General features: G+C 36.9%; 1 protein-coding gene across 6 annotated transcripts; it reads left to right on the top strand.

Annotated features, from left to right (window-relative positions):
* Positions 1–78,603: 78,603 nt before the first annotated feature.
* On the top strand, positions 78,604–137,181 carry ephb3b (eph receptor B3b). 6 transcript variants are annotated; one of them, XM_028444253.1, is made up of 16 exons: positions 78,604–79,317; positions 110,276–110,340; positions 113,914–114,586; positions 117,952–118,107; positions 119,271–119,606; positions 121,474–121,598; positions 121,963–122,125; positions 122,440–122,548; positions 123,839–123,891; positions 124,116–124,250; positions 126,236–126,483; positions 126,828–127,043; positions 128,082–128,231; positions 128,475–128,674; positions 131,466–131,621; positions 134,598–137,181. In XM_028444253.1, the coding sequence occupies exons 1-16, from the start codon at positions 79,254–79,256 to the stop codon at positions 134,704–134,706; spliced, it is 2,958 nt and encodes a 985-aa protein (XP_028300054.1). In that variant the 5' UTR covers positions 78,604–79,253; the 3' UTR covers positions 134,707–137,181. The 6 variants fall into 6 exon arrangements, with proteins under 6 accessions (XP_028300054.1, XP_028300053.1, XP_028300052.1 ...); XM_028444252.1 differs by having other exon boundaries at positions 128,046–128,231; XM_028444251.1 differs by having other exon boundaries at positions 124,116–124,334.
* The last annotated feature ends 6,998 nt before the right edge of the window (positions 137,182–144,179 follow it).

The following is a 144,179-nucleotide window of genomic DNA, read 5'->3' as shown; positions in this document are numbered from 1 at the left end:
ACCTCATCTGGACCTTGATATGACGTTCAACGTTTGAAGCAATTTCACCTGTATACAATTTAAACAGCCTTGCAATTCCACACTCAGTCACAGACACGTGTGGGTGCATGTGTATGTGCTTCTAAAAATCATCAACATTTATTATGCTCTGCTATCTTTTTAGGAAATGATTAATGTCAAGCTCCCACTGAGCAAGTCAACGTTGAAACAAAACGAGAAGAGAAGACGTCTTTTTCGGACGTCGTCGGGTCAGGTTAATTTAACGAACGCACACAAAGCAAGAACGTCAAAATTGCATATAAACATTACAATACCCGCAAAATTAATGGTATTGAATGCTCTTACAGTGCAACAGAGTTATTAAAATGTATTTTAATGCAGTATTTTGTCAAAGTGTTTCAGACAATTCATTTGGTAAACGTTTCAAATAACTGATAATGTACCTTTTTAAAATGATGTGGATAGAGAAGCATAAGATCTAAGGATCAAACCCACCATGGACCACCTTTCTTATTCCATCTATTTGGGATGTCGAGAATAAGTCGTTTTTGGACATCCAGACGACGTCCAAAAAAGACGTTGTAAAAACTTTCATTCTGCACCCGCCAGAGACGTCTTCTCAACTTCAGGCCAACACGTCATTTCAACGTTGTTTCAACATCGGCCTGCTCAGTGGGATCATGACGATATTTTTCCAATGTGCTGAACACATATTGCGGGCATTGGTGTTCCTCTGGGGTGAATTTGATCCCATGCTATTTTAGCTGTGTAAAACTAGTCAGTGTTTGGCGGGTGAAATTAGTGTTTACAGTGGTCACTGAGGGTATGCTAATGTATTAATGCTTTTGCATCATTTAATTAGGATGTGGAACTGAGACTAATTAGGCAGGTGATAGGATAGGTAGCTGGTCTGCCAGTCTCTCCTCTAAGCTTGTCTCCATCTATCCTGCCCTGTTTTCATAAGGTGGGTGAAATGCAGGTTGGTGTTACATTTAATGCAGGTCGATATCAACCAATGTTTTGTGTGACACTAACTAATCGGAGAAGAGTGCGTGGTCGTAAAATCTGAGCTTTGAATTTAATTGGCCCGTGCAAAATCCTCGCTGACTCCGTTTTGCGGGTGTCCGCCCAAGTATGTTTGAGCCGTAACTCCGCCGTAACGTAAGTTTGACCTGATGGTGGCGCTGCAGGAAAGATCAAATTATCACCACAACCAATAAGGTTCATATTCTTGTGGTCGTTAATGTTTTCAGTAAATTTTAGAAGACTTGGATGAAAGTTATTCAAGATGAATTCATTCTTATTGAAAAGTTTGGCCTGTTGGTAAAGCTAGAGCAGGGTTTCTCAAATGGGGGTATGTGTACCACTTTGGTTATGTGACGGCACTACAGGGGGTACTTGAAAGCACTAGAAAATATGGGGTTTTCAAGTGTTTATTTTTAGTTAAAAATGATAATCATACTAAATATTATCAACAAAACGACAACAAAAACGCACAAAATAAGAGAAAAACATACAATGAATAATAAAAAAGAACAGGCAAACAACAACAAAATACACAAAAATAACAGAGAAACATACAAAACAACATAAGAAAGAACCAAACAACAACAACAAAAACACACCCACACACTGACAGAGAATAATTTAATTATTACCAACAACTCACAAAATTACACCCAAAAACACAAAATGATTTTGATTAGAACATGAACTGAAAATACAAGGGTCAGTCTTGGTCCCACTCAAAGCGGGAGTGACAGGAAATGATAAAAACTACAGACAAATATAATCAGCAGACACTAAATACAGTTTGATTCCACTTATTTACAAAATTAGATTATTTGAAATACAGTATGTGTTATCACTCATTCATTCCACCATTATGCTCTATAGTTGTTTTTTTTTCACAGAACTCTAAGTAAAATGTTGTAGTTGGACAAATGAGGTACTTGGATTCAGAAATAAGAGAAAGGGGGTACTTGAGCCAAAAAACTTTGAGAACCACTGCACTATAGAACTGGTCATGGTTTCATTATCAAGTTATGTATTCAACAAATAAACAAAGTGCCTGATACAAAAACTTGGTCAACTATTTTCAGAAAATCATTTTCTGGAAGCAAAAATCGGGTCAAATTGACCCCGAGGGAAAAATGTGTTAGTGATATTTGAGGATAATAGGAAGGTTAAAAATGCTGTTTTCTGTCTGTGCTCATTTGTGTCACTCTGCACTTTTGGCTGATGTGATTGCATCATGAACAGAGCAGTGTATTTAACTTGGAAGGTTCGGCTGCCATGAGACCTGAAAAATACATATTTCACCTCACTTAGCCTATAATACATTCACACCCTCTTCTTTCTGTCACACGCTGCAAAGCCTTATCCATTTTTCACATTTCAGTGAGATTTTAGTATATGGGCTGTTCATCAATTGGAGAGTTGTGTGAATATGAAGTCAAAGTGCAGTGTAACAACTCTGGGACTAAAGGACGACCATGGACGATGCCTATACTACTACTCTTAGTTTCTTTACATAACAGTCATAAGAGAATAAACAAACCGCTGATTTTGAAATAGACACGTTTTTTTTGGTTTTCCTTTTCTTTTCAGACCGAGGCCACGGTAAAACCTGAGTTGCCATTCAACCTTCAGAACTCTACATTTCAAGCATTTTAACCAAATGACTGGAGGTATGTTGAACAAACATCACACCTCATGAAAAACCTTGAAATCTCCTCCTGTTTTAACACACTTAGGACAACCTGGATGACTCTTGAAAAAAAGGCACTTGTTTTAAATCAAAGGACAATGAAATGAGACAAGCAAAGGTCAGGAGCCTTTTTCACTCACCTTTGCTTCTTGAGACAAAGCACAATCAAGCTGTAATAAACTTGTGAATAGGAATTTTTGATAACTTTCTAGGATGAAAGGAAGTTTAAAACTCTAAAACAGGGGTGAACAGGTTTCTGAAACCACAAGCTACGCCCAAGGTGCTGAATAAGCTGAAGGGCCACCAGTTTAATACACACTGAAATACTAAAATGTCATGGTTTCACTTTAATTAAAGGGAATGATACTGAAGGATGACTAGCATTAACTAAAAAAAAGGTAGGAAATACTTAAGTTTCAACACTTAATTTATGCAATTGTTTCATTTTCAAACAACCACTTCTAAAAAACACAAAAACGATATAAAGTGCAGCAGTATTTAACTGAATCTGAATTTATCTTTGAGAGTTTGAATCCTGGCAAGTAAATCAGATTTTAGACAGAGCTCATTTGTGCCCTTGTTAGAACAGACCTGAGGGCCCCTCAAGTTTTCCATACGGGCTGTTAGGTGCCCGCGGGCACCGTGTTGGTGACCTCTGCTCTGAAAACAAATAAAGACGACGGGTTATCGTAGCAAGGAGAATTTTTAACCTCACCCTCCATTTTGCTGATTGACCAGCATTGACCTCCATATCTTGCTATGAAAGATTAGAGTGATGATAAAGGAAAGGAATGAATAAGGAAACAATGACAAATCAAAATAAAAGTACATTAAACAGTCAATATGACATCATACAAAGTGAAGGACGGAAACACAATCTTTTAAAGTGCCTCACAGATTTACTGGGTGGTTTCATTGTTGCTTTTCAACATTGGGAAAACACATGATATTTGAGGCTGTTTGGCATTCTATGTTTGTACTTACAGCCTCAAATCTGCCTCTGGTGGACGGGCAGTAACAGTTAAGTCGTACTGATCATCAATTGTGACCAGAAAGAGTTTAGTTTTACATTAAATTGTTACATTAGCAATTTAAGAATGTATTTTAGATTATCCTAAAATCATAAAGTAATCAATTAGCAGCCTCTGCTTGTTCTAGAATCAGGGCAACAATAGTGAATAACAGTTGACAAATGTTGACAATAAGCTGTTAATAAAGTAAAAATAAAAATCCTCACAAGTCACTTGGTTGTAAAGTAAATATATGCTTATTAGGGTTTATCAACTATTGTATTTATGTGCAAAACGGACTTTTATTTTACTTAGATTATATATACGTAAAAGAAAGATCTGTATTGCACATAAATACAATAGTTGATAATTAGCATATTTCAATAGCTTGTCTGCGTAGAGTAGGTCAGAGGTGGGCAACTGTTATGACAGTGAGGGCCAAAAAAATGTGATTTTCTGATCTGTTTTATTTTTGGTGTTTTTTGTGTTATTGTTGTCATTTTGTGTAATTTTCTGTCACTTTGTGTATTTTTGTTGTCTAGTGTAATTCTATGATGTATTCTCTGTTTTGGGGGCATTTTGTGTATATAAGCTGAAATTTTGGAGTCATTTGTTATAATTTTTTTGTCACTTTTCTGTACATCTGCCATAATTTTCGTATTTTGCTGTCACATTTGTCATAGTTTTGTGTGTTTTTGAAGTAATTTTTTGGATTATTGTTGTCTCGTGTGTTTTTTTTTCTCTAATTTTAGATGTTTTTTTAAGTCACTTTGTACACTTACTTTGGTGGACCCCGGGCTGCCAGTTGCCGTTGTTTGAGGTACGCTAACTGGTCTGGTTATTAATTTAAAAAAAATTACATTTCGCATTCACTAGAAGAAGATAACAACATTTGAAAAGTGTCTAGTGTTGTTTAAAAAGGAAACCGCATTGCGGAGAGTACATTTACACACTGTGTTGTCTTAGATCTGAGCGTTAGTGCATGGGCAGGCTCAGAGAGAGCCATGCACAATCAACCACAAAAATGTCAATAAAAACAAACTAGAAAAACTAGGAGGCAGGATTACAGGACACAGCTCGCTCCTAACTTTACCTTCCTTTGATTAACCAGAGACTGTGAGACACAACAACAGATACACATACACACTGTAAGTCCCAATACACTCTCATTTCATGTGGTCACTGTGTAACACACCTCAAACGTTTGCAATAGCTGGCCTGTAAACCAATGTTTTTGCTGTGAAACATTGGGGAAAAAAAACACAGTCAAACATTTTAGTCTTTTAACTGCTGTGTTCACTTTTTGATTTTTCTTGTGTTTCCACCGCAGTAGAGAACAATTCAAAATCTGCCCTGCACCGTCTTGGAGCTTTTCTCTTTTAAGCTGAGCATTGATGTAAATTATAGGCTTGCACAGACTGACTGTGGATAATCAAATCAAGAAACCTTTCACTCACTTGTCACTCTTTTTTTTTTGGACCGGCTTTGAGTGAGATAATGGATTCTGCTGTGAAAAGCATGGGATCAATATGTTTTTATTGCTTGTTGAGGTTTTCTAATCGCATTAAAGAGACCCTGTGGTGTTGCAACTAAACCTTCTCAGAGGTATGACGCGATTGGATTCCGCCATTGATGCAATAAACAAGCTTATATAGTGATCATGTGTTCATCTGCCTCCCCAATCACGTTTTGATTAAACTAGTTGTTTGACACTATAATAGATTGAAATCATTCATTGACTATTTCTCATTTAAAGGTAATAAAACATAGAAATCACAATCAAAAGTGATTATAGCTCATTTTTTTTCCACCACACACACATCCATGTCTTTTCAATCTACACCAAGTATAGAAAAATGCTCAGACTGTGAGAGAGTGCAAAGTTGCACTGAGATGAAGTCAAGTGTAGTGTAGGGTTTTTTTTTTTTTTTTTAAACTTTCTTGCCATGCCACTTTAGTTCTTTCCAGCCTGGCCAGTCCTGTTGTGGCCCGTGATGTGGAGTCCCCAGGGCCTGGCGGTGAAATAGTAATATGGCCCATCTGACACCTGTCAAAACAGCCCGGTTAGTTAAGCGTCAAGCCCTGTCAGCTTGCAGAGGAAAGTGCTACGCAGCCTCTCAATTTTCCCCTTTGCCTCTCTCCCCTTTCCTCTCGCTCTTATTTTTTGAATCACCCTCATTTTTGCATCTCCCCCACTTTCCCTCTTGAGTATTCCCACAACATCCGCTCTCCTTCCCATCTCCTCATGTTTTTCCTCATGTCTTTTCCAACTTTGACTCTGCAATCATCCAGAATATCTCTGCTTTTTCTCTTTTATGTTTGTCTGATGTTGTAGCATTGCAGCATTTTCATCTGATACTATGAAGTGAACTTTAAACAAATGCTGATAATTGTTAAGAATGAAAATGAAACGAAAGGAATCATATTTGTTACTATGGTTACATAACTTTCAGGCATATCTAACATCATTGTTTTCAAGCCTTATATATATATATATATATATATATATGTGTGTATAATCTTAGTCCTATGGGGGAAACCACGATGTGAATGTCTCTAGAGAATGATGCATTATTTGCATGTCATGACGGGGAAATTCAGATTTGATACGAGCGCCATGTGTGAAATACGATTTACTCAAACATCTAAGGCTCACCCGCTAACAGGGAAGTGACATGAGTAAGGGGAGAATTTGAGGTGAACTATGTTATGAATGTGCGTTGAACCTCAAACACCCACCTCTTCTCCTTCCATCCTAATCCTTCCATTTGTCTCAGAACAACAGTCCCCGACTGTGCCGATCCTAGTCCTCCCTTCACCTCACATCACTTCGACTTTGCTCCTTTGTTGCCGTCTCCTGATGGAGGAACAGATCCAGAGAAGAAGCAGGAAGCAGAAGGAGAGGTAGCATTACAACTGGGAAATCCTTTGGCATGGTCTGTTTCACGTCATAAAAGAAATTGCTATCAGTGCTTCCTGGTTACACTGAATTACCTTTAAAAAAAAAAAAAAAAACAGTCAGTTTTTTGTTTGTTTGTTTTAACCTCTGAGAAGGTTTTTAACATCTTATCCATTTATAAGTCCTACATCTAATAAATTATTTCCCTCTCACTTTACTCTATGCCACCATGTTTACAATCCACATGTAATATGTATGTTTGTGTTTGCATGTGTATATGGGTGTATGTATATGTATATATGTTTTAAGTTTCTTTTTTGAATTTCAATTAATATTTTGTTAAATTTTTTCATTTGTCTTTTGATATTGATTTTTTTTTGTACTTTATTTATAAACAACTTTTCCTCATAGATTAAAGTTTAATTGTGCATTTTGTTTCATGAAGTGTGTGTTTTTTTTTTTTTTTTTTAGCCCTTATTCTAAATTGTTTGTGATTATTGAAAGGGGTGGAGCTCTTATACAAGCCCTTTGGGCTTCATTCCCTCCTTGCACCTTAAATGTTGTCTTTTCTTTAAAAAAAAAAGAAGAAAAAAAAGAAAAATGAGAAGAAATGTGTCAGCACTTGGATATTTCTACCGATAAAAAGAGGATTTTCGAAGCACAAACATTGTTTTTCAAAACTTTGCAAATTTAAGGCTTTATTTGGTTTGATGAAGTAGTCCTGCAGACATTTTTGATGTGTTAAGGAAAATAATCACTTTCTGCTGTTTTAAAACGTATTATGAGAAGTAATAAAAGTGTTTTTGAGAAGAAAAAAAACAAACACTCACGAGCAAAATTATATAACTCAATGAACTCAGAGATTCTTCCCCTTTTTCCATTGTGTTATTAAAAACATCCCTCCTTCTAATCTCTCATATCCGACCTTTTCAATAACTGAGCTTCTCCTGCCGCCACCTGAGAAGCCAGGGCAGTTGTTTCCAATGCAGAGTCATTACAAGCTGTAATAAATCTCAGGAAACCTCCTTTCCTTTAAGTCAACCCTTAATGGTGAACAGAGAACACATAAAAAAAACACTATAGCAGAACTTCATTGAGTCTCTGTGGCATCGGTTGTGACTCATGAGACAAACCATGATGGTGTTCCTTCTAATTTAAAGCTGCTGGACATCTCCTGCAATCTTTAACATCCAAAAACATGTCAAAGGTTTTCTGATCGTGGCTCAGTGGTAGAGTGGGCTGTCCAAAAACCAAAGGGTTGGGAATTCGAATCCCTTGAAGCTATATAAATCCAAGCCATTATTATTATTATTATTATTATTATTATTATTATTATTATTATTATTATTATTATTATTATTATTATTATTATTTCTATTATTGTAAACTCTCCATTTTATTTATTGACATTTCATGTAAAAATGTCATGCATTCATAGACGTGTTTCTTCTTTTCTATGCCTTTATCCAATAAAGTTTTTGTCTCCAGCAGCTTTAAGCTCTACTTTTAACACCTGCTGCTGACCTGTGTAGTCATTCCTTACCTTTTCTTTTCAGTACTCACTGCACGCAAAGCTATCATAAGATTATGACAGTACTTGCTGTCATTGAAATGCTCTAATTTCCTTGCCTTTCTATTTTAATACTCGTCGTAAGCATCATCCGAGGCTTGCGGTGAAAAGAGGTTTCGTGGATCTGCTGTTGAATCACATCTAACGGCACTAAGGAAAAGAGGTCACTTCACATGTAAAGTAGCTATCTTGGTTTGATACAAGTGAACAACACTACAGGATTTAATTAAGGGCCTCGCCAAAGACATGCATGAGGAGCGTCTAATCTCGTAGACTGGTCGATGTCGGGGCTCAGATGATAATTCTCGGCAATAGAACGTGTCTCAAATCATATTATATTGTCCCCTGCATAGAGAATAATGAGCATTGCTTGATTTAAAGTTAATTATGTTTTATTAAATGACATTTACTGAGTGAGAAAGAAAAAACAGCTGTGATCTCTTGCATCCAGTTGAGTGGTAAATAAAATCACTGGTTGATGGAATTTGTAGAATGTATGAGAATAATGGTAATGGTAGGTTAAATTTGAAATTAAAAAATTTGCTGATAGCAATAAATAATTCATAATGGGAAATTGACATTGTTTGATACTGGTAATGTGTGTGTATTAAGGCTGCAGGTAAGGCAGGTAAGGCATTGTTGAAAACAATGTAGCAGTCATTTAAGGTATGTTTGAACCAATATTCCACTGATAATTAAAAATAATACCCAACTCTAGCAATAAAATGTTCAGTTCTCACATGTGTGTGCTTCAATGTGAGAGCTACAAAAGCCACACACTTTTTAATGCAAAGTCAAATAAGTCATTTTTTATTTATTTATTTATTTATTTATTTATTTATTTATTTATTAGCACCAGAGAAAATTGACTTCAAATCAGTTAAATCTTCTCTCAGATCTTCTATAGTTGCCAATCAATAAAATTCCCTTCAATTTGTCAATTTTTAACAATTCTCTTCATCGTTGTACAAAGTGTGAAATGTTGCGCACACACAACACAAACTTTGCATTGGAGCTTTTATAAGCTTGTACTAAACCTACACTTCCTTTCATATGTAGCCTATTCAATTAAAAATGAGCCTACTAAACAAGGATGTTAGCATGTTAGCATAGTGGTTAGCCATTTTGCCTTAACAAAGGCCTTTGGTTTGATTCAAAGGGTTAAAAAAAATGAGACGATATACTTTCTCCTTATAAGAGACTAAATTACTTCTTACATAACATATTTTTAAACCATATGAGAAAACTAAAGCACAGAAATGAACCCCCATGACTTTGAGAGTGAACATCAGTTCTCTCACTGAGCCGTAGCACTCGATCATCCTTTATCAGTCAAATTCTAAAGAAACCACTAAACATGTTTCGGACACAAGTTTTTTAACAGGATACGCCGTTAACGTCTATGGCTTGATTTTCTGTTATTATTCCATTGTGGTATATTGAAGGTGAAAATGTAATTACCTTCACTGATATTGTGATGAAAAATTAGTAAAGTGCAGTGATGTGCAGTCAGGGTAGGAAAGGTAGGCAGTGCCTACCCAAGGGTGAATTGATATTTTGATTATTTGTTTTAATTATAATATAATTATAAATTATTTATTTTTCAATTTTCGATAGCATAAAGTACCTATGAATTTGAAAGTGTTAACATTTTGTGCATTTCATAGACCAAATGACTAAACAGCTCTATTTCCTGGTACGGCTGCACGGTCTCACTGCGCTGTAAGGCAAGAGGAGGCCACACCCTCTTCCAAAAGCACATTGCTGATCTGCCTCTGTTCCCATAGCATGTTTTTATGTGTTTGCGCATATGCAGTCAATTCCCCAAGATGACAACCATTTACATAAAAAGGCAGCTCTCTACGCTGCCTTTGGACGTAATCGTGCTATGCTAAATGCTATACATAAGTTCACGGTGCATTAGTGCATTGATCCAGAGTAGCTACAGCTGCTAAGTTCTCTAGCTAGTGGGCAGGGTAACACTACAGGCAGGATGACAGCGCTAGAGACGATAGAGAAACTTTCTTTTGAGGAAAAACAACATCTTTTAAAAGATGGGAGATGGAGGCTACAGTGAGTAATTGATTTTGTTTGATTAACACTTGCCAGCAGAAACATATGAAATTGTCATTGATGGTCTCGATTTGCAACGTGCCTACCCAACATTAGTGGTCACGGCACGTCACTGGTAAAGATAGAATTCAAAACATGTTTTGATATATTTTCAGAAGAATGGACCAAAGAGTGATTGTTTGCAACCACATTCCCTCAATGTCTAATACCTGGAATGGTTTTAAAGCTTTAATTTTCTTCATTTTGCACATATTTCTTTCAAGAACTGAACCTTTTGATTTTTGCATTCACACCTGGCCCGGAACACGCAAGATGAGTCCTCGAGCCATATTGGCCCACATGTTATAAAATAAACAGATGGTGGTAAATATTTTCTCAGTGGTGGGGCTGTGACTTGGCATGTGCAGAGGTAAGTGGTATATTTATTGAGATAACTCAGCAGCTCATAAACAGTCATCAGTAAGGGATTTTATTCAGCTCAAATTTGTTCCCGAACTTTGGACAAACTGATGATATGGTAGGAAGACGGCTTTCCAGATGACATCATTACAAGGCACTTTTTGATGGCTTGTCCTGCAGAATGGTGAGAATTAACATGATCAGAAGTATCATGGCTTACCCACATTTCTTTTTCAAATGTCTCGTCGTTACGTAACTGATCGCCAAGAATCTGTGGTGAAGACTTAACAAAGGTGGCCACATTATGCCCACGACATGCTCCACAAAGCTATTTAACAATGTCATGTTTGCACTTCAAATGTGTTGCGTATCGTATGTTTTTCTCAACATTTATACTTTGAAGTGTTGGAAAACTAGTGAGAACCATGCAATTTTTCTGTTTTCTGTTTTCTGTTGTTTTCTGACAGCATTTAGAATAATTTCCAGTGCCTTTGGACTTCTTCCCCCAACCTTCCATTAGTTGTTTTTCTGGACAAGGACATGTAGCCTTTTTCCACAGTAATCTCTACACTGTAAGCAGCCAGCAGTATGTATTTTATTTATACTGTTATGCTCTTGCCTTAGTGGACAGTGAAGTAACAAGCCCCCTTGAGAAGATCTTATCAAAATAAGAAAATAATTTACAGCTGTATTTCTACAAAACTCGGGTGGAGAAGAACATTGTTTTTGTTCCTCAGCTTCGTGTTTCGATTCTCCGTGTTCTTCACAACAATCAAAAATTAAAATCTGTTTTTTTTTTTTTTCTTTTCTTCTTGTGGCTAATAGCAAAATTGTGTTTGATTTGACTTTCACGAATCTTACAAAGGTTAGACAAAATTACAAACCGTCAAGACATCAAAAGTTTAAAAATATTTATTTTACATGCGTTATTTGACCTAATAATGGAATAGCAAGTTTGTTTGGTTAGTATATTTTCCAATATTGATAGTTACAGTTAACTCTGGATATCTGGGGTCAAGTCTGGACCTGAAGTTGTACAAAAAAAGAAATCTGAAGAATCTTAAACGGAGGATCAAGGTTGTGAGTGGGAGCAATTTCACTTGTTCTTATTTTTATTATTTCCAGTGAGATAAAAAACCTTTGAACATAAAACACAGTTTATAATTTTTCATCAAAAAAGGTAAGTACAAATATACACAGTTTCAAGTAAGTACATTTGATAAAAGTATATTTTAAACTTGTTTTTACTAAATCAATGCAGGTAAGTAATATGTAAAATGAAGCTTTAACCAAGCAGAAACTATGTCTACTTTTAGAACATGAAACCATTTTCCTTATGTTATATATCAGTTATGGATATTACAATTTCAATTTTAATTTAACAATTTCTCAACGAAAATTTGCTATATTTTAAATACAAACTTATTTTAACCCTTAAAGCAAATTTTAAACTATTTTCCTCTTCTCATAACTAACAACTTAGTTAACTCAGCAAATTAATTATACAATGATGAGATCACATTTTAACAGTCCAGTCCTTATGAGCTCACCGGTAGCCATTTTGGTTTCAGCACTTTTCCCATGCGTATTGTGCAGTGCATGCTTCTGGTGTTCTCAGCTCCGTTGCGCACAGCCAAAGGCCGTTTATAGGATAACTTTCTCATCTCTGCGATTATGCTCACCTGTTGAGGTGCGCTGCGGAGAATCATGCACACACACAGAGCAGTATGAGCGCGCACCGGCATGTGCTTGGAGCGGCACATGCACCCAGCATTATGCGCTCGGAGCACTCAGGCAGGTCAACAGTATGGTTGTCAAAAAATCCCACGGCACACCTGGACTTGCCCCACGGCACACCATTTGGGAACCACTGATGTACTCCATATAACTATTATAGCACCCACATCCACCCAGTCTGAGTCACCTTGATTATGCACACATATTGTCAAATTGGGAAATGTAAATCAATGCACAGCTGTTTTATATAAGTACATCTCTGATGTGCAGCGGTTTTCTATTGACAAGACTGGAACTGAAAAATTTGCCCCATTTTATGGGTAGTTTATTTTTGATACAGCTCCATTCAAGGTTTGGAAACAGATGGGTGCTGGTTAGTTGCAGATCGTCTGATGCAAAGTATGCAGATGTATTGATTTAGGAAGGCATTAGCTCCCTGCAGTACGCCAGCACCACACATTGCTGGTATCAATAGCTCATTGTAGGATGTGCATTTCAATGGTGTGCACATGTTTTTAGTGAAAGCCAGGGCTTTGTGATAGTCAAATTAAGTTTGTTTTGCCTTCCTGACTCCAGAAAGAAACTTCATTCATTATGGGGCACTCCATGCAGAACACGCCAGAGGGAGAGGATTTCTGCTTTCCAGATCTGCTCCAACTTTCAGTTGCCCAGCCAATATTTCTAATTAGGTGCCAGAAACCTTTTGGTTCGATGCGACTGATCCTCCATTCTTCCACTGAGCCTTAAAGCTGTGCAGGCAACAGGGGGCCACTGAAGATCTGTGGGGGCCATTGGAGCATACTGGCACTGTCATATAGGTCCCTGTTTTTGCCTGTCTGAGTTTTGTTTCTTTATTGCACCCAAACGTCAGGGTCTGTTGGTCACAAAAATTTAAGGGCAATTAAAGCAGTGAATCAGAAATGAGATCAAAGTAGGGAACCAGGGAAAAGCAGCTATAGGAAACAAATAAATGACAAATATAATATATTGTTATAAAGGTTATGGAAGAAGAGCGTTTCAAAGCAGGGAATACTGCAATGTTTGAAGTAATTAAGGATAATAAATCTTAAGTAGAAGATACAGAGAAAAATGTTGGATTAAATAAAGTCTGGGCACAATTTAACTGAGCAGAATCATGTGGATTTCTTTACCTCTGATGGTTTCCATCAGCATGACAAATAAGGGGGGAAAAGGCAAAACCAACAACAGCCTTCATCTCTCTTTTGTTTCTATGCTGTGTGCATGGTAGTTACTTGTGCCAGTATGATACCAGTTAAAAACTAAAATGGACTTAATGGGTTAAAATGTTTTTTTGTTACAGTTAATGAAAATGTGTTCAGTCTGAACAAAGGAGAGCTTATTGAGTTGGGGTTTAGGGGTGGAAGCTGGTTTGAAATAATGACATCCAACAGGTCCTTTGTTGTAAGGATGTCTGATGTTGGCAGATGGGCTCTCTTCTATGTCGGAGCAATGTGATAATTACATTCTGATTCACATGTAAAAGTATCTTGATGAGTGCATGTAACCTCTTTTCCAAAGTGTTATGATACTTTGTCATGTATTTTGCCTCAGGTGGGTTTATGTGTTTGATTACACATATTTTTACACATTTATTGCCTCTCCAATTTCAAACCTGAAACCTACGTGTTACATCTCCATCTGTTATTATTATTATTATTATTATTATTATTATTATTATTATTATTATTATTATTTATTAATAATAATAATAATAATAATAATAATAATAATAATAATAATAATAATAATATACAAACTGAAGAAGCTGACGATAGGAAATAGTAAACAACCATACTCTTGCACCTTGTTTAATCTGAAGATGTCATCCATCTTCACACCAACTCCAACAAAAAAGGTAATAAAAGTCTTGCCAATCAATGTTTGAAGATTATTTTGTAAATTAAACCATGAATAGTTTGTTTAAGATTCAGCTGGGGTAAATGGTGAAAAGTTCAAGGCCAGTGCATAACCCTCCCAACCACCTATGGAATCAGATATTGATTCCTGAACCGCATCGATTCTCAACCTTCATGGTAAAATGTTATTGATTAAAAATTGAGCCTGTGCTTTGAACATAAACTACCCCTCGTTGACATGCATGCTCAGTCCTTCACGAGAAAGGAGTGGATGCATTGACAAATCACAGCCACCTTGAGATTACTGCTGTCAGATAGTTTAGTAATGAATAATAACGACAGAGGGATGAGAGGTCTTAAAGCCTAGTTTTATACTGTTGTGTATTTGATGAGGATTTCAAAGTTGTGCTGAAAATTGTTTGTCCTCACTCCAACTTGGTGGTTGTTGATCTCACAGTGAGAGAAGTTTACAGATGTTTGTTTGACAGTTTTACAACCAAACAACTATTTATTTTCAGGACGACGCGTTTGTGACAATCAAAGCACCATGGATACAACACCTCGACCTGGATCAACCAGAGCAGATGTGTGTTATGTAGACTTATAGAAACTGAAACAGTTTTGACCATCTTGCTTTACAAGATACAACGGGTTTTTAGCAAGTACTAACACCACGAGGACCACAAAGTGTGGTAGTAAAGTTCAATACTGATCCTGCTGTCATTGTAAAGTTAACATTCCAAGTTGGCTTCTTTACTCGTACCAAGACCACATCCATGTTATCCATAAGCAGAGGTGAAAGTATAATGGATTACAAGTCCTTACGTTACTGTAACTGAGTTGCATTTACACATTTACTTGTACTTTTTTGAGAATATCTCTAAATCAGTAATTTTACTTGTACTTAAGTACTTTTAAAAAAAAGTAATTTGTTACTATACCCAACGTTTACTGAGTAAAACATCATTTTATTGTTTTAAAATGAACAACGGACATTTTGAAACTCCAAAAAAATTAAATGACTAGAAAATCAAATGCATCACATCATAGCCGACCAACCAGATTAAACATAAATCTGATAAATTTTTGATTTTGAATTGAAGTCACTGGTGTTATTTTATTTTTAAAAAAAATGTACATTTTGACAAAAAAAAACAAAACACTATTAAATTGAGCTTCTTTTTACTTGTACTTGAGTATTTTATGTATGACTTACTTGTACTTGAGTACAATTTCAATCATCAAGTAACAGTATTTCTATTTGAGTAGGATTTATCAGTACTCTTTACACCTCTGTCTTTAAGTGTACAAATACACGGATATTCCATGTATGGCTTCCATATGGCTAGCGCTGAAAAAAAAAAAGCCACTTCTCATCGTGTTTTTTCCCCAGCACATCAGAAAGATGGACCTAATAACTTTAATTGTTCCATATAATGATGTAGGCTATGTCCAAGAGAAGACAATGAGAACGCAAAGTTGGATCCTCTTAAATTTTAGGTCACAACGGCACCTGTCAGGCGGTGTAATAACTAACAGTTCTACGATTTTGCAAAAATCCAAAGCTTAAGAAAGCTTCAAGTGTTATTGCATGATTTAAATTCTAAAGTTGTTGTTTAATTAGCTAAAGGCGAAACCCAAAAATGACAGTTTAACAGTTCACTATAACACTGTTTAATGTTATATGGGGAAAACCAATTTTAAGTAACAGACATTTTATCATCCGATCATAGAACTTTCTAATTTACAATCAACATTTTGAATGTAGAAAGTTTTCCATTGGGAATATAACTTGTGGAAAGATCCGAACAACATTTGCAATGACTGCACCTTGAGTCCATGAATTACCGGTGTTCAGAGAGCCATGGTAAGAGATTGCTAAGAAAAAGATAGTTAGCGTTCCCAACAGATACGACTGACACATGACTTTGCAAGCAACCAAAAGACTGCTTGTAACAGGAAAGTAGGGACATCACTGCACACAAATGGATACACTCTAACATTACATCGGCATCACAAGTCCATCCATCTCACTGACAGGTTGGTGGCGTCGAGTGCCACGGGGTGTGACATTGCTGACACAGGAGTGTGTCTTACATGCACACACTCTCTCTCTCCCTCTCTCTCTATTCCTCTTCCTCTTGATACTGAAGCCTCAAGATACCAACGTCTCACATCTGGAAGGGGGGCAACCTGATATGTGTTCCACAATTTCGGGGGTTATAGCAGGAAGGACGAGCAGGGGCCCTTTCACTTAAACTGATCTCTTATATGCAACCCTGTGACACTTACATATGAGGTCAAGATCGTAAAACCTCAGAATGTACAGTTGCTGGGGTTGCAGGGGATTCAAGGGGCCCCTGATTGCATGAGTGGGGGTCTAAGGCAAAGTCTATTTGTATCTATTAGTGTGTTCACATGTTTGGGACCTTGAGTGAATGCTTTCATTGTATCTATCGAAGGCAGTAAAAGAAAAGAAAAGGCTGGGTGAGGGGGGGAGATGTCCCAGGCTTTCTCTGATGCAAAAGTAATAACCTATGCATGCCTCATGCAATTTGTGTAAATATTTGTGTGCGTGGGTGGCGGTTGAGACTGGAGGCCTTGGGACAGCTGAGACTTTGCCCAGCCTCAGCTGACCATGTCGCCACTATCCATCTCTGCCATATGCATGTCATTACATGCATTTGTGTGTTTGACTTTCCACTGCAATGAAAATTCCACATGTGGTCCATCGGACGTGCTTAACGCAAGCTGTCCTCACTGCTCATCCTAGTAATTCTGACAGAATACTCACAAATACTCATGTACTGAGACGTTTTTTTTTTTTTTCTGGCTGTGTTGGGTTAAATGTTTTCAACTCAGGGTTTGCTACCTGAAAGTGGGTCAGGAACTAGTTTGTCACATAATCTCAGGCAACCACACATTAACCCAATGTTAGATGTATGACTCAACATTTATGTTTTTTGACAGTAAGAAGAAACAGGAGAACTCGTGAAGTGAGGTGAAGATTAATGCGTGATTTTCATGCCAAATCAGATTTTTATGCTTTCCACATCCGAGAGACAAACTTGTTCTCCAGAACACGACCTTATACTGTACAACACTTTGTAAAACAATAGGTACTAAAGTAATGTAACAAAATAATAATACTCAGAGGTAATTTAAAGACAACAGGAGCACAAACCTTTACCAAGATATTTGCAGTTATCTAGATCAGGCTTAGTGTCCATATGGCACCATTCTATTGAAAAATGTGCAAATTAGGTTCAATCTCGACAAAACTGTGGGGTAACTGAGGAAATAACCTGGATGATCGAGTCAAATTTCATAAAGATCGTTCAATTGCAAACCAAGATTTGAATTTTTGAAATTTCACCAATTGAGATTTTCATTTTTGAAAATGATCCAGAAAAAGTATGTTGATCTGGATCCCCTCCAAAATTTGGTCAATTTTTGGTTAAAATGTTATTCTAACAGACAAACAGACTAATAAATAAAGAAATGAATACTTGATTAATACTTTTATTTATGTTCCTTTCCATTTTAATGTGTTCCTACACCTTGTTTCTACCACTGTGTCGGTCAAAGAACGGCCATGACGTGCAGGAAAACTAATCAATCTTAAAAAATCAAGCAGAGGTCCTACCCACTGGTTTTGATTGACAGACCAAGTCAATCTGCTGAAAAACGACATTATGAAATAAAAAGGCCATTGTAAAAAAGGACATTATTAAATAAGAAATAATTTTGTAAAAACGTTTTTTTTTTTTTTTATTAAATCTTAGAAAATAAATTAAAAGTAAAACAAAAAAGTATAACATTGTGAAAACAATCATTTTGAAATATTGTTTTAATAAAAAGTAATAATTAGACAGAATAATAAAACATATTTCATAATAATATTACATATTTGTCTGTTATTTATCAAAACAATATTTTTTTCAAAATGCTGTTTTTATTTATTTAATTATTAATCTTTTGGGCTTCCATACTCTTTAAAAGCAAACAACTAAAAAGTAGCTGTTAAAAAAATCTGTAAAGCAAGAGAATGGCTGAGTGTTTTGTTTTTTGCATTGCAATGCGCTCCTCCCCCTTTCCTTATCTGTTTGTATTTTGTTTTCCGAGGCATGTGAAGATTGGATGAGTTGGATCTGTAATAGATTTGTCCCAAGCAGCACAATGGGAGGAAGAATCGTTGTTAACATTATAACATATTGATTGTTTCGACTCCATTTCCCGAGGCCCTGTCACAGAGGACCCATGACTCACAGCAATCAACCACACGACTCATCTACCCATATCCCTCCCCACCAACCAGACGCTGCTTGTCCATACTGTTTAATTATGTTAACGTTTTGCCAGCTCTTTAAACACTCATATCTTACTCCTCCTTGATGGTTCTCTTCCTTTCCCTACAACTTACTAATCAAACAGGAGGAGCCCTGCATGAATAGACATATTAAACACATAAAATTTCTTACTGGTCCTATTGTCCATGCTGGGAGTGAATATATGGTAAAAACTGATAATATATCAAATAATTACCGGTAATAGCCTCATATTGGTTTACTGTGGTTGCAATGTCAGTAATTTTGATATTTGTTAAGAGGGATTTGGATGTAGATCTTGATCTTATGCAAAAAATTAACTTAACAAGATGTTACGACCCCCTCTAGGATGTTATTCAAGGCTTGAGGGGCCGCAACATAAACAAGACACCACACAGAAAACAACGATTATCAAAAGTATTTATTAACAAAACTATAAAAGTACCAACAGAACAAACTAAAAGGGACTGGAGACCCTGGCCAAACTGAACAAAAGGAGGGAGGACACTGGGCCTATACAGGGCCGTCGTCCCAGCGTCCACCCTCTAAACTACAAAAAACTAAACTACAGGAACAGGAAAACAGGACTACCAGAAATGTCTAGTCCAAACTAAAATAACTTAACTTACAAACATCTTCAGTGAGGAGCAGCAGAACCCTCCCCACGTCTGCTGCTGGTCAGTTGTTGTGCCTCCCGCTTTCTGGTCCTCTCAGCCCTTTATACAGCTCCTCCTCCCTCTCCTACCTGATTACTGATGTGAGCCAGGTGTCTTAGGAGAGAAGAGGAAGGGCAGGCTGAGAGGCCAGGAGGCACCAGCCGTAACACAAGAGCACAAACAGGTTTTCGATTTCAATGTCTTTCGATTTTTCTCATTTTTCATGTGTGCACATCATATTTGCACTAGTTTTTAGGGTCTTATGCCTTATCTAAAAAAAAAATTCTGAACTTTTTCAATTTTTATGCCTTTCTATAGCCTTACATTTTGGGTGTTTGTCACTTTTTTTTCATTTTTCATCTTCCACTTTTTTCTCATTTTTCATGCCTTACTGCATTTTCACCGCAGTTTAAGTTTGCACATCAAATTTGCACTAGTTTTAGGGTCCTATGATATCCTTATCTAAGAAAACAAATAGCCTTATCTCAGGAAAAAAAAAAAAAAAAAACTAGTTTTTGGGATCTTGTGATAGCCTTGTCTTAGAAAAAAAATTCAGAAGTTTTTTTTTTTTTACTTTTTATGCCTCTGATTTTGGGTGTTTGTCAACTTCTTCGGTCTTCAGGTCAGGGTCTCCTAAAGACCCCAAAAACTAAATTTAAAACCAGAGGAGACCTGGCGTTCCAGGCTTTAACTCCCAGACTCTGGAATAACCTGCACCAGTCTCTCAGGGAGCTCAACTGTGTGGACACTTTTACAAACCTGCTGAAGACTACACTTTACAGTAAAGCTTTTAGTTATCTGGATTTTAATTTTTATTCGTCCTTTAATGTTGCTGTTCATATGATATTTATGCACTCTTGTTTTATTATTCTATTGTGTTGCACTTGTACTCTTACCACAACTCTGTACAGCACTTTGTGATTTTATCTGCCAAAAGCGCTTTATAAATAAACTACTTACTTATTCTCATTTTACATTTTCTACTTTTTTTTCTAATTTTTCATGCCTTACCACATTTTCACCCAGTTCAGGTGTGCACATCATTTTTGAACTAATTTTTAGGGTCATGTCTCAAAAAAAAATTCCAAAGTTTTGCAATTTCAATGTCCTACTATAGCCTTACCTCATGTTTTTTTTTTTTCAAATTTTTCAATTTCCACTTTTTCTCATTTTTCATGCATTACTGCATTTTCAATTTTTATGCCATATAGTCATACCTCCGATTTTGGGTGTTTGTAAATGTTTTCTCAATTTTAATTTTCTACTTTAATCATGACTTAAAAAATGCATGAAAAGTAGTTGTTAAAACATATGTACACTGATGTGCACACTTCAACCCAGGTCAAGTGTGCACATCATATTTGCAGTATTTTTTAGGGCATTTTTATCAGAAAAAAAAGTTTTTCCATTTATATGCCATATAGTCTGAACTCGGATTTTGGGTGGCTTTTTTTCTCATTTTTTATTTTCCGCTTTTTTCAAGCCTTACTGCATTTTCTCTTCAGTTCAAGTGGGCTCATCATAATTGCAAAAGTCTTTAGGATCTGGTGATGGCCTTATCTTAAAAAAAAAAATCGGATTTTTAATTTTTTTAATTTTATTTTTTATGCCTTACTATAGCCTTAACTCCGCTTTTGGGTGTTTGTAACTTTCTTCTCATTTTTCACGCCTTACAGAATTTTTAGGTGTGCATATCATGTTTTCACTAGTTTTTAAGGTCTTGTGATAACCTTATCTCAGAAAAAAAAGAATTAATTTTTTTTTCAATTTTGATGCCATACCTCCGCTTTTGGGTGTTTTTAGCAATTTTCTCAAATTTTATGCCCTACTGAATTTTTAGCCCAGTTTAATTGTGCTCATCATATTTTTACTAGTTTTTAGGGTCTTGTGATAGCCTTATCTCTGAAAAAAAAATTCCAAAATTTTTCAATTTTGATGCCATACTATAGCCTTACCTCCGCTTTTGGGTGTTTTTAGCGTTTTTCTCAATTTTTATGACTTACTGAATTTTTAGCCCAGTTTAAATGTGCTCATCATTATTTTGCTAGTTTTTAGGGTCATGTGATAGCCTTCTCTCAGAAAAAAAAATTCCAAAATTTTTCAATTTTGATGCCATACAATAGCCTAACCTCCGCTTTTGGGTTTTTTTTAACTTTTTTCTCATTTTTCACGCCTTACTGAATTTTTACTCCAGTTTAAGTATGCATATCATGTTTTCACTAGTTTTTAGGGTCTTGTGATAACCTTATCACAGGAAATAAAATTCCAAAATTTTTCAATTTTGATGCCATACTATAGCCTTACCTCCGATTTTGGGTGTTTGTAACTTTTTTCTCATTTTTCATGCTTTACTGAATTTTCACCCCAGGTTAAGTGTGCACATCATATTTTCACTAGTTTTTAAGGGTCTTGTGATAGCCTTATCTCAGAAAAAAAAATTCCCAAATTTTTCAATTTTGATGCCATACTTTAGCCTTTACTTTATCACAGAAAAAAAAAAAAAAAATGTGAAATTTTATACTGTTTTTTTTATCTAAGTTCTATAAGTGTGTGTCCTCCCTTCTTCATATATAAAGTCATTATATGTTTGGCATTTAGGGGACTTGAACCCCCACTCCCCTGTGGACAGTGACCTTCAGCAACATGTTTACAAAGACTTAACCACTACACCATTTGTACTGGAGTTATAGCTGTAAGTGCTTGTGGCGTATTTACCTCGTACTTTTTTGATATTTGAGGTAAAAGAAATTAAAAATATGATTCATTTACAAGAGTTTAATCTTTGTTCTGCTGTGCCAAGGGCACATTAAGGCTCCTTATACTGTTAAAATTTTTCGAAGCATATTTGACTTTCAATTTCAAGCATAAAACTTGAAAACTTTGTCTAAAGTCATCAGGGAATGAACCCCTGTGCTTTCTGATGAATGAATGATTATTGCAGATACAGCTTATCCTCCACACGATGTGTTCAGACAGTTCAGCTTGGCTCATGGTGGTATTTGACTTTAACATTTGTGGATATTGAAAAAAAATTCTGGTTTTTGAGAGCAAAATGTGAGCCCATGCATTGTTTGTCAGAGAGACAGTTCTCACAGGGTGAGCTAAAATCTGGACTCTGAGATAATCAAATTATAAGCCTTACTATAGCCTTACCATTGATTTTGGGTGTTTGTCAATTTTTTCTAGTTTTTAATTTTCCACTTTTTTCATTTTTCATGCTTTACTGAATTTTTACTCCAGTTTAAATTTGCACATCATATTTTTTACTAGTTGTAAGGGTCCTATGATATCCTAATTTCTGAAAAATAAATTCCAAATTTTTTTTAATTTTATGCCATACCTCCGGAGCCTTACCTCCGCTTTTGGGTTTTTTTTAACTTTTTTCTCATTTTTCACGCCTTACTGAATTTTTACTCCAGTTTAAGTGTGCATATCATGTTTTCACTAGTTTTTAGGGTCTTGTGATAGCCTTATCTCAGAAAAAAAAAATCCTAATTTTTTTCAATTTTATGCCATACTATAGCCTTTCCTCCGCTTTTGGGTGTTTGTAACTTTTTTATCATTTTTCATGCCTTACTGAATTTTCACCCCAGTTTAAGTGTGCACATCATATTTTCACTAGTTTTTAGGGTCTTGTGATGAACTTATCTCAGAAAACAAAATTCCAAAATTTTTCAATTTTGATGCCATACTATAGCCTTACCTCTGATTTTGGGTGTTTGTAACTTTTTTCTCATTTTTCATGCTTTACTGAATTTTCACCCCAGTTTAAGTGTGCACATCATATTTTCACTAGTTATAGGGTCTTGTGATAACCTTACCTCAGAAAAAAAAAATTCCAAATTTTTTCAATTTTATGCCATACTATAGCCTTACCTCCGCTTTTGGGTGTTTTTAGCGTTTTTCTCAATTTTTATGCCTTACTGAATTTTCAGCCCAGTTTAAATGTGCTCCTCATTATTTTACTAGATTTTAGGGTCTTGTGATAGCCTTATCTCGGAAAAAAAAATTCAAAATTTTTTCAATTTTGATGCCATACCTCCGATTTTGGGTGTTTGCAACTTTTTTCTCATTTTTCATGCCTTACTGATTTTTCACCCCAGTTTAAGTGTGCACATCATATTTTGACTTGTTTTTAGGGTCTTGTGATAACTTTATCTTAGAAAAAAAAAATCAATTTTTTTTCAAATTTATGCCATACTTCAGCCTTACCTCCGCTTTTGGGTGTTTTTAACGTTTTTCTCAATTTTTATACCTTACTGAATTTTTAGCCCAGTTTAAATGTGCTCATCATTATTTTACTAGTTTTTAGGGTCATGTGATAGCCTTCTCTCAGAAAAAAAAATTCCAAAATTTTTCAATTTTGATGCCATACTATAGCCTTACCTCCGCTTTTGGGTTTTTTTTTAACTTTTTTCTCATTTTTCACGCCTTACTGAATTTTTACTCCAGTTTAAGTATGCATATCATGTTTTCACTAGTTTATAGGGTCTTGTGATAACCTTATCACAGAAAAAAAAAATTCAAAAATTTTTCAATTTAAGGCATCAAAATTTTTCAATTTTGATGCCTTACCTCCGATTTTGGGTGTTTGTAACTTTTTTCTCATTTTTCATGCCTTACTGAATTTTCACCCCTGTGTAAGTGTGCACATCATGTTTTCACTAGTTTTTAGGGTCTGTTGATAACCTTATCTCAGAAAAAAAAAATCCTAATTTTTTTCAATTTAATGCCATACTATAGCCCTACCTCCACTTTTGGGTGTTTTTTAGCGTTTTTCTCAATTTTTATGCCCTACTGAATTTTTAGCACAGTTTAAATGTGCTCATCATATTTTTACTAGTTTTTAGGGTCTTGTGATAGCCTTATTTCTGAAAAAAAAATTCCAATTTTTTTCAATTTTGATCCCATACTATAGCCTTTACTTTATCTTAGAAAAAAATAAATAAAAAATGTGAAATTTTATACAGTTTTTTTTTTTTTAATCTAAGTTCATTAAGTGTGTGTCCTCCCGTCTTCATATGTTTGGCATTTAGGGGACTTGAACCCCCACTCACCTGTGGACAGTGACCCTCTGCAACATGTTTACACAGACTTAACCACTACACCATTTGTACTGGAGTTAAAGCAGTAAATGTTTGTGATGTATTTACCTTGTACTTTTTTGATATTTGAGGTAAAAGAAAATAAAAATAGGATTCATTTACAAGAGTTTAATCTTTGTTCTGCTGTGCCAAGGGCACATTAAGGCTCCTTATACTGTTAAAATTTTTCGAAGCATATTTGACTTTCAATTTCAAGCATAAAACTTGAAAACTTTGTCTAAAGTCATCAGGGAATGAACCCCTGTGCTTTCTGATGAATGAATGATTATTGCAGATACAGCTTATCCTCCACACGATGTGTTCAGACAGTTCAGCTTGGCTCATGGTGGTATTTGACTTTAACATTTGTGGATATTGGAAAAAAATTCTGGTTTTAGAGAGCAAAATGTGAGCCCATGCATTGTTTGTCAGAGAGACAGTTCTCACAGGGTGAGCTAAACTCTGGACTCTAAGATAATCAAATTATAAGCCTTACTATAGCCTTACCATTGATTTTGGGTGTTTGTCAATTTTTTCTAGTTTTTAATTTTCCACTTTTTTCTCATTTTTCACGCCTTACTGAATTTTCACCCCTGTGTAAGTGTGCACATCATGTTTTCACTAGTTTTTAGGGTCTTGTGATAGCCTTATTTCTGAAAAAAAAAAAATCCGATTTTTTTCAATTTTGATCCCGTACTTTAGCCTTTACTTTATCTCAGAAAAAAATAAATATAAAATGTGAAATTTTATACAGTTTTTTTTTTTAATCTAAGTTCATTAAAGCCTTTTTAGCCCAGTTTAAGTATGTGCATTATATTTGCAGTAGTTTTTAGGGTCTAATGATGGTCCAAACTCAATTTTTATTTTTGGAATTTTTTTGAAAAAAATGCCTTGCTATAGCCTTACTTTTTATTTTGGGTGATTTTTGTTTTTTGTCATTTTTTGTGCCTTGTAGCCTTTTTAGCCCAGTTTAAGTTTGCGCATTATATTTGCAGTAGATTTTAGGGTCTAATGATGGTCCTAACTCAATTTTTTTTTTTTTTAATGGAATTTTTTTGAAAAAAATGCCTTGCTATAGCCCTACTTTTTTTTTGGGTGATTTTTGTTTTTTGTCATTTTTTGTGCCTTATAGCCTTTTTTGCCCAGTTTAAGTATGTGCAATATATTTGCAGTAGTTTTTAGGGTCTAATGATGGTCCTGACTCAATTTTTTTTTTATGGAATTTTTTTGAAAAAATGCCTTGCTATAGCCTTGCTTTTTATTTTGGGTGATTTTTGTTTTTTGTCATTTTTTGTGCCTTATAGCCTTTTTAGCCCAGTTTAAGTATGTGCATTATATTTGCAGTAGTTTTTAGGGTCTAATGATGGTCCTAACTCAATTTTTTTTTGTGGAATTTTTTTGAAAAAAATGCCTTGCTATAGCCTTACTTTTTATTTTGGGTGATTTTTGTTTTTTGTCATTTTTTGTGCCTTATAGCCTTTTTAGCCCAGTTTAAGTATGTGCATTATTTTTGCAGTAGTTTTTAGGGTCTAATGATGGTCCTAACTCAATTTTTTTTAATGGAATTTTTTTGAAAAAAATGCCTTGCTATTGCCTTACTTTTTATTTTGGGTGATTTTTGTTTTTTGTCATTTTTTGTACCTTATAGCCTTTTTAGCCCAGTTTAAGTATGTGCATTATATTTGCAGTAGTTTTTAGGGTCTAATGATGGTCCTAACTCAATTTTTTTTTGTGGAATTTTTTTGAAAAAAATGCCTTGCTATAGCCTTACTTTTTTTTTGGGTGATTTTTGTTTTTTGTCATTTTTTGTGCCTTATAGCCTTTTTAGCCCAGTTTAAGTATGTGCATTATATTTGCAGTAGTTTTTAGAGTCTAATGATGGTCCCAACTCAATTTTTTTTTGTGGAATTTTTTTGAAAAAAATGCCTTGCTATAGCCTTACTTTTTAATTTGGTTGATTTTTGTTTTTGTCATTTTTTGTGCCTTATAGCCTTTTTAGCTTAGTTTAAGTATGTGCATTATATTTGCAGTAGTTTTTAGGGTCTAATGATGGTCCCAACTCAATTTTTTTTTTTGGAATTTTTTTGAAAAAAAATGCCTTGCTATAGCCTTACTTTTTATTTTGGGTGATTTTTGTTTTTTGTCATTTTTTGTACCTTATAGCCTTTTTAGCTTAGTTTAAGTATGTGCATTATATTTGCAGTAGTTTTTAGGGTCTAATGATGGTCCTAACTCAATTTTTTTTTTTGGAATTTTTTTGAAAAAAATGCCTTGCTATAGCCTTACTTTTATTTTGGGTGATGTTTGTTTTTTGTCATTTTTTGTGCCTTATAGTCTTTTTAGCCCAGTTTAAGTATGTGCATTATATTTGCAGTAGTTTTTAGGGTCTAATGATGGTCCTAAATCAATTTTTTTTAATGGAATTTTTTTGAAAAAAATGCCTTGCTATAGCCTTACTTTTTATTTTGGGTGATTTTTGTTTTTTGTCATTTTTTGTGCCTTATAGCCTTTTTAGCCCAGTTTAAGTATGTGCATTATTTTTGCAGTAGTTTTTAGGGTCTAATGATGGTCCTAACTCAATTTTTTTTTTGGAATTTTTTTGAAAAAAATGCCTTGCTTTTTATTTTGGGTGATTTTTGTTTTTTGTCATTTTTTGTACCTTATAGCCTTTTTAGCCCAGTTTAAGTATGTGCATTATATTTGCAGTAGTTTTTAGGGTCTAATGATGGTCCTAACTCAATTTTTTTTTGTGGAATTTTTTTGAAAAAAATGCCTTGCTATAGCCTTACTTTTTTTTTTGGTGATTTTTGTTTTTTGTCATTTTTTGTGCCTTATAGCCTTTTTAGCCCAGTTTAAGTATGTGCATTATATTTGCAGTAGTTTTTAGAGTCTAATGATGGTCCCAACTCAATTTTTTTTTGTGGAATTTTTTTGAAAAAAATGCCTTGCTATAGCCTTACTTTTTAATTTGGTTGATTTTTGTTTTTGTCATTTTTTGTGCCTTATAGCCTTTTTAGCTTAGTTTAAGTGTGTGCATTATATTTGCAGTAGTTTTTAGGGTCTAATGATGGTCCCAACTCAATTTTTTTTTTTGGAATTTTTTTGAAAAAAATGCCTTGCTATAGCCTTACTTTTTATTTTGGGTGATTTTTGTTTTTTGTCATTTTTTGTGCCTTATAGCCTTTTTAGCCCAGTTTAAGTATGTGCATTATATTTGCAGTAGTTTTTAGGGTCTAATGATGGTCCTAACTCAATTTTTTTTTGTGGAATTTTTTTGAAAAAAATGCCTTGCTATAGCCTTACTTTTTATTTTGGGTGATTTTTGTTTTTTGTCATTTTTTGTGCCTTATAGCCTTTTTAGCCCAGTTTAAGTATGTGCATTATTTTTGCAGTAGTTTTTAGGGTCTAATGATGGTCCTAACTCAATTTTTTTTAATGGAATTTTTTTGAAAAAAATGCCTTGCTATTGCCTTACTTTTTATTTTGGGTGATTTTTGTTTTTTGTCATTTTTTGTACCTTATAGCCTTTTTAGCCCAGTTTAAGTATGTGCATTATATTTGCAGTAGTTTTTAGGGTCTAATGATGGTCCTAACTCAATTTTTTTTTGTGGAATTTTTTTGAAAAAAATGCCTTGCTATAGCCTTACTTTTTTTTTGGGTGATTTTTGTTTTTTGTCATTTTTTGTGCCTTATAGCCTTTTTAGCCCAGTTTAAGTATGTGCATTATATTTGCAGTAGTTTTGAGGGTCTAATGATGGTCCCAACTCAATTTTTTTTTGTGGAATTTTTTTGAAAAAAATGCCTTGCTATAGCCTTACTTTTTAATTTGGTTGATTTTTGTTTTTGTCATTTTTTGTGCCTTATAGCCTTTTTAGCTTAGTTTAAGTACGTGCATTATATTTGCAGTAGTTTTTAGGGTCTAATGATGGTCCCAACTCAATTTTTTTTTTTGGAATTTTTTTGAAAAAAAATGCCTTGCTATAGCCTTACTTTTTATTTTGGGTGATTTTTGTTTATTGTCATTTTTTGTGCCTTATAGCCTTTTTAGCTTAGTTTAAGTATGTGCATTATATTTGCAGTAGTTTTTAGGGTTTAATGATGGTCCTAACTCAATTTTTTTTTTTGGAATTTTTTTGAAAAAAATGCCTTGCTATAGCCTTACTTTTTATTTTGGGTGATGTTTGTTTTTTGTCATTTTTTGTGCCTTATAGTCTTTTTAGCCCAGTTTAAGTATGTGCATTATATTTGCAGTAGTTTTTACGGTCTAATGATGGTCCTAACTCAATTTTTTTTTTGGAATTTTTTTGAAAAAAATGCCTTGCTATAGCCTTACTTTTTATTTTGGGTGATTTTTGTTTTTTGGCATTTTTTTGTGCCTTATAGCCTTTTTAGCCCAGTTTAAGTATGTGCATTATATTTGCAGTAGTTTTTAGGGTCTAATGATGGTCCTAACTCAATTTTTTTTTTGTGGAATTTTTTTGAAAAAAATGCCTTGCTATAGCCTTACTTTTTATTTTGGGTGATTTTTGTTTTCTGTCATTTTTTGTGCCTTATAGCCTTTTTAGCCCAGTTTAAGTATGTGCATTATATTTGCAGTAGTTTTTAGGGTCTAATGATGGTCCTAACTCAATTTTTTTTTGTGGAATTTTTTTGAAAAAAATGCCTTGCTATAGCCTTACTTTTTTTTGGGTGATTTTTGTTTTTTGTCATTTTTTGTGCCTTATAGCCTTTTTAGCCCAGTTTAAGTATGTGCATTATATTTGCAGTAGTTTTTAGAGTCTAATGATGGTCCCAACTCAATTTTTTTTTGTGGAATTTTTTTGAAAAAAATGCCTTGCTATAGCCTTACTTTTTATTTGGTTGATTTTTGTTTTTGTCATTTTTTGTGCCTTATAGCCTTTTTAGCTTAGTTTAAGTATGTGCATTATATTTGCAGTAGTTTTTAGGGTCTAATGATGCTCCTAACTCAATTTTTTTTTTGGGAATTTTTTTGAAAAAAATGCCTTGCTATAGCCTTACTTTTTATTTTGGGTGATTTTTGTTTATTGTCATTTTTTGTGCCTTATAGCCTTTTTAGCTTAGTTTAAGTATGTGCATTATATTTGCAGTAGTTTTTAGGGTCTAATGATGGTCCTAACTCAATTTTTTTTTTGAAATTTTTTTGAAAAAAATGCCTTGCTATAGCCTTACTTTTTATTTTGGGTGATGTTTGTTTTTTGTCATTTTTTGTGCCTTATAGCCTTTTTAGCTTAGTTTAAGTATGTGCATTATATTTGCAGTAGTTTTTAGGGTCTAATGATGGTCCTAACTCAATTTTTTTTTTTTCGAATTTTTTTGAAAAAAATGCCTTGCTATAGCCTTACTTTTTATTTTGGGTGATGTTTGTTTTTTGTCATTTTTTGTGCCTTATAGTCTTTTTAGCCCAGTTTAAGTATGTGCATTATATTTGCAGTAGTTTTTAGGGTCTAATGATGGTCCTAACTCAATTTTTTTTTTTGGAATTTTTTTGAAAAAAATGCCTTGCTATAGCCTTACTTTTTATTTTGGGTGATTTTTGTTTTTTGTCATTTTTTGTGCCTTATAGCCTTTTTAGCCCAGTTTAAGTATGTGCATTATATTTGCAGTAGTTTTTAGGGTCTAATGATGGTCCTAACTCAATTTTTTTTTTGTGGAATTTTTTTGAAAAAAATGCCTTGCTATAGCCTTACTTTTTATTTTGGGTGATTTTTGTTTTCTGTCATTTTTTGTGCCTTATAGCCTTTTTAGCCCAGTTTAAGTTTGCGCATTATATTTGCAGTAGATTTTAGGGTCTAATGATGGTCCTAACTCAATTTTTTTTTTTTTTTATGGAATTTTTTTGAAAAAAATGCCTTGCTATAGCCCTACTTTTTTTTGGGTGATTTTTGTTTTTTGTCATTTTTTGTGCCTTATAGCCTTTTTTGCCCAGTTTAAGTATGTGCATTATATTTGCAGTAGTTTTTAGGGTCTAATGATGGTCCTAACTCAATTTTTTTTAATGGAATTTTTTTGAAAAAAATGCCTTGCTATTGCCTTACTTTTTATTTTGGGTGATTTTTGTTTTTTGTCATTTTTTGTGCCTTATAGCCTTTTTAGCCCAGTTTAAGTATGTGCATTATATTTGCAGTAGTTTTTAGAGTCTAATGATGGTCCTAACTCAATTTTTTTTTTGTGGAATTTTTTTGAAAAAAATGCCTTGCTATAGCCTTAATTTTTATTTTGGGTGATGTTTGTTTTTTGTCATTTTTTGTGCCTTATAGTCTTTTTAGCCCAGTTTAAGTATGTGCATTATATTTGCAGTAGTTTTAGGGTCTAATGATGGTCCTAACTCAATTTTTTTTTATGGAATTTTTTTGAAAAAAATGCCTTGCTATAGCCTTACTTTTTAATTTGGTTGATTTTTGTTTTTGTCATTTTTTGTGCCTTATAGCCTTTTTAGCTTAGTTTAAGTATGTGCATTATATTTGCAGTAGTTTTTAGGGTCTAATGATGGTCCTAACTCAATTTTTTTTAATGGAATTTTTTTGAAAAAAATGCCTTGCTATAGCCTTACTTTTTATTTTGGGTGATTTTTGTTTTTTGTCATTTTTTGTGCCTTATAGCATTTTGAGCTTAGTTTAAGTATGTGCATTATATTTGCAGTAGTTTTTAGGGTCTAATGATGGTCCTAACTCAATTTTTTTTTTTGGAATTTTTTTGAAAAAAATGCCTTGCTATAGCCTTACTTTTTATTTTGGGTGATTTTTGTTTTCTGTCATTTTTTGTGCCTTATAGCCTTTTTAGCCCAGTTTAAGTATGTGCATTATATTTGCAGTAGTTTTTAGGGTCTAATGATGGTTCTAACTCAATTTTTTTTTTTGGAATTTTTTTGAAAAAAATGCCTTGCTATAGCCTTACTTTTTATTTTGGGTGATTTTTGTTTTTTGTCATTTTTTGTGCCTTATAGCCTTTTTAGCCCAGTTTAAGTATGTGCATTATATTTGCAGTAGTTTTTAGGGTCTAATGATGGTTCTAACTCAATTTTTTTTTTTGGAATTTTTTTGAAAAAAATGCCTTGCTATAGCCTTACTTTTTATTTTGGGTGATTTTTGTTTTTTGTCATTTTTTGTGCCTTATAGCCTTTTTAGCCCAGTTTAAGTATGTGCATTATATTTGCAGTAGTTTTTAGGGTCTAATGATGGTCCTAACTCAATTTTTTTTTAATGGAATTTTCTTGAAAAAAAATGCCTTGCTATAGCCTTACTTTTTATTTTGGGTGATTTTTGTTTTTTGTCATTTTTGTGCCTTATAGCCTTTTTAGCCCAGTTTATGTATGTGCGTTATATTTGCAGTAGTTCTTAGGGTCTAATGATGGTCCTAACTCAATTTTTTTTTTGGAATTTTTTTGAAAAAAATGCCTTGCTATAGCCTTACTTTTTATTTTGGGTGATTTTTGTTTTTTGTCATTTTTTGTGCCTTATAGCCTTTTTAGCCCAGTTTAAGTATGTGCATTATATTTGCAGTAGTTTTTAGGGTCTAATGATGGTCCTAACTCAATTTTTTTTTTATGGAATTTTTTTGAAAAAAATGCCTTGCTATAGCCTTACTTTTTATTTTGGGTGATTTTTGTTTTTTGTCATTTTTTGTGCCTTATAGCCTTTTTAGCCCAGTTTAAGTATGTGCATTATATTTGCAGTAGTTTTTAGAGTCTAATGATGGTCCTAACTCACTTTTTTTTTTATGGAATTTTTTTGAAAAAAATGCCTTGCTATAGCCTTACTTTTTATTTTGGGTGATTTTTGTTTTTTGTCATTTTTTGTGCCTTATAGCCTTTTTAGCCCAGTTTAAGTATGTGCATTAAATTTGCAGTAGTTTTTAGAGTCTAATGATGGTCCTAACTCACTTTTTTTTTTATGGAATTTTTTTGAAAAAAATGCCTTGCTATAGCCTTACTTTAATTTGGGTGATTTTTGTTTTTTGTCATTTTTTGTGCCTTATAGCTTTTTTAGCTTAGTTTAAGTATGTGCATTATATTTGCAGTAGTTTTTAGGGTCTAATGATGGTCCTTACTCAATTTTTTTTTGGGGAATTTTTTTGAAAAAAAATGCCTTGCTATAGCCTTACTTTTTATTTTGGGTGATTTTTGTTTTTTGTCATTTTTTGTGCCTTATAGCCTTTTTAGCCCAGTTTAAGTATGTGCATTATATTTGCAGTAGTTTTTAGGGTCTAATGATGGTCCTAACTCAATTTTTTTTTAATTTTTTTGAAAAAAATGCCTTGCTATAGCCTTACTTTTTTTTTTGGGTGATTTTTGTTTTTTGTTATTTTTTTGTGCCTTATAGCCTTTTTAGCCCAGTTTAAGTATGTGCATTATATTTGCAGTAGTTTTTAGGGTCTAATGATGGTCCTAACTCAATTTTTTTTTTTTGGAATTTTTTTGAAAAAAATGCCTTGCTATAGCCTTACTTTTTATTTTGGGTGATTTTTGTTTTTTGTAATTTTTTGTGCCTTATAGCCTTTTTAGCTTAGTTTAAGTATGTGCATTATATTTGCAGTAGTTTTTAGGGTCTAATGATGGTCCTAACTCAATTTTTTTTTGTGGAATTTTTTTGAAAAAAATGCCTTGCTATAGCCTTACTTTTTATTTTGGGTGATTTTTGTTTTTTGTCATTTTTTGTGCCTTATAGCCTTTTTAGCTTGGTTTAAGTATGTGCATTATATTTGCAGTAGTTTTTAGGGTCTAATGATGGTCCTAACTCAATTTTTTTTCGTGGAATTTTTTTGAAAAAAATGCCTTGCTTATAGCCTTACTTTTAATTTTGGGTGATTTTTGTTTTTTGTTATTTTTTTGTGCCTTATAGCTTTTTTAGCCCAGTTTAAGTATGTGCATTATATTTGCAGTAGTTTTTAGGGTCTAATGATGGTCCTAACTCAATTTTTTTTCGTGGAATTTTTTTGAAAAAAATGCCTTGCTATATAGCCTTACTTTTAATTTTGGTTGATTTTTGTTTTTTGTTATTTTTTTGTGCCTTATAGCCTTTTTAGCCCAGTTTAAGTATGTGCATTATATTTGCAGTAGTTTTTAGGGTCTAATGATGGTCCTAACTCAATTTTTTTTTATGGAATTTTTTTGAAAAAAATGCCTTGCTATAGCCTTACTTTTTATTTTGGGTGATTTTTGGTTTTTGTCATTTTTTGTGCCTTATAGCCTTTTTAGCCCAGTTTAAGTATGTGCATTATATTTGCAGTAGTTTTTAGGGTCTAATGATGGTCCTAACTCAATTTTTTTTTGTGGAATTTTTTTGAAAAAAATGCCTTGCTATAGCCTTACTTTTTATTTTGGGTGATTTTTGTTTTTTGTCATTTTTTGTGCTTTATAGCCTTTTTAGCTTGGTTTAAGTATGTGCATTATATTTGCAGTAGTTTTTAGGGTCTAATGATGGTCCTAACTCAATTTTTTTTCGTGGAATTTTTTTGAAAAAAATGCCTTGCTTATAGCCTTACTTTTAATTTTGGGTGATTTTTGTTTTTTGTTATTTTTTTGTGCCTTATAGCTTTTTTAGCCCAGTTTAAGTATGTGCATTATATTTGCAGTAGTTTTTAGGGTCTAATGATGGTCCTAACTCAATTTTTTTTCGTGGAATTTTTTTGAAAAAAATGCCTTGCTATATAGCCTTACTTTTAATTTTGGTTGATTTTTGTTTTTTGTTATTTTTTTGTGCCTTATAGCCTTTTTAGCCCAGTTTAAGTATGTGCATTATATTTGCAGTAGTTTTTAGGGTCTAATGATGGTCCTAACTCAATTTTTTTTTTATGGAATTTTTTTGAAAAAAATGCCTTGCTATAGCCTTACTTTTTATTTTGGGTGATTTTTGGTTTTTGTCATTTTTTGTGCCTTATAGCCTTTTTAGCCCAGTTTAAGTATGTGCATTATATTTGCAGTAGTTTTTAGGGTCTAATGATGGTCCTAACTCAATTTTTTTTTATGGAATTTTTTTGAAAAAAATGCCTTGCTATAGCCTTACTTTTTATTTTGGGTGATTTTTGTTTTTTGTCATTTTTTGTGCCTTATAGCCTTTTTAGCCCAGTTTAAGTATGTGCATTATATTTGCAGTAGTTTTTAGGGTCTAATGATGGTCCTAACTCAATTTTTTTTTTGTGGAATTTTTTTGAAAAAAATGCCTTGCTATAGCCTTACTTTTTATTTTGGGTGATTTTTGTTTTTTGTAATTTTTTGTGCCTTATAGCCTTTTTAGCTTGGTTTAAGTATGTGCATTATATTTGCAGTAGTTTTTAGGGTCTAATGATGGTCCTAACTCAATTTTTTTTCGTGGAATTTTTTTGAAAAAAATGCCTTGCTTATAGCCTTACTTTTAATTTTGGGTGATTTTTGTTTTTTGTTATTTTTTTGTGCCTTATAGCCTTTTTAGCCCAGTTTAAGTATGTGCATTATATTTGCAGTAGTTTTTAGGGTCTAATGATGGTCCTAACTCAATTTTTTTTCGTGGAATTTTTTTGAAAAAAATGCCTTGCTATAGCCTTACTTTTAATTTTGGGTGATTTTTGTTTTTTGTTATTTTTTTGTGCCTTATAGCCTTTTTAGCCCAGTTTAAGTATGTGCATTATATTATATATACTTTTTATTTTGTGTGATTTTTGTTTTTTGTGCCTTAAGTGTGTGTCCTCCCATCTTCATATATTGAGTCATTATATGTTTGGCATTTAGGGGACTTGAACCCCCACTCACCTGTGGACAGTGATCCTCTGCAACATGTTTACACAGACTTAACCACTACACCATTTGTACTGGAGTTAAAGCAGGAAATGCTTGTGGCGTATTTACCATGTACTTTTTTGATATTTGAGGTAAAAGAAATTAAAAATATGATTCATTTACAAGAGTTTAATCTTTGTTCTGCTGTGCCAAGGGCACATTAAGGCTCCTTATACTGTTAAAATTTTTCGAAGCATATTTGACTTTCAATTTCAAGCATAAAACTTGAAAACTTTGTCTAAAGTCATCAGGGAATGAACCCCTGTGCTTTATGATAAATGAATGATTATTGCAGATACAGCTTATCCTCCACACGATGTGTTCAGACAGTTCAGCTTGGCTCATGGTGGTATTTGACTTTAACATTTGTGGATATTGGAAAAAAATTCTGGTTTTTGAGAGCAAAATGTGAGCCCATGCATTGTTTGTCAGAGAGACAGTTCTCACAGGGTGAGCTAAACTCTGGACTCTGAGATAATCAAATTATAAGCCTTACTATAGCCTTACCATTGATTTTGGGTGTTTGTCAATTTTTTCTAGTTTTTAATTTTCCACTTTTTTTTCATTTTTCATGCCTTACTGAATTTTTACCCCCGTTTAAATTTGCACATCATATTTTTTACTAGTTGTAAGGGTCCTATGATATCCTAATTTCTGAAAAATAAATTCCAAATTTTTTCAAATTTATGCCATACTATAGCCTTACCTCCGCTTTTGGGTTTTTTAAACTTTTTTCTCATTTTTCACGCCTTACTGAATTTTTAGCCCAGTTTAAATGTGCTCATCATATTTTTACTAGTTTTTAGGGTCTTGTGATAACCTTATCTCATAAAAAAAAATTCTAGTTTTTTCAATTTTATGCCATACTATAGCCTTACCTCCGCTTTTGGGTGTTTTTAGCATTTTTCTCAATTTTTATGCCCTACTGAATTTTTAGCCCAGCTTAATTGTGCTCATCATAATTGTACTAGTTTTTAGAGTCTTGTGATAGCCTTATCTCTGAAAAAAAATTCCAAAACTTTTTCAATTTTATGCCATACTATAGCCTTACCTCCGATTTTGGGTGTTTGTAACTTTTTTCTCATTTTTCATGCATTACTGAATTTTTAGTCCAGTTTAAATGTGCACATCATATTTTACTAGTTTTTAGGGTCTTGTGATAACCTTATCTAAGGAAATAAAATTCCAAATTTTTTCAGTTTTATGCCATACTATAGCCTTACCTCCGATTTTTGGTGTTTGTAAATTTTTTCTCATTTTTCACGCCTTACTAAGTTTTTACTCAAGTTTAAGTGTGCATGTCATATTTTCACTAGTTTTTAGTTTCCTTGTGATAACCTTATCTCAGAAAAAAAAAATCCAAATTTTTTCAATTTTGATGCCATACTTTAGCCTTACCTCCGCTTTTGGGTGTATTGTAACTTTTTTTCTCGTTTTTCACGCCTTACTGAATTTTTATTCCAGTTTAAGTGTGCATATCATGTTTTCACTAGTTTTTAGGGTATTGTGATAACCTTATCTCAAAAAAAAAAAATCTAATTTTTTTCTATTTCATGCCATACGATTTCCTTACATCCACTTTTGGGTGTTTTTAGCGTTTTTCTCAATTTTTATGCCTTACTGTGTTTTTAGCCCAGTGTGCTCATCATATTTTTACTAGTTTTTAGGGTCTTGTGATAGCTTTATCTCAGAAAAAAAAATTTAGAAGTTTTTTTTTTAATTTTTTAGTTTTTCTATAACTTTTTTCTGATTTTCCTTTTTTTTCTCATGTTTTTAATGACCTACTGCATTTTCACATCAGTTTAAGCATCCACATCATATTTCCAGTAGTTTTTTAGGGTCTTATGTTAGCCTTATTTTAGATTAAAAAAATTCTGAATTTTTTTTGTTGTTGTTTTTATGCCTTACAATAGCCATATTTCTGATTTTGAGGTTTTTCTTTTTTTCACTCTAATCTCATTTTTCCACTTTTTTCATGGCTTACTGCATTTTTACCCCAGTTTAAGTGGGCACTTCACTCTTACACTAATTTTTAGAGTCTTGTGATAGCCTTATCTCAAAAAAAAAATCAAAAGTTTTTTAATTTTTATGCCCTTACCTTGAATTTTGGGTGTTTGTCATTTTTTTCTAATTTTTCTTTTTTTACTCATTTGTTATGCCTTACTGCATTTTTACCCCAGTTTTAAGTGTGCACATTATATTTACACTAGTTTTTAGAGTCTTAATATAGCCTTATCTCAGAAAAAGAAATTCTGAAATCTGAATTTTTTTTGCCTTATCACTGACTTTGGGGGTTGATTCTTTTTTCTAATTTTTCATACCTTGCTGCATTTTCACCCCAGTTTAAGTGTGGACGTCATATTTGCACTAGTTTTTAGGGTCTTATGATAGCCATATCTCAGCAAAAAAATTCCAAAACATTTTTCAGGCCTTGGTGCTGGCAGTTTTTTGATCATTTTTTTTTTTTTGACAATTACAAAGTCAATTATCTGAACTCAATCATGATTACAATAGCAACATGTTTGTTTTTTTTCCCAACACATTTACAATTACATCTTAATTGTATATTTATTACACCCAACCCTGCATGCCATAGTTATTAAAAAAAAAAAAGTTGTCTTCTGGGGCTCCAGACGTCTTCAAGCTCTCCAAGCTGGATGGCATGAAACTGACAGGCTTGAAACATCCACCGACAGCAAGCGTCACAGCGACTGTCCAAGCCAATATCTCCAGCAATGGATCTCCCTGGATGTAACCGTGTTGCACACAGTTTGTCTGCAACAGTTCTGACCTTGTTTAAAGGACGGAGTTTTTTCAGTGTGGAGGTGATTGATTCATTGTATGATTTTCGCTTTTCAATTTGAAAATTATCTAAATAATCATTTCGTTTGAGTAGTTTTTTTTCCCTTTTGAAAAAAAAAAAGCCCTTCAGCCTTTGATTCATCTTGTTTGGTGAATCAAATTGTCTTGGCTCTGTCTGTCGTTACACATTTGATGACGTGCTGAAGATTGATGAACGAAGCCAACCAGGGTCAGGGAAGATGTCGTCTACCCCTCTACCATGGCAATGTATATGTGACTTTGCTTTCCATATGGAAATCTGTTCTGTCTTGTAACCTCTAGATTATTGCTTTTGAGTGAAGTTAAGGGAAATAGATAGTGAACAATGAGATTTCAACATTATTTTGCTGGATCGTCATGCATTACCGATATGTGATCCGCTTCAAGTCATATTTCTCTGCTGTTCGATGAACTCCTGAATTAAAAACAGCTGCAATTTTTAAGATTAGTTTGATACAATAGGCAAACAAAACTCAGTTTTCACAGTGAATAAAGTATTAATGTTGTTATTATGTCACAGGTTTGTAAGGTATGGGAGGAAGGAAGACACTATCAATGACGACAACCATTCTGTGTCCAAGCACCGGCAGCACACCTGAGTGCTGAGACTGGGCATGAAGACACAAGCAGGAATACCTGAACGCACAAAACAGTTAATAAAGATCAAAACATGAACAACAGAAATATAAATAAACAGGGACTGACTAAAAGTGGACCCACACAGGGCAGAAAACATACAATTACTGTTTACTTATGTAGCCAATAAAAGCCGATTATAGTAATAATTTCGACGACCACATTGAAATTTAACAAGGCTTTTAATATTCATCTATTTTTTTAGTTTCAAATAGTTGCAGATTCAGTTATTCTAACAGCATGCTTTGTTAACTTTCCTGCAGACAGCGACCATGACAAATGATCACGCAGTGAGAAAATGAAGAAAGTCTTTGCATTCACAGGTTAAGTCTTGCCTTCTGTATCCCACTTAGACCCTCTGATAGAAAATCTTACCTCTGCACCTTTATTAAGGCTTTTCAGTTTCTATATATGTATATATATATATATATATATATATATATATATATATATATATATATATATATATATCTTGTTCATATATATATCTTTTTGTTGTATTTATATCTAGTGTTTATTTTAATTGTCTACATTGCACTATGTGTCAGACTACATTCGATTGATTCTTTTACATTTGCTACCCTTTGTCTTCAAAAGAAGGCAGTTCTGTCCTTGAATTCGACAGGGTCAAGAAACTAATTTGTTGTTTGATTTAAAAGCTAGCCAACCCAGTCAGCAGCCTCGACCTTATTCAAGGTGCAATGCATTTTAATCACAGCTGAAGCTGGGGCTGCATGGATACATGTGCCAGGGTTGTCCGAACCCGAAGGACAGTTTATGACAATCCCCAAAGCAGGGCTTCCAGTCATTGACTAAGCTGTAAGAAATGCATTGTGCATTTATGTCTGTGACAGCAACGAGCTGGAATTAAACATATTTCAGAGATGAGGCAAAGGTACACATTACAAAAAACTGGCACGTACAATAATTCATTTAGAATGATCTGTAGCGTTCCCTGACTAAAAAGAAGGGATTGACAAATGTTAACACTGTTGGCTGAGGTGTTGCTTAGGTTTAGGATCAAAATTGAGTAAATATCACTGAGTAGTTCTCAGCTCATCAGTATACAAGGGAACATCCCTAACAAGTGTATAACAAAATTAACACGTTATGCAACTATTAATAAAAATAGGCACTTAGTTTTACAAAGGATGAGGAAAGTAAAATGTGAATGTACGACAGAATAAACTCTAAGGGGCCGATTCACTAAGATCTCAAATAAAGGATGGTAAACCAGGGGCGTCCCTAAATCCTTTGGTGGTGTTGTTTCCTCATTTGCTGGGGGGAATTCACTAACATTGCAGCACTTATAGGTGCGTGGATAGATGTGGTTGAGACGGCCCTATTTAAATGAACATTTTGGTCGTTCAACATGGAGAGGTGAGTGCACAGAAACACAAAATGACATTTGAAGAAGTTCAATTGGAGGCAGATGTACTTCTCTGTTTGCTGCAAAAACATTTAATAACATTGAAAACAAAATAAACAAATCACTTTAAAAAAAAAAAAAAAAAAAAAAACAATAACTTAATGACAACTAGTTAATGCAGCAACAGAGTCTGTCAATCAGTCGATCAGCACCATTTGAAGATGATCTACTGAACATCATCCAGCAGGTCTGACCTCCCGAGCAGCGTTGAACTGATTTTGGCCTGACGCTCCTGACATCAATGCAAAACGAGCGTTTCACAAGCAAATCATGAAGATAATATATTGGTACATTTTGTATTATTTTTGTAACTACCTGTATCATATTATTATTATTATTATTATTATTATTATTATTATTATTTGTTTTTTACTACTGTGATGTGTGTGTATCTGATCCTTATTTTTAACACTCTTTTACTTAATTATGCACTTATTTAATGTTTATTCTGTCTTCCGTTTTATTCTTTTATTTGTGATTTTCTTCTTAAGTGGCTGTAACAAAAGCAATTTCCCCCATGGATTAATAAAGGAATTCTGATTCTGATGAAGACACAGGAGCTCATTGCAGCGGTGCGTCTGGAAGCGACATCCATGGATCTCTCGGCGCACAGCGACTCTGCACCGCATCCACACCAGACTCCACAAGCGCCTCCTCGGGTGTCCAACTTTTTCTCTCTCTCACACACACTTGTCTTTACTCTGCATTTTCTTTTTCAGTGGCTGTTAATATTGACTATTGTTTTGATTAAATTTTTTCCATCCTTCTTTTTTTCCATCTCCGCTGTGTTTTGTGTCAACATTTAACGCAGCTGATCTCTGCATATGTGTTTGCACCTGCTTGTCAGTCGTACTATTTTCCAGTGTTAAAACAATCAACACAAACAGTTCCAGGTTTGATGAATTGCATTGCGCCCAATGCATTAATTTATTTGTATTTCCTCCTCCCATTTTTTGAGCCAAAAACTGTATTAGGTTACTGGTAACATTATTTTAACACTCTATATTTAAAACCACACTTCATAATGTCTTCCTTTTAAGTTACTTTCCATACTTTATTTTTCCCTTGCTTGATAAATTTCAACTGATCCACAGTAAGATCCCTCTCATGCTCCCACAAACCTTTCCACCCTTTCTTTCTTTCTCTGCTTCTATCTAGTTGGCGTTCCCTCCTTCTGACAAACACCCAGTGTTGGGATCGGGCTTGAGTGAAGCACTATAATAGCTCAAGGAAATGGCCCTTCTTGAGAAACTTTCAGGGAGCTGTCAAAGGAGAAGATTAATGCCTGACCAGGCTCTCCGGGGGACAAGGACAACCCCCACTACACAGACCTTTTCTCTCTGCCTTACCCGTTTCTCACCCTTTTTCTTTCTACACTCATCATCCCCACTTAGTTAACAACTTTTGTGCAAACAAAGACTTTAGAAAGAGAATCAGTCAAACATGTTCTCTTACCTCCTTCTCTGATATACTGTTATTATTCTACTGTTTCCTCGACACAGCAAAGTGCTTAAAGGACGATGCAGTATTGATGTGTTTCGCTTGCTAGATGAATTTATATTCCTCAGGATGACATGCTAAAGAACATTAACATTTGCGTGGCTGTGTTGTTCAAGCCATAAATACAGTATTTCTGCAGCTGTTTAAATGACCCCTGACAGCTTTGTTTTTGAAAGGCAGTTATTCTTCTTTTGAGTGAAATGTACCATGTACAACTGTGTTTTTTCAGCTTGTTCCTTCCTTTACCTTTAGTTACCTCACTTGGCACTCATGATGTAAAATTTTCCCTTCAAGGCTTTTCTTTCTAATGTCTCTTATCAGTGTTTTGTTTTTTTTCTCTGCCGTCTCTGGAGTGATGAGTTTTCTCCTTCTCCATTCAAAGCGTACCTGAAAAGCTTTACACTTTTGTAAACTTTATCTGTTTTGTTTCTATGTGGTCTATGACATTCATACCTGACCAATGATCACAAAATGTGATCCCTGCAACTGTTCTTTGAACGGTATGTTGGTAATATTTTCACTGCCTTTGATTACTTTCGAAAACGGTTTTCGAAAGTACATCAGTCGTCATGTTTGTATGTTTGTGTGTCTGTTTGTGTACATGATAGTGTCCTCAATTTTGATGAATGCACTTCAATTTTTTTCTGTTAATTGGTTTTTGGGCACAGATGAGACCATTTAATTTTGGTGAAGGTAGGTTCAAGATCTAGGTCACAAACAAATATCAAAAATTGCAAAATTCCCTATCTTTAGCATGGAGCAACGTTTCTAAAGCTCATATTTCCGTCAGATTTTCATCGATTTGTTCAAGATTTTGCAAGATGATGTAAGGCTATGACATGCAACATCTGATCAAACAGGATCCGGATCCGATCCACATTGCTGACTCAGCGATTTTTGGAAATTAACATTGGAAAGCCCATTTACGACTTTCAAAAATTCCTATGCAGTTTAGATTAGTTTTGATTTCATTCAAATTTGGTGGATTGATGTCAGGTTGTGACCTCTATCAAAATGTCAAAACAGCTTAAGAACAAAATTGGGCATTTTGGAAAGTCTGCGCTGCACTAGAGCTTTCATTTGATTGTTTGTTATCAGGATTATGTCAAAATTACTTACCAGATTTTGACAAAAAATTTAACCAAGAACAGACCTTATGCAATGGAAGATTCCAATAAATTCTGGAGGGAATCCAGATTAATAAACTGAGTCTGGGTCATCTCATCATTTGCAAAAGTTCAAAAACTACAATCTTGGTTTGTAATTGACAGATCCTCATCGAATTTGACTCAGTTATGTTAGGACGGTTACTCAATTACCCCACCAAGTTTCATCTGTATCAGGTCCAAATTACATATTTCATCGTAATCTTGTGAAAAAATAGGGCTGCCCATCCATTAGGACCTGCTATACTGTCATTAATGGGAATATAAATTCCTTACAAGCCTCTAAAGTGACCATGATCAGGATCACTGATCCACATAACTGTGAATACCTTACAAAGAGGATATTTGCTGCTTGGCAGAGATTTGTGCTCTCTGAGTGCTCTTGTTTTATTTCCTTCACAAATCAAAAATAAACACTCCTAAACTTTATGGAAGAACTTCACTGAGGAGTTAAAGCAATATAAGTTGAACTAAGTTGGCAAAATCATATTAAACACCAGGGATTAGGAGCAGGAGGTCATTACAGTTCGTCTCCGTGTAAAGGCAAGTGTCTCAATTCATTTTACGCCAACCCTGCTGTGAACCTCCCTGCATGTCACTGGTTTTGAAGTTGGTAAAAACTAGGTCTGTCTTGCTGCACATGTGTTGAGAAGATGGGAGGATGATCAATTACCAAAACATGCTTCTTTTCGTATCATTCCCCTCTACCCTTGTATCTCTATTTTTTTTTTAATTTATATTATTTTAGTAAAGCTGGGGGAAGTCTCAGCAGGGTGCCCACACTCTCTGCTCTGACTCAGTCTTATTCCTTGGGGACGTCTTGTTTGAACTCCTAGAATCAGAATTTGTTACGACACAGAGCAACCCGGGGAAGATGCAGCCCAACCATACATCACACTAAGATGCAGAGGGGTCAGATCAAATTCACCCCTCAGGGACTAATGGGGGACATCACAGTGAAAGCTCTGATTCCATCCATAAAGCATGGCAGCATGCAACACTCCCTTATGTCTCCCAAGATCTCCATGTTTGTGACCTTAGTCTATCATTTGCATCAAGCAGCGTAAACAAGCGTGTTATTTGTGTGGCATTCCCTAGGCCACCCACCCATCTCTTCTACTAACAACAAAGAAAGAATGAAACCCTATGGGCAATCTTCAGATTTCTACTGCACACTCTGAAGTAAAAGAGACTTAAATTCCTCCTAGCAGTATGATATGGGCAAGAGAAACTAATTTTTTTTCTTCTCTTGTGCATTAGTGGTGGCCATGCAATAGAGATGACAGGCTAGTTACATTGTTCCAAAAATGTACCCAAAAAGTAATAACTCGTGTTTATTTAAGTTGGACTAAAGCATGCACTGGTGGCGCTGACCCCAAAATCACTTGGTGTTTTCCTTTTTCTTTTTTTTTTTTTTTACAAAAGCTGGCACCACATTGCTGATTTTCTGCTACTACAGTATGTGTTGCATAGCAGTTTTTATGCTTTGCCAAGCCAGACTAATGAACTGAAACCAACAGCTCTGTGCTTCTTAAGGAACAGACATTTTCTGATTAGAAACAAGTGAAAGTAGGCCAGTTTGGATTGGAAAAAAAGGCAGTCATATAATGTGGTCTAAAGTCCTGGCCTGAACCTAATCTGGGTGTAAGTGAACTTGCCCTGTAAGGAAATATTATGAGGACCCTTTAAGATGAGGTCTAAGGTGGATTACAGGGGAATAAAAAAGGATTTTCTCTAAGTGCTCTGTAAAATCCTTCTTTTTTTTGCTTCATTTAATAAGTGCGACAATATGTAACTTTGCGAAGCAGATGATTGTGGTAGTGTTTGAGCATGTGTGTGAGAGAGAGAAAGAGACATAAAAGAAATGAATGTGGAAAACTAAATAGCCCTCTAACAACTTAAATCCTTGTAAGAATGTTACCATGGAGGACCACATGCCACTATTTTATCCCACTTCCAATTATTACGTCATTATGTAATCAGGATCTCTTGTCGGGGGACACCATGTAATATTTCTGATTAGGTTTTCTCTTCAATCAAACTTTTCCTCATATATTTATGCGAGTCCATAGCATCTGAGTTCAAACAACACCAAATTATGACAAATTGCTCTGTTTGTGCATGACTATGTTTTATGGTTGGCATAAATTGCGCAGTGTGGCCTATTGTTACAGCTTTAACCACATATGGTCTGCACTCACCATAATTTCATTCTGTATCATCAGAGAGAATATTTGTGTTTTCTTTTACTACATGCCCACTAACAACGAATAGCAAAGCATGATGAGCAGTTAAGGAAGCATTCAGGGCTATTTTATCCACTTTGCTGTGCTTTGTTTGGCCATTATGCTTATGCACCCTCCAACTCTAAACATCAGGCTCTAATGTGTTTAAAAAAGTTTCTGTAGAAAGTAAAAACTTCCACAGCTCAACTTCAGACTTCAGGGAACAAAATGCTGACTCACCATCAGTGTTGGGAATAACGCTGTTTAAGTATAACTGCGCTACTGACGGCACAACCTTTTTGGTTACGGAGTAATCTAATTAATTACTCTCCCCAATCGTTACAACGCTGTTATTGTTACTGGGAAAGTAAAGTGGCACGTTACAATTCGGTTTAACTCTTTCAGTGCCAGCCATTTTTGAGCATTTTGGCTGATTTTTAAAGACCCACAGAATATTTATTTAGTACTATGACAATCTGAATTCTGACACCAGATTCTGAAAGATTAAAGTCTCTAATTTCATCAAAAAAAAAATTATAGCTTGTTTCATTCTTTTGTAATCCACAGTTGAATAGAGGCAATTTTCACACAACAAAAAGCTGAGGAAAAACCTCTTTTTCTGAAAAAATCTATTTGTGACTTTGACGTAGCTTCCTCTTCCTCCCAACACGCAGAGATGACCCATTTAGCCCGGTTAGTTTATGGTTTTATCTCACAATCACAACATTATCAATAATCTACTCAGGTCCATACATGTTCTGTGTTAGTATGTAGTGCTGTGAGCTGCTGGATTCTTCACAATATCACTCTGTATTGCCATAATCTCCCTCGTCCCTGCTTCTTCCTCCTTAGCTAATGGTAGCATCAGTGGCTAATCTCTCATCCAAAGATGCGCTGCTGCCACCTTCAGGGCACCAATTGGTCACTACGTCACACTACAGCTTAGATATTAATGAGGGACCTCCACCAGGGTGTCTTTTAGTAATCTCCGTGAAAAAACGTAATTGACGTAATATTACGTCAATGGCACTGAGCATTTGGATTTGAAATGATGTAATATTACTTCAATGGCGCTGAATGAGTTAATGAAGCGCCACGGTGTCAGACATCTAGGCAGCAGCAGGACAGTGGAGAGTGCAAGGGAGATCAGGGGTGGTGATGATTTGCTAAAAAGTTGGATGTGCGAAGTGTTGGTGGAACCTATGAGAATCAAACAGGAAAAAACGTCATTTCGCCTGCACCAAGCAGTATCAAAACAAACATGGCGGCTGAAACGGACAAAACCTTAGCAGCTGCGCTCTTCTCTGTTTTAAAAGACCTGGCTATATTGTTAAAACCACAACAAGAGGAGGCTCTAAAACCGTAAGTCTGTACCGTACTACACGCTGTTTTCGTCAGCTGGAAGAAGAACTACGCTTTCGCGCTATTGTCGTCAGGTTTGCTCAGTGTTTGATTGGTTACTCTGCGCGTGTTTGTCACGCCCCGCTCAGCCACCAGAACTCAAATGCTGCGAGCGCTTCCAGACAAACCGCCTGTATGAATAATACAAGATTAGGATGGATTCCAGGCTACATCTCTCCCGTCCTCTGATTTGATTTTTGTCAAAGTCCATTTTCCTCTCATCCTTTATTAGTTGACGATAATGTCAATCAATTTAGTTATAGTTTTAGCCTCAATCAATTCAAGACTTCTTTCTTAGTTTTTGTTTTTGTCCGCTAAAATATGTGTGACAAAATTAATAACAAAAATTTTTAGTTAACAAATCTAACACGATAGTACAAAATATACAAACAACTGCTCACCATTGCCTCTCTTTCCACCATTTTTTTCTCCCAAAAAAAAATCAGCTTTTGTCTCACGGGTGGAGCAACTTTAAATAATATTATAAGCTCTAACCTCTGCTGAAGAACAAAATCAATCAATGACTTCTTTACTTGCCTAATCCTGAGAATTTTTCCGCTAACAACACCTGCTGCTCATAAAAGTCACCGTAAAGGATATGCGTTTAAGTATTCCCCAGCATTGGAAGTTTAATGGACTTGAGAATATGTATCTTCCTAGCACAAGAAGAAATATTGCCTCAAATGAACAGCTGCTGTAAATTTGTAAGGTTGGGCCACTGGGTTGGTTTTAAAAGTGCTGTGTGAACTTAACTGAAGCAGGGTGTGATATCACTATTTGGGTTTTCAAGGCCAATCAAACGGAGTCATTTGGGTTGTTCTAGTGTGAAACCGGCATAAGACAACACAGTTAAGAAGACTTAAACACAGAAAGCTTTTTTCCCCTCCTACCATCAATTTAATCAAAATAATTGATAATTGTTAAGATGACAATGTAATGAACAGTAAATAATGCGTATTAGAAAAATTACCAATCATTTTGTGAAGGCAATACTAGCTCTCAGCACCAGTTTCATAATTTTTGTTTCAATTTATCTATTTGATCTAGACGTTTATTGAACAGGCAAAATGCATTGAATATTATTCCATACAAAATACATGCTAACGATGGGTTTTACCCATGGCTAATTTCAACCTCTTTCCCTGGTTAGTCTTTATGCAGATTATGACAATATACACTAAGAGATTCTGGTTGATAAATATAATATAATGTAATATAAACCTGTGGTGATTAAGTTAGTGCATCTTAAATGTTCTGCCTTTCAACCTTTTTCTATTGACACAGAATGCAAACAGTCCAATCACTCAGGAGTGACTAAGCCGCTTCACCCTGACGCTCCAAGATTTAAAGGTGTGTAAAGCGTTATTAGCAGAAACCCCACCTGACCCTCCTCAACACAGCTGTGTCCCCGATTTCCAATGAGGTCAGGGTGGGTCACAGCTTAGCAAACCATGTGACCAGGAGAGGTCGTAAGATCAAGTCCACTTCCACTGGTTTATGGTTTATGGCAGAGCTGCCCGAAAAAATTCAGCCTCGAGCTAAGTCAGTAACACTAAAGCATTTACGTTGCTCCACAAACAGCGTGTGTAACAATCTGTGAAGTAATGTCAATCATTGCCATCTTCTCTGGCAGAAGAACTTAAGTGGTTATGGATAAGTAGGACTGCAGTATATAAGACTAAAGTAATTGCAATATTGACTCCACAGACAATTACACACATGTGAGCATGAAATCAGAGATTTCTCAGAGTGTAGTACTCGGCATTTTATTGTTGGCAAACAGAACTCACAAAATATGTCTTTGAAAATATACAGAAAGGTGAGAATTTTCCAAACAAATTCAAAGTATTTGCTTTAAGTTTTTTGCCTTGTTGTTCCTCAAGTCAAAGTTACTCAAATTTGCAGATTGAGTTGTTTTTCAAAATATTCAAATTGTATTTAAGCCCAACAATAAATTATTACCAGAAAACATTCATAAGCTCTTTATTGAAAAGGAATGGGCTTTTACAAACTGAGAAATAACAATATTTTTAGGTCTGTGAGTGTGCGGACACATAGGAAAAGCCTGTGTATCAGAATGTGGAATCAGATTCTGCCAATTGAAATTAAAGTGTGAGTGTACAAATATCAAGCAATAAAAAATAAAAAATAAAAAACATAAATATATTTGCATTGTATGACAATTTTGAAAGGGTGTAATATGTTTTTGTGTGTGTATTTAATCAAAATCATATAAAGATGAGACAAAAATAATTCATTAACAGGAGCAATGATTGGAAAACAGGATGCTGAATATATATCTGTTACTGTAATGTAGGTAATGTAGGAAAAGGGGTGGCACTAATAAGTTTATACTTCCACCCACTCCTTTTCAAATACAAGTATGTGTATACAGTAATATATGCAATTGTTGTTTTGTTTTTCTTTTTTTCCAGAGGGAAGTCATCTGCATCAAATCGTTTATTGTAATATTGTTTCTTGTATTAATGCATTTGTTGGAAATAAAACATCATATTAGATAGTTACTGTATTGAAGCAGAAACGTGTAATCCACAGTAATCAGGACTCTGTGTTTCCCGTCTTTAAAAGCTTGTGTTCTTGGTCTGACTAACAAAGAAGTAACATTTCCTTTAATGTATGAAAATGCAAAGACACTATAGCCAGAAGTTAACTTCAGACACTTTCTCTACAATCAGAGGTGTTTCACAGCCCAACAAAGTTAAAGCAATATTTATGTTTTTAATAAAAAATAAATAAAATGACAGGGCACCTTTTAGATGACTGTTAGCATGTCACCTCAGAAACATATTCATGCATGCTGGGCAAATAGGCTGATACTCTAAAAACACAAATGGTATAAGTTACATTTTGTACATATGATCATGTCTGTCAAACCACTGCTGATTACCTGTACAATATAGACTATGCTATAAACTCGTGCCTTGGCCCCTCTGTGTCACTACATTATTGATCATAGACACTGATGCAATGAGTAATAGAATCATATTTATGCAACTGCTATCTTTTCAGAGGAGACCTTGTTTGCTGGTTTCCTTTTTACTTTCTTTCCTCATTGATGATATTATATGTGACTTCTGCCAGATTACTTCATTCCTCATCTCCTCCCGTTGATATCATCACATACCGACTGTCCAGCTTTTGGTCAGAAAGAGGCTGCTAACACAGTAAGGCTGTGTGCTTCTTATATTAAATGTTAACTTATGTGTGTCAAGTTGGGAAAGACTTTTTTTCTTTGAATTGCAATGTGAACGTAAGTGGCAGTTTATGATATATTTCCCTCCTTTTTCTCCATGCTGAGTGTTGTTCTGAATTCAGCGTATGAACTCAATTCTGGAGACTGCTGTTTGTGTGAAAAGCACATAGATCTTGACTTTACAGTTGCTTGTTTATCTTTATATAGGGTGGCCATACATTCAGCACTATGACGGACATTTGTCCTCCTTTTGAGATAAACCCTAATTTTTGATTAATCTATTCCCCTTTATGGGAGAAAAAAGATGTGAATGTAAGAGGGAAAAGTAACAAAACAGCAGAGCAGAGATAGAAGAAGATTAACAAAAGCTATGTTGCCAGATTTGCTTTAAAGTATCCCAAAAGGGCTCTGCAGGCAACATTTTAGTGGATTTCTGACAGGTTATGGAATGATTTACCAGCTCTATCCAGCAATGCAGTGCAAATGAGCAGATGACAGTAGCTGCTCATTCATAAACTCACTAAAAACATTATTTAGCGTTCAGTTAATCATTCCAAAGTTTAAATGCTAAATGAACCCCTGTTGTGATAGCTATAGTAGTAAAGGCTATAGGTATACAACAGGTTTAAGGGTACATTTGTGCACATAATAACTATTTGGGTAGTTGCATTAAATGAACTGAAACAAAAAGATGATATTTTGCTAAACCTATATTTTCAGCAGTTTATACTCTTTATACTAAAAAATATTGTATCTGAGACACTGACTGTAAGTGAGCGACATGTTGTAAACTTTACCAAAGAGAGGTTTGTCTTGAAAAATGTTCTCTTTTTCTGTGGAAATGGATACCCTAGTTCGTGCTGGAGGAAATAATGAAATCCTGAAAGAAAAACAATTTTTTAAGTCCATTGCATTTGCATTAATCATAAAAAGGAATTCAGTCTCTAATATTTTTCGAAGAACAAGTCATTTGCACCATTTAAATTATTTTTGATTACGTGTTTTTCAGGTTCTTTAATGAAATGTAACAAAGCAGAGAATGTGATGTGTACATCATGTGTGTCACGATAACACTCACAAACAAATGGTCAGGAGTAAAGACATTTTACAACACCAGACATGTTTGTGCAACGAACCAGACTTCAGTCCTAAAAGTTAAGGTGGCAGATGAGACAGGAAGTTTGAACCACTTGGCCCCCAGGACGTCCTGTGTGACTCACTGTTAAAGTGGCCAGGCTGTTTCTGAACGGCCGGTCCGTGTATCTAGCAGACTCAATGACGGCGCTTATTAGATGCTCATTATTTCCAAACCAGCTCCATTTCAGGGAGTTAAACACCAAGCAATCAAAAGGCCTCATGCCAAAACAAGACCAAACTGAATAAGTTATCAGGTGCGCACATTAAAGCATGAATAATGAATGAGTACATGCTGAATAAATGCATTTCTAATCTTCGCTCACTGGCTGTAAGAGTGATGGCTTATATGCTAAAAATCCAATTTATGTTAATTTTTAACTTTTGGTAAATAGCAAGCAAAGCAGTTTGCATTTCAATAGCAAAACCTCATTGAGCGTTAACCTAAACCATTTTAAACCTAACTTCAACTAGAGAGGTTTCATTTCAGGTTCTTTCATTTTCCTCGTCTTGTTAGCATTTTATTTTCCATCTGATTGACACCCAGGCTTATTGTCCGTGCTGTGTTTATTGCTATAGATAGGAATTTCACCAACAACCACATAATGAGAGTAAAAGCTGTTTACTTTCAACATGTTATGGCAGTTTAAAATACTCCGCTGCATGTGGAGGCCTTTGATGATGTGTTTGTACCAGCCAGAATGCATTAGAGAGTGAAGAAGTTGCTGCTAAATGACTAGCAAGAGCGAAACGAGGACCCGTGCCAAAAGATGGGTATGATTTGAATATGTTTAGAGAGCGGATCAAATGCAATGACAACATCTCAACTGACTTTAACTAATGTAAAAAGAAACCACAGCGTGGCATCTGTCTTGTATGACGGAAGACTTATTTCAGAAACAGCTATATCACCATGTTTTGACAGGCGTTTCACTAAAACACACAGTATAATGAGCCAAGTCCACTCTTTCAAATTTCCATTCTGTTGCCAACTTCTTCTTTTTTTTTTTTTTTGACTCCTGAAAGCCCTTCTTTGCAGTGTATAATTTAATGAACCGTCGTCCTAATTCTTTGCCAGCGAGTTACTTTTTTTGCAGTTAACATCAGCGCGTGTACAAAGGAAATAGTAATTTAATCATGCAATCCATTATTTATTTGCATCTTTCTGGGTCAATATGTGGTTAAAGATTGGGAGAAATGAAAGACAGGAAGATGGAATGAGGTTAAAAGAGAGGGGATGGGATGCTGAGGAAAATGCTGATGTGTTTTAAAGTTAGTTAGTTTTAGTTAGACACAAACCGCGCATACATCAGAGCTCTCTTAGCAAAGAAAGCTTTCTATGTATATGAAACACTTCACATTCTAAGTGCTGTAAATATTTACTACAACAATTTAGCCACAGTCCATTCCATTTTCATAAATGTCACAAAAAATACTTCCTAGCTTAATTAAATGTATGCATTAGCATATTTTCCAAACCACAAGAGGAACTTTTTTCACTCTGGATGCCAGAAACATCAATGATCCATACACTTATGTGATATTGTATACATTAGTCCAGGATTCCATTATCTCCTGGACTTTAATTTCATTGATGGTAACATTTATGGGGCCTCATCCATTGCATGCCGACTGCAGTCAAAAAAACATATTTTTGATCAGAATCAGAATCAGAATTTCTGTATTAATCCCAGGGGGAAATTGCTTATGTTACAGCCGCAGAAAAAAAAAAAAAAAATCACAAATAAAAGAATAAAAATGTTAACAGACACAAAAAAGAATAAACAATAAATAAGTGTATAATTAAGTGAAAGACTGTTAAAAATAGGGATCAGGATTTGTTTCCACAGTGTAATCCCTTCATTTTATTATTTGACTTAAAAAAAATGTAATTCTAATTTTTTGTTACTGACAAAGCTTAAAATCACGCACATGGATTATCCAGATCACAAAATGGATTGAGTAAATTAGTGCGGGTTTAAAGGGCCCATGTGAAGCTAAATCGACTTTTCTGTGCTTTAAACATCATAAAGTGCTATTAGGGCTTCATACACATGCCCAAAATGTTTTTTTCATTGTTTCCCTCAATCATTAGTTAGAGGGTGATTTGCTCCTTTCTTACTGCAGGGCGAGACCAAACACCTCGTTCCACTTTGATGACACTTTACCACTTTGATGATGAATTTGACGCGGCATTGAGCTGGAGAAGCCACGCCTCCATGAAGCTCTCTGTCGTGATTGACAAGTAAACAAACACTCCCACGAAGGTGAGCATTTACGCGTCCTTCGCGCAGTGCTATGTATGTATTTTCTACAGTCTACGTATGTACCGGTGAACGCCCCGCCCCCACGCTCTGTCTCATGTTTATAAAGCAACATGAGCTCGGCTACGGAGTGGGTGGGAGGAGGGCGGGCCGTCCTCTGGCCCTACGTCACCGTGCGGGGTGGAGGAAGTCAGTGTCCCATCTATAGACACGCCCACTCATGAATATGCATAAGTAGGCCGCAAATCAGCCTTTTTGTGTAGAGTTGCTCAGAAAGTGACTTTTCAGAGGCTAAAACTCTGGAAAACAGGCGAGTTTGGGAAAATAAACCTCAAATACTATGTTTTTGTGGTTCTTAGAACAAATAGAGATGGGTGAAAAATAGCATGACATGAGACTTTTAAAGGCAATCAGTTCATAATATAATACCAAGGTTTACCAACATCCCTCCCCATAAACACCTTTCAATTAGCTACGTTAAGCAACTTCCTCACATAAAGACAGTCAGGCTGCCTTTGTCCCGTTTTTCCCCTTCCCGACCAAGGACGACAAATGTAAAATTATTTCATGTTTTATTAGAATATAAACCCAATGACTCACGACTATGGCCCCTTGATTTGTGATGTGCAGCGGATTGTAGCAATGAAAGATTGAGTTGATTGAGAAACAGGTAAAGCTGCTTTCAAGGCAACTTAGAACTTGGCATATTCGAGTTGAGAATTCTGATGTTCAGCAGCAACACGCTGAAACATCCCAAACATGGCTTACCGGTATAAAATCAAGATTTATTTTCCCACTACAGGTTGCGTTTCAAGTCACTTTTTGAAGTGGAAGGTCGGAAAATCCCAAGTTCCAGGTTATTTGGAACTCATTTGATCATGTGACATTTCCGGGTTATAGGAAGATTGTAGTGGGTCAAATGTGTTATGCGTGTGGTGTTCTGTGTTGAGATTGTCGGAAAAAATATTTAAAAAATTAAATTAAATAATTATTTTAAAAAAAAAAGAGAGATTATCGGAGAACACCACACACAGAATGATCAAAACTGCTCTACGGATCATTTTTTTCATCTTCAGGGAACATACAAACCCAATATTTATAGAACAAAAAATATTAGAATTTCATACTTTAAAAACCATGTGCAAAGCTCTACAAATCTTACCCGCAAATCTTCAACAACAAAAAATAAAATCATTAAGAGAGAAAGTAATTATAACTTGCGAGGAATATAGATGTTCGAAAAACCCAAATTGAGAACAGTGACAAAAGAATGGTGCATTTCAGTTCAGGGGGTCAGACTATAAACAATTTAAATGATGACATAAAATTATCAAAATCACGTAACGTGTTCAAAAAGAATGTGAAATGTATTATGTTGAAGAAATATGAGACAGAAGTATAACTTTATTGTGGTTTCACAAATAAGTTGACAATGGCCGCATTGCAGTTTGCCTTTGTTTAATGTATTTATTTATTTTATTTTATTATTTTTTTTATTAAGGGTGCAGATTGTTTAATGTAGAAGAGAAAAAAATTAATTTTAATGTATTGAATGAAATCATTTAACAAACAAATATATGAGGTCTGTAACAGATATTTTCAGATTTAGAAAATCCACATTCGCATCATTCTTGTTTCTGTTTAATTTTCCAGAAACAAGTAAAGGTTTAACAAGTTAACAACTGTCACAAAAGCTTAACAAAAACTCTTTCATGTTTCTGACCACTGCCAGGACCCCAAACTTCAAACCTGATTCACTCATTTACTTATTTTCCTGTCATTCTGTCCCTTCTGTAAGCCTCGTTGTATTTCTTAATGTTCATGTTTGATGTGCATCCCTCCGACCATTTACATTTCTGGGTATTACATGAGCGATGAGAGAGGGAACAGCTCGTCTTTAAGACTTCATGCAAACTATCCCTGCTGCAAACGAAAAAATATATAATGCTTCTCTGAGACTAAAAATATTCTGTTTCCATGGCAATATGGACTTAGTCAAGCTTCAAGGAGCATAAGAGATTAGTGTTTTAGGTTTGACTTCTTCAAGCACAGCAACCAGCAGACTACTGTCTGGATATATTTCTTGTGGTTACACCTATATATATATATATATATGTTTTTTTTTTTTTTTAACTGTTTTTTTTTTTTTTTAATTAATATACATTTAATTCACATGCACCTCTTCATACATCCTGCTCTTTCTCAAAATTAATAACACTAGGTTCAAAATACCAGAGCCAAACCTAAATATCTTTCAATGACTACATTTTACAGGAACTGTGAGTGCCTAGCGCCTTGTCCAGGGTTTATCCAGTGCTTGTTTAGAGCTGAAGATAGGCACCAGCAGAACCCCTTCAACCTGCAACAGGAATAGTGAGAAAATGAGTGAATGTATGAATATAACAGGAAATAGAAAACTCAAATGATTATTATTATCATTATTATTATTTTCTCAAACAAAGACAAAACAGTGGGGCGCTGATTGTAAAGATGCTCATGCTAAAATAAACAGCAACTTTTTGCAATATTTAGCAACAAACCATGTTATTTTTTTACCACATTTACAGGAATATTTGTGAAGTTTGTGATGTTTTTTTTCCCGTAAAAATATAATGTTATGTCAATGTTAAATCTAAATCTAAAAGTTGTATAAATCTAAATCTAAATGTAATATCTAAATGTCAATTGTTAAATATAAATGTCATGGTTGAAAGTAAATATTTAGTAAATTTTCAAATTCACCTTTTACATTTAGCATTTAACAATTAGATTTATATTTATATTTAACATTTTTCATTTAACATCAACATTTACTTTTAACATTTAACATTTAGATGTTGATTCAACATGTAGATCGAACATTTAGCATTTAGATTTAACATTTAAACAAACATTAAAAAAAATTCACCTACATTTTGTAAGTGTGGTTTTGTTGCTAAATGTTGCAAAAAGTTGCTGTTTATTTTAGCATGCGCAACTTTACAATCGGCACCCCATAAAAACAAAGTATAATGTACAAAGTGCATGCTCACAATAGATTTACATTAAGGTGTTTATTGATTACGATGGCATTAATGATTTTAAAAAGAAATGGTTTGTCATAAAAAAACTAAAAAAAAATTCTAGTGTTCACACACGCACACACACACACCATAAACTACTCCAATATATCGTTGACATGTCTATTTCTCGTGTAGCATATGTGGATTGTGAGGTGAAATCTTAAGCAAACACAAGCTGTCCAACCTTAATCATCTCAGGCCGCCTGTTTACACCAACACATAAACACACGGAGGTGAAAGCAACACCCTGCTGTCTTTACACACACATCTCATCTCAAGAAAGGATGTGACCTTTCTCTTCAGGAAGAAGCACTTAAGTGTGATGAGAAACATTGTATTACAGACTTGGTCAACGCAATAGAGGTTACCCTCCTTTAAAACAACAGTTTTAGGGCTGTGTTATGCTCAATTGGAGCTGGTTTATTTACCCTTTGGTAAACAAATGAAGAAAAAAATAACAAGCATGTTCTAAGGAGGATCTGCAATGTTAGGAAGGTTATTATTTCAGTGGATCTTGTTTCAGTGTTGCAATTTTTAAGGGCAAAATAAGTGATTTATTACATCATTGACTGCTCTGAATGTTTTGCATTATCATGTTACATCAGAGCATAGTTTGCCAAGACGTGCAGGAACGTCTTTGAAAGAGCTGCTTAAGGTGAGCAGGTCAAAGCTGCCACATCATAGTCTGTTTGATTATACATCTGATTGTATTGTAATCTATTGTTACTGTCCAATGATTATTGAAAGATAAAAAATAATAATAATCTCACGAGGTTAACTCTCATGTGATGTTTAAAGAAAAGACTTTGGACTGCATGTGCAATACTACACATTGTGCAATTGAAATTTAGCTCAATATTTTTGTTCACAGGCTAGAATAGACTAATTAAATAGCCTTTATATTATGTGTTTAAGAAAAGTCCATGTGCAAAATCATTTCATTATTTTTTTTCAAAAATCAATCAAAAAAGTTTCGGTTGTGTCTGTTTGTTGCAGCTAAACTCTCTAAACACAAAAAATTATTAATTTTAATAAGGGTGCACATGGTTTTTGTTCAACAGCAGTTTAGTCGCAGACACTTATAATTACCATAATTCCAACTTTGAAACCCAGATTTTGAGTCTTTACTACCCTTGGGCTAAAATCTCATCAAATCCATTAAGATGTAACAGGAAGAGGCAAAAGGGGAAACAAGGAAGAGCTGGAAGGATGAGTCGGTGTTAATGGGTGCTGGAGCAGCAGCTGACAGAAGCTGCATTGTCAATAGGGTGTGAAATTCCTGCTTACCCCCAGACCTCCGTCTGGTAAATAGCTAAAGGAACATGGAGAGGAGGAAACGAGTCAGCCTGTCTGCCCACGCGGGTTCCCTCGAGTCATTGCACCATATCCGTTGAGAGTGGATGGTTTATCTGAAGTTGCCGATGCCCAACAATCCGCCCCCCCCACTCCCAGTGACCTCTGTTGGCAAGCAGCAGGGTGGCTGCCATAAAGGCCAACAAAACCCGAGGTGAGAAGTCCCTGCTGCTGCAGTGTGTGGCCTGGAATGAGTTGCTGTTACACAAATAGCGATCATAAAATGCCACAACCATTTGGCACAAAGGGCACCAAATGATGGGACTGCACCAGATGAAGAATCAAACAGGAAAGTAAAGTCACATCACAGCTCATTCAACACTTTGGTTTGAATGTCGATGTTACATGCAGCAACACATCTTTTAGTGCAGTGGTTCTCAAACTTTTTTGGCTCAAGTAGCCCCTTAAAAAACAAGCAAAATGACAGAATGAACAAGTGATGACACATTTTAAAGAATCTCATTTTGTAAATAAGTGGAATGAGACAGTATTTAGCGCAGTGGTTCCCAACCTTTTGTGGATCGTGACCCCATTTTGATATCAAGAAATTCTGGTGACCCCAAAGACATTTTGTTTTCCCAAGAATTCGTTTTTCATCAAGTTTCAGCTCAGTTATTTTGTTTTACTGCATTTTAGTTGAACTAGTTTCCCAAATGAAAGTATAGAAATATAAGATTTAAGATTGTGTGTTTTAATTGTTTTTTTTAAAAAAAAGAAAGAATAATATTTACAAAATTATTTTTTCAGAAATTGCAGGCTTCTGAATGGATTTATTTCAATAGTTTCATAATTTCTGGTCATCTCACGCCTGGGGTGGGAACAAGACTTGCACTAAATTTGTTAATTTTACACTCTCTATATATACTGTATAATATGTGTTATAAAAGGGGAAAAGGTATTTATCAATATACACACATATGAGTCTGGTTGTACAAGTACATACATACAGTACATGTACACAAACACCTACATATGTGTATATTCATACATGAATGGGCAGACTTATCTATATATACATAAATGTAGTTACTCTCTCTCTTTCTTTTTCTCTATTTCTAAAGTACCCCCTGTAGTGCCATTGCATACCCCCATTTGAGAAACACTGTTTTAGTGTACCCAAAAATAAAGTCAAGAAATAAAAGAGCCTGAAGTCAGCTACAATACACAGCTGTGACTATATGATTTCAAAGAAACCTGAATTCCATAAATAGTTTCTAGGTAATCAACAAAATCTGATGACAAAAAAATCAAACACACAAAACTCAGGTCATAAATCACTCAATTATATCATTGATTATAAGGAAAACCTCGACCTTCATTGGTCCGAGGTCACACTTTATTCCATTGCCTCAAACTCTGCAAAAGACGTTTCCCAACAACACCAGGTTAATGAGTTGTAGGCAGTAGCTGTTCAGAGGTGGCGTCGCTCTTTGCCTGGAGCTGGCCACTTTGTCTCAGGCGGGTAGACACATGCAAATCTGTTTCTTTCATCAAGTGGTAAATTTAATTTGCAAATTTCCTTTTAATCTTGTGCACCTTTGCCCCCAGCAAAAAAGAAGCCACCAAACTCCCATTTGGGAAAAAGTTTTTGTGACTAGTTAAAGAAACCGTATGATGGTAAAGAGAGGAACCCAAAAAAAAGCAAAGCAAATGCAGTCATTGTTGCAAAGGGAGGTGGAATCAAGGTTGTTTGACCTTAGGGAGTGTGTATTAAAATTTACCAGGATCTTTTTCCCACCAAGACTTGTGGGAAATGTCTGAACGTTCTCTCCAAACTGCAGATAGAGACAGAATGACAACAATGGCAGATACAGTTGGAAGAAAACAAGGAGAAAAAAAGGGGAGAAAAATAATGTTGTCATTCTCATACGGTTGTTATCAGCATTTCTGCTTTTGTGCACACTTTGTGTCGTCTGTTTAGTCAGGGTTTCTCTTGTGCCTGTGAGTAAAAAGCGATTTATTTCCTCCAATGTAAGGACTTACTACAAAGGCAGAAAGTCATTATAGTGAGTGAGACAGTGGGTTAAAGGGTGGCACAACCAAATCCTAAGACCAAATATTAATGAATGAAATCCCAAAGGAAATTTAAAAAACTCAACCGCTTATTAGAATAATGAACAGAATCCTAGTCTCATCGATTTAAAATATTGACACATATTTATAACAAACATTTTATTGCAATTACATCAGGCAGAGGTGGCAAACGTACTAGTCTTCAATAGTCAAGTAAAAGTATACATACTTGAATAAAAATGACTCAGGTAAAAGGAAAAGTATTGAAATTGCTCCCTTACTTGAGAAAAAGTAAAACAAAACAAAAAAAAAGCATGCAACTAAATGTACTTTAAGGGCCCATGTTGAGTTAAATCAACTTTTCTGTGCTTTAAACATGATAAAAGTTCTATTTGGGCTTCATACACATGCCCAAAGTGTTTTTTTTTTATTGATTCCCTCAATCGTTTGTTAGAGGGTGATTTGCTCCTTTCTTACTGCAGGGTGAGCCCAAACACCTCGCTCCAATTTGATGACACGTTCCCACTTTGATGACGAATTTGACACGGCACTGAGCTGGAGAAGCCGCACCTCCAGGAAGCTCTCTGCCGTGATTGACATGTAAACAGACACGCATTAACAGACCTTTAATGTAAAAAAGTAAAAAGTAAAACAAGTGACCCTTCAATAATAAAACAGGGTTTTAAACCAGCAAATTCCATATTTGATTTTTTTAAGAACTTGTAGAATTGTGATACATGGAAACAAATTCAATCTGTTAACCTTTATGAACACCTGGAGAATTTAGAACTCATTATAGATAAAATGTGTAAATCAAGTATTTTAAGAAGAAAAAAAAACCCAGAGCAGCTTTGAATTTGACATTTTTAAAAACTTGAAAATGTTAACTCTAAAACTAAGATGTGGCATCATATTCGAAGGTAATAAAAGTAACGAGCTCATTTTTAAAATGTAAGGAGCAGAAAGTGCAGATTTTGTTTTCAAAAAGTAAGGACTAAAAGTAAAAAATCGGCAAAAATAATAAATACTCAAGTAAAGTACAGATACCAGAAAAAAAACGACGAACCCAGACCTTAACCCAAACGGCCTCTGCCGTTAGGGTTAAGGTCTGGGTTAGAGTTGAGGGTCGGCTTTTGATAGAATGAAAAAATTTAAACTGTGCTTTTGCCCACTTTTCTAATTTGGGGTTGAAATGTTTTCTTTTGTCCTGGATTTAGGTGAAAGGTGGGATCACAGCCCCTTTTAAAAGGCTTTCAAATATTGTGAGAGAAACGAGCGTATGATCTTGCATTTGTAGATAGGCTATAGTATATGTCAACACATTCAAGGTAACGTTTAGAAAACACAGAACCATTATCATGGGACTGGGAAAAAAGTCCCACTCACACAGACACTTGCTGAAATTCCACTTTCAACTAATTTGCTTTGTCGAGCAGACAAACTTTTGCACAGAAACAATGACATTATGATTTTGTGGTGATTCTGCTGCTCACGTGCCACGGAATGTGCTGATGATGCTACAAACAAACTATACAGACCTCGATGATTAACACAAAGCCTCCAATGGGTCTGAGCTGATGTCAGCCAGGATGTGTCATGGTTCAATGATGATAGACAGCCGACGTTAGCCTTACACTCTCAGTGTTGAGACCTGTAGTGGAATGACGTAATCTGTTATCACATGAATGTGAATCAGTCCAACAACCAACAAGCTACAAATCACACCAGTGAAAAAAAAAACATGACAAACTTCCATTTTAGGCAGACGCTTTAAGGATGAGTAAAAACCCCCGAGGATAAATAGAGATGTTTTCCTTACGTCCAATATCTGAGGCATGATGTCGTTTTATCACGAGAGCAGCTCCATACTGTGGATATAGCACAATGATGTCAGAGTTTCTCATTTGTGCTTTTTATACACAACGTCATCCCTTAGATTGTGATCTCGAGTCTCTTTCAGACGGTTTCGGAGACAAACAGAACAACAAATACAATTTAAAGACAGGCTTGGTAACTACATTAAAAAAACAGCCTGGAAAGTGCTGTGATAAAGGACTGAGTATAAACTCACCACAGAAGACTGCTTCTTTCTATGTGGTACAAAGAAAATGTAGTCTAATAAAACTTTAAAGGCAACTTTTATTTTTACTCGTTTCCTGTCATTTTTGCTTTCTGAAGAAGTTTCTATAAAAAGGAAGCGGAGAAAGTCTTTAAGTATGTAAGCTTGTGTGCAATAGCAAAACAGTAGAGCTTTGAATCAAACTGAGAAAGTGAATAATATACGATTTAAAAGGACTGGAACATTCAAACACATGGGCACATTAAATCTCTTTAAAGCAAACTCAAGGACCGGGGGCCAAATTTGGCCCTTTAGAGCAGCGATTCTCAACTGGTGGGTCATAACCCAAAAGTAGGTCACGAACCTGTACTGGGTGGATCGTGGACAGCTGGTCAAAAATAAATAAATACTTAATCTTTCTCAAATTTGACTTGTCTTTTATTTTGGAAGAAATGCATGTTGCACACAAAAATATATAGACTTTGGTTTTAAAAAAGAATAGCTATTGTTAAAAAACTAAGTGGGTCGCGATTTAATGACCATGGCAAAATGTGGGTTTCAGGATGAGACCAGCTGAGAACCCCTGCTTTAGTGCATCCAAATCAGTCCGCCTGCAGGAGGATGCAAAAAAAGAAAGCAATCATTGTGTAAATTACCAATTATTTCACTTGTAGATATCGTAGCTCCTATAAATTCATAAATTCAATGAAACATAACAATATGTGCAGGACCTCGTTACAAAATAAAAATAAAAATTTGAAGTGAAGATCCTGCGGGAACTGATATATGTCATTTTTTGCTTTTATTTTACATTCATACTGTATCTATCAGTTATACATGGAAAAGCAAACTAGGGCATAATAATGTTAAAATTACTCTTTTTTCCTCACCAAAAAATATGCTGCCCACTACAGATCAAATTGCTCCGTATTTTGACTCTGAAAACAAGTTTGACACCCCGCTTTAAAGCATCGGAGTTTTATTGAGGTTGCTAATTTGTTTAAAAATGGTCCTATTTGTTATTACAGATTTGCATTGTGTTACTCTCACAATAATTGGGATTATTTCAGTAGGTTCAATTAACTCTAGTTTTGTTTTTCTATTTTTGTGTTTTATAATGATGATGATGATGATGATGATGATGATATATACAGCCTGAATTGTATCTTTTTACAAGCAGTTGGTTAAACATATTTCAGTTTTATTCATGAATAACCAAAGTGCACCACTGTCATATATTATGAAGCTCTGAAAACCATGTGAAATGTTTAAAAGGCCATTCTGATCGGACCACAACTTGTATTTTTTGAGTAATAAATACTTTAGAGAAATCTTAATGAATACCAAAAAGATGAAAACACAAGGTCCTATAGCGTTATTTTGTCCATTAGGTTTTTTTACAATAAATATTCAGTGGGACGACCCTAATTTTCCCCCTCAGATTAAGTCGGTGACACTTCGGTTCTGGCTTAGCTCTGTGTGGCTTACTGTTGTGGCGACAAGTCCCTTCAGCCCTCAGGGATAAGGACAGACAGTTTTGACACACACCACACGGCTGTAGCACAGTACCTTAGAGAGTCTCCATATAATCCGACCGTATACCATTACATTTCATATAGACTAAACACAAGGCCAGGTGAGAGAAAGATGGAGAGAGAGACAGTCTGTGTGTGTGTGTGTGAGTGTGTGCGTGTGTGTGTGAGCGTGTGAGTGTGTGCGTGTGTGTAGGTGTGTGTGTGTGTGTGAGCGTGTGTGTAGGTGTGTGTGTGTGTGTGAGCGTCTGTGCGTGTACCTAAGCACCCTCTTATTTTGCTCAAGTAGTCATGTCAAGAGTGTGTACATTTGCGTGTGTGGGCCTGCTGGCCTGTCTCACTCTCTGTCTCCACTAACACTAACTATACATTTGAGGTGAACAACAGCGAGTGTGTGTGCGAGCCTGGTCGTTTGTAGGTACACATAATGCAGAACAGCCACGTCTCCCACCTTAAATTTTTTTTTTTTTTTTTTTAAAGTCACAGCCAGCAGGCCACTTTGAAATACCAGGTGCTCATTTGGCAAATCCAGGCAACCAGGGTGTTTACATTTCAGCAACTGAGTGGGGAAAAAGTCCAGATGCCCCTTTGAGCCGCTCAGCAGCGTCCATACAGAGATCACTCACATCACTGTGGGTGCATGTGGATGTGTATGAACTATGAACGGGACAGGGAGGCTGAGCTCAATATTAAACACTCTATGATGAGGTGGTAATATGACGCAATCATCCCCTCTGAATGGTTTTGTTTATTTCAATTAGGTTGTGGGTTTTTTTTGTACCCCACAAATCAGCATGAGCACCTAAACACATGCTGACACTTGTTTCTCTTCCTTCCTTAAAATCGTATTTGCATTCTCTCAAGTTTGAAATGACTGTTACCTCATGCTATTATTAATACCAGCGTTAATGTTGATTTAGTTTTTGTTTCAGTCCTATTTTTTTTATTTTTTTCCACTTGTTTATTTGAAAGGGACAGTGCAAATTTATGAACAAATGTAAAAAAAAAAAAAATAATACATATTTCAAATGCGCCAGAGTTAGCAAAAATTATAATTTGCATCTGTTGTCCCTTGGCAGGTCACAAAACAAACATTATTCACAAGGCTTAAAGTACCTAAATACAATAAAATCAGTCAATCAACAATATAAAGTGCATGAGAGTTACGGTTAAAGTGCTAAAGTTAAGATGTGTATTGCCAGTGTATGAATTATTTGGAAAGTGCAAAAAAATCAACAACCACTCAACATTCACATACACATAATCAAAAAATGCAACATATGTATACATATATCTATGCAAATACGTAGAAAAGCAGGGCAGAGAACAGGTTTGGTTGAATATGAGCCATGGACATTAAGATTTAAGTTGACTAAATCTTTTACAGATATAGGTGACTAAAATATACAGGATAAGATCCATTTACCATTCATCAACCTGATATTGGACAGTAATAATAGTTGTAATGTGTAAGATCTGCATAAAAAAGTAAATCAATAAATAGTCATAGTCTAGTTATTGTCACTTAAAGAAAGTAGTCGACAAAAACTATGAAAAAAGGATTCAATTTCTCTTTGTCTACACATACATGCACATATGACACTCACAAACAAAAAAGAGAATATATTGTACAGGATCACAAGAATGTGAATGAAAAACAAACATGCTTAAATAACTTTTGTTGTTGTTGTTGTTATATTTTAAAATTTTTGTATTGATTAACAATATTCTTGAATTTTCTTAAAAAAGCCTTCTAATATATCAGTTTTCCATACCTCTAACCTATTGTTTTATTTATAGAAGACTATTTGATGAGCATATGGAAACCTGAACAGGGGTTAAAGGTCAGTCTGTGGGTTGCAGGCATTAAAGAATGTTAGTCATAGTTCTTCCCTCCTGTACATGTACTGTATGCTAAAAGGTTTGTTTAAAAAAATAAAGGTACCTAAGTTACATTGATGTGAATTAGATTTTAGTAGTGGCATAAAGCTAGGGTACGGTGGCACTAAAGTGAAAAGCAGGAATGTAAAAAAGAGAACACATAAAAAAGAAATCAAAATATTAGCAATTTTGCTGCTTTGGTGCCATACTGGCTGATAGACATGTTTTGAGTGTTTATATTTTGTGTGTGTTTCCTTTTTTGTGTTTGAGTTTTTTCTTTTGTGTGTTCTCTCTTTTGCATTTGTGCTTTGCTCTTCAGGGCCACTGTACTAAGGCCATTGTTAATCCATCTTGAAAACATTTCCATTTAAACAAGCTGGTCCAATGTTTTTCTTCACAGTCACAATATGATATTGTCTAAGAACTGTGCTTGTTTGGGTTGAAGTAAACCTGTGTGTCATGTAAATGTCACCGGGGATTGGAAAGTGGTTGAACTTGGCCACCTCCTGTGTGTTGCTGTCTGTCAAATTCTTGCTTGTTACAGTCTTGTATTTGTGTGTGTCTGTGTGTGTTTGTCAGCACAACTGCAAGCATTCATCTCTGCTGCCATGTGCATACTGCGCAGGCTTGTCTGAGCACGGATGCATGTTCTTGAATTACATATTGTTTTTAACAAATAACTTTTTCTGTCGAGGAAACATCTTTCTTTCCTGGATTTTTTCCTCTGGCTTTCGAAGTATGCATAAACAAGTTTGGATGAACTACGGCCGGGCCCGTGGAACGTTTCAGCGCCGAATAGCACGTACCACGTTCCCGAGAATTCAGTCAAATGACTCGGTTCCACCAAATAAAAAAAGGTCTCCGAGAGGCTCTTGTCAAATTACAGCCTGATTCAACGTGCATTAACGGAGTAGTAGGGGCCCTAATTGAATTGTACGAGGCGTAATCATAATCTACGTTGAATTACCTTTAAAACAATATATCACACGACTATGTTCCCATAAATTTGGAAATGACGGGAAATGGGGGGTGGGCCCCTGGTCCCATGGGCCCCATTTCAATTAAAGAGCTCCGAGCATCTTATCATATTCATTCATAGAGTATTCATACCAAACTGCATTCTAATCTAACAAGAACTAACAGAGAAGTAGTCATTTGAAAAATGGGGCCTCCCAGTTACGGAGTAATGGGCCCCATTTATATATTGGTATGTGCCAATGATACAGTACTATTTGACTCGCAAATAAATGAGAAATTGACTTCCGTTTTGTTTTCTTTCGGGGCCTCTTGGGTCCCCCCTGGGCCCCAAATCAAAAATCGGGCTACGAGCATTGATGAATACACATCCATAGATTATACCTACCAAATTTCAGCCCGATTCATTTACGAATAACAGAGGAGTAACGATTTTAACTAGTGTACACAACAACAATAAGAACAACAAAGTGAGTGGTGTTTTGAGTCCGGTAGCCCGGCCTAAAAAGTAACTTGCAATTGTACACTACCAATTATAATAGCACTAGCTCTAGTTGGCATTTTAACTTTAGTTTTAGAGTTTAGGGTTTTACATTTTAAATAACATTCAAAAAGGCAACTTGCAATCATTAAGTTTAAAATTAGACATTATTATGTACTTTTTTGAAAATAATTGGTGAAAATGTTCAACAGTCAGTTCACAGTTACTAATGTAATGCTCACTTCCTGTGATACCAGACAAAGTATACTCTTCATCATGCCTACATAAGCTAACTCTCTTCAGAGCAGCTGAAGGTGTTGTGATTCACGGCTGATTTATTATGAGTTGCAGCCAAGAAGCACTGGTTTCTCTTGTTGCCCCAAATGTTGATGATGTAATCATTTGTAAGTGTTTGGACAAGTCAAAGCCCCGAGGCCTACATAATGGATCCTCACATTATTGACATCAAAACAAGTTGAAACTGTGGGGTGATAGTGAGGTTTTTTTACCTTTTTTGGTACCACAGAGTTAGGTATCATAGATAATTGCAGTATCAGAGATATAATGCTTTGTTGTAATGACAGATTAGCATATTTTGTGTCATTCTATCATAAGTAAACTAGGAACGTCTCCAGCCTTCTGCCACCATGAGTCGAACAAAAGGGTCTCCATCTTATTACTTGGGGAGATACTATGTGGTAATGAGCAAAGCTTCCTTTGTGATAAACAAGGTAGCAGTTAGCTAGTGGCAAATGATAACAAGTGTAGTCTTTTACATACAAATTACTCAGTTTTTATGTTACGGTAGTTATTTTACGTTAATATTTTCACCAGTGTTTGTTTGTTTGTTGGCAGAATAATGTCAAAAGTGCTTAGGGAATATTGACAAATTATAACCAAAAATAGACCTTACGCCATGGAAGATTTCTTAAAATTTTGGAGGGGCATCTGGATCAACATGCTGAGTCTGGATCAGTTTTGAAAACAAAAGAAACTCCATCTCTCATCATTGGTGAAATTTTAGAAAATCAAATCTCGGTTCGTAAATACCGTCCTCTATTAATTTGACTCAATTAGTTGGGTAAATTTCTCGGTTATCCCACTAAGTTTTATTCGAATTGTTGAATTTCATTATGATTGTCAAAAAAAGAGGTATGCATACATTTGGACCTACTGCATCATTATTACAGTAGTCCCTCGTTTATCGTGGGGGTTACTTTCTAAAAATAACCCGCAATAGACGAAATCCGCGTAGTCAGCTTTATTTTTTTACAATTATTATACATGTTTTAAGGCTGTAAAACCCCTCACCATAACACTTTATACACTTTTTCTGAGACAGACGTTGACATTAGTGGGTTTCGTTGAGGAGAAAACTTGCAAACATACAGCACAGTGCGCAAAATCAAAAAATGTCCCCATTCACTTTGTATGCAAGTTTGAAGCGAAGCGATCCACCCACCCCGACACATCCAACTTGGTGATTTTACTGTCTGCTGAAGCGAAGAGCTGCGCTCCTTTTTCTCCTCTCATTAAAAATAAACCACCAGTAAAAAAAGCCAGTGTGATAGTGGCTAATGCAATCCTAGCTCAGTGCTACAGAGAGAACTTTTACCTGCTACTACCACCTACTCGCTGATTCTCCTCCTTCCCAGTCCGGTCAATGTTATGAAGGCTGTCATAGAGCTGCAGGTGCTCACACACAGCTTCTACTCCATGGTTGAATGGGTGAACAGACCGGTGTCCGCTGTTGACGGCCTGACGTCATCGTCAACATCATCGTCACCGCCGCACTGGAAAGATTTTGCATCTGGGCCGCGTCTATCCATTGACTTTGTACGTAATCTGGACGTATGAACATTTCGTGACGCATGCGGTGTGAACGCAGCAGCCAATCAGGATGCAGATCACAAATGCGTGGGTTCTTCCTTAGCCAATCAGGACGCAGAACACAATGCACGTTCATACACTGTAAGAAAATGCATGCAAAAATTGCACTGTAAAAAAAAATCAGCGAGGCCGTGAAAGGTGAACCACGATATAGTGAGGGACTACTGTAATGGTGATAATAGTTTCTTACAATCCTTTACAGTGTTAATGATCATGGTACAATGATCAGGATAACTGCCAATATCTGGCAAAGTGAATATTTGGGACTTGACGGAGGTTTGCGCTCGTTGAATGCTATTGGTCTTTATTGTTGTTTTATTAATCCATCGCAGTGATAATATGAAGAACCTTTCACAGGAATGCAGTGAATAGACGCCATTTCAATAACGGTATTGTAAACCTGGACCAATAGAAAGCCGTAGAACTATCTTGCACATACATGATGAGTTAAATGAATGTATTTGTTCTGAGTGACCCTTTTGATAGAATTTAAATGATTCATGCTCGCAGTTTTGCTTTTTTCTAAGGTTTGACAAGGCCGTGGAAGAGAATCTGTTGTATTCTTTTCCTCTGTTCATTAAGCAGTGCTCAGGGAGTATCATCTGGTTTACACACATACACTAACATGATACCAGGCCTCTGCCATAATGTTTTAGTTCTATTATGCAAACGATCGCGTAATAAGGTCCAAACACGCATAGAGGTACATGGAATTCCTCATGTATACTGTATACCCACCCACGCTGAAGTTATAAAGGCTTGGCTTACACAAAACACGCAATCGATTACAATGGTCTTGCACCATTCCACCAGGTGCCCAGCAGCCATTCCAATTCACCAGCATGCTAACAACCAGCTGGTTCTCTTTATCACCTGCAAACATTTCATCTCTCATTTACTTGTTTATTTGCTGTCAATTAGTCATCGAGACCATGTTGGTGATACAGACAAATAAACAGTATTTGTCAAGTATGTGGCATTCCGTGTTTAACCCTGGACGTCTCTGACATTTCCTCTCTGTGCCCACATTTTGTAGCAGTCCTCAGGGCTCTCTACTCTCTATTAAGCATTTTTTTTGGTTATATTTTTAGATATGTCAAATACGAGTGCTGTGATTGTGCAGCGAGGGGGTGCGGATGGGTGTGAGCTGCGTTGAATGGTAGCGAAAGCTAAACTGAAAACATGTGCGCCTGTGGTTTTGAAACTTTGTCATGACTAACTACCCTCAGGGACGTCATGCTGGACACAAGGAGGAACAAAATCCCTTTTTAGCTGACTGACAGCAACTAGACAGGGATTGACTTGGTATGATTTGATGCTCAAAAACGTTGACACCAAAGCTTTTAACCTTCGTGTCGCTAATGCTGCATTGACTCCACTGTAGCAGATTTTGATGTGTTTTCAAATTGCAAAAAGTTCCTCCCATAGCCTCTTTAATCAGTCGATTTCCAGCCTGATTTCTGAGGAATGTTGGCAGTGACCTTCAGTAACCTACAGTAGAGAGCATCTGCCACCATTTGCTGCTGTTGCCAGCCCTCGGGGTCACAGACTGCATGGAAGATTGCATTTTGCTGCTGGACATGCTGAAATGTCAAAGGTCAGCACAGGGGTTCTGGGTACGGAGGAAGAATGGAGCCCACGAGGGAGACACAGTGTTGACATTGTGTTTGGACACTTTGAACAATGTTATCTCAGACAGTGTGAGGCTGAGGGCCAATCAATCATTCTGTTATTGGACTAGCTCCGGTGATTATTCATCCTGAACCTTTGATATTAGCCGATGTCAACAGGATCCCTCATGAGCCGCCGAAAACTTCTGAGTGGATTTTGTCCCTGAGACTTTGTCACAGCTGTATTTTGTCTGAACATTAGGATAATATAGTAAGTTAGGTCTTTTTTCACAGCCTGAAACATTGCAGATAGCAAAGCAAAAACAAGTTGATGAGGAGAAGAATATGAATACATGGAAAACAGTAATTTTGCGATTGTACCAATGAGAAGAACCTGTGAACCATTTAAGAGACTCTGTTGGCTGGAGAACCTTCCTTGTCTTTCTATCCTGCTTTCTATTCAAAAATAACTACCACACAAAAAACTGTAGTGGCCTATTTTGCCTATTCTTAAAAAAGTATATTTATGTAATGAAGAAATGCTTGGAAACTTTCTATTATAGATGTAAAACATTTTTCAATGTTTTTAGGTTTTAGTTTTGAAAGAAGTTTTTCAGTACCAGAGGTGAAAGTAGCGAAATACAATTACTCACGTTACTGTCATTTAGTTGCTTTTATTGTTACTTATGAACAGTAATTTTACTTGTACTTAAGTATGTTTTAAAAGAAGTAAAGTAATTTGTTACATTTCTACACCCAACCGTTACTGAGTAAATTATTATTCTTTGTTTTAAAATGATCAACGGACATTGTGAAACTACAAAAAAATGATATGACCAGACAACAATCAAATGCATCGTAGCCAAGCAACCAGGTTAAACATAATGCACGGCGCCACACCAGTATTGCATGCCGGTTACTGTTTTCTCTCAGTTTTAGAGTTCATGAATGTAGCGATACTTGGAGCTTGAGAATTTGTTTTATTTTTTTATTAAATTAATTGCTGTTATTTTATTTTTAAAAGAATTGTACATTTTGATGAACCTTTTTTTTTATACAGATGCCTTTTTGGAAAATAAATGAAGCTCCAATTGTGCAAGATCTTGTCTTTTCTTGTTTAAGTTTATACATTAGATGTTTACTGTAAGCAAGGGAACCGTGGCAAGATTTATTAACATAAATAAATGTGGGGGGTGAAAGTAACTAGTAAAGTAGTAGTACTTTTACTTTGAGTACTATTTAATTGAGCTACTTTTTACTTGAACTTGATTATCTTATGTATGACTTATGACTGTACTTGTACTTCAAGAAACAGTATTTCTACTTGAGTAGGATATACTGTATCAGTACTCTTCACACCTCTGTTTAGAACTCACATTTGATGTCGACACCAAATGTCTTTGATCATTAGTTCACCTGAAGTTACTATTAGATTATCTCATACAAAGTCAGATTGCTTAATTAAAGACAACTTTAATGTCAAAATCCCTTTGTTGCCATTCAAGCATTCTTCTATAATTTATACTACAGTGTGCCATCAATCAACATGAGTTCAATCAAAATCAACAGAGTATAAAAATATTCTGTAAAGTCTAATCTGAAAAAGCCTGATTTAAATTACAAATGAATAATATAAAGACAGACAAGAAGAAAAGATATCACATGATATCTGTTGTCCTAAAATATAAACAAATAAATAAAATAAAACAGTGCAGTAATAAAATTAGATGAATGAATAACCAAAAAAACAGTGGAATCAGAACAACATATAAAGAGATACAGAGTTTGGGATGGCGACAATTACCGTTTTCTTCTTTTACGAAAAGTGTTAATTATTACTTTTAGGATAATTTGTGTAGTTAAGACTCAGAGTTATGCTGCTATAGGTTTAGAGCAGCTGGGGGATAGATCTCGTTCTTTTCCTGCTGGTTTTTCGGAGCGTATGCTTTCTTATCTATAGTTCTCAGTCTAACTGGCCTGGGTGATTTGGACTTTATGATTTCTCCAAGTCAGATGTCTCAAACTCAAGGCCCGGGGGCCTAATCCGGCCCTTTGGAGTAACTGATTCAGCCGAAATGACAGAGAAAGCATGAATAATTGTGTAAATGAAACTCAACAATATTTGCAGGGCACACAGTTTTCCCCGTTGCTTATATCGCATGATGGCAGTTATTTTTAATGTTAAACTGTTGAAAAAAAAAAAACTCAAAAAGATTCCAAAATCGTTTAATCTTTTAAAATTATTACATAACATTTTCCTTAATTAAGTAGGAATTGGTCACAAATCTAGGACATTTAAAGTGAAGACCCTGTTGGGACAGATTTCTGTCACTTATTGTTTGGATATTGTCGGTTTCTTATATATTTAGTATTTTATGTATGCGTACAAGTGCAAACTTGGGCACAATAATGTTGGAATCACAAATTTTCCTGCATAAAATCTGAAATGAGTTTGACACCTCTGCTTGAAATGGTTACATTTTTACTAAATCCATCATAATAAGGATGCAGATGATCACCCAGGTTTCCTCCTGTTCTTCTCCTATATCAAACAATACTGATGTTTGCTCATGTGAAAATATTGTACATTTGTCTTTTTCTTTCACTTTTGCAACAATTGCCTTTATATGTGTTTTATTTGTTACTAGTTGCAAGAAATTGAACTCCAATTGGTGTAACCTTTTTTTTTTTTTACCCCATTCACCTTTTCCTGTAGTATCCTGCCACGTACCTTGTCAAACCACTGCATGTTTTCTACGTAGTCCCGTCACAGTGGTGAAAGGTTGTTTCTCTCGGTTTTTTTGTCTTCACAGCGTGTAATTTTCATGCTCAGGCTGTTTGTCAGCTATGCGTGTGTCTGCCTGCATGACACCGTGATACTCATACGTGTATTTGACTGCCTGTCTGCCTAAATGCCTCCCTGTCGGTGTGTCTGTCGGCGCACAGACAGCAGGGTCAGGGTGATGGGAGCTTGAGTCATAAATCTGCGCTCAGCTGAGACAGTGAAGTATATCTTCTCCAAGCTAGGTAAAGAACATGGTGAAAGGTGATGGATACTCAGCATAGACAGAGTGGAGCGGTGGACTGGGACCAAAAATCTGCCCTGGTATTTTCTGTCCAAACCAGCTCATTACATTATCAACGACACCATGTAAAAGCTATTATTAAGTCAGTGATGCTCAACATGTGGCTCTTTATGTCTTAATTTGAATTATTATTTCCCAAGAAAATCTTAAAAGGGGGACATTTTAACTTTTTCCTTTGGCCAACTTACCTTGTCCCATTTTTGCACCTTTTCAAAAAGTTTGGACACTTTTTTCAGATTTTAGCTAACTTTTGCCAATAAATATCCTTTTTTCCTATTTTTTGTCCATTTTTCTTTTTCTTTTTGAAACTTTTATCCAATGTTTGTCCTTTCTTTAAATTGTTGACCCCTTTTTCATCCAAATAAACTAACTTTTGCCCAAACTTGTTTCCTTTTTCCCCTACATTTTGCCTATTTTTGTTCCACATTTTTGCCCTTTTTCACCATTGTTTGCCACATTTTGCTCATTTAATCTACCTTTTGCCATTACATACAACCTTGTTCCTCTTTATTTGCCCATTTTCTTGGCCACTTTTAACTGCTTTCGGTCCATTTTAGTCACTTTTCACTCTTTTCTTGCATTGTTTTTGCCACTTTTGGACCATTTTTGACCACTTGTTCCCATGTCTACCTCCACTCGCTTGTTGAAGTATTGGTAAGGGAAGAGGAGGCTAGCGGGGTGGCAAAGAGGGGGTGATTTACTGCGACAGAATGGAGATGGAGGTGTGCTGCTGCGTGCATGAGGAGGATGATGGTGGTCTGGAGGGAGTTCCGTATGGATTGCATTTGTGAATCTGTGTTAAATGCTGGGTCAGTGTTGAAGGCTTGGAGGATTAGACCCCCACTCTGACACAACACCCCCCCCAAGTCTCACACACACACACACACACTTCCATTCTCCTCTCTACATTCCAGCTTTGAGCTTTTGTGAGATTCTCCAGAGCCAACCATTAAGGGCTCCTACTTCACCAGTACTACAAGTATATGTTGCTTTTCTGCATCCCGCCCCCACACCCTCCCCGCCCCCCAACATGCACACATTCAAGTGCATCGACACACATGCTCACACACATCAAAAGACACTAGCATTACAACAGCTCACCGTTCCCCTAATATTGCCTGAGTAAAGCGATCCTCTCACACTCACATCACATTAGTGCTGCCATTAGACCATACCCAGACACAAGAGCCATACAGGGCGTGTGCACGTGTGACTCCAATAGTGTAACGCATGCTAGTAGGAGTGACGGTGTGTGTTTGCGTTTGCATCCAAGCATGTGATTTGAGAGGGAGGAAGTGAGGGGGAACCTCACGGTGAGTCACGAAATGTGTTTTCCTCTCATATTTGTGTGTCAATGAGGAGAGAAAGTAGAGACACCAATATCCTAGCACGAGATGAGGGGGAGAAAGGATGGATGAGGTTAGCAATGGTCTGGCGTAGAGCGCAGTAGGTGTAAGCTTGAGAGATTTCCATATGGCAGTAAAATGTCTGCCACTTTGCTTATTGAGTTTCTAATGCGTGCCAGGTGTTGTGGTGACACTCTGAGGAGCACTTGGTCCACCGTTCCCTTGTGTCCGTGACTCGTCTTGTGTTTTTATCTCCAAACACACTTTCAAGATGTTATATCTTGAAACACTTTGAAACATACTTTGGACTTAAGTTGAAGCAGAAACTGACTAAACAAAGAATTAATACTCACAGTTTGATTTCAGAGAGCTCAAATATCAGCTTAAAGTTATCGGGGTTGCATTAAAGGCAAATCTATGTTTTGCATTCCAGGTTATAATGACTTCAGTAAATGTCCCAGAGAGAAATAGTCAGTGCATTGTCTATTAGAAAGTCTATATCTCTGAGTTCCACCTTTTGACCTGTTGGTCATTAGGTAATTGTGCAGCATCAAGCCTGTATATACATGTTTAACTGCCAACATTCAGTAGTAGGAAAACTCTCAATCATGGACCCAAATGACACACCCAATAAAATGTAGAAAAATAAATGTGCTCCATACACTTTATAAAAATCCCACCATAGCTGTTAATACAGTAAAAGGGACCTGGATTTATTAATGTAGGCATTTCAGACATTTGGAAAAAGCCCACGCTCCCTAAGTGTGTTGGTTTATATCAAGCCTATATTTATGGTTTGACACGTTTATTTCTCACATTGGCAAACAGTTATGAGGGGGATCAGATCATCTTAAAAAGACTATACAGTATATTTTTTCCCCAAATATTGGAGACCAATGTTTTTGCTTTCTGATCTTCTGAAAGAAACCATCAATGGTGTCGGTTAGATCACCAAAGAATAAAAAATAAATAAATAAAAAAAGATCAGCATTCTTCAGATTTCATCAAGAAAAAAGATATTATGAGTCTTCTTGGAAGCTACGTTAGATATTTTCAACCATTGGACGATATGTCACTCTGTGAAAGTCTTTTAATTTTGTATTTTTGAAGTTCATCTACCAGTAAAGCAAACCAAGATCAGGAGCATTTAAGATAATATGAAAAACCAAATAAACAACATGCCTAACACTTTTTTTTTTCTTTTACCAAGCAGAGAGACATTTGTACCTTCCTCGTAACTGTATTTGATCCTCCATTATAGTAGGAAAAAGAAGCGTGGCTATGAATGTTAATGCAACGTGAAGCTTTTCCTCAGGCTGGAGAAAGTGCAGACTCCTTTCCCATCTTGTGGATGTGATATTTTTAGGATTTCCAAATGCTGTTATCCCACATGCTGAGCTGCTATGATACCAAACCACAGCAACAATAATCAAAAGGGTAGAAAAAGAGTAACAACTGTTTGCATGACGTGCTGCAAATGTGTCGTTTCTAGGTTTAAGTTTTATAACGTTTTCCATTCATTCTGTAAAATTGTTGTTTCTGGTGTAATGGCTGTGCTGCATTCACAAGAATAACAATATGTGTTAGAAAATGTCTAACAAAATATAATGGATGTTATTTATAAAATGTCAAAAGGAGAAAAGGAAGAAAAAGCTCCAAAATATAGAGTTTGGGATTGAAAGTAGGGAATGTGTATGTTTTAGAAAGTGTAGGAGCGAGAAAAATCTGAATAAATATATTACCGTACTAACTTCTGAATGAAAATTTCTTTAAGAATTTAACCTTTGAAGAACCAAACCTTCTGAATGGTGCACTTTAAACCTGATTACCTTCCCTTTGAGAGTGGCAAAACAAACATACCAATACATGATGTCGACCATGTGGTGATTTGCCTCTGTGTGATTCTAAGGCTATGACGTGCAATCTACAGCTTTACAGGAACAATGACAGGTCATTTGGCTTCACTGAAACATTTCACAGTTTCCTCATAAAACACCTTCAGCATGTTTCTGTGCACGACATTTCAGTTACAAATGCTGCTCCATTTACTGTTCGGGTCATTTCTTATTGGTGGAGTAAGCAAAATAAAACTAAATAATGTTTGAAACAAGTATTGTTTTGTTGCACTTTGTAAGCGACCAAGAATCCCATTTTGCCTAAAAACTATTTTTGTAACTTAATCTCAACTCTTTCCAAATGTAAAAATGCAATTCAATTTGTGTTTTATTTATTTTTTGATTGATTAAGATTGATGATGAATAAAGTGACATCAGTTTAGTTTGTTTTTTTTGCTATCGAAACCAAATGACTGTTTTTAGCTTTTAAGTACTTTTAGGAATCGTAAAACTAAAAAAGATCCAATAAGTGTCATAAACTCTGATTGTTTTCAGACTAAATGTTGTATTACTTTGGAATTTCATTGATTAGCTTCATAGCTTTGTGTTACGGTTGATAAGTTTGACCATTTTTATGCAATAAAAGCAGTGTAAATCGGACGGAAATGTTGTAAATCAGGGCTTCTCAACCCGTCGCACCCTGGGACACAAATTTTGCCATGCTCAATAAATTGCGACCCACTTTTTTTTAGAATTCAACCAACCAAATTTAGTTTTTCAAAAATAGCTGTTGAAAATACACACATATCAAATTTATCTAAAACATAAATCTATTTATTTTCCTGTGCAACATGCATTTCACAGCATGCCTTTTCAAAATAAAAGACAAGTTAAACATGAGACAATAAATATTTAATTATTTTTGATCAGCTGTCCGTGACCTACCCAGTACAGGTCCGCGACCCACAAGTTGAGAACCTCTGTTGTAAACCTCTCTGTCTACAGATTCCCACCTCGTCTGTTTATTTAAAGATATAACGATAAATTATGCAAGTAGAGACCAGCAACATAACAAAGTTTAAAACTCAATGTAGGCTCCATTTTTGATTAAACGGGGCAAATATTTCATCAAATGACAAGCAGTAAATTTCAAGTGGTGTGCTGTTTAGTGTTTGGCACAGGTCAACAAGAAAAAGCTGCTCTGCACTATACGTTTGTTTTACTAACATATCCAAAATAAATGATTGGGAGCATTGCCACATGCTTTCTGTGCACTCCTATCAAAATATAATGTTAGACTTGCTTTTTTACTTTCACTCGTTTTGTCCTGAAATCACATCGGATGGAACAAACGCCACGTTCATTCACACAAAGTATAGGCTGTGTCATGGCTTCCAAAGTGTGTTTTCTGATGACTTTGCTTGACATTTACAAGCTCTAAGGCAGGGTTTTTTTTTGTCTTGACCCCATTTTTATATCACAATTTTCTGGCGACGCCAGAAACTTTTTTTTTTCTTCTCTAAAATGAGGTTTTTTTTTTTTTTTAAAAAAATCATGTTTGTTACAAATACGAGTAGCCAGTGTTTGTGCACAAAGTGACAAGATGCACAAGCTAAGATATTTTTATACTTTTTTTCCCCGTAAAACAATCTTTATAATTGAAAAAGTGAAAGTATAGAATACAGTTGTTTGACATTGTGTGTGGTGTTTTATTTTAAAAAATTATAATATTTATTTAAGCTTTTTGACCTTCCTGCTCTATCGATTTATTTCTGTGATATATTTTTTTTTTTACTGTGCAAAATAAATCCATAAAAAACAAAATAACTTAAAATTAAAGATTAAAAATTAAATAAAAATATATATTTTCAATCAGTATTTATTTATTTATTTTTATTAAATGTTTTCGTAACCAGACATTTCAGGCGACCTCATTTTATTACCAGGCGATTCCACATGGGGTCACGACCACAATGTTGAAAAACACTGCTCTAAGGACTACATATAAATAATTAAATAAATAAATAAATAAATAACTTTTTTGAAAGTTGTTTTGCTTTGTTTAATGATAACAGAAGTGACCCGTGGGGGGCGCTGTGCGTCCATGGCTTCAAACATGCACAAATACTGTCTCTGAGAGGGAAAAGCCAAGCAATACACTGAAGGAAAATCAAATGAATGGATAAATAAAATCGCAGATGTGACACTTTTGCGTTATTTACCTTTGACTTGGCAATTCCTGTCACAGTATTAACTGTTTTTTTTTATGAAAGCAGGTTCTTGGTTCTTATTTGGATTCGTATAGTTTACTACAATAAAGTCTGAAAGGAAAAAGCAAACCAACTGCTCCCCTTTCATAAAGCACAAAGGCATTTTTGTTTTAAACAGACAGATATTTTATTTTATAATAAATGTGAGACTAAATGATTGTCAAGGTATGGACATTTTCCTGGTGCAGCTGCTTCCACTGAAACCACTCCTCTCTCTCTCTTTCTCTCTCCCTCTCTCTCTCTCTCTCTCTCTCTCTCTCTCCCTCTCTCTCTCTCTAGTGCTCGTGCTTCATTCCAGCGCACAATTCGAGCGAAGCAGACGCGTGTTACGCACCGACCCAGGTCTTCTTCACAATTTTCGCTCAGGGAATAAATATATCCAGCGTGGTTGTTTCTTATCGGGAATAAAATACTCAGCACTTCTGGCTCGTGGACGCGTATGATCGTACCCTACATGCCTTCATGGGACGCCGCACCGTGATTGTGACACCAGTGCTGCCATCTCTGGCTCTCCACTGACTGAAGGGAAAGTCTTGGGGGACGATTTTTATTCCATATTAATCCCCTCAACAACAACAACAACAAAAAAGGAGGATTTGCTGGGAATACCCTTCGGATGGTGGCCCCCCTTTTACTGGACTACCTGTTTTGAACTGGTTCGCTCATAGCTGGGACACTTGCGGCCGCCTTTGCGCCTTTTGGCTGCTATAATAAGGCGTTTTTTTTTTATTGGATAAAGGCTGCCTGTGTCACACGTATCATAACAGGGTGTTATTTCCTCGGAACTGTCACCTGGTGCGTATTGACTGAATGGTGGAGGATTGACACAGCTGGGACTCAGGAAGAGACTCGGGTGGTGCTGGAATACCCAGGATTGTGTTCACCCTCACTCTCTCCCTGCCGTGGCTCTATTTACATGTCCGACCTGACTGCTTTATGACAATGGATTACTTTCTGCTTTTATGCAGCCTCTTGCTGCCCATGGTGTCTGCTGTTGAAGGTAAGATAGACACTCTTTAGTTGATTTTTGGCTTCTCAAATGTGTATTATCCCCCCCCTCACCGTGCCAACCAGCACCCATACCTCCTTTATTGGACACCACAGCGCCAATCTCCTCTAAATCTTCCTCTTTTTTTTTGTTCCAATCAAAGCTTTGTTTTCTTCCCATCCTTTAATGGTATTATTGGCTTTACGCAGCCATGCGCTGTGGTCGGGACACGGGCTTTAATACACAATTGTTATGCGCCGAAGGAAAAAGCTCATCCATTTCAATGCCAGTTGTGTATTCCTGTTTAACGTCAGGTATTGTCAGCTGTGGAAGCTTTCTTCTCCACTTAAGAAGAAATTAGCTCCACACTGTATATCTCTTTGGGGAGTCTGCGCTCCCCCGCAGACACTTTCCCTTCAGTCACTCTCAGGGTCGGCGCTGCGTATTTTAGGCATGTGTGAGTGTCAGTGTGTGGCCTTTTTGGACATCTGGATACATGACTTTTCAACTATTTCAAGATCTCCCCAAAAGTTGAAAAACATCACGATACTGTGTCTTATTTTTCCAATAATTTAAAAATGACTAAATATTTTACATTAGTTGTAAAAAAAAAAAAAAAAAATTGTGCTGCACGTATATTCAAAGTGTATCTATATCTACTTTTTTCTTTATCAGCTTGAGTTTCTTGTTGATGTAGCATTGATTGTTTATTTACAGTTTTAGTTTTAATGCCAGCCCAATTTTCAGGCCATCTGTTTTAGCGAAGTGTAAATATTTGCAGTGCGTAAAATCAATAAGAAATCCCATCCTTCCCTTCCCTGTGAGCTAGTAACCCACTTCCCTGTTAATTATTTCATTTATTGCAGTAGGCCTACAGAGGATGTTTAGAATAAAAGCGAACTTTGGTGGGAAATAAGGTTGAAGTTAGGCCTAAAGCTGAAACTGGGAAGGCTGGGGCTCTAGCTGCCAGTAGGAAAATAGGACAAGTGGGCCACTGGCTCAGTGAGCGTATTTTATTCATATGTTGCTCACTCGTTCTTCCCCCCAGTACAAGTAAAATACATGTGTAGATGTAGAATGTCTAATGGAGATTGTTGTGCTATTTTATGTCAAAGGTTAAAGCATCCAGGTGGCACAGTAAAAAACTAAATATACCCAAGACAAAGGCAGATACTTGTAAATGACGTTTATTGTGCTCACTGTTAAACAAGATTATATGAAAAAGGTACTAAAAGCCCCAAAAGTAAACTTTAAAACGTATTCCTCCTTCTTATTTTTTTTTTTTAAAAAATAGATAAATAAAGATCAAACTTTTTGAATGCATCTTAAACTTACTTTTCCCAGTAGAAAAAGCTCTGTTTGGATGAGTTTCCAGGACCAGACGGGAAAACGATGGTGCACACAGTGTAAAGCTTATCTGATAAGGCCTGTTGTTTAGTGAATACAGGCAGATAACAGACGACTGAAGTCAGTAACAATCACAATTGTAACTCGAAAGTGACTTCTTTACTCTGAAATCTTTGACGAGAATCAGCCATTCATAGCCATGCTTCCTGAGCCAAACTGTACTTTCTTTATTTACCCGGAGACCTCCCGGGTCGCTCCCGGTGACCCCTGTAGGTCAGCGGACCCCAGCTGGGAACCCCTGGCTTTTAAACATATGGTTTGAATGGATCGCTGTGCAGTTTAAGGGGGAAAAACGAAGAGTAACACAGAGAAGTGATTTAGGCAAAGAGACCTGGGGTGTTTCCTCACTACAACACCAAGTTTGCAAAAAATCTGCCTCGATGTTGATTCTTCCTTTCTTCCTTCTTTGTCTGAGCGATCCTCGTCTGTTTTAAAAGTGACACATTAAACTGACCCAAGAGTTTAGCTAAGCCTGTAATACAGCAGGATGATGTACAGACAGAGAGGGGATTTTTCTTTTTTAGAGATATATCCTAGTTTATAGTGAGTGTGTGTGTATCGAACGGCCCGTGGTGAGGAGCTGCTCCCCCGGGGCGCACGGTGCGTCTCTGCGGGTCTCCGGGTCAAACCATGCACGGAAACGACACTAATGTATTCATGTTTAGTTTTTTCTTCTTCTACTCCTTCTTCCTTCCTTTCTGGTCGCTTTCTTTTCCGCGTAAACCCGATCTCTGAATGGAAACGGGACTTTTTAACACGCGTTTCTATTAGTGTAGTGATGGTAACTTTACGCGCACGAGTTGTGAGTTTAGTTTGAAACGTTCACAATTTTATTTGATCTCATTAACTTGAGTGCTTTTCAACAGCATCTAAAATATATTTGTGTTATTTCTATCATTAACTGTAGAAACAATGTAGCCTATGTTTTATATATTATTAACACAACAAAGTTTCTTGTGTGTTTTGATACATATAATTCGTTTTCTATTATTTGAATCTTGTTTTCCTCTATCACAGACAGTTATAAGCTAATATTTATCATATCTGACTGGGAGGCTATTGTTTTGCAGCCCTGTATATAATCCCACTCGTTGTAAAGAGGACCCTGTCTGCTGAACTTTTTCAGCTGGTCTCGATGCACAGAGGAGACAAATTGCGTCGATGACAGTCCTCAGTGGCGCACAGGCGGTTTGCTTATCCTTCGGTGTAAATTACTTGTGATGGAAGCAGGAAGCAGTGAAAAGGGGGTTGAATAAGACCCAAGGGCCCCCATGGGTGATATGTAGGACAGGGGCAGCGCAATGCGCCCATGCAGCGCGACATGGTTTGGATTTTACCGATGGATCCTATATATCCACATTCCATTGTTCAATGAAAACGATTCCCTGTTGTTTAAAACGCACAATATTTAGATCTAAATGATAGTTTTTGTTCAGAATGTTAAAAAAAAAAAAAAAAAAAAAAAGTTCAGTTTGGAGGTCACTGCAGCTCCAACTCCAAATAATTCCCATCTAAAGTACTGTATAAAACATTTTTTTTTTCTTCTTCACCCCTGTAAATTCCGTGTAGTGATTGAGGAACAAGCAAACTATTCGTAGTGTATGTTTATGTGGGTGAGATCACACCTCTCCGGTAGCTTTCCTGTGTTTTAATTGGCACATTTATCACCAAACTGTCCGTCCTGCTTTATATTTGCTCTTTCTCTAACATGGAGAGGTTCCCAGGCCGCTGTTGTGCGCCATTTTATTTTAATATCAAACCCTTTCCAGTTGGTGGTAGTTATATGAAACGTCTCATAAATTAAAAACAAACAAAAAAAAAAGTCAATTAGGAATAAAAAAAAAAAAAAAGAAGAAGAAAAGGAAAGAAACCTAAAACAATGAGCAAGGCGCACGGGGAATTTAGGACAAGTGAAAACTTATGTGTAAACTATTTTCTTACTAATTTAAAACACGTGCCACGTAAACTTTAGGTTTAGGTTCCTTGTCTACTTTCTCATGTAGGACTTGGTGGAGGGACATCCTATTGTTTCTTGAGTTAGTGTTTTGCATTTTATTAAAATTATATTGTTATTATTATCAAAATAATAATAATTATTATTAAATTATTATTATTAGTTTTTAAATAATCATATATATTAAGAAAAAGAAGGAAAAAAAACTACTACAGGATCTCAAATCCTAGCAGTATCTTTATCTTTTGATCGCCATTAACCCTGCTCCTCGACAGAGTAAAATAAGGCCGGTGAAGGTAAAACGAGGCCCTAAATCACCAGTCGTGACGCCCGAACGTACCATCAGTCTGTGTGGCCTCAGCCCGGCTTTGGAGTGAAGCTGCGCGGTCAAACTTTGCTCCTGGAGCTCTTTTTAAACAACATTCAAAGGCAAATTACTCAGTAAACGTATCAGAGGTTACAATTGAAGCAACAAAAAGACGTATTAGTGACTGCTCTGTGGCTATGACACGGTGCATTCAAAGACAAGTGGAGACATGGAAACGAATTAACAAAAGAAAAATCTATCTATCTATCTATCTATCTATCTATCTGAATAATATCCACACAAAATAAATATTGAAAAAGCAACATTTGTGTTGTACAAAACAATAAAATAGAATAAAAACAGTTTCACTGTATTAATATTTAGAGCAAAATTTACAAAATGTCTATCTATCTATCTATCTATCTATCTATCTATCTATCTATCGGAACAATGTTCACACTAAAACAATAAATGTAAACAAATTAGCAACATTTGTGTTGTGCAAAACAATAAAATTGGAGTTTCACTAATATACAGGTACACGTAGAACAACATTTACAAAATGTCTATCTATCTATCTATCTATCTATCTATCTATCTATCAAATAAAAGCTATACAAAGTCTATTATATGTATATTGCATACATGCAAAGATTCAAAGCCACACCACAATAAGCAATGAAAGTCTCAATTAATGCGCTTCTTTATTGATTGTGCAAATCAGTTCTCTGCAGCCTCTTCACAACCACTAGTTTAAGGTTTGATTCCCTGCCACATCCCTAACCTAGCCGTTGTTATAGCCTCAAGCAATTACCAATTCACATGATATATTTATCTATTCCCCCTAAATCAATGACTGATGCTTTTTCTGTTATTATTATCTAATTGTTATTATTATTATTATTATTATTATTATTATTATTATTATTATGGGTCAGTATTGTTAGTTTTATTTTGTTTTCAATTTGTATATTATTGACAAGAAAATTTTATATATATATATATATATATATAAATCAGAATCATTGTTCTGTCATGTGTGAGTGATTAAAGCCAGTGTAAATACGCATAAGAGAGAACAACTGTGCCAGTCCATCACCCATTCAGTATTTCAAGTACATCAACCTCAACCCAGCCACGCTGTAGGTCATCTGCTAGGCTGCAGCCATGTTGAACAGATGTACTCTGACTTAGGTCCTGATTGGCGTAATGCGTTCATGAAAATATGCGAAGGAGAGGATGACGACATATTATGAGCGTCGGGGTAGGCTGACAAGGCCAAGTGGTCTGTAGGTGGTGAGTTGGTTTAGATCAGGGACCAAAGGGTACAAAGTAGAGTCGATAGACTTTACAAATGCAACGAGGGAGCCAATGCCCTCATGGCTCAGATGGCGCCATGGAAAGATTCACTCGGTTGGAATTTCACATATACAGAAGCTGCAGCCAGGCCCTGCTGGAACCTTGATACATAATGGAGGAGGATGAGAATAAGGCTACCGTGATTAAAAATAGGAATGTTGTCAAAGCGGATATATCTTCTCTTGTACTGAAGGGGCAAGTTTTCCTGAAGATGAAAATGTGTCTGACTCATAGAATGTCACCATGTCTGCTTCACTGTATTTATTTAGGGCTTTACAATCTAAAGAAAAACACCAGATTAATCTGCGGGGGATGAAGACTGCAGTGAAATATTAGTTCTAAGAATTTATTGTGACTATTTTTATGTTGTTAAATCTCTTCTTAGTCCTTTACATAGAAAAAAGTTTAAATAAACATAGTTTCAGACGGTAGTTGGCAGTGTTTCTTGACACTTCAGTTCAGTTCATTTTTTTTTTTTTTCATTTATTTATTTAGCACACATAAAAAAACAAACATTTAAGGTGCAAAGAGGGAGCGAAGCCCAATGGGCTTGTACGAGAGCTCCTCCCCTTTCAATAAAGGCAAATAGACACTTAGAAGATTATGAGGAAAAGAAAAATGCACAATAAATTTTTAATATAAGTAAAAACTAATATATAAACAGGCTTCACAAATTTTAATATCAAAAGACAAATGTAAATATTGAAAAAAATATTAATTGAAGATCAAAAAGAGAAAAAGTAAACACAAGAAGTAAATTGGTGTAGTGTAGGAGAGTTCATGAATGAATTAACAGTAAATTAATGGCTGGTGTCAACTATTGGATATTTTTGTAAATTCTTCAAAAAAAAAACGATACCATTCAATAATTAAACAGGGCAAAAATATTTATGTCATTAAAAATACAAAGTGTTTTTACTGTGCTTGACTTCAAAATGCACTAATGTGTTTTTTTGGGAGGATTTGTGGCTTAAGTGTTATATGGTTTCTCACATATGGCCCCTTTGGATACAGCACATGAGTGTTTTGTCTGTCCTGGCATTCGACAGAGTGGCCTTGTGGGGTGGCTTGTCTTTGACACCGACAGTTAAAGCAAGCAGGGGAGGGGGAATGGGTCTGAGCCCCAGTCACCACACACAGACACACTGCTGCTGTTGAGGGCCAGTCAAGCAGAAACAAGAGAGACACACACACACACACACACACAATGAAATAAAATGAGGGGTATATACGGTATATATTTCTGCTCTAATGCACACGTTGCAATGATAATTCCAGGCACGTCAAATGTACCTCCGACACACACCATTGTGTTGTCTGTAGTATCAAATTAAAACATTATTAAAGAAAACATGTAGAAAAGCACTACAAAAATATGAATAAAGAAGAAAAGGAGGTACCGCACAATAGCCGCTCCCCATTCCTTGCATTTTAAGAAAAAAGATGTTCAGAAAAGTTTATTCATTTATTTTTTTTTTAGAGGAATGTGCACATCTTTGGTTTATTGTAAATATATAAAACACAATTGATCTTGTGAAAAAGACTAGAACAGGTACCCTTTATTTATGACAAAATGTATGTTATTAAATACGTGCCATTACTTTTTACAGTATTTATGTGTGAGAGTTGGATGCTGTCCAATTTTCTAATAAGAGCTTGGAATCTTTTCCTGACACAGTGCTTTTTACCCATTCTGAGCCCACATTATGTGAACTCATGAGTTGAACTCACCAAGGCAACAAAAACTACCAAACACCCAGAGTTGTATTACTTCAGTAGTGATTAAACATACATAACAGTCGGCTGTTTCAATAGGCCAGCTGTGCAACTTTCCACAGCTCATCGACGCACAAATACTTAGACAAACATGGCCGATCAGCAGCACTGCAACAGACTGGATCAGTGACCTACTGTAAAATATGACTTCTCTTTAGAAATAAGCAAAGTTGCATTGTTTGCCTTTATACTCAGACCTTTACATGACAGATGCTTGAACAAACAGAGGTGAGGCCAAAAAAAAGTTTAAAAGGACAGAGCTTTGAAGTGGAGACTTCTTTTTCTGGTTGATTATAGCTTTTTACAAGCTACTAAGTCTTGTTACAATCTTTTTTGCCAACGCAGCAGAAAAACATCTTTGATTTTTGTCTAAAGAGGGCCTGTTACATGTGTCTTAAGAATGGACCCAGCTGTACTACAGTGTGCCCTTAGGGGGAAAGAAAGAGCACGTTACCTGCTTTCAGAGTTTTCCTGGGCTTGTTAAATTTAAGAAAAGAGAAATGGCTGAAATGGAAAAGGAAAATTCTTTGTTGACTTTAACCATGGCGGGAAGCTTAATAGTGAGACTTTTTAGGGCAGATAACTTCGCTTCAGGCCTTGTTCTGTTCAAGAGCAACAGCTTTTGCTAATTTTCTAACAGCTATCCTGGGCCAGTCTATGTGTGATGATAGGCACTACATCAAAGGCTAAACTGAAGTCATGACTGATGTGATGGGCTCAAATATCCACTGTAATTTACAGCATTGCACAGATCGGCGCTGAGATATTTACTTGGGGAAGAGTTTCTGTTCTAAAGTGTTCAGCACTATCATCGATTGGTCAAAATGGGTGGAAAAGGTGTAAATGCTGCCCTCTTTTTTTTTTACAGCATTTAACAATGGAACAACTACGGTACAAGTTGTTGTGCTTTTGGGGGTTTTGGTGTTACTTTAGTGCGCACACTAGTTGATAGTATCACAAGACGCTATCCTACATGAACAGCAGGCAATATGACGAGGAATTCAGCACCAATTTCTTCCTGTAGATGGTTCTTCTTCACGTCTACAATGAATTAGCAGTATGTCTTCTTTGATACATTCTATGTTTGGTCCAAGATAAGCATGGTTTTGTTCATAGCACACCCCAACCACTCTAGACTTTGATTGAAAATGCACTGACTGCGTAAAACTATCAAAGTATTTGCTTGCTTGATCCGTTTTAGACTTTGAGTGTTCACACTGGTCAATGAATCCTAGACCATTTTAACAGCTCTAGGATTTACCGGTTTGAATGCACCCTAAGTTTAAAAAATCTAAGTAAACAGACTCAGCGCAGATTGTCCGCTCTCCTCAGAGCTTAAATACTTGGGTGCACCACCACATAGTAGTTTTCATTAAAATCCTACATGTCCCATGATTCTTAGCGCTTCTCTGTAGTCCTTGTACTCCTGGGACGTGTTTTAAAGGCAAGTGTCATAGCTCGTCTGTCAGTCTCTCCTCTAAGCTCGTGTTCACCTATCCTGCTCTGTTTCACCAGGAGGGTGAAATGCAGGTCGGTGTTACATTTAATGCGAGTCGATACAATTCTGAGCAGTGTTTAGTGTGACACCAACTACGCGGAGAAGTCCGCGTGGTCATAAAAATCTCAGCATTTAATTGGCTCCGCATACTCAGCGAAGAGTCCGTGCGGACTCCACTTTGCGGGTGTACGCCCGAGTATGTTTGTGCCTTTAGTGTTGGAGCATTTACCATTCATGACCTTTTGTGAAGATATTTAAATATTCTAAAAGTCATTGGTGCTTTTTCATATACTATCTTCTGCAGCGGAAGCAAAAAAGTGAGTCTCGGAGACACTTCGATGTTTAAGTTTAACAAACTGTCTTCAAGGACACAGAGAGCTTGGTCAAAAGGTTTAGAATAGCACTTTTAAAAGTAAACAAGTCAAGAAGGCAATCAATGGGAACAAATGGGAAGGGGTTAACTTTGGCATCTACTGTATCTTCACAGGCAATCAGCACCTAACCATTTGGTCGCTAGTTGACAACAACAAAAAGGTGTCTACGTGTCACATCCGACACGTGACAACAGGGTGGTTTCAGTAGTACACCGAGATGTCACAAACGGAGAAGTGATCTATTAAAATGTATACCTCCTTTTCGATACAAGCAAAAAAAACCCCCAAAGGAACCAACACACTCAATGCTAGATTAAGCAGGTAAAAAGTGAGTTTCTAAACATATTTCCACCAAATTTGATAATTGATTGATAATTGTCCTGCACCATAACTTTGGAATAATCATCAAATTATCAAAAGATAAAACCTCATCATATCTTAAATTAACCTGCCAAAGAAGACCAATGACTTTGGCCTAACAAACCAGATCTAACATGTGTACGCAGCTTCCTTTTACAGCCTAGAAACCTCTCTGTAAATGAGCCGTAGGAATGGATGTTACTGTCTAGGCAGTACCAGACATGTATCTGATGTGTGCTAAGATAGGCTACCAGCATGCTCTGTTGACAGTGTACAGCAAGGTTTCTCATTCCTCGTTCTGAAGAGCTATATGGACTACTCTGGCCGTGCATGTTTTAAGTGTCTCCCTGCTTCAACATCCCTGTATCTAATGAATAATGTGTAATCATCAGGCTCTCCTGAAGGCCTGATAACTGGCTATTAATCATGTTCAGTTGTGTTGAATTAGGGAAGCACAAAACAACAAGCCCTACAAGGGCTTTCCTGAACAACGAGAAACCCTGGTGTACAGGTAGAAATGATTGATTAAAGGGCTCGAGGTGCATGTATTTCTTATGTTTCTGTGTATTCTATGGCAACATCACAGCACTTGTTGAGTATAGCTACAACAACTTGCATGGATGCAGCATTTACAGTATAAGTACTTTTATTTTGAAAACAAAATCTGTAATTGTTTGAATGTAGCCTTAGAAATGAAGAGGACATAATTTATCAGATGAAATATTCTATTGGTAACAATATGTTATTTAAAAATTATCTCAATCACAAGCTATTCACTGTATGAAGAAATGTAGATATGAACTGTAACTGTTTCATAATGAATATATTATTTGTTATTATTATTTTTTTAGATTTTTGGTTTTAACATAAAGTAGAGGGCTATGTACAGTGGTTAAAATAAAAGCGTTAAATACTATATGGTTGACCACCTCCCTCTGTGTCAAGCCAGACCCTAAATAGCTTCTTTTTTCTCACCCCTATAGAAATTCCTTCTGACATTTCTACTTACAAACACACTTAACACACATGAATGGTGCCATTTTCTGAATCACACAGTCATATATATGCACATTATCTTCACCCAATACACATGCACACAAACCACTCATTAAGTGTCCACTCTTTCATCTCTTAGGGCGAGTCCACATCCACATTGATTCACTCCTCTGCTAATGATTCTATCAGCTGGTTCCATTCATTTCATTTCTGTCCGAGTCAATCGATCAGTCCCCTTTCTCTTTATCCTAAGGGAGCAGCGGGGGTGCTCAGGATCAAGAGGAGAAGAGTTAGTAGGAGACATCCAGACACTACAAAGACTTAAAAAAAAAAAAAAAAAAAGAAATCTGATTTGTCTCCACAGAAATGCAGTATTTTGTTGATGTGTATTTTAAACCTATATACTGTCTGTGTGTGTGGATGAAGGAAGAGTGAAGAGATTAATGATCAAACTGTAAAGACATCTTTGAAAGTTTATGCTGGGTTTCTGAACTTTCTTGTACCTTTTTCATGAATGGATGGAAAAGTAGACAGTAGATTTTAATTCTTCTTTTTTGCTAGAGTGCATATTTTTTGCTGTTGAAATGTACATATGGTAATTCAATCTCACCCAGTGCTTCATATGTCAAAAGTGCTCTTTCATGTTTTACAAAATCCTCCAACAAAAGAGACAGAGAGCAGAGAGAAAGGTGAGAAAAGCGAGAAATGCTAAAAAAAAAAATCCGTAGACTTGTTTATTGCCTTGCCAGTTAATTTCAAAATGTGTTGAGCGAAGCAGGTTTATAGACCAGAGGTTTTCCACAGCCAAGGTCAACTGCATTGAGCACACGGGAACGATGACAGAGAGAAGACAGGTAGGCAGATTGAAAAAAAGAAAAACTTAAGGAATGTATAGGGTTGAATAATAGAGAAGCAGTTGGTAGGTTTCAAAGTTGTTGGTTCTGAAACTGTAATTTGCTGATTTGGAACTTTGCCATTATCCTACCATCCATGTCTTTACTTTCACACCATTCGACTTCCTCTAGTTTATAGGATATCAGTCATGAAAGAAGATCCACTACATTCCACCAGCTCCTTTCACTAATACTCAGCTTCAATCTGTGTATCTTGTGCATGTACACGCATGCTCCCCCGGCCTTTATGTTATCTGAGAGGTCTCCATCTTTTTTTTTTTTTTTTAAATGATTGCGACAAGTCCCGTTCAATGAGATTATCAGGTGACAGTTTAAACGGCATTCTCCGATATCACCGGAATGATCCGTCAGTGCTTTCACGTGCACACAGCTATTGAGCTATGCTCACAAGTCGATTAAGGACCTTTCGTCTTGACTGACTATACATGCTGGAGAGAAAACCAAGCCCTGATAGTGTCTCGATTGGTATAGTGCTGTATCCTTTACAAAACAAAAGTAGCTGATAACGACTAAAACATTTTTCATCTTTTTTGATGATGTTTAGTTCCTTTAGCTGTAGCAGCGTGACATTTGTTTCCTCGTCTGTCAAAAAGGGCATTGATTGCCATCAGTCTCCTTCTTCTTTAAAGACCATGTAAAGCAAATTCAGCCATTTTATTCTAAACACATTAAATAGGTCATAAATGTCTTCCTTAAAACATGTAAAAAGTCATTCAACCATTTATAATTTAATTGTGGAGCTCGGCTTCACAAACTGTGTTTCAAATTGCTGTGTTCAGGATTTAATGGGTGGGTCAGAAATCATTAGCATAAACCCGACCGTCCTACTGAAGCACACCAAACTTCCTCGGCCTCTAGCCGAAAACAAACCACATAGTCGGACTCGTGCCACGTTTAACATGAAAACTGCACTTTTTTTGCACCACGATTGTGTGTTTCACCTCTAACGGACACAGTTCTGACTACCCGGGAGAGATGCACATACCCGGATTCAGGCATTCCATGATTTTGAGACCTAATTTTATATACTTAGCATTTTTTTTTCATCTTTCAAATTTGGCTCAGTGGTCAATGACACGTTTCTGTGGTGTGACAAACTCATAACACACATTTATTTCTGCTTTACACAGATTTTAATGGTTGTGGGTAAAAAAAAAAGAAAGTAGTCCATGTGTGCTATTTGAGCTATGAATTCTTCGTATTCCAACACAGTTTCTCACAGACTAATAAGCCTTTTATTCATTTTTCTAGCTGAAAATATCCAGTGGCAGAGGCAAAAAGAAAATAGCGTTCAAAAAGTGACAAACAGTGCAAGTGATTAAACACGGATTTGGAGATGTGATTTCAAGCATGCTAATAGATAAAGAGTGTGGTTTTAATACCTGTTTATCTATTAATAACCATGGATTCTAAAGCCCTGTTAAAGTAGACCATTATCATGATATCATTTTAGAGACTTTGTATTTTTAGAGTGCCAAAGGCAAGTTGAACTTTAAGGTTCTTCAATGTACTTATCAATTCGTAATATTTGAGAATGTCTGATTGCATCACAGATTGATTGTGGTCCAAAATCCTTAAGATTTTTCTACATTTGACTTCTTCTAATAATATAGTTTTTTTTTCTTCGAAAACCCCACCTTGTCCCCATTCTTACCTTGCTTTTAGGCTTTTGATTTTGGTCTGCTTTAAGCATGTTTTACGCCATGTATGTTTATTGCTCTATTTTCTTTTATTCTCTTAGTCTGCCAATGAGAGATACAGAATATCTTGTGCTCATTTAATAAATGTAAACAAACAAATTGTGTCGGTGAAATACATTACACATTATCGACTTTGCCTTGTAATGAAAAAGGGTCGTGTGTCACGCAAATTAGAGGCAAAATATTTTAAAAAGAGTAGAAGATTAACACATCCGAGACATGTCTGACACATATCGCTCTTTAAACATCTCAGGCTCGCCCTGGGCTCTTTTCCCTCTTTTTTTTCTTTTTCTTCAAAACATTGCCTGTCAACTCAAACAATACAGAAGATTAGTAAAAAGGGAATGGTTACAAGTGAAGAGAGTAGATTTCTTCAGAGGATTGTAACTCAATATGCCAGTTTAGGTGCAAGATGGTGTCCAAGTATAAGTTACATGAGGAATCTGGGTCTTAGATACATAGACAAACAGCTTAAAGTGTAAAAACAATTGCTCGAGACATGAAAGTGCAAGCAAGAACACACACAAGGGTTAGGTAACCCCCCGGCCAGATGGGGGTGGTCAAATGAGCACTGCACAGAAGAAAAATGTGTCTATGTGTGTGGGGGCGTTGCACTTGTGCCACTTTTGGCCTCTATTAATTCCCAGTAGTGCAGGAACTAAAAGGTTGGTGATGATTAGGGATTCAATTTGGCCTTCTATCAATCAATGCCACCAAGATAGACAGGTTTGCTGCCAATAGATCCTTCCTTGAAAGCAGATTGGGTTTTTGCCTTCTGGGATTCACACCCTTTTTTCACGCTTTGGTAATAAGCGGCCAAGCAGCCCTTGCACTTACTTATTTATGAGTCCGAGCTTGAACTGGTACTGGAGAGCACTTGGTCTTTCCTAATTAGTCCCTCACTAATGGCCCTGCTTCCAGACAATCCCAGACCTCCGACCCCCATTTTAATATATGCACACAACAAACTATCACCCACATAACCTTGACGTTACACAACCAACATTGTCTGGTATTGTGTTTCTGTGGTATTAGATAAAGTACCCCACATTGGATAATGAGGCAACACTTAAAAAAAATCAATTTCCATCTCCATCTGTCTGAGCAATTCCTCAACTGTTCATTAACCCAACATCTAAGCAGCACTGGATGTGTTGAGCCTTGGCAGTAATTTGATGCGGAAGACAATCTGTATAAACACTACAAGAGGTTTCAGGTTGGTAAAATATGAACATCTTTCACCAAGCAGCTTTGCAGACTTACCTCATACATGATTTATTGTTTTGCAAAAGGTGTTATGAACAGGGGCTTGTTGGTGACTTGGTAAAAACTGCAGATACACATTGTTGACTTACTATATAACTATTCTCTGACCAGTGACAAGACAGAGGTTTGAAAAGCATTCTTAATCCATTTTTGGGTTTTATTTCTTGCTGTAGGTGTAGGTCATTTATCCATGTGCATGACTTTAGAGAGAGAAAAAAAAAAAACCTATTCACGTGTGTTCGTGCTTTGAAATTGCTGGAATTACCAATCAGTAAATCATGTCCGAAAGTATTTTCCTTTCCTTTTAATGTTGAAGCCACCATTCTGTCTGAGAACCCATTCAGCTGTAGCCTTGTGTGGTGAAGTTCAAATCCCATAAACATTATTCCTTTAGTCAAATTTACTGCCCAGCAGCCTCTGGGATTCATTCATATTTCTTCTCCACTGGCTCACTCAGGGTCAAGGCCAGTGACTAATCAGGTTGGTGCTGATCCCCACCCAGCAGTTAGAGCCTTACCAACCCAACCTAGATCAGATAGACCACCTAGTGGTAGTGGTCCAGCTTGCTTTTTTTTGTGTGCAAAAGGTAAAGTTTTTGCATGAGCTGGATGGAAATAAGATGATATTTTTGGTGCATCTTGTTTGCCAAGTCTACATTTGGAGAAAAATATAAAATTGCACCTCATACTTGCTTATCCCCTTCAGATTTTATTGCCACAGGCCAAAAGCTGAATGGGTCATGGCTGAACACATGTGCTAATGGGTGAGCTTAGGCATAAACACAGGGGTTGTTATTTTTTAACTTGCTAAGTTGGCCAAAGGCATTGTTATAAGTGCCACAATAAGCCAAGCGGGCAGGTAGGAGATACTTTTAGTTTTGCTATTAAAAAAAAAAGTTAACACATTTGGGTACATCTAAATGAAGGTTTATTTCTAAGTAAAAGAGGAAGATGGGTAACAAGTTTCAACATTGTCAAACTCAAACTGCTGTTTTTTTTTTTTTACACAAACTACAGTAGATGTAATTATGTTTTATGATTCTTGATGCTAAAAGGGCTTTTGAGTAACCAAGAATTTGAAGAAACCAGGTTCTATAATAAAGCACATTAAAATCAAGTTATGATACTCAAATAAAGACACTTTGTTTTGACAAAAAGCCCATAGCCTTTGGTTTACTTGGCATCACTGCAATTTTTCAGTGACCATTCCTAATGCCCGCGTTCCCCCCCTCTTTCCCCCCCGCCCCCAATGACCTTATGTGTCACACACATTCACACATGTCAACTGGAAATTCAAGCCTTCAATACTGAAAAATGTGTGTGCACAAACTTGAGCTGTGTGTCACCACATTAATCAATGGGTGCCTGGTGGCCTTGTGCTACTGTGTGTGTGCGTGCATGTGTGTGTGTGTGTGTGTGTGTGTGTACTTGCACGCATGACAGAGAGTTTATGTGTGACTGTAGTTAGTGGTTTTGTGGGGGGTAATTGGTGACACCCCACTCCTTCAAAACTGTCGGCTTTAGTTACACATCAATGAAGGGTGAATAATACATTAGCCAGAGTAGCCCACGGTCCCTCTACATATCTCAAGATGAAGAAAGGGCTACAAATGTCACTAGATGACACATGGAAAGTTATTTGTTGTATATATAATTAAATCCATACAAAAATGAATATGTCTTTTGTGACATTTAAAGTCAAAGTAGATGCTAACTCCAGCTTAACTTGTTGAAGTTAGTGCCCCAGTAGTGTGATGTATGATGCTGGTTTCTTAGCTTTACACTGCTAAAGCTTTCTCAAACAGAAAAAAAAAATCACAAAAAAGAAACAAATTCTTGGTACAGACTTTTAGATCAGGGGTTCTCAACTGGTCTCACCTTGGGACCCACATTTTGCCACTGTCATTAAATTATGACCCACTTTTTTTTGTTAGAATTCAACCAACCAAATTTAGTTTTTAAAAAATAGCTGTTGAAAACACACATTCAAAATCTTTGTTTAAAACATAAATCTATATATGTTCCTGTGCAGTCCAACATGAGAGACATTAAGTATTTATTTATTTTTGACCAACGGTCCGTGACCCACCAGTTGAGAATCATTGCTTTAGTGATGGTAGCTATTTTTAAATTGTAAGTAAAGCTGTTACCCCTGATCATTCTTGTACGACATAAAATTGTGCTGTATGCCTCATAGATCCATGAATTGAACATCATTTACTCAAAAAAAAAAAGTATTAATGTCAAAATTGGAATACCGGGAACAAACTAAAACAAACATGGTGTCAAGAGAATCACATTCCTCCTTGTCTGGCAAAAAACAACAACCAAAAAAAAACCAAGAAATCACTGTAAGAATGAACACCTATGTGCATTAGTTTACGTGACTCCACATCCAACAATGTAATGCATGAAAATGTCAACAAACTAAGTGTTTAGGTTGGAGATGAAAACAAACTTTCACGCGGCAATGTCAACATTTTTTCTTTCCTTTTGGTGTAAATATTGTTTGATTCAAATGATCAGGTGTAGCTTCAAGACAAGTTTCTATTTCCAGTGTCCCAACCCAAAATGTTCATGTTATGCATTTTTTATATGAACAATTTAAATATTGAGCCCACAGTTCTATCCAGTCTGTATGTGTGTAAATATTAATTGCATCTGTGTGTGTCCATGTGTGTTACTAACTATTGTATGATTAATTCTTCTTCTTTCTCTGCTGTTGCAGTCTGAGTCCCTCTGTGTGTCATGCCAATGCACACAGGTCTTAATATAATTGAAGCAGGGCTCTGGAAGCCCCCTGCCATATGGTCCTCAGCAGCGATGTCTGTCTGCCCATCTCTCAATTTCTTCATATTTGGCCAGAGTCGGGCTTCTGAGCTGTAACTGCCTAATGAGTGGCTTCTCCTATAGGTTAAATACATTAATAAGTAATAACGTTTGGGACCACACTAATCCCTGACCATGAGGCTGACCAGATAATGCTGAGCGTGGTTGAGAGTTTTGCAGTGTGGATACTTGAGGCTCTAGTCTGTGGTTGCAGCTTTTTAAGCCCCACCGTCATCAGTCACATTCAATTTGCTTTCCCCTATTTACAGAAATGTTCTTGTATTAATAAAACAATTGAAAAAAAAAAACCCAAAATGATTTAAATGAATTTTAAATCTATTTTTAATGAATTGCTCATTATGAAACTTCTTAATGTGAGAATATGACACTTTACATTAAGTGTATGCAAGCAATTTTCTGGTTTACTATTAAAAGTCTATACTCTTTATTCTAATGATGCCTCAGAAGTGATATAGCTAATAATTTAAAGTAAAGCCTACAACACCAACTATTGATTTTTTCCTCCTTTTTTCTATCCAGTAGCATTATTTATACAGTTAATAAGGTTTTTTCTCGTATTATTAAATCAGACATTCCTTTTTATTCAGTTTTCATCTTCCTAAAGAACAAGAATTGAAATCAGAAACCTGTTCTACAGAGCCACTACATTAACAGTGCAGTAAAATGGCTTAAATATGAATGTAATATACATGTGAGGTTAAGTAGATATTAGCAGTGACACCGCCATGTTTAAAGATTTTTATGGCCTCTCTGCTGTTCTCTTGGTCAGTTCATTACTGATACTTCTGGCTGCTAAAGCAGCAAAGTCCATTTGTGCAGATGAGGTCCAACAAGTCAAGTTATTACTAAAGCCAAGTGTGAAATTAATTAACTCTGTGACTGTCTAACCTTATTCTCAGTGGCAACAAGCAACGGGTAAAAAATATATATATATATACACCAACAAATATATCTGTTCACTTTTATAATCTCAATAACATATAAATACCAGAAATATGTGTTCACTAAATTTGAAAGTATCTAGTCCAGTACAGCTTTCTCACCTATCATTTTTTTTTCTTTTTCAGCTGTTTATTCATGTCATACTAGTGCTGTTCAGGTATTTAATGCAGGGAGGATTCTTCCGTTTCAAACAGGATTAAGTATTATGTAGGCAAACCCACACCACAAAGGGAAAATATTATGAGTGACAGTGAAACTATAGCTAGACACATAAGAGAGAAAAGTAAAAGGGAGAAGGATTAGTAAGGGGAAGTAAGAAAACAATATGACGCCTCTAACCTAGTTTAGCCTGTCTGTTGTTTCATAGTGTTTTTTTTTAAACAGCAAATCAAGGAGATCTAGGTTTCTGTTTTAGTCTGTAGCCGTAAAACTGTGTATTAGATTAGTTTAATCTCGGAACAATTCTCATCTTAGATCTGGGTTATGAAAAGAAAGAGACTGTATTAATGTGATGACTTTGTAGAAGGGTTTTACTGGCTGTTACAGAAAGGGTGTGTGCATTAGAGAGAGTCTGTCTCTGTCTGTCACACAGACCCACTGAGCCCCGACCTGGCAGGTTGCATTCCTGTCTTTAACTGACTTAACCTTCCTTTTGTTCTCTTCTCGATGTCTAATGGCTGGGCAAGCGGGTAAACTCTAACAAGCCCTTTGCATGCTTAACAAGCAGATGTGAGGTCTGTGCGTCACCTGGTCCTTCTCATCCTCCCTTTGAAAATCAAGGATAAGTTAGTGGGGGTTGGGGAGCGATGATATATGTGCTGCTCAGGCACAGCCCATTATAATGACTTTTTTCCCCTCATCACTTCCGACTTTTTACATAACAGATAAGTGAAGGCATACCTGTGAAAATCACCATGACTGGCGGTAATAATTAGGCCAGAATATCTTCATAAATCATCAGTACTTGTCTTGATGAGACAAATGATACCTAAAAGAGTCTCATTGGAATCCTTTCAAATGGGGGAAGACCCTTGTTTCTTTTCTGGTTCTTTTAATGCAGAGATGGGCAATCAGAGCAGGGGCCACAGAAATGTGATTGTCTGACTCGAGGGCCACATTATCAACATTCATGTCAGCATTTAGAATAAAACATTAATACAGGAAACAACAACAGGTTTTGTCTTTGTAATCCTTTCGAGTGGGTTGTCTTGGTGACATTTCGTGTGTTTTTCCAATTCTTTTTGGCATTTTCTTGTCAACATGGCAAATTGTTGTTGCCTTTTTGTGTGTTTTTCAAGTCATTATGTGTGTTTGTTATATTTTTTGTGCTATTGTTGTCATTTTGTGTTTTTTTCTGTCAATTTCTCCAATTTCGATGTCATTTTGTGTGTCTTTGAAGTCCTTGTGTATATGTTTTATTTTTTGTAGTCATGAGTACTAGGTATTAGTGATTGTTTAGTGTGTCTGTTATCATCTTGTGTACGTTTGTTGACATTTTTTTCGCAATTTTGGAGTTTTGTGTGTTATGTTGGGATTCATATAACTTCCACACTTCATGAATTACAATTTTGATTTGGGGGCCGTCCATAATTAGGCCGAGGGCCGCATGTGGCCCTGGAGCCGCCAGTTGCCTCCTATGTCTGTTTTAATGGGTCATATTTTGTTTTTCAATCCAATCCAATTCAATTCAACTTTATTTAAATAGCGCAAATCACAACAAAGTCATCTCAAAGCACTCAACAAAATATAGAGTCCACAGTAAGAAAGAAAGAACCCAACAAGATCCACATGAACAAGCATTTAGCGGCTGCTGTCTTAAAGGTTCCTGAGTCAAAGTAGTGAAGAAACCTCTGATCTGAACCACCACAGTAGTATTTAAACAGTTTTAAAGTAATTGGAAGCCACTGGCATGTGGAAAATGTGGACCACATTTGGGCCAAGGAAGCCAGCTGATCTGGGTGTATCCGGAAGTGGTTATTTTTAATTAGATTCAGAGCAATAGTGCCGTGTTCCTGTGGAAGTACATTGTAAGGTGATCTAACATGTTGGCAGATGACTGTATTAGCAGCAACTGTATTAAGAGAAACAATGGTTGAAGGACACAGACAGAGAATGCCAGAGGGAGCAGGGAGAGAGAGAGAGAGAGAGAGAGGCTATGTTTTTGTCAGCGAGCCTCAGTGGGGTTGTTGAAACAGGATGGCAAAGTTGGGCGCTAAGCCCTTTTCTTGTGCTGCTCAGCCATTCAAAAAGCCACAGCTTTCATTCAGTGCCCAGTTCTAGCTCATTCTAGGCACACCCACAATGAACCGACAGGATTTGTGTGTGCGTGTCTGTGTCTGTGTGTGTGTATTTGTAGTCATGAACATGAGTAAGTGTACAGTATGAATTTTCATGAACATTGTTTTTTGTTGAGTCAGCCTCCCTGACACACAAAATGATCTGAAACCTGCTATTATATCTGTGAAGTAATTGCACAATAGCTCATCTCCCATTGAATACGAGTGTGGGATTCTCTGTGCGTGTGTATGTTAATGCTGCTGGTGCCTCTGCTTTACTGAGATAATAAGCGGCCTTTTATCTACTGTAGCAAATACACCTTAAATTTCACAGTGCGAGTGCTGCTGTTGTTGTTGGCAAATGAAATGTCTATTCTCTGCACCACTTAGATGTTTCCTATACAAATATACACCAACCCTTCTAAGGACATGCACTGTTGTCACAGTTTTAGGTATGGGAATAAGTTGATTGAGCTAAGATGCTGTTTTGAATTGATGCCTCGGTTTGTAAAAGGACGTTCCGAAGAGTGGAGCAGGGTAGGAAATGTAGGAAGACATTTTTTAAGAACCACAGAGTAGAATGTGCAAAAGCAGTTCCAATTGGGTGGCAACTGTGGCATGGTAAGCATATTCAGGCTCCATCACAAACATACACACACACAGTCACTGGGGGCCTCTGGGAGTCAGCACGCCAAAAACAGTTGCAGTGAAAGCATGGCAGGGATATTGGTGAATGCACAGAGAACATGTAGCAGCTCTTCTTCCCCCTTCTCCTCTGTCCTCTCTGTTCTCCACTCACCATTGCTCCCTTCTTTTGTTACCTTACCGGCCCCACTTGCCTTTCATTCCCAACACTTTCCTCTGCCCCCCCCCCTTGCTTTGTCTCTACTGAATATCTCTTCTTTTCTCTTGCCGTTCCATTTCTTGCACCCTCTTCCCTCCCAATTTTTCCCTTGACTTACTTTTCCCCACTAGGTTTTTTTTTCTCAAGCTTTTGTTCCAGCCTGCTGAGACTCACACACACATTATTGTGTATCAGAATCACTATTAAATAGCAAGCTGCCACACCCAGAGCAGACAACTTTTGTTCTCACTCCTGTTTAGCTCTTTACTCTACTTTGCTTATGTTGACATTACCAACTCTTCCCAGAAGTATGTTTTTGTAAATCAGATAAATCTGCCTCGCACTGATAGTGTAGTTTGTGTCATGTAATTGTTTTTCGATGTTTGCTTTCCCTTTGCACCTGCTGCAGGTGATTCACCTTTTATGTTTTTTTAGTTCACTCTAACAATGAGTCCAGGCTAGCAATGGAAAGTAGAGGGCGGCATTCATATTTACCCACACCTCTGCCCAGGGGTGGACTGGCCATCTGGCAAACTGGGCATCATCCTGGTAGGCCGTTGACCCAAAGTGGGCCGTTCTGGTCCGCTACATTTTTTATTTATTTTTTGACGAGTGAGTGGAGGCAGCCATGGTAACAGTTGGCCAAAATGTGTCCAATGGTCCCAAAAAAATGACAAGATAAGAGGAACCAGGTGGTATGTGATGGCAAAGGGTAGCTTACATGGGCAAAATGTGGCAAACAATAGTGAAAAAGGGCAAAATGTAGGGAAAAAAGGAAACAAGTGGTATTTATTGGGCAAAAGTTAACCTATTTGGATGAAAAGTGGCCCACAAAATTAAACAAAGGACAACAAACTGATAAAAGTGTCAAAAAGAACTTGCAAAAATGGATTAAAAAAAAATAGGAAAAGATACCTTAAGTCTGAAAAAAGTGTCAGAACCTTTTAAAAAGGGGCAAAAATTGGACCAAGAAAAGGAAGCTGCAAAATGGCCAAAAGACAAGTAAAAAGGGGTTAAAAAGATTTCCCCTTTTAAGGTTTCATGGGGGATTAATAATTCAAATTAAGACATAAAGAGCCACATGTTGAACATTACTGACTTAATAACAGGTTTGGACAGAAAATGCCAGGGCAAAAGTTTTGTCCCAATCCACTCCTGCCTCTGCCCTTGTCTGAATCTAATAAGAAGCTTAAAGAGATTGCCAACCAATCTTTAATATAATGTCAATTTCATTTTTAAACAAAATGTTCTTCTCTGACCACGACATCAGTGAAGCCTAAAATTATTTGATTAAATAGAGTCTGCCAAATTTCTTTCAAGACTGCTTTTAGAAGAGTGCCATTTATTCATTACACCTTTTCAGTCAGGAATAATTGCAGTTGTTCTCAGGTTCGACCAGGCAAAGCAGGAAATCAAAGAATATCGGCATGATTTTATCTCATCAAGCACATTACTCTTCCACCACTCTTTCATGCTCCTCTCTTTTGAAGGTGAGCATTTAATGAGGCGATTGTTCGAAACCAATTACAAGCCCTAAATAGGCGCCCGTTTATGAACAGTGATGATTTACAAATTGCCGTCGATTTCATCTTGTTTCAAAGCCTTTGTGAGACACAGTACGTTTAATGTTGAAGTGCTCTTTAGCAAGGCACTGAACCTGTGCGTTGAGAAGGAATGGCTTTTTAATGTAAAGCCTATTGCATAGTTTCTGAGGTTGAAAGACTCTTTGTGTAAAGGCATGTTCCCTCTGTTACTTATGTGCATCAAATAAGTCATTTGATGGGAGTTGTGCACCTACAACTGTTCTCGTGTGTTGGATGGAGGCATTGCTTTCATTTATGTTTCAGGCTTCTAAATCAATCAAAGCATGCTGAGGTTTCAGTTTATTTACAATTCTGTTTTAAGCATAAAATCATGTACTCGAGGTAAAGTTCCCCCAGGGAATTGTGAGGTAACATGAAAAGAATTCATGGCTGTAGTGACAGAAGCACTGTATCACATAAAAACAGACACGCAGCTATAGACAGCTTCTTTTATGCTGCATCTTTTTTAATACGCATACAACTACCAACAAAGCTCGACACGGAGACCCATATTTCCATATGCTGATCCCGAGGTAGAAACAAACCTACGACTCGATTGCTAGTTTGCATTTTTTAGTCGCAGCTGGCCGAGTAGCTTGTCAGGAAATCAGATGATGGCAGTTTGACGTCTCACGCAGAGGTGTCCTGCACAAGTTCTACCATGTTTGTGTTTGCCAGTCTAATTCGTGAGCAGCGTTGTGTTCAAAATGAAATGAATGAATTGTACAAAGCTATAAAACCTTGTGGGAGAACTGTTCAGAATTTCCATGAAATGTTTTAAGTGTAAGATTTCCTTGCTTATTGTAGTTTGAGGCAATAGTTTCCAGGTTCGGTGATGTAAACATCCCGTGTCCCTACAAAAGTCTGGTCTTCTGCCCATTTCCCGCTAGTGGTTGACGATGGCAAAGCTAATTTACCAAAAAAAAATAACCAGTTGTAAAAAGAACATTCCTTTCCAGAAGAGATGTAAGCAGTGATTAGGATACAAACTGGTAGAGTCAAAGTGATGAAGCAATACTTTGAGCAAAATGCCAAATTAAATTTATTTGATACATTTCTGAGTAGTTTGAATTTTCAACTTGTTTTTGTGATGAAAGCTTTGGAGTATATGTGGAAATGTTGGTTTCATTCCAGACCATCACACCAGAGTAATATATTTAGTCTGATAAAGTTGTCATTAAAAGGGGATGCGTTGGGTAGACTTAACTGAAAGACTGTATATAAGGTTGGTTCATTATGTGTTTAAGCTTCAGTCGGTCAGGACACAATTACAGGATTTGAAGGGATGCAGTTTAACGGTTGACTCAATAATTGCAGGCACAGGTGAATAACAGGTATAAGGATGGTTGGAACGATGGGTACAGCTGTGTGCGTATGTGAGTGTGTGGAAGTGTGTGTGGTTCTGTAGAATACAGACAAGTAATAATCATGACAATTATACCACAATAAAATATACACAATATCACATAACAGCAATACTGTGTAATTATAATACACAGGTTATCACAGCATATAATCTAAATACACAGCAATCCCAACTAAGACATGAACTTACAATAAACCATAACAAAATAGAGGTCTCTCTACAGCCTTAAATGGCGTCAAGTTAGCTTAATTAGAGATCTAAGGCAGGCCGCGATGCACCTGTCAATCAACACAACAAAATGGCGGTGCTAACAAACAGGTATGTTGGGCATGTCCAAAAGACAGCAGACTTAACAACACAATATAAATGCTATACATTTAGTAACATGCTCATTAACCTAAGTACGTAAGCTCTACATTAAACTACAGAGAAATATAAAGAGAAAGTACACAATGTGAACTTAGGCAGTAGGCTGATGTCATATCAGACAAACACACAATCATAACATGTGAGACAAACATTACAGTAGGCACTCACTCAATAATGAACCATTTAGTGTACTTGCGTTCAGCAATGACACACACTGCACAATGAACTTTAAAGAGAAAGAAAGTAAACTTAACCGTTGTTTACTCTCCACTGCAGCTGGTATCGATCAGCATTTACGCTGTTAAGGTGGAACGCGTGAGTTAAGCTCTTAAAGCTGCTATCCAAAGTTTCTGAGAAAGGTCTCGATGTCCCGCCCTAAACAGCCTCACTTCCTTCTACTGCCTCTGCAATCTACCAGAAGCCACACCTCTGCTTTTCTGCATGCGCATCGCGGAACATAACAAGGTTGCATCGGGTCACATTGATATGTCTATGGGTCAGGTAAGAGCCAAAATCATATTTACCTGTTTGCTTTTTGTGAAGCGCGGCCTTGTTTCCGTGCACAGTTCACTTTGATTGACAGTGTCCGCTACAGGAAGTTGAAGCCTAATGGCTGGGCAATCACAGCGATCATTTCCATTTGTATAGGGGTCTATAGGATGAAGGTGGGACTTATATACATTGACGTATATGAATGACCACCGGCAGTAGACCATGGTAAAAGACTAGTTAGGTTTTTATTCGCATTTCAAAAGAATCATAAACATAGATTTCTGAAACTTTGAATATCAGCTTTAAGATGGAGAATTGACATTAAGGTGGACACATTGAATGCAAATAATAAGAAATATTGACTAAGTTTACTAACTTAAAACATCTGGAGCCTTTCTAACAGGATGTGAACCACTGGCAACCATAGTTTGATTTGATATGGAAGTTTATCTCAGTATTATAAATCTGGTTGAGAAAGAACTTATCACTAAAAATCTTGTTTTAGGGTGAATGGAACTGGAGCATGACCAATACGGGATTTTTAGAGTTGATGCCGATACGGATATTAGGGGTTTTAAAAAGCCAGTGTTCAATGTATCAGCTGATAACTGATATATGAATTAAAAACATTGATGTACACAGGATATATACTGTACATGAACCCACAATACCAAAATATGATTCAAGACGAAGAAGCAAAATACTACTAAATTGAATTAAGGGACTTTACTTTCTAACACTGTCAACATAAGGACTTTAAAGCTGCTGATAAATAAGAAAAGGCAAACTGTATTTCCATAATAAAATGTAAAATAAATATTCCAAAATAAATTTGCTGAAATCTCAAACAGTAAACATGGATAAATTAAGAAAAGGCTAAATGTAACTGTAAACAATGAAGTAATTCACTTTTTGTAATCATTAATGCCAATTCATGTGTTGGCTTATAATCCAGAAAGCACAGATCCACATAATCTCAACGCAACAAAAACGTTAATACATAAATTACATATTATAACCAGATGGATTCATCAGTGACAGCTAAAATTGGCCAATTAATTTGCCGCACCGATTAACCTGTTAGGCTCTAAATGACACCCAGTGGATGCTGCTTCACAGAGAAACCCATGACCTGTAAAAAAAAAAAGAAAAAACTTAAAGTGACTTTTCTTACGCCAAATGGCTCCAAAGGTGCTATTCAGCGCGTTAGATCGTCAGTCCAGCATGTCTTTTCGGAGCTTCACCAGGATTCCTTCCTATGATCAATAAACTGTATATCGTATAACATTACAACTCACAATCTCACAATCATTTGTGCGTTAACTGCTCAGTGTTAACCTTTAAAGCAATTTCTCATTTTCACTCCACAGTGGAAGCTATTGCAGGGCAGGAGAAACCAAATCAGAAACAGCCCGATACAAACGTCCAATGCTACACACACACACGCGCACACACACACACACGCTGACATATATGTTTTCACTCACGAAGAGGCACACCTGGTTTTGCAGACAGCTGCCCTCAGGGCTACCTGCTCCTTAGATACTCTGTTCTCTGTAATTAGGAGAGTGGAACAGGATGGGGAGGGGGGAGAAAGATGAGAGCAAGACAACGGAAAGGAGTATAAGAGAAACGGCTCGAGAAGGAGGGGCCAAGAAGTCTTTATCAGTGGTTGTACAGGAACTGGACGAGACTATATGAGCCCTAAAACGGCCAAATTCCTTCCTGCAATTTACTATTAAGCTTTATTTCTAAATAACGTTTTAAGAATATATATAATAGCTTTGCATTGTCATTAGATAAACCTAAAACTGACCTCAAAAACGGAAAAAAATGTCACATTGTGCAAAATGTGAACGGCGTGTTGCTCCAAAGGATGTTATAACAAGAATATACTAATTGAGGGCAGGCTCTCAGTGACAGTAACTGAAAGCAAAGACTTGGAATCCTTAAACTTGCCCACGGGGAGATATTATGCAACAGATGGAAGACTTTGTCATGACAATATAAATTATTGAAGGGAAAACAACAAACAAATGGAAGCAAAAAAAAGGGCTCTTTTACAAAGCATTAGCACACACACACACACATGCATGGAAACACACACATGCACGACAAACCTCTTGTGTGACGGCTATTGTGAGATGACTGACAGTGAGTGGTATTGGGGTAAAGTGTGTGTGTTTCCGTGTATGTGTGTGTGTGCTAATGGGGAGGGGTCGTCATGGGAGGCAAGTCCGTTCAGGAATTCCACAGAGGAATCAACTCCTTGCCTTGTCCATGTCGCGGCAACCAATTACCGTGGCAGCGAGTGTGTGTGTGTGGGTGCTGAGGAGGAGGTCTTGCCATAAAATGAAGGGGACTTCGTCTAATCATCGCCCTTTGGCCCCACACAAAGGCAAAAAGACTGTGCAGATGATTTGAATTTGAATGGAATCTCTCCTCCTGCTCTCTTTTTCACCGCTGTGTCTCTTTTCCTCTTTCATTGCTGCAAGCTCCACTATGGATGACAAAAGTGAGGCTAACAATGATAGCACACAAAGCAATCAGGCTAATAGTGCTAATAAGTTGAGCGTGGGGTCCTTCTTTCTCAATGTTGACACATTTCACTGTTTCTGTGGCTAAACAGAGGCTTGAGTGTTTGGCAACCAGACAGCATAGTATTTTAATGGAGTGGCTACCCTGTGCCAGGTTGCCATGTGCTTGGTTTGTTTGACTGTGGAAGAGCACCACAAAAGAAACTCGCAGAAGAGGTGGGGAGAGGATAATTAACTAATAGAGCTGCCTAATGGAAAGTATTTTGGCAACCCTGAAGGACCTTTTTTTATTTGTCAGAAAAATAAAACATGTTTTTTGTCATTTTTAATTTAATTTCAGCTTTAAAATAGAAAAATCCCACAAGAGATTCTTTCGAGAACGGAGCCTACTGCTTGAAGAACTATTTAGCTAAAAACTTCTACTCATACCTTCAAGGCTGCCGTGACACTCCTTGTCCTCTATTGTCATCTGACAGAATCTTGATAAGAAAGACGGAGGTGCTTGAAAAGCTCAAAGCATGCGCGGCAAGATCACAGCCAGATTTCTCACCTGTCTGCTGCTTGGAACCTGGGGACTTAACCCTGAGAACACAACTACACATTCCTTTCGTCCAGTATTAGCCTTTCTTCCTTCAGTTTTCTTTTTTTTTTTTCTTTTGTTTTAAGATGTTCGCTGGTTTGAACAAAAGGCATGTTTAAGAGGCTTGTAACTCTGGCTGCTGTGTGTGCATGTGTGTTTGTGCGACCATATGGACGAATGCTCCAGTGCCCTCTATTATTAGGCCTGCCCTGTCATTACGGGATTTGAATGTAGTGGTTGGTTTTTTTAATGCATGTGTGTATGTTTTTTGTGTGTATGTGTGCATAAGCTTTTTATTTGGCTGTACATATGATCTTTACAAGTCTGCTCGTATTTCTCAAACTTTTCTCACACAGTCAAAGAATACCGAGAAAACAAATGTCACCGCCATTTTCCTCTAATGATGGTTATGCAAATGGAACATGGTCCTTGTCTTTCTTTCTTTTTGGCCTGTCTATGTGGACTCAATGTTGAACTCTATTTTTTTATTAATTTTTTTAAACAAACAAAAAAACAACTTTGGAGATTTTTATGTGGAAATTGAGGAAACAGCACTCTTTCATTATGTATTTAGTAATATATTTGCACATGCATTTCCCAGCTTATATTTTAGTTTGTTTTTTTGAGAGACTAAAATAAGTATATGGCATTCAGACAACTAAAGGCTTTGTACAAGGCACCATCTAGCAGACAAACAGCAGCTTCTCCCCTGACTTGTCCGTCTGGTTTTCTTTCCCCTTTTTTTGTATGTTGCGTTTCCTCCCACAAGCCCATTAGGTGAGCAGCCATGATAGTTTTAGAAGCATTCAATGGTTGTCTGCGTTGCTTCTTTGTATGTTTATTGTAAAAATATATATATATTTATTTCATCCATTGTGCCTGCATTTGCATTTTTTGAGTCCTGAGTGTGTTTTTGCTCTTCTATTAGCCAAAATAAAATAGATAAAAAATACTGACACGCACAAATGCAGAGACAAATGAGCGTGGAAGATATCCATATGCACACACAGCAATAAAGAAGTGGGTGGTTAAGGTCGAGGTCATTCGGTGCTTTTGCTTTGGCCCATTGACTCAGGATTGATGCTTCATTTTAGACACAATAAAGGGCTTTGCACATGCACACACAAACACACATCCTCTGAGAGACAGTCATGCAACAACACTGTGATGTGGTTTATGCATTGAGAAAGGTGGAGGGTCTGTTGCACGCACACATACGCATTCACGCACACTCTTGTATGGTCCACTGTTGAAATCACTGAGTCAGATTGCACAGGTGCATCCCCGTCTGTGTTGTGTGTGCGTCTCTCTCTTTGTAGTCTATGCTTGCCATTCTCTCTCTGTCAACTGTGCCACCCCCTCTGTTGTCCCCCATGTCTCTCATTGTCTTTCAACGTGTTGTCATTTTCAGCAAGGTCAGCTTTAATGACAAACCGTTGTCCTATGCACAAGGCCCAGTTATAATAGCAATAGCCAGACAGTGGAGGTGTATCATTTTCACCACACCATCAGCTTGCCTACCTGCACACTAACAAGTCCCAAATCACATGTTGTCATAGTATGAGTCAGGGAAAGACCTTCAGTTAATATACACTGTCACTGTCTGAAATATAATCACTAGTTGGCCCTTGTTGGCCTCAGTGACAAAAGCAAAATGCATTCATGATTTTTTTTTCAAGCAGTAATGCTTCCAGATCACAGATTTTATTACAGAATGACCAAAAAGAGAAAGCTATGAATTGTTTGTGACAAAGACAATTAGACGGATTAAATGTGACCCTGTTTTTTTTTTATGAGCTCATGATATTCATTTCAGTTTCCAGAGTTATTCACTGACAGTCTGTGCAGCAGGAACTGGCTCACAGTAAAGCTTTCAGAGCATTTTATGGCTCTTAACAAGCCAAAACTACATCTGGAAGCTGATTGTTTGTGTTCAGATGTAAAGAAAACATCTTCTGGATGTCAATTTTTCCCTAATCAGTGGAGTAGGTGCTTTTACATGTCAGAGAGTTGATTATTTTCAAAGTATGAGGAAGCAACAGTCGGGAAGGATGTCAGTCGTAATTTGCAAAAGGTTTGGTTTGCATACGGTGTTCATTTTGCTCAGTAAAAGTTTTCGTCATAGTTTTCGTCTACTCGATATTTAGTAGACATGTTGATATTTTAGTTGATTAAAAAAAACTAAACTATCGGTACAGATTAACTAAAAAAAAAAAAAAAAAAACTTCAAAAAAGTCTGATAAAGGTGCAAATGAAACAGTGAGCCTTCTTTTGTGAGGCCATGGTTGGTAAAAATGCTCTACCATATTTTGCACTCTCCCTTCATGACCAGAGACAGTGCTTTCTAGCTGTGCCGTTTCATCATTTTTTACTATCTTGTAGAACAGCACAGCGGTTGAGATAATAACTGTGGCTGCATATTGTGCCTTGAGCGCCAGGTAGTAAAACACATTTATAGTCTTCCTTCAGCGGTGTCGCAAAGGTGGTATCATTGCCAGTTGAGACACGAGAGCTAAAAGTGCAGAGAAGAAAGGGGACTTGGTTGAGAGTTGTTTGTATTGCTGTTTTTCCTGCATTCTTTGTGAGTCCACACATAGGTGCAAAGAACAGCGGAGCCTGAAGTGTGTACGCGTTAGAGTATTGACTAAAACTGAATCCAACTGAAAGCCTGCTGACCTCAAGAGCTCCTCTTTTGTGACGTCTAATTTTTATTACCCCCTCTCTCTATTCAAGCCTTCTGGTGGGTTGTATATCTTGTGGAGGTTTACGACACATAATGCATGCATGTGTTATTAAGTGTGTCAGAGGGGTTCAACAGACCCGGGGGAAGCGGAACTATCTCAGCGGAGATTGCTGTTGTTTCCTTTCTGTTGTTTAGAGAAAGAATCTAATTGGTGCTAATTAGCTAAATGAAGAGGCACAATAAACCATCACACACTAAACCTCTACTACATATACTACACAGGTTTCTGCCACATTTACCAAACACCTATTGGCATTATATTTTTGGCTAGTACAGTATGTCTTTGTTTGATTGAATTGGATGTCATTTGGAGGCCACTTCTCCCTACAAAGTATTCCCCTGGTTATCTAAGAACTTCTTTTATCTAGGCTTAAAGTTGTATGACATCATTGTGAAACTATTGAATTTTCTATTGATGTCTCTGTCAATGTTGTTCTTTGTTTGACAATGCTGTTTTTTTTTCCTACTTCAATTACAGAGACACTGATGGATACAAAGTGGGCCACGACAGAATTAGCCTGGACTGCACATCCGGAGACTGGGGTAAGGTTTACCAAGCAAACATATTGCTTTTGTGAGCTGATTAATTTGCATGCTAAACAATAATGAGTTCAATTCAGTAAACACCTTTGACTTGTTTTTTCATTCAGAAATAATTATTATGAATTTAATTTTTCTGAATTACAGTGTTCTGCTTCATGTTTGCATGGAAAACAGATTTATTCGGCTTTATTCAGGTTGGGAAGGGTTCTGATTGGACAGGACTATTGCGATAAAACACACAAACTTTTTTCTTTTCGGCTAGAACATAGAAGACTACATAATAAGAACTGTTTTCACCAGCGCGTCATTGCGAGAAGTGGAGCATGCATAGAATGACCAGAATTAACCTAAAGCAGAATAAAGTGTTTACAAGATCGGAATAAGACCTAATTCGGATTAAAGTTTATTTCGGAATTACATTTGGATTTGGAATTAAGTGTTTACAAGGTCAGTTTAAAGAGGAATTAACTTCTGAATTAAAGCTCCCATGTTAACGTGGCCATTGATAAACATGAATAAGCATTCAACCCTATGCCCCCTTCAGTGAGCTAAATGAGATTCATGGCTAAATATGACTGACTGTCCAAGTCACAGATGGTCCTTTCCCTCTTGCCTCATTGCACCTAAAAGATGTAAAAAGCATCAGTTTTCTCATTAAATAACCTTTTTAAACTCTGCTGAAATATTTCCCAGAGTTGACCCAGTGTACGCCCAAATCCACCTCACACAAAGTTCCAGGTAAAGACTCAACTTGCTTTTCCATGTGGTCTCCACGATGGGCCAAAGAGGAGCAGAATGAGTTTAGAGTCCTTCTTGTCAGTACTTCAAAGACCTGCAGCTCTCTCTGCCTTTGTGTGGTCCTCTAACTCAACATCCTAATTTCAAATTGTGCACCCTCATTGTATTATATTTCCAATTCTAATAAACTACATGTTCTGTCTCTCAAGTGGTTGGATGTCAACAATCCTCTTTATATTCTGATATTGTACTTCTCCTAGAAAATCGTCAACGGAGCCTGACCCTAACAATTTCCAGAGAAACACTTTAATAGCTTGCACTCTCCTCTTCTATTTACCCTTTCCCTCCTCCTCTCTGTCCATCTTCCTTGACTCTCTCACCCCTCTTCCACTCATTGAGAAACAATGCAGCAGCACAGCAAAGAAGCACCACCCCCCCCCTTTTTTTTTTAAACTGAACCTGTAGACCAGATGCTCCCTTTCAAGAAATTGAAAGACAGTGGCGAGTCACTATAGATTTACCACAATAACAACTAGCAGAGAGATAAGACAACCTTCTTGAAAGAGTTTTTTTCTTTATCTTTTCCTCTCTAATGAACTTAATGAATATTGTGGCCTTTTCAATACACCCCTAAACAAAGGGACTCCTAGTATTAATAGACTATCAAAAATATCTTGAAATTGATTAAAAAAAAAAAAAAAGGATACAAATTTTGGTTTACAGTCGGTGACTGGCGTAGATGGGAGTGAAACCCAAAATGTTTTTCTTCAAATGTTTTCTTACTCTATGTCCATCTTTGGCTTTGATATGTTGGCACATGTGCAGGTATGCATTTGTGTGCATGTCATCATAAATTCCAAGGTCGAATTGTGCTGCCTCTTGGATTTCCATTTTTTTTCACTCAGTATGTGAGCATTGTTTTACATAAACCATGCAATTTGTCTGCCAAACCAGATGGGGAAGGGAAGGGAAGGGGAAATTCCACTTGACAACAGGGTGCACATCATACCTGGATCGACACATGCAAGGTTTTTCATATCCAAACATTCACAACAATATATAGTTATATTGCTGCCTTTGCTCGCTAGTTGAGATAATTACTATTGTTAGTGAATTACAGAGTATGTACAGAACGCCAGCAGGCTAAAACTCCTTAACAAGTTAAAAAAAAAATGTCTTGGAGATTTTTTTCACATAAGCAATGGACATCATATAGCTTGATTATATGTCAGCATTTAGTGTCAAATTGTAAACCAATGACACTACCCCATCAAGATAACCATACATAGTAAAGACCTAACCCAGTGCTAACTAATTGAACAAACATCCAAAATGCAACTGTTATTTTTTAAATCTCTAGATATTATTTTATTTTATTCATTTTTTCCCAGTCTTAGTTTCAAAGATCTATACAATTAATTAAACTAAAATATATCAAACAACGGTAAGTGCATCCTGGGAGCATTGTTTAGTGCCATCTGAATATGAAAGGTTTGACTTTAATGCAGACAGATGTAATAGAAGAGAACCAGACTGCAGTCTTACAAATCCCCTTGATGGAGATTGATGCCAAGAAACTCGACCCTTTTTGCATGTTCTATTTCATTTATCGAAGCTTGGTAAACAGCCACTCAGTGTGTGTGTGTTCACTGGTGCAGCGCAAGCACATACAAGAAAGACTTCAAGGAGCATATTTAAATTAAAAAGTGTGTACACATTGATACTGTAGCCGTAGTTCTCCTTTCCAGAAATTGATTTATTACACTTAACTAAATACCCATTGACACTTTATGCTTTTAGCGATCTCATTGACCTGCCCAGTGATTATCGATTGCTGGTTGCTTCCTCGCTCTCTCGCTCGCTCTCGTCAGGCCATCATTTTGATGCTACAGCCAAACTTCATCCATTCTCTATCTGTCTTGCTCTTGGCCTCCAGGGTTTAGGATTGATAGCCTTGTCTTCACCACATCCATATCACTGCTTTAATTAGGATACTCAGAGCTCAGATGGGAAACAACTGACTATGAAGAACAAATTGGTGCCTGTTTACCAGAGAGTGTAAAATGCTCAGAGGCAAACTTTGGTTCCAGAAGTCTTTTGCTGCTAATTTTATTCTAATAAATGTACTTAAACGCATGATTGTGTCATTACTAAAGGTTTAATCTTTGTGAATGTGCTATGTAAATAAAATGTCTATTTTGAAAGAGATTTTCTCAAGGAGGGCACACAGATCCACCCGGGATCCCAGTTTAAAGTGACATAATTTAACCGTGGTGTCCCCATTACTGATTGATGAATACATTACAGTGTAAGCAACCCTTTTATGTAGTCCAACCTACCTGCATTTATTTAGTGATGCTAGTAATCAAAGTTTGAAAAGTACTTTATTTTAATATATAGCAAATCCTCTGATGAGTAATGTGCTAGCACTGTAAGATGCAGAAAAGTAGTAGAATAGAAAAGCATGAAGGTTAACTACTTCCTTTTCCAAGCCTTCATTAGAGGACGTCACAGTCATTGCTCTATAATTGAAGAGTAATTGGTTGTGAAGCAATATGGCTGCTGCTTCCACACAAATATGAGGTAAACATGCCGTGGTGGCTCAGTGGCAAGGAGGTGACAGGTTGTTGTAATTGTGATGAATTTGCGGTTCTCGTCCCAGGCTGTTCGGTAAACTAATCTAAGTTTGAAAGGACCATCATGACAAAAGCAATGAAATGTTGTGTACTGTGCACATCATGATATCTATTTTCTTTTATTATTATTGTAAAATTTTATGTTTTCCAGCATATTTGCAATGTCTAACTCTTTGTTTCTCATGATTTTTCTCCACAGTGGGAAGAAGTGAGTGGCTACGATGACGCCATGAACCCAATTCGAACGTACCAAGTCTGCAATGTACGTGAGCTCAACCAAAACAACTGGCTACGCAGTGACTTCATCCCTCGAAAAGATGTACTGCGCGTATATGTGGAGATGAAATTCACAGTGCGCGACTGCAACAGCATTCCTAATATACCGGGTTCCTGCAAAGAAACCTTCAACCTTTTTTACTATGAATCTGACTCAGACTCAGCCACGGCTACCAGTCCTTTTTGGATGGAAAATCCCTACATGAAAGTGGACACCATTGCTCCAGATGAGAGTTTCTCCATGCTGGAGTCAGGACGGGTCAACACAAAAGTTCGGAGTTTTGGACCGCTGTCCAGAGCTGGGTTCTATTTGGCCTTCCAGGACCTTGGTGCTTGCATGTCACTAATCTCAGTGAGGGTGTTCTACAAGAAGTGCTCCACCACAATCGCCAGCTTTGCAGTTTTCCCAGAAACAGCAACTGGTGCCGAGGCAACGTCATTGGTTATTGCACCTGGAACTTGTGTCCCTAATGCTGTGGAGGTGTCTGTTCCACTAAAACTTTATTGCAATGGAGATGGGGAGTGGATGGTTCCTGTTGGTTCCTGTACTTGCTCTGCTGGGTTTGAACCAGCCATGAAAGATACCCAATGCCAAGGTAAGTTTTTAAAGAAATTAGCTGAAGTTAATCGAAGATTAAATCATTTAGCAATCCAGATGTTTAGCACTTATCTAAACAGAAAAAAGTATTGGAGGTCAATTATGGTGTATATCTATTTTAATTTTTAAACAAAAAACCTTGATTAAACATGACTAATGTCCTGTTTTTAGACATTTTGTGCTTCAAGTCTAAGTAACGTTAAGTCCCAATGTCTTGACATGTTGCTTCTAAAGACACACTGAGTGACTGAGTAGAACCATTTGGTTCATTTATTTTCCTTGATTTCTTACACATATTAATCCACTTATTACAAAGCAGGAGAATTTACGCAAGATGACAGTGTCAGCAGGCGGCTGCTTGTACATCTGACCTTCATTTTTGCCCCGCAGCTGGTTGCTACTTAAATGGCCAGGCAGTTTATTTATGATAGCGGGGAAGCTGATGGTTTTGGCTCTGATGGAAAACATGACGGGTTCACAGAGGTGGAGGGAGAGGTGAATTTAAACAGTTACATCTCAAAAGGAATGGAGAGCAGATGACAGAAAGCGAGCATTGAAGGGTTAAATAAAAAAATACATCCGTGTGTATGTGTGTGGGGGTGGGGGTGGGGGGTAGGCGACAGCAATGTGAAGTTGAATGAAGGGCAAACAGGTCAAATGGAGACAGCGGAATAACAGTGTGAGCTGGCTGTTTTATTGATCTGCTCGGTAGGTGGAGCGTATTTGAGGATGTATATATGTATATTTAAATCATGCATTATTGTTACATGCTTGGAATAATTATTTTTATGATTGAAAATACAAAGAATTTAATTAATATATTTAATTCACTATTTATATTAGTGATCAAGTACAGAGTGGGTGGATATAGATATGGATAAGATAATGTTATGTTGCAATGTTAGAAAGAAAGAGAAGAGGAAAGTGAAGCTTGGTGATTGTGGGTAAAAATAAATGTTTTATTGCCTCTGGTAACTGATGGTAAAAATTGGAAAGACAACCAGTGTTAATTTTAACAGCAAATTTTGATTAAGTTCTAGTCTTTTCTAAAATGCAACTTAGTTTTAGTCAAAATGTGTTTATCAAGACTATTTCAGTTATAGTCTAGTTTCAGTCAACTAAATTACATTAAGATTTCAGTGGACTAAATCTGTACAGTCGACAAAAATATAAAGCATAAAATAAGTTTAAGTTGTTTTTTTTGTAAAGATTTGTTTACGTTATCAACCTGATATGGGATGGTATTGTTTGTAAATACACATGGATAGATTTGATGTGATCAATGTGTTCTGATTGGATTTCATCCCATGTGACATGTTTCATTTTTATTAGTTGACGAAAATATCAATATATTTGATATCCTTTTTGTTCACATGTATTTTTTTAAATTAGTCATAGTCTAGTTGAAAAAATGTAGTTGACAAAAAATATGATGAAAATTTTAAGTCAACAAAATTAACACTGGTGACAAAGTCCTGAAACGTCTTCTTAAATTACTAAAATACTTATTGGAGAAAAACTATTTTAATCACTTATTTCTCCTTCACTTTCCCTATGCTTTCATAATAAGAAGGAATCTGTTTCTGTCAGTCAGCGCCATTACTTTATACATATTAAGACCTTTTTTGCGTTTCTTCAGCAGTGCATCCCTCAATATTTGTACTTTTTCTTGCCGCACTATTTCCATTTTCAGCCCACATTTTAATCAGATTCTCAAGCTTTATGTTCTGCACGAAAGGATAAAACACAGAGGATTGAGGAAGTGGAGGAGGGGTGTGTGAGGATGACTCCTGAAGGATTAGCATTTTCTATGCTTCCACCTCTCCTGCCTCCCCACCCCTTTGCTTTCTTCCTGGTTGTTTCTCTTTCGGCCTCCGTCTTTAATGGTTCCTTTAAAGCAAAATGGATGAAAGAAGAAGAATGAACCTTTTTCTCACTGAAAGTGATTGATCAGCACTTTAAACCTTGCCTTTAGAAAAGGATTTGGTAGCAGAATAAAGTCTTGCCATTCATTGCTAGAATACCAGTCTGAAACAGCTTCCTGAAAGTTTAAAGTTACAGAGTTTTATTTTTATTACTTATGTAAATCAAAATACATCTGTGTGTGACCAGATAGGTAATTTAAGGACTTGTTCTACTACTGGATCAAATTGCAGGTTGTTTCTTATCTGTTTATCAGGCATTACTTCCTGCTAGCCAGGGGAGTGGATGACTCTGATTAATGGTGGAAGGGTAAACAGAGTCTGTGCAAATGTACACGTTGGATTTAACTGGTGGCTTTGTGCTAATATTGAACTTGCAGAGATGGGAAAACAGCAGGAGTAATAAGTGGTCTGGTGTAGATTTGACCTCCAACCTTGGTTGTTTTTTACAGGTAGCATAAATCCAACTGTCGAGCTACTGTGATAATCACTATCCGGCGGGTCAAACATTTGCAGCGCGTCCTTGACTCTCCCAAGCAAAGCACAAGTCGGTCAGCTAAACTGCCTGTCCTCGGTTCCCCTGCCTTTTTATCAAACACCACAGCAAACTCATTTATCTTTAACAAGAGCGTTTGGGCAGGATTTGTAGTCTGCCAAAGTATTTTGGATCACAGCGGTGCTTTCAGGGTTCCCTGCACGTCTGTTACTCATCACCTGAGGTCTTAACATTCAAACAGCTTCTTTTGGATTGAAAAAAGGGTATTTTTAAAGTCTTGAAACATAATCATCAGATAAAATAGGGCTCCATGTTATCAAGAGCCAGGTTCTAAACGGCTATGCTGAGGTCAGTTTTCATTTTAGTATGGTCTCGTAGACCTACAGTACTGTATGTGTATATATTTTTAGAAGGACTTCTAAGCAGTCAGTGTTGTGAATAAATGAATTGAGGCTCTGTGTAGGCATAGTTCTACACAAAAGTATGCTTTTTCATGCTCCATGTGTAAATGTTTACATGTTTTTCACTCTTGAAAAAAAAGGTCAGGGTCAATAAAAAGCAGTCGGTGACTACAAGAGTACTTTGTGTGATCTGGATTAGCAGGGGCCACGAGTACACATGTTTTGTTTTCTCAAGCAGCTGCATACTTCTGAACGTGCCTTCATTTTTCTCATAAAACAGTTCAGTGAAAACGCACACGCTACAAGCAAAAAGAATCATTAGTTATAGGGGGAAAAAGCAAAACCTATGTACACATGCACAAATAAAACACACAAAATAAATGCTAGTTTGTTAGTTTTTTTTTTTTTTTTTACCTTCTCAATTACTTCTGATCAAATTATTCCATTGTAATTGAAATGACAAAAACATTTCTAAAATCATACCATTTAGCCAAAGTGATTACTCATGCTTGACTCTCCTTTTCTGTCTTTCTTCCACCATCAGCATGTAATCCTGGCACCTTCAAGTCTAAACAAGGCTACAGTTTCTGCATACAATGCCCACCTAACAGCCGTGCCAGCTCAGGAGCAGCCAGCCTTTGCTCCTGTCGAAATGGTTATTATCGCTCAGACACAGATTCTGCTGACTCACCTTGCACAAGTAAGTACTAGGCAATGACCATACTACGTCACCAAATTCACAAGTTATTATGGTAATATGAAACACTGTCTCTTGCATTTGTTGTCTCATAAACCTTTTCCGTTAATTTGTATCATTTCTTCATGAGGTTTGATAAATAAAAATATCATAGGAGCTTGAGATTCTTGCCAGGGGGGCAAAAAGAATTAAATTGAATATATAGACCATCTCAAGATTCGCCAAAACCACAATATGTGTAATAAATAATGCAAAGATGATTAGTGATATAATTGATATTGTTGACTACAAAAACTTGTGTCAGCGCACCGTTTACATTGTGAAGAAGAGTTGCGCAACAGAAGAAGAACCAACCTAAAAACTCAAAAGTTTGGGACTTTTCACTAATAACATATACTAGTGTTTTTAAAAAAACAATGAATTAATTAATAAATATTTTGTACAGCACTTAAAATATTTGCCTATTATGTACATTATATTAAGAATTGTATTTTTTTTCAAATTAATTTGGGAAAACTGTAATGGAAAATTTTACCACTAAGGGTGGGTCCATGCTCCCCCTAACCTCCACATATGAAAATAATCTCTGTACAATTGCTTGCTTTATCATCTCACAACTCCCCTTCCTGCGTGCCCATGTGTTCCTGGGGCCGTCCTCCTCAACAAGTTGAAATGAACAGTTATTCCAGTAGTGGAACTTGTGTTTACAGAGAAAAATACATAACGGGGAATTCATTTATTAGTCAGAAAAAAATAGATCTCTTTCTGATTGATGAGGTGGGGGGCTGATTCCCCCCACAGTGCTTCCAGAGATAAAACTTTGCTACTTGGTTAAGAATTGGCCAGCCTCCACAAATAAATGTCTTTTACTCGTTCACCCTAGCACTTTACAAACAAAAAGACACACAGTGGAAAAAAGCATGCAATTTGAATTTTATCTTCTTCTACTTTTTTCTTAAAGAACTGCTGGAATTATTTCCTGTTATGGGAAAGAGAGAAGCTATATTTAATTTGTGAGGAATTAACTAAGACCCTGGAAAAATCACTGAAAAAGAAATGAGTTGATTGAAGCGAAAGAAAAACAAAATGTGTAGTTTTAAATTGGTAAAAACTTAATTTAAAGTTTATTTTCTTCGTCTAACCCACCTTCCACCTCTCTTTTTCAGCCGTTCCGTCTGCCCCGCGCAACGTCATTTCAATTGTCAACGAAACCTTTCTTGTGCTGGAATGGAGTGAACCGCGTGATATGGGGGGCCGGGAGGACATCTTCTACAATGTCATCTGCAAGAAATGCCTCCCTGAGAGAGGGGTGTGCTCCCGCTGTGACGACAACGTCGACATCTCTCCACGACACTTGGGCCTGACACAACGCCGTGTGGCAGTACGAAACCTGCAAGCTCATACTCAGTACAGCTTTGAAATCCAGGCTGTGAATGGAGTTTCCAACAAGAGCCCGTATACACCTCAGTTCTTTGCTGTGAACATCACCACAAATCAGGCCGGTAGGTGCAACTAAAACCTTTAAAAGTTGTTTTTTATTTTTTTTTTATTGATTGAGTAGGTAATGTGAAGAGAGAAAAAAAAAAACAACCAAAAAAAAAATAGAATACTTTCAGTGCAAAATAACTAAAGATCAATTTCTTGTACAGCCTGCATATACAGCAGGAGTGTGTTACGGATTTTTATTTGAACAGGGATTGAGATGGAAGACATTCTCTTGAATGAGCTAAAAATGGACCTCTTTTCATACGCCCACAGCATGCGCTGTGCTAACACCATTGCAAATAGCAATAGCGAGGCTGTGTGTATTCAAAGTGTTGAACCTTTACTATTCAAGCTACCCACTGGTTCCTACCCACCACTCTTCCAGCTTAAAGCCACAACAATAATAGGTCAATGTAGCAATTTGTACTTAGCTGGACATTTTGAAAGAAGAAGATTTAATGAAAACTGAGTAGTAAATAGTAATAAACAGATGTAAATATACCTTTGTTAAAATATGTTTGACATATTTTACAGGATGTGTTTATTGATTCTGTTTAAAGGGTAGTAGCTTTGTAAAACAACATAAGGTGCCTGATAGGCTTGAGTTCAATCTCTGTTTTAAATGTGCCATTTTTTCAGGCTTAAAGTGCACGCAGGATTTTCATCTGCTTCTGTCTTTTCTTCCTTGGTTGACACAAACCCCCTCTGAACCTTTGAAGGCCTGTCCCTAAAGTTTTCAGTGCCCAAGGTCAGTTAGGTTCAAAGACAGAGCAGCGAAGGCCAGGGCAAGCCAAGAGAGCATCCTCCATGATCAGATTATCTATTTGTGTATTCCCAAGGCTATTCCAGCGTTTGCATTCACCTTTTGAGAAGAAAAATAAATACAAGGGTGGTGATAAGCCAGAGGGGCCACCTCCATGGTTACAGCAACGTCTTCTTATGGTGGAGGGCCCCTAATCCCTTGGCTAGAGTAACCAGGGGATCTGCTGAGGAAGTATTGTCTTCATCGACAAAGAGAGAGACTCTGAGATGAAATAGATTTGGCTGGTAGAATAGTGGGGAGAAGAATATAACAAACCAAAAGGAAGAAGCACTTGGTTGTCTGGTCACAATCTCTAGCAGCAGAGGGAAAAACTAAGAAAATAAATGTTATCTTCCCCATCTGCAAAAGACCATTTGATATTCACATATTTATTGCCATGGTGAAGCATCTAAGCAGATGAGTGGAGGAAGCCACTATTGCACTTCCTTTCTTTCATTTATTTTCTTTAACTTGTTCAAAAAAAAAGTTGGACCTCTGTTAGTTGCGGAGTTTGCATGGTTTCGAAGCATGTTGTGGTTTTTTTAGCAAGCTTTATGTGTTGACTCCGAGACTAAACATGAGTTAAAAATTAAGTGAAAGTAATAAAGAAGGTGATGGCATAGGTGTTTCAAGAAGCAATGAACTTCATATTTAAAGATGATGCTGGAGATATAGACAGCGGCAGTTATGAAACAAAAGTCATGGCCACCGAGGAGCGAGTGAGTCAGGCTCAGTTCAACCCTGAACCGAAAGAAGAGACTCAGAAGCAAGCAGCACTTGGTTGTTAATAAAGTGAACAAAGCTCAGGTGGGTGGTGAGCCAGTGTGTGACTATGAACCAAATATACAAACATTGAAGTGCATATTGTAAAAATATACCATCTCTATAGACAGTATATAACAGCCTGATAATAACAAATGGTGCAGTATAGTTCTACAGGGTGTTGCAACGACCACTGAAAAAATGGTTAGTGAAAGAAAATGACCTGATAGTAACTCATGGCCACAAAAACCGACAGAACTTATCGCTGCACACTCAAAATAAATATTAATTTATTTTTTCCATTTTTTGGGGGGGTGTAGCTCCCTCTGCAGTGCCCACGGTTCACCTGATGGCGGCCACAGCGAGCACCATGAGCTTGTCCTGGCTGCCTCCTGAGAAACCAAATGGAATCATTCTGGATTATGAGATTAAGTACCATGAGAAGGTAAGCAGCAATGCAGGCAAACACCTATAATTCAATCCAATTGTGTTGACTTGCTTAGTCTCCAGTTCAGCTGTTTTTGTGAGTGTGGGAAACAATGCCACTGCTGATAAGCACATTTTTGCTGTGAGGTAAGCCATCATTGCCATTCTCATCTGATGTCCCTGTCAACTAAATCCTTTCCATTTATTTCTCTACACCTTCTCTGATTTCTCTTTTTCGTGCAGTGCTTTACCATATTCACTACAGTACATAGTTAATGGAGCACACACTTTCTTTTTCAAAATCCATGCCTTTACAAGTGAACGTTGTCTATGTTATAAGTGTTGAGGCAATTCATCAACATTGTTTTTGTTTGTGTCTACAGGATCAAGGTGAAGCCATTGCCCACACGATGACTGCACAAAGAAGCAATGCCCGCATTGAGGGTCTAAAGGCTGGTACCCCATATGTGGTACAAGTTCGTGCCCGAACGGTGGCTGGCTATGGTCGCTACAGCATTCCGGCAGACTTCAGCACCAACTTGCAAAGTATGTAATCACCTCACCATTTTTACTATCTTTTAGGTGTGACGATTGAGATATTTGAGGCACTGATACTGTATTATTACCATAAGTAACAAAATGAATACAGAAAAGCCTAAAGATATAGAGATAGTGCAGGTATAACCTTTAGATATAGTGTAAGTATTTAAATGTCTGTATGTATGTGGAGATGGAGTATTAGGTCAAATTGAATTATCAATAGAACAGAGTGCAGTATTTGATCATACATTAATTGGGGTAAAGTGGAGTGTCTTTGAAAAATTCTTTAGGTAACATTGGCTCTCTTTGACTTTCTCTAGGTGATCCTCCAAAGTCATGGCAGGAGCAGCTCCCACTCATTATTGGATCAGCCACCGCCACCTTGGTCTTCATCATCGCTGTGGTAGTCATTGCTATCGTCTGTCTCAGGTGAGAATGGAACTTCTTAACAATGGGAGGACGTTAGCATTTGGCAGAATATTTCTGTCAAATTGTTTGGAAAAAACACCAAACAGACAATTTGCTAAAATGGCAATTCAGTTCAGCCATTAAACCATGAAAAAGGATGTACCAGGGTTTTTTTTTTTTTTTTTGTACCTGTGACCTGTGAAGTCATTGGACGGCAGATTAACCTTTACAATCTCTGAATAGTGAATAGCTTTGGCCAAAACTCTACTTTTCTTAGTGGAAACAAAACGGTGGACCAGCTGTTGGGCTTGATTGGCTGGTCCATCTGGCTGAGCACTGTGATGTAACTGTGCCACAGCTGGATCACAACCTCTATCCATTTGATGAGGAAGATTCAAGCAGTTACTCTTCTTTTATACTGTTCAATAAGAGTTGAACCACAATCTTTTTCTACTTTAACTAGTCATTTGTCAAAGACAAAATGGTATGTAGGGAAGTGTGTTGAATGTTGGCATGCAACGCTTGCCGATGCTCATTGGATTCCGTCCACAAACCAGTTCAGCTCAGTGGCTGTCAGGGAGTCACACAAGACCGAATAATAATCTCGTTGAGCCCCCCCACCCCGCTCTTTTTCTCCCTCCTGCATTCGATTTTCACCCGACTCCATTGTGTCTCTTTCAGGATCTTGGCTTAGCCACTGCTGTGACTGCCACAGAAAACGAACCAGAAAATACTGATGATACAAAACACAAAGCTTTGCCATGTAAAAGAACAAAATTAGAATTTGAAATAAGATGCAAATCGCCACTGGGCATTTTTGCCCACGTTATTGGTTACGCAACAAAGGGAGCACATTAACATCTAATTTGAACAACTGAACCCCTATCTGTGGTGGTACCCCACCCCCACTACAGTGTAGATGTGATTCGGTCAGCGATAATAAAAAGTGAGTGAAACAAAGAAATATATAAGTAAATAGCAACATTAAAGCTTTATTACATAAGGAAGAAATACCATTAAAGAACAACTTAAATGAATTGACATTTATCTTTAGGGTGGGAATGTTTTTGTTTTTGCTGGTCAGTTTATTATTTTGTATATTAAAGCATTAAATTACTGCTTTAGACAAAACATGTTTTAATTAGAAAACACATACCATTACATATGAAATTATTGACTTATACAATGACTTACGAATCCTATGCTGTTGTTTGAGTGGATTTTGCATCACATCTGCTTTTTTAATGCCTAGTAGTATTCTATTTTTTGTTATCTGTAACATTCAAATTGTGTTTTCATCTTCCTTAACAGAAAGCAGAGAAATGGTTCAGAGTCAGAGTACACAGAGAAACTACAGCAATACAGTAAGTCACTTTGTAAAGAGCTCTTGTTCTGTGTTTTAGCTATAGTCGTGATTTCTTCAGTATTTAAAAGTAACTCACAAAAATGTTTGATCTCATTATAGCTTTATTTAGTAATCTTGTTTTTTTTTTGTTATTTTGCCTGAATGAGTTTCAATTTAGTACTGTTTGAAATAGTTCAAATTTGGCTACAAAGTGGTGTTTTCCCTCTGTGTTTCTTGGTATAGAATCACCAATAGTAACACCGGGAATGAAAGTCTACATCGACCCTTTCACATATGAGGACCCCAATGAGGCAGTCAGAGAGTTTGCCAAGGAAATTGACGTGTCCTGCGTGAAGATCGAGGAGGTCATTGGCGCAGGTAACCCACCAAAGCTCCTGAGCTACAGGGGGAAGACTGCTAGTCACCTCCAGGCCATACCATTAGAGGACTTCACACCAAGCGGTACTTTCATTCAATTCATCGCTAGTCCTCTTCCCGCTCCCTACCTTACTGTCACCTGTCATCCCTAAAGAACCCTCTTTATAGTTTTACAGATGTTTCCAACACTATCCTATGTTGAAACGTTAGTTTAGCTGAGTTGACACGATTCACTGTCATAGTCCTTTTAATGTCATGTGTATTTAGAGTAGTTGTAAATCCTCCTATTACAATTATTTTACCCTCATCCAACATTATGAAGCCCAATCCTGGAGTTAAGCGAAGCAGTTTTTGGATAATGACTTTTCCAAAAGTCCTTATCAAATCAACAGTTATTACTAACTGATTATAAACAAATGGCAAATCTGATACAGACTTATTTCTGACAATGCAAGATAACAGGCCCATACAGACAGAATTCATTTTCTACAAGAGATCCTAATCATGTAATTTCGAGGCCTCAATTATGTTATCCAGAAGTAATTAAAGTCCTGATTTTTCTCTCTTTTGCCTGTAACCTTATTTTACAAATTTCTGAACAGATGTAGTATATAATGATTTTTACACACAAAGTTGTGAATTATGGTTTTGACATCAGCACAAGGCATTTACTTGAACATCAGTTGCTGTTTTTGTTTTAGAAAACAAGCAAATGAATACACAAAGCAGTTCATATTACAGAGCCAATGGAAAAACTTAAATAAGGCTTCACATACAGTATGAAGCTTCTACTAGCCCAGGATTGATCACTTCTTCTCCTGCCCACATTTTTTATTTAGCTTTAAATTCTCCTTTTAAAAACTAGTTTCCACTGCCTCATTGTTTTTGACCCCTTCTTTACGCTCTCACCTTTTCCACTATATGTGGATATATTGCCATTTAAAAAAAGTCCTTCTTAAAATTTTGTTTATAGTGCAACCCTTTTTGTTTTGTTTTTTTATTATATTTTAAAATTATCTCTGTTTAAAAGCTGCAGGACTGTTCCGTTTGAGGTTGAGTTGTTTTAGCACATGTATCCCAACCATATTGGAGGACGTGTGAAGGCAGAGATGGGAATCCCTTTCTGCTGTTTCTACTTCTACTACTACTACTACTACTACTGCTGCTGCTGCTACTATTAATACTACTACTACAACCACAACGACAGCTCCTCTACTGCTGAAGCTACTACTTGAAATCCGTCGCTTCCCAGCGTTGGCCTTTAAAGTGACAAAACCATCGACCCCTGTCTCCCCTTCCTCTCCTCTCCCCCTTCCTCCATCCTACCCTTCACCCCTACAACCACCGCCCCTTCCCTTACTTACCCCTACCTTGTCACCATTGCGTCTGTGTTGACATATATCACTGCCATTGCCTAATTATTCTTGCACACGCTTGGTGTAGATTCTAAACGTAAAGTGTCCACAACTCCAAGGACCCCCAAGCTGCTCTCTCCACCAATGTCCTCATCCTGCGCTCGCTACTCTAGTTCTACTCAAGCTTAGCACAACCCCTCCAACACCCTTGACCCCTTTTGTCCCATTCCTCTGAATCACTCATCTTGTCACTTTATCCTATTGTCTTTGTACTTTTGCATTTTGCGTAATCTTTTCCACATTCCACTATCATGCCTCTCATTCACCACTTTGTTTCTTTTAATCTTTAGTTTGATAGTACAAAGTCACTGTATGTCCCGACACATTTTATCACCATCCCTTAAGAATGGCCTTGAGTCTTGGCTTTTCTTGCAGTACCTCCTCCTGCCCTGCTACCCGTCCCTGGCTCCTTGGTTCTAACCATTTAACTGTCCCCTCTCCCTTCTTCCCCCCACTCTCCTCCACTCTTCCATCATGTCTCTCTTCCCTCCACTTTTCTCTCTCTATCCTTCCATCTCTCCTCTTTCTATTTTTGCTGTTCCTCTGGCTGTCTTACCTGGGCTCACACAGGAGAGTTTGGGGAGGTGTGCCGTGGTCGTCTGAAGTTGCCTGGACGAAGAGAAATCATTGTGGCCATCAAAACCCTGAAGGTGGGCTATACTGATCGCCAGAGGCGAGACTTCCTGTCTGAAGCTTCCATTATGGGCCAGTTCGACCACCCCAACATCATTCGATTGGAAGGAGTGGTCACCAAAAGTCGTCCAGTGATGATTGTGACTGAGTTCATGGAGAATGGGGCACTGGACTCCTTTCTAAGGGTGAGAAAAAGGCCAATACAATAAATATTAATATTTTTTTGTTATATCCCTATTAAGTTCAGTTGCAGATCCAACAATTAACATCTGTAAAATACTGTTTGGTTACAATTTTGAAGGGGCTCCAATAAAAAAAGTAACACATTCCAACTTTGAGACAGCTAATGTAGGTTGAGAAGATAGGACAAGAATTGTGGGCTGAAAATAATGGTGGACTGATGCAGATATGAGGACATGTTCAAAGGAAGTCAAAGACTAAAAATAGAAAGAAATATGAGGTCAGATGTGTTCTTTTGATAATTCTTCTAACTGGTTTATCCTTCCTTCTTTCTCTTTTTGTTTGGCAGCTAAATGACGGGCAGTTCACTGTGATTCAGCTTGTGGGCATGCTGCGCGGTATCGCAGCAGGCATGAAGTACCTTTCCGACATGAACTACGTGCATAGAGACTTGGCAGCACGTAACATCTTGGTGAACAGCAATCTGGTGTGTAAGGTGTCGGACTTCGGCCTGTCTCGTTTCCTCGAAGACGATGCAACAGATCCTACTTACACAAGCTCATTGGTGAGAATATGTTCATATTACTTGTGCAAGATTTGAATGTGTAAATATAACTGAGATCAGTGTTTAAAGTGGAACATTTTCACAACGTCAACACATCACAAGTCTTTTAGGAGTATTTATCTCCTTTTGGTGCGGTGCAGTTTGTTATCAAGCCCCAGTTTATTTACTTAGGCATGTACATCTATTAACCTTGTAAACAAATGAATAAATGAAATAGATAACATTTCCACTATTTTAGACTGAACTGGTCAGAATTAGTGTTCCACCCTACCCCCAAAAGTAGTGTGGCCTGGAATAGTATTTGTCACATAAAACGTTTTATGCTGTTATAAACACAGACAGGTAATGCCAATATATATTTTACACACACTTGTCCATTACAATAGCATGACTAAACATAAATATACACATTTACCACACATCTATATGTATCACTTTAAAGAACAAAATAATGTTTAGGTAAATTTGACTGGACAATAGGCATTCCGTGACAATATATTTGTGGCTTTTTCCTTCCTCTTTTTATCTACATTTTTCTTCACTGGGCACAACATACTTTTACATCCAGACAGAAAGGCTGCATCGACCAATGAACCAATAATTATGATCACTAGTGAGAAAAATCTTCACGATTTTTCCAAGCAATAGCAATACCAGTTTTGGTATGAGAAAAGGAATTATAACACCTATTCTATGGGCCGGCTTTGATCTTACCTAATTAAAAAAAAAAAGGCGATTGATTGAAAACGTTTTGTAAGATTTTCCCAAAATGTTGTGATGCACTGACGTGAATGAATATGTATGCCAGTGCAATATATATTCAACATATTCATGTTTTTGTACATGTCATTTTCATTTAACTTTACTAACCGTGTGTAGTGTTTTTTCGGTCGTACAGCATGCTACCCTGTGTTGTGCATCAAATTTTCCCTTTGACTGTTTTTCTCACCCTATCTCTTCCTCTTGTATGTCTGTGAATGTGTCTGTGCTCCATCCCTCCAGTATTTCATGCTCACCTACTCATTCGCATATCCACAGGGAGGAAAGATACCCATTCGCTGGACAGCTCCTGAAGCAATTGCCTATAGAAAGTTCACCTCGGCAAGTGACGTGTGGAGCTACGGCATCGTCATGTGGGAAGTCATGTCATATGGCGAGCGGCCGTACTGGGATATGAGCAATCAAGACGTAAGCTTTTAGAACTAAGTATTGTACTGTATGCCCTTTTTCCTACACACCCACAATTAACTTACTCCTAAATTCTCATTTGTTTTCTCTCTTTTTCTTCATTTGCCCATTTCATCAACCTAATTTTCTCTCTGTTTAATCCCACTGCAAAGGCTTTTTAAAAAAAAAATAAAAAAATAAACTTTTATACTCTAAGCCCCCAAACTTGTGATTGGATGTAAATCCTTTGTTGTACTTCTACAGGTGATTAATGCCGTGGAGCAGGACTATCGACTACCCCCACCCATGGACTGTCCCACAGCTTTACACCAGCTTATGTTGGACTGCTGGGTGAAAGAAAGGAATCTACGACCAAAGTTCACCCAGATCGTGGCAACGCTGGATAAGCTAATTCGCAATGCAGCCAGCCTCAAGGTCGTCACTAACAGCACACAGTCTAGTGGGTAAGTCGTAGTTGAGCATTTGCCTTTAAGATTGTGTACTTTACATCAGTCTTGCAAATTGCATGTATGCTCTTATAATTTATCACCAAAATAATTGGTCTGTAAGTCCGATGTAAAAGGGATAATCCAATTTTTCTGAGACGCTTCTTTCCTATAAGGATTCAGGAAAATATATTCTGCATTCTGCGTGTATTCAAATTGTGTTTAATTGCCCAGCTGATTGATTTTTAATGCTAATCATTTCCTATAATAAAACTGTAGTAAATTGGTGGTACTTTAGTACGTACTTAAACAAATGCATAGGATCTTCAGCATTTTACATAATGTTATTATTCATAGAAGCACTTTGATTTTTTTACCTGGCTGGCCAGATAATTCTTATCTAGTCCTACATGATTAAAACAATTCACTGCTGCAAAGTTGCAGATTTCAACTCTTTTCTTCTTCTAAATGCAGAGTAAGACATTATGCAAATCCAAATTCTCATCAGCACCCAAAACCAGCTCCTGAACCAAATACGATCTCAATCATTGACGTCAGATCTCCATTTAGCAAAATTCTCTTTCTTTGCAACTCGTAGCTCGGAAAGGAGAACAGAAAAGAGTGGAATGGGAATGCAGGGAAAGGGGTGACCTACCTACATGTCCCCGCATCACGACCTCCCTGTCCTGAGGGAAGACTGTAGACAATCGTGGGTTCGGCTCATGGGAGAAACCAAGGTCTTGGTTGGCCGCTAGAGTGATGTTCTAAGAAGATTAAGCTTGCGGTTAATTAGCTCGATTAGGGCGATGCAAAAAAGAGATGGGAGCGTCTTTTAATTAGCCACTAACGAGATTTTAAACGGGCCATTGGAGAGAAGGCCTCCTGCCGACAAAGCTAACAAAGAAGGAGATGCAGCCGTCCTGGTTGGCTGTGAAGGGTAGCTAAGGGTTAGTGAACACTGTCTGACTTTGGAACGCTCAGATTAGCTGCTATAATGACTTCAAACTTTCAGCTTCGGTGTCTCGGAGATTATTTAACATCTACCTATTTAGGGATAAGCACACTGTAATTTAATTTCAATCTTTAGATCTTTGAAATATATTTATGGACTAATGACAATGTTATAAAAAAAACCTGTAACATTTTAACTAGGTAATTATCCTGTATATTATCACCAGTAGTTATCCTAATACATAGTAGTATTGAGCCTTTGTTCTCTGTTTTTTTTTGCTCATCTCCCACATGTGGCCCACAACAACCCTGATCCTTTTGAAGCCAACTTTAAAGCAAGACTAGCAATACTCCATTAAATGAAGGCAGAGTCTTGCGTTAACGACAGCCTCAGGCTTTGGGCTCCACAGCACGGGCCTTATTAAAAATCACTCCATCTACACCACTCAATGGAGCCTCTGTATCACTGTTATTAACTCTGTTCTATCCCTTTTCTCTTCTCTCTCCCTCTTTCTCTCCCCATTCCTCTTTTAATTGTTAATGAATCTAATGCCATCAAAAAAGGATGACAGGGTTCACCAGAGCAGAGAAGAGGCAGACAGTGGTGCTCTTTCTTTTTGCTTGCTCCACTCCACTGTTCCCTTTCCTTTACCTACCCACACCTCCTCATCATCCTCTCCACCTCCATCTTCTTCATCTCCTCTACTCGATTTTGAGCTGTTGCACTGTTTTATTAAAACTCCCAAGGTGGCCTCAGGTATCTGCAGCATTGATCAACACAGGGCTATTTAGTAAGGCATTATTGTGCTGTCAAAATGTGTTGAAAAACATGCCAAACTGCACTTAGATTCAGTTTTATGACCAGGCAAGAACTAAAGGGCTCGCAAACTTGAATACACATCCATTTTTGTGATTCACTACTTCCGTGGTCGAGTTTGATTCAGTTCTAACGCAATACCGCATAAATGTGCGAACATTCTCAATGTTTACATTCCACATTTTTTCCTCTCTCTTCATGAACCATTTTCCAAAATATGTCTTCACCTCTGTTAGTATGAGTAGTGTGTGCATCTTGTTCTCAAGACCGCGATCTAAGACCCAGGAAGAGTGAATGTTTAACATTCAAACACTCCCTGAGTAAGACGACTGTAAATGTAACAATGACGTGCTAAAAGGCACATGGCTTACAGCTGCCTGTTAAGGATCATTTTGTACACATGGTCCACATTTCATTTAAAGGAACCAGTAAAACTGCACTAGATCCACTCCTTCCAGATTCGATAAAAACCACATTTGTAGGTGGTTAAAAGGCAACGTGGTGCAGTGGTGTAGACTGAATATCATTATTTCTCCTTTTCAGCTCCAATGCCTAAGAAAGACTTTTCAATACAACTGAATGACGGGAATTACAGATTCGGGACCACACATTTTCTTCTGGATTCATATTTGAGACATAATGTATTTTGTGTCCTTACATTACCACATATTCTGTTCACTCAGCTTCTTAACAAAAGCCTCACTTTTTTTTTCCAAACGTTGATACGAGCCACCTCGCCTCGCCAGCTGCAGCGCCAACATCCACCAACCGAGCCTCCAGCCAGTCCCTCCACAGTTACAAAAGAGCACAACCCCTGCCAACCACGTTCTTTTCTGCACACAGCCCCTTACAAATGAGGGTTGGGGGGTGGAGGGAGGAGAAGAAGAGAGGGGGAGATGCAGAGAAATGGAGAGGTGGCGCTTAGTGGGCATGGGGTGGGTGGCATTTAGGGCTGGGGTTGCCCATTTAGGGTCAGAAGAGTGACGACCTTAACCCTCTCTCTTTCTCTTTCTCTCCCCTACCTCCACCTCTCTAATGTAGGGTATCCCAGCCCTTGCTTGACCGCTGTGTACCAGACTATACCACTTTCACCACTGTGGGGGACTGGCTGGACGCCATCAAGATGAGCCGCTACCGTGACAACTTCGTCAATGCAGGATTTGCTTCCTTTGACCTGGTGGCCCAGATGACAGCAGAGTGAGTGGGGCTAATCACGCCTGGAATAATGAACTAATACTCAAAGTTTTAAAGTCCAATTAAAGGGATTTAGAGTGATCTTGAGGGAATAAAACAGTCTGATAGCTAAATACAATGGGTTGTGGAAAGGTAAATGCAGCTTAGCTGATGACGTCCTTGTAGTGCGACCATTTTGAGAAGTAAACACTATTGTTAGCATCTTAACATTGAAACAAAGGAAGTAGTTAGTTGTATTTCCTCTTTTTAATCCTCACAATATAGGCTCTATAAGGCAAGACACGAAAGATGGGTATAGCAACTGATTGTTTTAAGTGCAGCCCAAGCATACCCTATCTTTTAGTTTATATTATATATATGAATTAATGTAACATAAAACACCTTGAAGAGTTAAATAGTTATCTTTTCGATGTCCAAACAAAGCTAAACCAGCTTTGTTTTTCTATTTGCAAACTGTGCATGATTTAATGGAAGTCATGGAAATCTGAGGCTTTTGATGTTGAAATAAATGAATTAGAATTATGACAAATAAATCATTCTCATTAGTTGCGTAATTGGTATTAAGTGTGGATGTAATTTGTTTCAATTTGGCTAGGTTGACAGGTGTGGCATACAGTGGCTCTGTGTTACCCTTAATGGCCTGTAATTCCTCTAATGATGCCCATTTATTATCATTTTATCCTCCAATTCCTGTGCTAATGGGGACAACAAAATATGGCGAAAGCAAAATAAGCTCTATTTATTTGTCTGAGCTTGTGCTGATTTGGCTTCAAAAGGAACAGATGGGGTAGAGTGTACCATTTAAAAGTTTGCACATGAGAGAGCAGAGCTGGTGCGCTCAAATTTGTAGGTTTCAGTGTCATAAACTCATATGGTGAAGCAGATTGTGAGGTGCCCATGGCCTAATAGGTTATTGAGCGTCTGTGCACGTGTATGTGACCAAAGGGAGAGGCTGCAGACACCAGCGATCTTAAACAGTCTGCTAATCGCAACACTAGACTTACATCGACTCTCTCTCTTCCTTTATCGACGAGGGAAATCAAGCAAGTAAGCAGAAACGTGCAGGCCTTGTGATAACAGTGTTGTATGTTAAACCACCATGACCAGTTAAACCTTTGCCTTATGATGTCTGACTAATGGGCAAGTAGCGGCATGATCTTGAATATAGAGAGCCTTTAGACGCAAAGTTATTTTTCATCTCACAATCTTGACTTCAGCGTATTTTTACCAGTAAGCAACAGAAAAAAAAATCTAAAGCTGTTTTGACACATTGTTTGAAATATGAATGACAGGGAATGAAGGGACTACGTTGTCTACATTTCCCCCCCTCCCCTAAAAAGCAAATGCTTTCCTTGCTAAGTGACAGCTTGGCATATATTTCATGAGGGTTGCCAGCTGCAAACAGTAGCTAAGTGTGTGCTCTTTAATTATTAACTATGCTACTTGTCTTTTGACGCCTTCCATTCTTGCCCACCTGCTTGGTCACAGAAGAATGTTGTGTGACCAGTAATGCTTTAATCCATTCTATCATAATTTTTGTTGACTACATTTTTTAAGTGACAATAAAAGACTATGACTAATTTAAAAATATGTGCACATGGCAATGCATTAAAGAACTGGTTCTCAACCTTTTTCGGGTCGTGACCCCATTTTCATATCACAAACTGCTGGTGACCCAAGATACATCCCCCCCCCCAGAATGCGTTTTGATCATGTTTGTCATAGCATTTTAAACTAGATTTATACTTGAAAAAGTTTAAGTATAGAACAGTTGTTTGATATTGTATATATATATTTTTTTTTTTTTTCTCAATTACTAGACATTTCAGGCGACCCAATTTTAATTCTAGGCAACCCCACATAGGGTCAAAGCCCCAAGGTTGAAAAACACAGCATTAAAGTGACTAAAATCCTGGATACACCAATTCCATTATAGATTCAGGACTTTTAGGAAATGTAAAAACTAAGTCTGAGTGTGAATTTATTGACGTAGCTTTTGCTGTTTCCAGAAAATATATCACATTAACCTGGAAGTCAGACTCCCACCTATCCATATTGAAATGGTATCAGAAATGATGGGCTGTTTACCCTTAAAGAAGATCACATGTGTCATGAGAAACAGATATGACAGCTTTTAGCTGGCAACGTTTTATTGAGTATTGAATCACTTTTCCAAACAGCTGTGGACTCTCTGTAAGCCATGAACTGATGGATAACGCTCTGATACAATGTTTAAGATGTCTTGATTAGGATGTCTTTTAAACCTCTGTTTTTTTATGTGTTTTTGTTACTTTCTAGATAATTTTATTGTTATTATTTTGCCTGTATGTTTTTATTTGTCTTTATTTGTATTATTTTAATTGTAAAGTAAGTTGTACTATTTCTTAGCGGTGTCCCGATCCAATATTGATATCGGTCCAATATCAGCCAGAATCGGATTTTATCGGACTGCATCTAAAATCTCTGATGTGTATTATATTATATTTATTCATTATAGAATACTATAGATATTATGTTGAAGGTTAAAATTTATGTAACCAATTGGTTAATAATAAATGGGTCAGTTTTCAAAATAGAGTATTAAAAAGAACATATACAAAAATATAGAACGAAAACTATATCAAAATATATTGCCATTTTTGTTAACTAATAATAAAAACTTTAATTTCATCACATGGGAATCAAACATGTCTTGCTATGATGCTATCCCATATTAGGTTGATCAATGCTAATTTAATCTTTCCTGTATATTTTAGTCGACTATTTCTGTAACAGTTTTAATCGACTATATCCTTAATGTCATTTGGTGGACTAAATTCACTGTCATAATTAACAGTTCCAGGATAAACTCTGTACCTGGTAGAAACTTGTTTGCATGTGTCAGCTATGATAATAAAATACATTTTGCACCACAGGCTTGAACCTGTTACAGACTTATATATCTGTGTGATCTTCCGTATGTTTTTAATTCTCTCTTAGGGACTTGCTGCGAATAGGGGTAACGCTGGCTGGTCATCAGAAGAAGATTCTTGGTAGCATTCAGGACATGAGACTACAGATGAACCAAACACTTCCTGTCCAGGTGTGAGCAACAGGACACACAGACCGACACAGTCGGTGGACAGCCTAACCGAAAAAAAGGGGGAAAACTGTGCCAGAGATGACCACCAGAAAACCTCAGCTGCCTGGTCCAACTCTGCCAACCGGACACTATAAAACTGGCTTGCAGTGCCTCTGAATTTATATATTTCATTTTCTTTTTTCATTACCACTTACATTTTTTCTTCCTGCTTTTTTTTTTTATTTGTCATAGTTTCTTCCCCCAATTCAAAATGAATTGTGTGTTTTTAAAAGACGAGAAGAAAGAGTTGTGCTTCTTTATTTCCCATGCGTGCTTCACCAGCTCTGGTATGGGTTGATGTTTGCATGCATGTGTGTTTTTAGTGAAGTTGGCCATAGTCCTGTAACTGAGTTGTCACAGAACAGCCCTTTGCCTTGATCCCCCATCCTCGCCCTGAATGAATCCCAGTCCCTGATTACCCTTCTTTCTTTTCATCATGTACATGTGTTGTTCTCCATCTTCATATTGAAGGTGTGTTATTTAAAAAAAAAAAAAATGGCCACTCACTGGAGAAGTGTAAGAAGAAAGAAAATCTGCCTCAGTCAAAGGTCAAGCAGTTGATAGAGGTCAAAAGGTCACAGTTTTGGAATGGAGTTTGTGCTGTTGGATCTACATCAGGTCACAAGACTCTTCATTCAGACCTGAAGTGACTCAGGATTGATCCACAGCTTGGAAATACCTTTTTTTTTTGTTAGTTTTTTTTTTCCTTTCTCACATTGACACTTTTGTTCATCCATATCATGTTTCAGATTTTGTTTTCCCTCTTCGTTTTTTTTTTAACACTCTTTCTGAGAGATACAAAATGGGAAGTCAACGTCAAGTTCCCCCCTTCCCCCCGCTGGACGCTTTACGTGAACGGGGAGAAGAGGACTGTGGAAACACTTCGGAAAGAGCCCTTGGCCTTTTGTGTGCATTTCCGTATGCTAATGTGCACGTGTGTGTGTGCGTGTGTGTGTGTGCGTGCGTGCGTATGTGTGTTTATTGGTGCCTGGATGTACGTTTGAGTCAGGTTGCACACAAGTATACTGTACAATAAAGCTTCCAACGTTGGAGAAAATACGCATGAACTGAACTTTGACAAGGAGCAAATATATCAGAAACTAAAGTGCGTTATATTCTGTGGACACCTGTTATATTATTGAATCCAAAAAGAGACTTTGGTTGCACACACACAAACAAACACACACAAACATACACACACAGTCTCATATATTCATTGTGCAAAAACCACGGGAATTCATAATGAACACCTTAATTTCTACTTACTATTATCTGGATTTAGAAGTAATTAAACTCTTTGTTTTAATTTAGTGACATCCTGCTTGATATATTTATTTATACTTTGCCCGCCAACCCTACATCCTTCCCCTGCCAGCACCCAGAAGGACTTTTGGCCATTTGGGACACGTGGAAACAATCATATTAAAGAAGGGGAAACTCCAAGAGGATTCACCTGATGAACTGATGGTTATTAAACAAATTGCATATAAAGCGGATATTGTATTTTTGTTGTTGTTCTAAACAGCCTGTACATGTTTTGTAACAAAAAATATGATAACAAAAGAAAAATGGTGTTTTGACAAAAAATCTTTAGTGTTGTTGTGAAATGTTTGATTTGGAGTGATTTTAACACACGTGTCAAACTCATGGCACGGGGGCCAAATCCGGCCCTTTGGAGCATGCAATTTGGCCCACAGAAGAAAATGACAGAGAAAACATGAATCATTGTGTAGATGAAACTCAATAATATTTGCAGCGCTCAGTTTTCCTGGTGTCATTTTTAATGTTAAACAGTTGAAAAAACTCAAAATTCTTACAAAATCTTTCAATTTTGACATAATATTTCTCTTAATTAAATAGAAATTTGTCACAAAATCTAGTAAATTTAAAGTGAAGATCCTGTCAGGACTGATATTTGTCACTTATTGCTTAGATATGATCGTTTCTTACATAATTTGTATTTTATGCATATGTAGAAGTATAAACTAGGTCACAATAATTGTAATTACACATTTTCCCACATAAAATCTGTGGCCTAACTGCTCCGTATTTGGCCCCTGAACTAAAATGAGTTTGACACCCATGTTTTGACAGATGCTCAGGATGGAGCCACAACATCCCACTGTTGCAGCATACATTATTATCTGATGGAGTGTTACATGATTGAACAAAATATGAAAATCCTGCAGTCCGTTTTTTAAACTTTTACAAAACCTACTAAAACCCTTATTTTGTTCATTTTAAAGTCCAATGATATTCAGCTCACCATTTTAGCTTTTAGGTGGAGTTTAATCAAAGAAGCCAGGACTATCAGAGAAAAAAATAAAAGAAATAAAAGGCCTTTACCAGTTAGGTTGACCCATGCTGCAGCCAATCAGACACGCTAAAGATATGAAAATGTAAAGAAAAAAAAGGAAATCAGACACATTGCAGTTGGGCCCATCATTATCTTTCTTCATTTCCTCTCTGACCTGCAATCATCCTGTCTCAGCTTGGTTCTGCTGCATGATTAGTGCAGCGCGGGATCAACAGCCCAGACATTCACACATAGCTGAAATCTGCAGCTCCCCTCATTATAACTGATAGCAGCTGCATCACTGTGACCGCCGTGTTTGCACCCTCCACCCAGGGTTCTTTGAAGATAGTAGATTAATGAACTTGGCTGTATCACTTGGAAGATTCTCCAGACTGTCTCTGCTACATTGTTTGAATTGGATCTGAATCTCGCATTATGTGAATACTAAGATATTCATTGAAGCTCTGTGTTTTTTGTAAACATTTCCAAAGTTTCCTCAGCAGACAAAGGAGGACGATATGCAAAACAACATGTGCCCCGCATTTCATTTTCTTTTACGTTACCAAAAGACTGTCGCTAAACACCATTAAGGGCTTTTGGCACTGTAATAGTACATGATGTAAAAGTATCCCAATACATTTTGAGATAAAAGCAAGATTGCCTGTATTTATGAGGTTAAACGACTAAAAATATAACCTTCAACATGCACTATTTGCTCCAAAAGTTTAACTCTCTCTGATAGTAAAACACCATTTTATAGATAATTGATAAAGTTCTCAGGGCATGACTGCAGAGCTAAGGTAAACAGTGTCACAGTGACCTAAAGATTATGAAATATAACAAAAATGATACAAAAACCCATCAGGCAAAGCTCACTGTTGCTAATAAGACTGTGAATGTCAAACGGGATAAAAACACTAAAGTGATGAGGATACACACATTCAAATTGTAGACATTCCCACTTATGACAAATGGCAGTTCACAGCTTGTGTGAACTATTAATGAGGTGCACGTGGCCTTCTGGGATCTGGAGCTGTGTTCACCAAAGTCAGCCAGTCATGAGTGATGAGCTCCAATGGTACCGTTGCCCATATTTAAAAGATTAAACCGCCACTAGCTCAACAGCAAGTGATTCATCTTCAAGTAGGGTTTTCACACTTTTGCTTTTAGACAGTCAACGGGAGGAAAGCTTGCTCTTGAGTTTTTTCTTTTGTTCATCCCTCAGACTGCATGTTGCTGACATTAAGATGGACTGTTACTGTTGTGTGTGAGAGCGCGTGTATGGAATATTAGTGTATGAAATATAAGATAATTCCATTTTATTTTGCAAGTATAAACTCTGCAGGGTTTAGGCTTTGTTAGAGGTGGGTTTTCTCTCTATGTGCCAACATGATTCAAACTAATCCAACATTCCTCACAGCTTTTATTTACATGATACACACCACCGCAGAATTCAACTGGAAACTCTCTTGGTTCATACTCTTGTATTTTTTGGTTTTATTTTTCATTTTTTGAGTACGACATCACCACACAACCTTCTTTTGGACACTGATGATAGTTTAGGTTTTATATAAATAGGCAACATGTTTCAGAGAGTCCTGTACATGCTTTAGTTAGATGGAATATGGGTGAATATGAAGCCCTCAGAGACTGTTGACACCTTTTGGAAAAACTCCAGATGTATTCATGTTGCAGGCATACACAACGAGTTTCAGCAAAACAACAATGCATACTTGTAGAAATATTTTTAAAAGACCCTTTTTCAATTAAATTATTTAAGAAATGTGACTTGAACTCCTGTGTCCTTCCGTTTTGTTTGAAACAAAGACTCAACACGTGGCACACATGATACACCAAATCACACACGGCTCCGGATTTCCAAGGCAAACACAATTATTTTCTTCATTATTTACAGCTGTCTCTAAATACAAACCAAATTCCAAGTCCCATTAGTTATGTAGCATTTTTTTTTTTACCAATGTTCTACAAGATGGCAAAAGTCACCTTTAAAACCACAATACGCCTCAAAATAAGTATCCAGATATAATTAGAATGTTTATATGGTGTCATGTTGTTGTATCTTAAGCTGCAAGTTGTTATTTTTACTAAACAAATGCTGTGAAAACATATAAGCTTAAAATCCTTGGAAAGACGCTTTGAAAAAGAAACTCTTAGTAAAGTTTTTCAAGGAAGTCAGTGCACAATTACTTTGCATCTGTTAAATATGAAAACTTACATCTCCACAGGACCATTCTGTCTACAGCCGACTGCCTACAGTCAGATTGATCACTCCGCTGATGTAGAGGCGTCTTCTTTCTTTAGAGGCATCGGCAGAAATCTCGTACCGTCATTAACCAACTGGGAAAAACACCAATGTTGCCATTAAAGCCAGTGGAAAATCTTGCCATGTTATGAGACAATCACAGATATATTTATCCCATCCGGTGTGTCTTAAGATCCTTTATTGACCTATAACCAACAGAATCTCACTGGGTTTGTGTAAATGTCACATAAATTAATTTATTGTTTGATGCGTGCCAACACGATTTATTCATTTATTTCATGCTGCCTGGAATGAATTGATGGATTTCAATTAGAAGTTGTTTCCTGCTACCAAGAATGAATGGTCAAGGCCTGTATTTTATATTTCTCTTCAGCCCTATTCACACAGGATTAGTTTAACCTTGGGACCACATGTAATAAGTAAATGACCCCCCAACGTCTGCTTTTTATGTGGCGCATTCGCACAAGATAACCGAAGCTTGAGATTTTGCTGAAATTTACGGACATCTGAAAACGTGAAACAGTGTCAGAGGTGATGTTAAAACATATTTGCAGGCTTTTGACCACAGCTCAGTGCTGTGTTTCTGCTAGCTCTAGCCAACTGTATGAAATAGAAGGCTACAAACAATTCTTACCGCACAGTGCAAAGCAGGACGTGATCCACAATTTGCTCCTGATATTGCTCCTTCTCTTCAGCCTTCTCTTTTTGTCACGGTCTGAGTCTACCTCGTACTGAGATTGCATATATGCGCACGGAAACAAAACAACGTGTAATCACGTATCAGATCCCGCACATTTCTGTCCAAATCACAGAGATGCCTATTCACATTGGATTAGTATTATCACAGGACTATAGAATATAGAAGGTAATTTGTAGGGGAATTTTTACTTTACAAATTACTGACTTGGCCGATTTGGACAGGATAAACATCACAGACATTCTCCTCAATTATTACAAATCGCATGTGGTCCCTAGGTAAAACTAACCCCGTGCAAATAGGGCTTTACGTTCGGTAATGTTAGGATTGGGACTGTTAGGGTTAGGAGTCAGGTAAAGGAAGTTATGTCATTTTGCACAAAACTGTTGACGTGACAGTTTCAGGATCCCTCAGGACTGGGTTGCTATAGCATCTACAGTACATGGAGATTGCCCAATGACACTTGGTAAAGAAATGCTAAATAAAAGCTTATTCTAAGCCTCAAAACTCCCGATTTGATCTAGCATTGAACCTGAATACATGTTAGAGTACAACCTGCTCAGGTTATATTCTAACCTAATGTTCCCTGAAATGATGAGGTCATTTAGCTACGAAGCATGCCACAGTTTTAAAGTAAAGATGGTAGTCCACAGATGAACCATGAAAGAAAAATCCTCCAAAGCTCTAAAAACTATTTAAAGCCACTAATTACAATTTCAGCTCCTTTCAGCAGGCACAAAGCCAACAGTCTTGTTTTTCATCAGAAAAGGGAAGAAATGCTTCGGTCGAAGATCCAACCTCCCTAGACTCCCCTTACTTTTTCTATTCTATGTTCAATTAGTTACATCGCTCTAGATCGCCGTTTTATTGTCTGTGGAATCAGTGTATTTTTGACATGATGAAAACCTTGAGCTGATTTCCAACAAGGTCCCTCATGTAAAGAAAAGTGTCATTAAAACTCACCTCTCTAAACTATTGCTGGAAGATGACTGACTCATTAAGTATTCGTTTAAAAGGCGGCCATTAGCCACTAAAACCAGGATGACTCAGCTTGATTGGGTGGGAAAAGCTGATATGACTCGGTCTCCCTTCACACTGCACTTTCAAAAGCTCTTCAAACTACCAGGAAAAACCCTCAGTTACAAGAGTTGCTTCTTTATCCGTCAGCAAGAAGAAAAAAGCAACAGTAAATAACCAACAGCAATACATTGGGTTTCTGATTTAACTTTGATCAACTTTGGTAAAATGTCTGATTTCTTCAGGCAGAAAAGAGATGTCTTGACAATTTGTAATGGCACACAAGAACAACAAGCAGCAAAACTCAAATATTCATATATATTCAACCACTTGCCTAATTCACAGTAAAACAGCTGCATAATAAAATTAATGGTACGCAGTGACGATATGAACAATATTCAGCTGGCTAACAGTAAATGACAGAATAAACACCTAGTTTAGTTAAAGGCTTAATCCAGTTTGTAATTGTAATCATTATTGAGACGACATGGAAAAAATAATCAGAATATTGTAGCAGAAGAAGGCACTATGGCTACCATGCCCAGCTTGAGTATAATATTTACATAACACTACTGTTACTAGTGCTGTGAGACGTGACATAACCTGTAAGACTGAGGTGAATATGGACCAATGCCAAGATGAAGTGAAATACTGTATCCTTTCTTGACGTTATTGACACAGTGTCACATTACTCTGAGATGGAAAATATTGATCGTCCAGGAGCCAGTATCATCAAAATGTACCGTTAAAATGCAAGGATGGAATTAATGAGACGTCAATAAAGATTTATTTCTTATCCTTTCTCGGTCAGTGAGGCAGCATTTACATAAATATAACCCGTGCCTGAACATGTCTTAGCCACATGTCGGTCAGTAAGCGGATCAATGAAAAAACATGATCACACAGCAAACGATAAGAAAGAGAAGAAATCCTCTTCGTAACAACCCGCTTACCCACCCCCCACCCTGTATTTTCAAAGCCAGGCATTCTTTTTATTCTCTTTCTCGTCCCAACAGACGCCACCCCACCATTATCTCCACGCTTCCACCCGCGCACCCATCCCCTGTCTCCTTTTTCATCCTCTGCTGTAATCCTCCTTTTTCACTTCTGCTTGCCACAGCTAATTGGTTGCGTCTGTAAGACGACATTGGGATCTGACATATTTGTTGGACAAATAGCGAGATGTTTAACTTCAGACCTGTTTCAGCATTAACGGTACACAGCCATCAGCCAAATGGAAAACCTAATTACCACTACAGCTCAGCTTCCCAATGACTAAACACCTCCAACAAAGACAAATGATATGTGTTTTCACAGTGTTTAACCTTGAATCCGGGAGCCTAGGAAAACAACAAAACTGGTAAATAAAGTCTTTCTTTGCAAGACAATGTAAAATAAACTGTATGTCATTTTGTTTTGGAGGTTCATATTTTCTAGCTCTTAACAGGTAAAGAATAGGGTATTGTATAGGGTTAAGGTTCTAATTATAGAACACATTAACCTTCCTATGACTATATGACAAACATATTTTAGCCTTGGGGTCAATCTGACCCCAGAAATAAAAACATTGACCTGTTGTGTATCTTGAAAATCTTATATCCAATTATTTTCTAATGTAGGTTGCACATTCATGACTTTCACAGAATGAACCAAATTGATTGATGTTGGGAACCCCCCTTTCCTCTCATAAACATATTTATTTACATATTTGTATCTCCTTTTTGTAACATATTTGGGGTTATTTACTATAAAATCCTCTGTCTCAGACACATCCTCCTCTACGTCACTTTCACTGTGAAAGAGCTGTTCCCCTCAGAGGAACACTAATGCTTGCAATTTGCTTTCAGCACCTTGAAAAAATATCGTCATGATGATGTCATGCTTAATCAATTGTACCCATTCAATTAGGAAAAGTCATGAAATAAGGAAGCCAAAAATTATTTTTGGAATGATAAACACTGAATGGGGTAAAATTCACCCCAAGGATAATAGGAGGGTTAAATAGATTTTTTTTTTTTTTTTACATTCATTAAAAATCCTTACAATCTGCGAATGATTGATTCTATTCAAAGGAACGCCACAGAGGATTATCCTATTGAGAAAAGTATGAAATACTCGACCACCCGGCCACATCACATCTTTTCTACTCCACAACAGGCATCCTATTGTTATATCTTGGGGTCTTTCTGTCTGAGGTATTGTGTACATCTGCCAGAGAAACAATATAAAGCAGAATTTTGCTCAGGATCCATGTGGTGACCTGAAGTTCATAACTGTAGAGTTACTGAGAATTTCTCACATAAAGGAAGTGAGAGAGCCCTGAGGTTCATAGGCCATTTAACATGCACATCCAATGCCTCTATGAGAAGATAAGATGTTCCTCGTGGCAGCAGTTATCAAGATGAAACCTTAATTTACTGTAAACAGACCGTAATACCAACACTGCGATGGATAAATATCATGGCTTAGTGCAAGCCCGCATTGACGTTGGTGTTCTACTTGGGGAAATAACGCTCATGGATAAAGCTAAGCATTCATGATGTGGGGTGAGATAAGGATATTTCCTTTCCCCAAAGCCTGGGTTTATTATTAAAGTCAACTGGTCCATCGCCCAGCAGGTTATATAGGTTTTAATGAGCTTTATATGACCTAACTGCTGGATCCTTTTGTTATCAATATGTCTGTCGTTGCTGGTTAACAGATAAAAATAACAGTCCAGAATGCAGATCAACAACAATCATTCTCAATTTAGCTGGTGTAATTATGAATAATAACATTCCATATAACATCTGCTCGCCACCCTTCCTTTCATGTGAATAATCCAGCTGATTGGGAAGTTGAAGTAAAGATAATTAATAGCGTGTGCCTTGCACTTCTGAGAGATAGCCATGACATTGCCAAGTCAAGGTCATTTTTCCTTTTCACTCGTGTCATTGGTAGGCACGGAGCTAAGGCTCTTGTTCCTTGCCTGACATCTCATTAACTTGTCGTCGATATTTATCAGTCTTAATCAGAGCAGTGGCAGGTCTGCTGTGATTACTTCCTGGGTGTGAAAGCAATCACACCTCGTTCTCCCCACTGTCCTTGATTTATGGAGGAATTAATGTACACTCATAGTTTAGGAAATTTGCGAGAGCTGCATAAAA

Source organism: Gouania willdenowi, chromosome 4 (genome assembly GCF_900634775.1).
Source record: "Gouania willdenowi chromosome 4, fGouWil2.1, whole genome shotgun sequence".
NCBI classification, from domain to species: Eukaryota; Metazoa; Chordata; class Actinopteri; order Blenniiformes; family Gobiesocidae; genus Gouania; species Gouania willdenowi.
The sequence above is the reverse complement of the archived record's forward strand: the minus strand, read 5'-3'. Positions and strand labels throughout refer to the sequence as shown.

What these genes read in the sequence shown, in the direction of transcription:
- ephb3b (XM_028444250.1), top strand. Translation starts at nt 79,254, where the DNA reads ATGACAATGGATTACTTTCTGCTTTTATGCAGCCTCTTGCTGCCCATG. An exon ending in CATCACCACAAATCAGGCCG is followed by an intron (nt 119,607 to 121,473) that starts GTAGGTGCAACT and finishes GGGGGGGTGTAG; the next exon opens with CTCCCTCTGCAGTGCCCACG. An exon ending in ATTGCTATCGTCTGTCTCAG is followed by an intron (nt 122,549 to 123,838) that starts GTGAGAATGGAA and finishes CTTCCTTAACAG; the next exon opens with AAAGCAGAGAAATGGTTCAG.